Source organism: Oryza sativa, chromosome 1, assembly GCF_034140825.1.
Source record: "Oryza sativa Japonica Group chromosome 1, ASM3414082v1".
NCBI classification, from domain to species: Eukaryota; Viridiplantae; Streptophyta; class Magnoliopsida; order Poales; family Poaceae; genus Oryza; species Oryza sativa.
Genome location: NC_089035.1, coordinates 25268732 through 25383266, shown reverse-complemented (window position 1 = coordinate 25383266; position 114535 = coordinate 25268732). Strand labels below are relative to the sequence as shown.

General features: G+C 43.6%; 9 protein-coding genes, 2 long non-coding RNA genes and 2 other non-coding genes across 20 annotated transcripts; 6 read left to right on the top strand and 7 right to left on the bottom strand.

Annotated features, from left to right (window-relative positions):
• Nucleotides 1–10378: 10378 nt before the first annotated feature.
• LOC4326631 (uncharacterized) lies at nt 10379–12647 on the bottom strand. Its single transcript, XM_015769195.3, has 4 exons — nt 12370–12647; nt 11381–11699; nt 10945–11003; nt 10379–10656 (listed from the first exon to the last, which is right to left on the bottom strand). The coding sequence occupies exons 1-4, from the start codon at nt 12611–12613 to the stop codon at nt 10610–10612; spliced, it is 669 nt and encodes a 222-aa protein (XP_015624681.1). The 5' UTR covers nt 12614–12647; the 3' UTR covers nt 10379–10609.
• A 3883-nt stretch (nt 12648–16530) lies between these two features.
• LOC4326630 (uncharacterized) lies at nt 16531–20287 on the top strand. 4 transcript variants are annotated; one of them, XR_001544521.3, is made up of 4 exons: nt 16531–16851; nt 17323–19376; nt 19478–19582; nt 19791–20287. XR_001544521.3 is itself a non-coding variant. In XM_066311446.1 (4 exons), exons 2-3 carry the CDS (start codon nt 17438–17440, stop codon nt 19536–19538), a joined length of 1989 nt encoding a protein of 662 aa, XP_066167543.1. In that variant the 5' UTR covers nt 16531–16851; nt 17323–17437; the 3' UTR covers nt 19539–19582; nt 19791–19918. The 4 variants fall into 4 exon arrangements, 3 of the variants coding, with proteins under 3 accessions (XP_066167543.1, XP_015630579.1, XP_015630588.1); XM_066311446.1 differs by having other exon boundaries at nt 19489–19582; nt 19791–19918; XM_015775102.3 differs by lacking the exon at nt 19478–19582 and adding an exon at nt 17051–17168 and having other exon boundaries at nt 16714–16851.
• Nucleotides 20288–29107: 8820 nt separating this feature from the next.
• LOC112937695 (small nucleolar RNA Z247) lies at nt 29108–29246 on the bottom strand. Its single transcript, XR_003240357.1, has one exon. It is a non-coding gene; the product is annotated as a small nucleolar RNA Z247 (small nucleolar RNA).
• Nucleotides 29247–36522: 7276 nt separating this feature from the next.
• On the top strand, nt 36523–41675 carry LOC4326628 (uncharacterized). 2 transcript variants are annotated; one of them, XM_015765737.3, is made up of 5 exons: nt 36523–36691; nt 36826–38982; nt 39643–39703; nt 39783–40006; nt 41193–41675. In XM_015765737.3, the coding sequence occupies exons 2-5, from the start codon at nt 36899–36901 to the stop codon at nt 41245–41247; spliced, it is 2424 nt and encodes an 807-aa protein (XP_015621223.1). In that variant the 5' UTR covers nt 36523–36691; nt 36826–36898; the 3' UTR covers nt 41248–41675. The 2 variants fall into 2 exon arrangements, with proteins under 2 accessions (XP_015621223.1, XP_015621224.1); XM_015765738.3 differs by having other exon boundaries at nt 36806–38982.
• Nucleotides 41676–46177: 4502 nt separating this feature from the next.
• Nucleotides 46178–51082, top strand: LOC4326627 (probable GABA transporter 2). Its single transcript, XM_015773331.3, has 6 exons — nt 46178–46292; nt 46395–46625; nt 46993–47090; nt 48555–48741; nt 49350–49480; nt 50290–51082. The coding sequence occupies exons 1-6, from the start codon at nt 46202–46204 to the stop codon at nt 50914–50916; spliced, it is 1365 nt and encodes a 454-aa protein (XP_015628817.1). The 5' UTR covers nt 46178–46201; the 3' UTR covers nt 50917–51082.
• A 12799-nt stretch (nt 51083–63881) lies between these two features.
• LOC4326625 (hydroquinone glucosyltransferase) lies at nt 63882–65779 on the bottom strand. The gene has a single exon (XM_015777256.3). It carries the CDS (start codon nt 65693–65695, stop codon nt 64172–64174), a length of 1524 nt encoding a protein of 507 aa, XP_015632742.1. The 5' UTR covers nt 65696–65779; the 3' UTR covers nt 63882–64171.
• Nucleotides 65780–91174: 25395 nt separating this feature from the next.
• LOC4326623 (hydroquinone glucosyltransferase) lies at nt 91175–92942 on the top strand. Its single transcript, XM_015774413.3, has one exon. The coding sequence runs from the start codon at nt 91237–91239 to the stop codon at nt 92677–92679; it is 1443 nt and encodes a 480-aa protein (XP_015629899.1). The 5' UTR covers nt 91175–91236; the 3' UTR covers nt 92680–92942.
• A 418-nt stretch (nt 92943–93360) lies between these two features.
• On the bottom strand, nt 93361–95235 carry LOC107276505 (uncharacterized). Of its 3 annotated transcripts, none has more exons than XM_066311476.1 (4): nt 94970–95235; nt 94500–94886; nt 94356–94401; nt 93361–93499 (listed from the first exon to the last, which is right to left on the bottom strand). In XM_066311476.1, the coding sequence occupies exons 1-3, from the start codon at nt 95132–95134 to the stop codon at nt 94378–94380; spliced, it is 576 nt and encodes a 191-aa protein (XP_066167573.1). In that variant the 5' UTR covers nt 95135–95235; the 3' UTR covers nt 93361–93499; nt 94356–94377. The 3 variants fall into 3 exon arrangements, with proteins under 3 accessions (XP_066167573.1, XP_066167578.1, XP_015629911.1); XM_066311481.1 differs by lacking the exon at nt 93361–93499 and adding an exon at nt 94025–94258; XM_015774425.3 differs by lacking the exon at nt 93361–93499 and having other exon boundaries at nt 94025–94401.
• Nucleotides 95236–95612: 377 nt separating this feature from the next.
• Nucleotides 95613–96055, bottom strand: LOC136356912 (uncharacterized). The gene is made up of 2 exons (XR_010741934.1): nt 95919–96055; nt 95613–95780 (listed from the first exon to the last, which is right to left on the bottom strand). It is a non-coding gene; the product is annotated as an uncharacterized lncRNA (long non-coding RNA).
• On the top strand, nt 96023–101053 carry LOC4326622 (protein SEH1). The gene is made up of 8 exons (XM_015766348.3): nt 96023–96217; nt 96757–96868; nt 97891–97991; nt 98444–98521; nt 98689–98844; nt 99603–99715; nt 100480–100606; nt 100787–101053. Exons 1-8 carry the CDS (start codon nt 96068–96070, stop codon nt 100922–100924), a joined length of 975 nt encoding a protein of 324 aa, XP_015621834.1. The 5' UTR covers nt 96023–96067; the 3' UTR covers nt 100925–101053.
• On the bottom strand, nt 96252–105366 carry LOC136356913 (uncharacterized). Of its 2 annotated transcripts, none has more exons than XR_010741936.1 (3): nt 105235–105366; nt 103852–103947; nt 96252–96387 (listed from the first exon to the last, which is right to left on the bottom strand). It is a non-coding gene; the product is annotated as an uncharacterized lncRNA (long non-coding RNA). The 2 variants fall into 2 exon arrangements; XR_010741935.1 differs by lacking the exon at nt 96252–96387 and adding an exon at nt 103610–103743.
• Nucleotides 105367–107203: 1837 nt separating this feature from the next.
• LOC107278244 (uncharacterized) lies at nt 107204–109033 on the top strand. Its single transcript, XR_010741933.1, has 4 exons — nt 107204–107220; nt 107775–107862; nt 108055–108100; nt 108607–109033. It is a non-coding gene; the product is annotated as an uncharacterized protein (transcript).
• Nucleotides 108553–113457, bottom strand: LOC4326620 (uncharacterized). Its single transcript, XM_015766463.3, has 8 exons — nt 113135–113457; nt 112951–113024; nt 111775–111855; nt 111622–111703; nt 111266–111363; nt 111099–111186; nt 109347–109701; nt 108553–109037 (listed from the first exon to the last, which is right to left on the bottom strand). The coding sequence occupies exons 1-8, from the start codon at nt 113411–113413 to the stop codon at nt 108787–108789; spliced, it is 1308 nt and encodes a 435-aa protein (XP_015621949.1). The 5' UTR covers nt 113414–113457; the 3' UTR covers nt 108553–108786.
• Nucleotides 113458–114535: the final 1078 nt, after the last annotated feature.

Below are 114535 nucleotides of genomic sequence, written 5' to 3'. Positions count from 1 at the left end.
TTGGCTCGCTATGGCAATTGTGTTATGCCACACTTTCATAACCTTAAGGACCCACATGTCATACTCTTAAATTTGAAGTTAAGCTTGCCACATTTTGGCTAACTATTTCTAAGCCACACTTATGCCACTATACTTTAACTAGTTATGGCAATGTTAGACATCAAACAAACATCACCTTAATCTCTTTCTTTTGTTTTGTGACGTGTACTAGTTTTGATCTGTTTTGGTCGCAGCCACCATGATTATTTAACAGACAAGAATTGGACCATGGACTCGTCCGGACGGCAGGGCGCCGCGTCCGTTGGCTCGGATTGGATGACATGCGCTTACTTTTCGTTTATTTTTTCTTTATTTTTTATTCACTCGTCTGTCACGACTGCCGTGTCACGCGTAGAGGCCACTCATCGATCCGGTGTGATTTATTGCCAGCATAACACGTTAGTAACATGTTCTTTCTTCTTCCCAGTTTTCTAATCTCAAATCAAATATCTCAATATGAAATCCGAGAATGGAGCATATAACACTGTTCAATTTTGATATAACGTTTTACCGTTTATCTTTCTTCGAAAATAAATATGTTAAGTAATTTATTTGGTTGTGACTTGTTTTCTTTAAGCATATTTTCATGTGTTTTCATCAAATTTTTAAATAAGATAGATGGTCTAACTAATATCTTAAAGTCAATATCGTCGTATATTGAAAGAGGGATTTGTCGTATTAGGATGTCCGGACAACTTTCACTGTACACGGTGAACAATTCGCACGCGTATATATAAAGATCATAGTTATGCCAAACGTACATACGCGAGTTAGGCCTTGTTTAGTTGGGGAAAATTTTTTAGTTTGATTATCACATCAAATATATGGATACACATTTGAAGTATTAAAGTATTAAACATAGTCTAATAACAAAACAAATTACAGATTCCGCCAGAAAACTGCAAGACGAATTTATTAAGCCTGATTAATTCGTCATTAGCAAATGTTTACTATAGCACCACGTTGTCAAATCATAGCGCAATTAGGATTAAAAGATTTGTCTCGTAATTTACACGCAAACTGTGTAATTGATTTTTTTTCCATATTTAATAGTCTATGCATGTGTCCAAACATTCAATGTGATGGGTGAAAATTTTTGTTTTTAGAACTAAACAAGGCCATATTAGTACGTGCCTTTGTGTTGTTTACCCTTGTGACCAACACCGATGGCTCCCGTTGATCAGCAATCCAGGACCGCCCTTTTCGCCTTGTGTTTCCGCGGCGACCGAACAAATTCTGCTCCTATCTTTGCTCTCCAATTCTAGCGTGAGCTTACCACACGCCAATCCTTGGCTGATCCGATAAGCTAGCTATAGCTAACTACTACGAGAGCCTGCCCTAGCAATAGCTAGCCGCGAATCCAATCAGTCCATCATCAACCGCTCGATCGCGATAGGAGTAGCTACATCTCACGCATAAACAAATATAAAAAATACCTTTATTTTATTAAATCATAATGCAAATATCCCCTATTTTCTCTACTTCCAATACATTCATCCTATATTTTTCATAAACACCGATGCGATGATTACTCAAAGATAAACTTATTTTGTTATAAATATAAGAGGGAGTAAAAATAATCTTATTTTGGGATAGAGAGTATTAAGGTTTAACAATAGAAGTTATCTCTCTCTAGACTAGAGTTTTAAGTTTTTTTTTTAATTGAGATGCGATTTGTAATTTGCGGACGGGCTCTATAAGTAATTGTATGCAACGTTTTTTAAGATAAAGGCCAAAACATTATCTTCAAAAAGTACATACATGGTTGTTATAAAAGAGAGATACCTCATGGCAAGAGTATGTTAAAAACAAGGGCAAGATATAGAGAAAAATGACAATGCTTTCTCATGTTTTTTTTTCATTTTGATATGTAAATTGAGTTGCTAATGAAGGGTTTTCATTACTGATAGGAACGGGTTGATTTTCATGAAAACTGACCTTGCCAACCTAGGTCCCAAATCTATTTTCACTAGAAATTTTGGTGAAACCACTCAAATTTCAAGGTACTCTAAATTTGAATTCAAATTTTGGTTTTTAAAATTGGTTTGGAAACTATCAATTTTTGCTTGATTTTCGCGAAAACGGTGCTACGGCCGGTCCCTTGTCATCACTCGCACTCAGCAGGACGTTTGTCATTGATTATGCTTTTCTCATTATTCATAGCCAGCGTTTTCGTGTGCACTATTGTGCCACGAGGGCATGCATGAGCCACACAAACTGTATTTCAAGTGATTTTGTTAGAAAACTTTTAGGGCGCCACAAGATAAGCAAAAAAAGAATGGAACAAAATTAAGATTTGTTTCAGTGTTGTACTTGGCGATATCGCAATGAACTCTTTCCACATCGGTACAGTAAATATTTCAGTTTCATTGGTATATATACGCTGAAAGCGATTCATCCGCGACTTCCAAGATCTTTCTTTCTCGACGTGCATGTACTAGTATTAGTAATTCTTTAATTCTTTTGAACGTCCAAATCAGATGAGCCAACACGACAGGTTAAAAAAAATATATTAAGGATTGGCGTGGACAAATTCGGAGTAAAAAGTGAGCGGCGTCGGGTTCCTGCTGGAGCATATTCTTCTTCGATGCCTCATCTCTTGGAAGTTCGAAACAAAACAGATATATCATGTTTCAATTGGAATTCTTTTTAGTTTTTTAAGGGGATTGGAAATTATTCTTAAATTTCAACTTTAATATTCTTAAAATAAACCCTCTTCTAAGTTATTTAACTCAAAGATTATTTGTTAAGCAATTGACTTTTTTTCCTTGTTAAGATTCTTAGTCTAAGTTTAAGGACCAGACCTATATTTTACTCTCTTTTCTTAACATTAGACCAATATCAACAACTCACACGTATGATAATTGTTTTCTTGTGGTGAAGCAAGTACTTTTCTAACCTGAAAGTTTTTTTTAAAAAAAGGCTTCCCTGTAAATTTTTGCCATTACGAAACTAAAAATTAGTATGGTTTATATAAACATAAAAATTTAAGTAGATTAATCCAAAAATATAAAACAAGCAAAAAGTTGCACTTCATTTGTACGAGAGTTGCAGTTTTTTATATCGTTCAAGTTTGGTGCATAACCTGTGCAAGTATAGGTGACTAACCTGACGGATAAGAAAAAATCAGGCCACTGATAAATCGTAAAACAACATTTTATTTGACCAATGGAAACACTCTTGAAATAACTTATCCGAGAGTCCTGTGTGATTTACGCCCTAAGATATGTACATATAACTAATATATGAATTTATACTGTTTAAATTTCTAGGAACTAGATCAATAATACTGCTCGCTATAAAAAAAAGACACATAATTTTAAACCAGTCAAATAGGGGCAGGTATTTCCCGACCGACCGCCCGCACGACCCAAGGCTTGCGGGAGGAATATGAGAGAAAAAATAGGGTACCCGATTCGAATCCGAATTTGTTAGGAAAATATGGGTTAGGATACGGGAAGACATGTATATACCCGTATGTCTCGTATTATAAAATATGTATGAAAATTTATTATAAATCCACCTAAAACATAATAAAAATATTGGTTAATCATTATTTTACGTGCTCACATGTAATATTATATATTTTTTTTCTTGATGCATCTCTTTTAATACTTTAATTACCTTATTATATTTAATACCTATGAATTAGAGATACAAATTGATATCCGTTCCCGAATCCAATTGGAAGGAAATAGTGTGGGATAGGATATAGGATGAGTGATATGTTATTCGGTACTACCTGTACCCGGCTCTGAATTTAAAAGATAATATGGGTTATGATATGTGAATGTCATAATTCAATCGTACTTGCCCGTTTTCACCCCTAGCTACTAATACAATAGTTAGTTATAGATACGTACTGCATCCTCTCTCATTCACTTTTAGCACAAATTTAATATGGCAGCTTTTATAACCTGTTTGTATTATCTAATTGTACTCGCTCTTGACTAAATTGAGAGTTTAAAGCTAAATAAGTTGATATAGTGTTCAAGGTTACTATTTTCCTCCGCTCACATGGGTCTTTTTCCCCCTATCATTTAGTATTATTATGTTGCGCGATACCAAGAATCTTCCTCACGCTGGACATGTCGATGATGATGGGGATCACTTTATGTGAAAAACAGCCATGAAGGCCTTGTCGAGTTCTTTTTTTTCCCTTTTCTGTTTTTTTTTAATCTCTAGCTTGTCTCATATTCTTTTTTCAAGTAAAATAAAAAAACAGAAAACAGGATGAGACATGGCAGGAGTTGGAGTCTACCATAGTGAAAAGCATTGGACAAAGCATGGGCGTAGCGTGGACGAGTCCAAACATATTATTTTTACTAGAAAAAAATACACGTACGTTGCAACTGGTGAATTCTATTTTAATAATATTATTGTTATATTGTTTAGTTAAGATAAAATTCACTGTGCGAGTTCGCTTGGATATATATATTTTTAGAAAATAATGAACTGCAGTTAGGAGTCCGATCGTCTCAAGTTAGCATGCGAGTTTTTTAAACAGATTTCTTATATGATTCCTTCTGTATTACCAGAGGTGAATGATCTTAAAAACCGACTAAAATACGGATATGTATTTCCAAAAGCAAACGAACTTAAAAACTGACTCATACACGGATGATATAGCAAAATACCGACAAAAACATGTTCATTTTTTTATAATAGTAGAGATGCATGGTCCATGAAACTCGTTTGTTTCTTTTGTTTTCTGGAATCAATAACACGGGGAGAAAAAAGAGTGAGGACTTTTTGAAGCGCGTGATTTTTGAAAATACAGATAGTAGAAATAGTAATATGATGTCATGTCTCACTAAATTCCATAGTAGGCTGCAAAATTTGTTGTTTGGTAGCACTATAGGAGAATTCTGAGAGACAAGGAGAGAAAACATAAGATCTTGCCTCTCGGTAAATTTCTTCCAAAATTCCTAGGAATTCCAAACGATTTTATGGGCCTCATTCCTTTGTTCCAAACAATCATATAGGAATTGTTTTCAAAGGATTTCAATACTTCAAAGTCTTCCTTTTTCCTTTGTTCCAAAGGAGCCCTGAAGTTAGATTATTTTTATCACTCATGGTCCATAGATATATGACATCTACGATAAGTTTCTGGCAACCTTTTGAGACTTCAACCATCCATAACTTCTCGAATGCATCATTCGGTATATTTTAGTACTACCTCCATATTTTAATGTATGACGTCGTTGACTTTTAGTCCAACGTTTGACCATTCGTTTTATTCAAAAAATTTATGTAATTATCATTTATTTTATTGGGACTTGATTCATCATTAAATGTTCTTTAAGCATGATATAAATATTTTTATATTTTCACAAAAATTTTGAATAAAACGAATGGTCAAACATTGGTTAAAAAGTCAACAGCATCATACATTAAAATATGGAGGGAGTAATAAAAAAAGGTATGCATAAATTTGACGATTGATCTTGTATTAGAATAATCTTATAAAATATAATTACTTTATACTACTTTTAAAGGCAAATTTACTCATTCTTTCTAACCATTGAGAAATTATTGATGTATAAAGTTTTAAGAATTTAACTAAATCTTGTCCTAAACATAAAAAATTATCGTCAAATGGAGTAAAAAGCTGTGGATCCATAATGTACAGTGCACTATATTAGTACTCCAACCTTCCCAAAATAAGTGCAGTTTTGCGTTCATGTCCAACGTTTGACCTTTCGTCTTATTTGAAATTTTTTTTATGATTACTATTTTTATTTTTATTAGGGTGAATAGCTAATGCGGTCCCTGAAGTTTCGCTTCAGGCTCAGTTTAGTCCTTAAGATTTCAAATAGTCCAAACAAGTCCTTCAAATTAATCATTTGGTTTAATATAGTCCTTGGATCCACAAAAAGTGCCACGTGAGCACGCCAAGTCATCATCGCATGCAGAGGTATGAATGAAATGGACCATTCTACCTTTATATACCATATATAAAAGAAAGAAAAAAAGAAGATAAATGTTTTACATGTGTATGATCGTTTTAGAATTGTCACTTATGATTGTTGTAGCCAAGCATTGATCGTGTAATTCCTTTGTCTGCCATCCATCCATAACAATGCTAGGCTTGGGCTGGTCTATTATTTTTTTTGTTTGTGTCTTTTCTTTCTTTTCTATATGGTATATAAGGGTAGAATGGTCATTTTATTCATACCGCTGCATGCGAGGATGACTTGGCGTGCTCACGTGGCACTTTTTTGGGTCCAAGGACTATATTAACCCAAATAATTAATTTGGAAGACTCGTTTGGACGATTTGAAACATCGTGGACTAAATTGAGCCCGAAGCGAAACTTTAGGGACCGTATTGACTATTCACCCTTTTTATTAGATGATAAAACATGAATAGTATTTTATGTATGATTATTTTTTAAAAAAAATATAAATTTTTCAAATAAGACAAACGGTCAAACGTTGGACACGGATACCCACGGTTGCATTTATTTTGGGACAGAGGTAGTAGTACTTAGATTGAGTTCGGTACTAACATTTCCCAACCTTTACTACTTCGTTTTCCGCACACATGTTTCCGAATGTTAAAATGTGTTTTTTTAAAAAAAATTCTATAAAAAGTTGTTTTAAAAATCATATTAATCTATTTTCACTTTTTTTAAGCTAATACTTAATTGCTTATGTACTAATAAGTTGCTATGTTTTACTTGTATGGAGGATTAATTTCCAACTTGTAGGGCTTGTTCAGATTGATGATATTTTCATCCATATCATTATTTGGTAAAATTGACAATTATGTGGGTACGTTTAATTTGTTACCAAATATTGGCTATGTGTATAGAATTTTGGCAATATTATTAAGCCAATCCTATCAAAATTTTGGCAATGATGCCAATTTGCCAAAATTTTGGCATTGTGGGCCTGTTCAGATTGTAGCCAAAATAAACTTTTACCAAATTTTGGCATTGCTAAAATTTTGGGAAGATAACAATATTGCTAAAATTTTGACAGGATTTGTTATGTATTACCAAATTTGGCAATAAACTAAACGTAGATTTTTTTTGGCAACTTAAAAAAATGTATGGTTGAAAATAGCATCAATCTGAACAGCCCCTTTGCTAAGGTTTATTTTGACACCAATCTGTACATACCCGTAGTATCAAACATAGCCTAAGGAATATGCTAAAATTCCATTTGGCATGCATGTCTATTGGCATTACTGAAAGAACACTTTAACTATTTCAGTTTTGCTCACCCAATCTCCAAGGAATATGCTTAGGATATCTCTTAGTGTGGATTAGAGTCAGGCCAAAGCCGAAAGCTGTAGCGGCCAGAGGAGAGACCCACCCCAGAACAACCACAACCCACGCACAAACAATGCAGATGAGCCGTGTGGCATCTGCATTTGTGTAAAGTGGCATGCTACTTTATATATGCTGAGTTATCGTTTGAAGAAATATGCAAGAAAATTATAACCCCTTTCATTGGCAACTCTGTAGGCCAAAAAGCTCCTGATCTTGTCGTGTTGGAAAGTATTTTGGATATAATATTTTGATAGTATGTATGCCAAGGTCTTAGTTTTGTCAAAAGATAGCAAGATGGCAACAGAGAAGGGAAAAAAAAACTGGCTGATCTGATCTTTGGCTGTAAATGTGCAGATTTCCATGTTAGCTTTCTGTACATGTACTGTATATGTTGCTGTTGATACACATGGTGCCTGTCTATCTGCTGCTGCCCTGTCTACTCCTTTCTCTGATCCCGGACAAGAAATATACTGCTTACTGTTTCATATACTTTCAGTTACCTTTATCCATTGGTGAATTTTCTCATGAGCGAGAGAGCCAGAGAGTGATGGCTCTGCTACTCATCACCATGTCGGAAGCAAGGTTCACAATTCCGTTCTGGGGTTAAAATGCGAGCCCAGCGACTACCGAGATGTCAAATTTCGTGAATTCTGAATGAACTCCGCCAAATTTCATTCAAAATTCGATAGAAAAAAAAACAAGCAGTTTAAGAGAGCTTCGAAATTTGTACGACGAAATTCTAATGAAATTGGGAACCTGATTGGAACCGGTGAAAGAGCAACTGATATCATAAGGCTATGTGCTTATGTTGGTTGGATATTGTGCTGTCAGCATCACTACCACTATTTCTTGTGCCATCAACTCGTATTTCCATCACTCTGGCCTGAATATTGCATGGTTACATTCCATCGAACGCTGGTTAGGTACTGCTCCCTCCGTCAAAAAAACAAATCTAGAACTGCATATGATATATTTTAGTACAATAAATCTGAACAGAGATATGTCTAGTTATATCTAGATTCGTAGTACTAGTATTTGTCACATCCAGTACTAGGTTGGTTTTTTATGACACGGAGGAAGTACTACTTACTACTACTTAACGATTACTCCTACTGAAAATCTCGGTAGCTAGGCTCGGATTAGCAAGCAAACCAGAACGCAATTTGACCAATCAATCTCTACCTCTTTTTTTTTTCTTTTCATCTCCCTCTTTTTTTTTTCTTTTCATCGCAAAACTCCAAGGCGGAGATCACAATTTCACAAGTGGTTTGCATCAAAAGGGAGGCCAATGTGTTGCGATGCGAAGGTGGCCGTCCCTGTCAAGGCGATCTTGTGTTCGTGAGGTTGGCAGGGCTAGTGATGTGTGTTCGTCGCTTCTATTCCATCATTTTCTCCGAGGATAGAAAGAAAGGATGGATGGATATGTGGAGATCGTAGATAGATCAACAGTGATATTTTCTTTCCCCGCGGTTATGTGGTCGATCGTGGTCGCCCTCTGCAATATTCTCCCCGTTCTTTCAGGAAGTTCAGGTTCATGCATGATGCATGGGAGTATGATGGCCTTTGGGCTCGTGATAGGGTAGTAACTCATTGGTAGGATCCAGTTGGTGGAATTCTGTAGCACCAATAGACACATATCTGTCTGGAGGATGAAGAAAAAGGGCACATATCTACTGATCTCGACGTGTGATAAACTTTAGCAGATCCCTCCTCCAACCGATACTCTCTCCGTATTAAAATAAAATATATGGTAATCCAGCATTTTATTAGATACCACTTAACATTATTCATAATATTATGTAGTATTTAATCGAGTACTAAGTTACTATATTTTAAGACAAATGTATTATGTTATCGTAAAAAGAAATCAGAGAAAATAGTGTATACGCTTGCTGGAAAAGACGTACTTCTTGTATGGTCAATGACTTGTATACGTGTTTCTAAAATACAGTAGACTGTGGACTTTGCTATTTTAATTAGCTGGAAACGAGAAAAATGCATGCATGCGAATATGCGATGCAATTTTGTGGCGTCGCGTGCAGTGGAACTGGAACGAGCCAACGACGACGCGTTCGCGAGACTAGCTAGCCAAAGCACACTTCTCTTTGAGCTCCTTGAATGAATATTTTAAGAAACCATATAGTTCAGTGACTTTTCTCATGCAAACGTTGCCACTTGATAGCACATTCGTTGAATCATGCTGTTCTAATCCTAGGCAAGTACGGAGCAAGGACAAGTGACTCACTCAATAGGGGTCATTTACTTAATCAAAAGGTGATTAGTGATTCTCTGGGAAATCAGAGTGAAACGATCTCATCTAAGTGGCCGTTCCATACATGCTTTGTACGACTAATAAATAACAGATCAGCTGTACGCTCTTAAACATGGCTTAATTCGCGGAGTTGCGTGGCAGCTTTCACGGAGCATCTATACCCAATATCTAATTTGCCATGCTTGGTTGTGATTGTGTTGTTTATACAGAAAAAAAATGAATTACTATTAAATAAGAAGCAGTGCTCCAGATGAACTTCTCCCCTGATCTGGACAGACATTGGACGGACAGCCTTTGTTATACAGTGTGGTAGCGCACCATTTGCAGATATTTTATGGCATATAAGTTGGTGGAACAGCGTCCCAAATCAAAGGTGGTGTGCCAAAGTCTGGAACAGTTTAACAGCTGGCCACATATTCCATTTTTCTACTTTGGTCTCGATTGTATCAATGGTTATGTGGCCCAGTGTTGACTACAAACAGAGCTAGCCATGAATAAATTATTCCATTCTCCAAAAGAGTGAGCCGTCAAGACTCTAACAGACAGGTTGAGTTGGGATCCCATCCCTCCGGTACGAAAAACGAAGCAGTCTATTAGCACGTGATTAATTAATTATTTGCTAATTTTTTTTAAAAAAATGGATCAATATAATTTTTTTAAGCAACTTTCGTATATAAACTTTTTGCAAAAAACACACCGTTTAGCAGTTTGAAAAGCGTGCGCGCGGAAAATGAGATGGGGGAGTTGGGAACTCCAGGTAACGAACAGAGCCAAAATCGAAATTCCAATAGCACAAAAGCATGTGGCAATAGCCTATGATAAAAAGAAAAATCTAGCGATAGTGTATATAGTCAGCGACAGGTCACCTTTTTTTTCCCAGAGAAACATCAGAGAAAATAGAAGGCACAATACATCAAAGAATTGTCTGTTTGAACTTTGCATAAAGAGCGCTGATAAGAATCCCTTGAAACTCGAAGAACTATACATTTTACAGGGAACAATCATACATAATTTCTCAATCATGACTTCGCCTTCGCCTTGTGCGTGATCCTAGTTTTAACGCCTCCTGTATTGAAAAATCAGCAACGTGAGCATTCATCAAGCAAAAGTGTTTCGAATCTAATGTCAAGTATGAAGCAATAACATCTAAGAACGCATTGCATCCTTCTTTTAAATTTTAATGGAAACAGGATAGATCGCCAGCATTAGCTAAACAAAAATCAGCAATGGCACCGGAAGAAAATGCACACGATTGAGTGTAGAACTCATAGAATCACTACAATAGACCTATTCCAATTTCTCAATAACCAAGCAAATGATATCATCTAGCGCTCATGAAGGATGAGATACATACCTTCAGCTTCCTCAAACTCAACTTCTTTAATCACTTCAGCAGCAGCATGGTATTCAAACCTACAGAGAGAAGAACCTGACAAATTAGACTATCATAGACTGGCAACAAAATGCAGTAAATGTCTAAAGGCATCTGAGGTGCTAGATCAGAAGACTGAACCCAACGACACTAACCAATGCTGAGAGGTTCAGTAAAAAGTAGCAACTAATCACGAATAATGTTATCACGACAGTTGGCATTTGCTCTCATAAAGTAGATGCTAATAGGAAAATAGATATCAATAGCAGTTCTAACTTCCAAGTGTTTTTGGGATTTAAAATCTCATACGTTTGCATTCCCAGAAAAATTAGCTACATGTGAGATGTTGTTCAGAGTACATCCTATGGTTAATAGTATGGGATACCAAAGCTTCATCACAAAGACCGTAGCCATATACCTGTTAGAAGAAGCCACTTGAGGCTGATATTCAGAATTGCTCTTAATAGCCTTAATTATAATATCCACTATTTCCTTCTTTCTAGTGCTGGCCATTAAACAATCATACTCAGTTGGCACGATGATTGCAAAGAAGTTATCACTGAGCTTGCTTATACATAGCTTATCGACAGCCGCGAGCGCTATCCTCCTCTTCAATATATCAGCATCAGGATCAACAAGGTAGAGAGCAAAATCTGTGATCACAAGGATGCGCCTTTTCATCTTTCCTGATTGAGTGAACTTCAATACCTTATCTGCAAACAGAACTTTGTTGTCCCCTGCAATGTATCAAAGGTCATGACCTGCTTTAGAAATCTGGTGATGCTAAATACAAAAAGAACATGGTACAGTGAGAATATCATATGCTGTGCATAGTACAACATATTTAGCAGCAGGAACCAACAATTGCCGTGCCGCAAACAATTTCCTCTGCTTGGAGATGATTCTTCACGCTACAATAGGCTCTTAAACATCAATGATTAGAAACTAGTACAGCATTCACGCAAACGAATGATTTAAAACGCCTTTAGCAGCTAGGTTGCATCAAATCAGGTTGTCAACCAACTATTGAGCAGTATTAGCCAATTCTATATGTCACTCAAGAGAGTAAAAATCAGAGAGAAACTGCACAGCAGCTCTAATCTCTGCATGGTTCAGCACATCAAATCGCACAATCAAAATCACTTTGCTACGGGGGCTTAACTTGTATATGGAGCTATCGATCGAATCAACACCTAATAGCTGATTGACAATTCACGACAAATTTATTATCCAAACTAGCACTGCCACATCGGAGGGGTAAAAGAAAATCACACCTCCGCCACGGATCAGATCCAAGCAACTGAACCACCGCAACATGCACGATCCGAACCTACCAACCCAAGATCGCACCCCGCAGGCCACAGCACACGAATTTCCGACCAAAGAAACGGGAGGGGCGGGGGGCACCTTGCTTGGAGAGGATCTTGGTGAGGCACGGGTCGTTGGGGACGCCGATGTAGTCGCCCTTGCAGTCGCGGTACACCGCCGAGCGGCGCCGCACCCTTGACGCCATGAGGAGCCCCGCCGCGGGGGCCGCCGACACGTCCTCCCCCGCGCCGCCGTTCGCCGCGGCCGCCGCCGGCGGGGGCGGGGCGGCGGCGGCGGGCTCGGGGTCCACCTGGATCCGCCTGAGCGGTCGGAACCGGTCCATCTCTACGGATCGGAGTCGTCGGAGGGGGAGGAATGAGGTGGAAGTCGCAAGAAAGGAGGAAAACGGAGAGAGCGGTCGCCTGGTTGGGCCGTCAGGTTAACGCGGTTAGGCCTTTGGGCCCAATTTGCGGTCGTGGCTTTGGGCCTTTAATGGAGTAGCATTTATATAAGCTGGCCTGTTTGTTTCGTTAAGAGTTCTTTTTTTTTTTCCTTTTTTTTTTAGAGACAGAGCGGTTTTCTCTACGTTTTGCCGCCCGTGCATTGCAACTGGCTCATGTGATATGAGTGAGTATACTGGGATTGGATCTAACCGATTGCTCTAAGATCAACCGTTTTTTCTGATTTTCCTTTTAACCAATCGTTTGATTTGTTTTTCCTGATTTTCTTGAGGATGGGGTAGTTGTATGTGCAATGTGATGAAGGAAAGATACGACTGCCCTTTTATAGTAGTAGGGATAATGGAGTGTATTTCGGTCTCTACTTCAAAGAGGTTACAACCAATTAGTATATAGTTTGTAGTTCAACCGACTATGTATTACCGATCACGGTTTGTTTGATGGATAACAAAGAAAATTAATTGGAATTTGGAACACACAGAAACACACCTTCTATAGTTGGTGAAAAACCTACATGTTGTGTGTGACATCACACACTACTACGAAAACCATTTTTCGTTGCGGCCATTTTGGATTTTTGCTGGCGGAATTTGCAGCCGCCACAAAGCAAAGGCCAGTGAAGATCAAGATCTTCGCTAGCGGTTATTGACCGCCAGCAAAAATCCATTTTCGCTGGTGGTCATCTTAAGCCAGCCGCCAGCGAAAATGTAGCAAAGGCCAGTGAAGATCAAGATCTTCGCTAGCGGTTATTGACCGCCAACAAAAATCCATTTTCGCTGGTGGTCATCTTAAGCCAGCCGCCAGCAAAAATACATTTTCGCTGGCGTTGGCTTAAGACAGCCGCCAGCGAAAATACTCATGCAGCCGCCCAGTGATTCATTAATTTCAAATTTCAAATCAACATCTAGATTCGCTGCTCATTTCCAAATTCAAACATGAAATACAAAATTATCATCAGCACATATCAAACATCATTTACACAATCAAACATGATTTACACAGATCAAAACATGTGCATCATCTGGAACAACATGCAAAAAGAAAAAAAATCAAATCTAGCCGACGACGGAGCAAGGTCGACGGTGGCGGATCTGGCCTCCCCGCGGCACGGAGGCGGTGGATCCGGCCTCCCCGCGGCCCAGCGACAGCGGATCTGGCCTCCCTGCGAGCCGCCGCCCGCTCCCGAGCGCCGCCGCGCCCGAGCTCGCCTCCCGCCGCCGTTGCCCACCCGCCTACCGTCGCCGCCGCACGCCCACCTCGCGTCGTCGTCGTCACGCCTAAACCGTCGCCGCCGACTGTGGGGTGGGAGGAGCTGGTTGGTGAGGATGGATGGCGCCGGAGGCGGTGGAGAAGAGAGGGAGGAGAGACGCGAGGGAGAGAAGGGAGGGAGGGGAGCTGGAGAGAGGGGACGGGTGGGTGGTGGGCCACGTGGTCTATATTAATAGATGGTGGTCCATCTATGCAAGCTGTCCTTCTACCGCCAGCGAAAATCTATTTTCGCTGGTGATTGCTTAAGTGGGCCGCCAGAAAAAATAATTGCATTTTCTCTACCGGTCTGTATAACACAACCGCCAGCGAAAATTATCCATCTTTGCTGGCGGCGCACCTAAGTGACCGCCAGCGATAATAGACATATCTTCGCTGGCGGCTGGTATAACGCGACCGCCAGCAAAGATCTATTTTCGCTGGCGGTCGGTGCCCCTTACCCCCTCGTTACAATTTTGCTAGCGGTTTTGGTATTTTTCCGTCAGCGAAAATTATAGACCAACGCCATGAAAAATCGTTTTCCTAGTAGTGACATAGCAACCGCGTCAAAGATGAAGTTATCATCAGAGGACAACTGAACTGCAAATTGATTGCCCGCTTGCCCATATGCAGCTACGGAAGGTGTGAAATAGCAAATGACTACTATCGACAAGCTAAGAGTCGGTGTAGGAAATCCAACGACATCCATTGTACGAATAAGGTTCTCCAGAATGAATTCGAAAGTACCTTTTTACATAGAGTTTCATTGATTATATTACAATGTAGTTAACCACTCAATGTGGTTAGAGAAGCTTGAACAAGGACAAATTTAGTATAGCTTTAGTTCCAGCTTCACTCGATAAGATACTAGTAACAGAGAATGAACTAGATAGGTCAAACTGAATTCAAATTATTCTATAACTTCACTCTAAATTCAACTCCTAGAGTTAAATTTAAAAGTTAAACCTTACTAAACAGACTCTAATTAATGGCCTGCCACTTCATGTGTCCATGAGTATGGTGGAATCGGCGTAGTTCATGTGTCCTCAAAAACCACTATTGTGTGGCAGATCCTCAAAAATCCTTTTCCATTTGGTTGCCTGTGATCGCACCAGAGCGGTTAGAGCAAGTGTACAGTCCACTACTACTAGCTTCAATTTATCTATAGTCAATCTAATAGCCAATTCATATAATAGTTGTTTACTATATTATTAATATATGGTTCCACCAGTCATACACACTGTGTCTTGGAGTCCGTACTACAGCTGGCTATAGATCTATAGTCCGCTGCTTTTCTCCCTTATCTTTTATTACATTAAAATATGTTTATAGCCGGCTAATAGTTTGCTATTGTACCTACTCTGCTGACCGAGCTAAGTCAGAAAAAGGAAATATAAATTGATCCGGGGTGCGTCGTGCGCGACTTTTCTGTGACCTGAGCCGTTGTGTTTGGTGCTGCCTGCCAACCACACGGAAAGGGCAGTTCTTGCGCGGTTGGGCCGGCAACCGACCGGACCAGGACGCGTCAACTACCGCAACGGATACCAACGAACCTAGCCGGCCTCCCCCCCTCCCCCACGTCGTCCGGGCCGTGAGCCGCCACGTGGCGCTCCCTCGCTGCCTCTCATTGTGCTCTCGGCGCGGTGGCGGCGGCGGCGGCGGCCTAATCGTGCCGTGAGCAAGAAAAGTGGCGCCGTGACAAGCAACGCAAAATGTCACCAAAGAGAGAACTAAATATATTTGCTTCACTAGATAATCTACTCCAGTTCCATAGTCCGATAGTTTTTTTTTCTCTCCCATTATTTCTGGGAGGAGAAGTGGAGAACGTTGACATATTTGATTTTTTTTTTTGCGTGGTGGCATGGATTAAATTAAATACCTTAAATCATACCGGTCAATGGTACAGAGTTCAGAGTTGGTCGTCAGCGCGAGAAACGGTCAGTGCCGTGCCACAGAGTCAGTGTACAGCATCGTTTTCTACTTGTATCAGCGGCTGAAAGGCGGTAGGAGAGGAGGTTACACCAGCAGAAAGTACAAAGCCGTTAGTTAGAGCACACACTTACCCCGTTCGTGCGCGGCATTGGAGACGTGCCAAGCGACCGAGCACCTGACGATGACGGCTACGTTATCCACCATCACGTATACAGTTTGTGAAAGCAAACAGCGTAGAGCAACCTGTCGCAAGTCTCAAAACAGCCTGAACCTGACTGAATACTTAAGTGTTAGTGTATTGTGTATAGTGGTTAGAGCCCGTTGGATGCATGATCGGACGGCTCACACCCCATGCAATTTCTGCATGTGAAACCTACCTAGAACGCCTATTCGGGAAACTCTTCTCATCACGGTAAATTCAGCAAGTTCAGGCAACAATTGAGCATTTGGGCCAGTGACAGCACACCATTCGCCTGCGTGCTAGTATTAGCCAGTCAATGTACAGCGATGGCCAAAAAAAAGAAAGAAACGGGAGAGATTTTTTTTTCTTTTTAGCAACTGCTGTGTGCTGCTTAAAAATGGGGCTGCGAAAAACCTCTCGCGGTTAGCAGCAGCACGCACGATTCAGGAAGGAAACGGCCGCGTTTGCTTTGCTGCTCCCCATAACTCCCTGCAGTTTAAGCCCCTCCAAAACGGCGCTTTCCTGCTCCTTTTTCTTCTTGTTTCTTCTCCTTCTCCTCGTCGGCATCCTGGTCATCGTCCTCCTTTTGCTTTGGAGACTCCTCCCCCTTTCCTTGTTGTCTCTCTTGCGGGATCTCTACGTCAGAGCTCTCGCACCTCTCTCTTAAGCTTTTCTTCTCTGGCCGATCCTTGAAGCAAGACGCCGGTCCATGGTCGGATAAGGATTTCAGACTGCTGCCCTGGTGCCGCGATCCTACAAGCTTGTGTGAGTTATCTTTCAGTGGCATCTTTCATGTGCATGTTTTTTTTTTAATCTTCTTTGTTTCGATTTCATCTTTTGGTTTCTTGTTTCCTACAGTATGTTTTTTTGTGTTTGATGGATTGAATAGTTTTTTAGTTTATTTCGTTGAATTATTTGGTGTTTGAATATGTTCCGTTCAGATGAAAAGTACTGAATTGTGCAGTGTTGATGAAGTTTTGTTTTGCTGATTCGATGCTTCTCGGTTCACACCAAAATGTTCCTAAAATGGTTGGAGGCTGGAAGAAACAGATGGAAACAACAACTGTAAAATGTTCAGAAATGTATAAAATTTACTTTCTGCATTTATTACCTTATATTTTTGGTGTCATCATCAAACCACAATCAAGTTCGTGTTCATACGCCGATCAAAGCACTTTGGATGAAAATTTCGCACGTTTGACATCAGTTTCTTCCCTTTTTTTTTATCCTTGTCAGGAAAGGAATTCAATCCGTGCCATCCAAAGAAGCAGAGGAAGAAAGAAGCAATCAAGAAGAGCGCGCGCACTTGATCCATCGTCCTATCGGCAGGCAAGGCTGATCGCCGATAGGGATGGAGCAGCTCCGGCAACTCGGCGAGGCGGTGGGTAGCATCAACGCGCTCATGGCGTTCGAGGACGACCTCCACATCAACCCGCGGCAGTGCCGCCTCCTCGCCGACGCCTGCGCGCGCGCGCTCGCCGCCGTCACGGGGCAGGTTCGCGCCCAGCTCCGCTTCGACGAGCGCGGCGCCAAGTGGCGCGCCATCGAGGCGCCGCTCCGCGAGCTCCACCGCGCCTTCCGCGACGCCGAGGCGTACGTCAGGCAGTGCCTGGACCCCCGCGGCAGCTGGTGGGCGCGCGCCGCGGCCATGGCGCACGGCACCGAGTGCGTGGAGCAGCACCTCCACAATGTCCTGTGGTGCGTCGCCGTCGCGCTCGAGGCCATCGACGCCGCCGGCGAGATCGCCGGCTCCGACCCGGACGAGCTCGCCAGGGGGCGGCTGGTGCTCGCCAGGAAGTACGACAGGGACATGCTCGATCCCAAGCTGTTCGAGCACGCGTTCGGCAAGCTATATCTGGTCTCCCAAGAGCTCGTTGCAAGGATGGACATGGCGTGGAAGGAGGACAGATGGGTGATATCGCAAATGTTCGACGAAATGAAAGGCCCTGCGGCGTCGAAACCTCTGAGCAAAAACGAGCACCGCCTCGCCGAGCTCCTCGCCGCGGCGATGGGGAAGCTGCACCCGGCATCTGTCCTTCTTGGCAGCGACTACAGCGTCCGGAGGCGGCTCGGCGGCCGGCTCAAGGAGGTGCATTGGATGGGGGAGAGCTTTGCGATGAAGCATTTCATCGGGGACACCGATGCCGCCGGCGCCGAGGTCGCGCTCCTGTGTTCGGTGGCGCACCCGAACGTCGCGCACGCCGCGTACTGCTTCCACGACGAGGAGAAGAAAGAGTACTTCGTGGTCATGGACCAGCTCATGGCCAAGGACCTCGGGAGCTACGTCAAGGAGGTGAGCTGCCCGCGGCGGCGGATCCCGTTCCCGCTCGTCGTCGCCGTCGACATTATGCTGCAGATCGCGCGCGGGATGGAGTATCTGCACGCGAAGAGGATAAACCACGGCGAGCTGAACCCTTCCAACGTGCTCGTCAAGCCGCGCCAACCCGATGGCGGCTACGTGCATGTCAAGGTCGCCGGATATGGGCAGCCAGCTGGCATCACAGCCGGCGGCGCAAAAGCTTCCGCCAATGGCAACGCCAACGGCAACGACAACTCCTGCATCTGGTACGCGCCGGAGGTGCTCAGGTCCGACGGCGTCGCGGACGCCGCGGCGGCGGGGAGGTGCACCGAGAAGGCCGACGTGTACAGCTTCGCCATGATCTGCTTCGAGCTGCTGACCGGCAAGGTGCCGTTCGAGGACAACCACCTGCAGGGCGACAAGACGAGCAAGAACATCTGCGCCGGCGAGCGGCCGCTGTTCCCGTTCCAGGCGCCCAAGTACCTCACCGCGCTGACGAAGCGGTGCTGGCACGCCGACCCGGCGCAGCGGCTGGCGTTCGCCTCCATCTGCCGCGTCCTCCGGTACGTCAAGCGGTTCCTGATCCTGAACCCGGAGCAGCAGCAGCAGCAGCAGCAGGGCCAGACCGACGACGCGCCCAAGCCGGCCGTCGACTACCTCGACATCGAGGCGCAGCTGCTGAAGAAGCTCCCGGCGTGGCAGCGTGGCGGCGAGGCGCCGCGCGTCGCCGACGTGCCGTTCCAGATGTTCGCGTACAGGGTCATGGAGAGGGAGAAGGCCGCCGGCGCCGTGCACGTCGCCAAGGACAGGGCCTCGGATTCGGGCAGCGACGGGAACTCGCTGTACGGCGACGAGAACGGGTTCGGTGCAATGTCGCCGGAGCACACCTTCTCCGCCGTGTCGAACGGCACCCTGCGGTCGCGGCCGGCCAGCAGCGACGGCAGGTTGCCGACGGCCAAGAAGGCGGACGGCAAGGCGCCCAGGCAAGCAGGTATTTATCCTACCACATTTTTTAAATCTCATTCCATGAACTGCAAATAGAATTCATTGGAACGTATGATTTTCAGCTGAAAATCCATAAAATTTATACAGTTTTCCTGTAGAACATCAAATGGAATGCATGCATTGTTTGGTAAGATGGCGTATGATATGATGGATGGCCGTACCCAAAAAGTGATTCGGATAATCTGATTTATGGTACAGCCGTTCCGATGTTTCTTGCACACCAGCATCTACATATCTGATTTGCCATTTTGCCATCGTTGGAGTAGCTATCACCGTACCAGAAAGCACTTCACTTTGCAAGAACCTTTAGATCATTCACAATTTCACATCATTTCGCATCGATATCATAGCTAGCGCAATCAAGCGAGATGATAAATTGGGCTGATACTTTCGCTTGCAGGGCCACAGCCGAAGGTGAAACCCGTGAACACGGCGGCGAGGACTCCGCACTCGGCAAGGCGGGCGCTCGGCGTGAAGCCCGACGATCACCTCCAGACCAACGGCGCTCCCACCGCCCGCCGGAGGACGCCCGAGATGGCCTCAGAATAGCAGCGCAAGCTGCTCTCGTGTTCGTGTTCGTGATCGAGTTTAATGGGTAGAACGCGTTCGATGGAGACGGTTCTTTCCTCTTTCCTTCCGTAGCACAGCGTCTTTTTGCCAGGGGAACCCGAACCTGCAGGGGCATATCAATGGAGGTTTTGCACGCTACTCATTTGCGTGGAACGAAATCCCACGTGTTAGGAATCCTTGTGGATTGAAAATGAACGGGTTTTTTTCATGCTAGTAAGATCAGCTTCGATGCGTTGTACCGCAGTTTTTTTTTTCTGTCTTTCTTATGCATGGATTGCAATCAGTGTTTTGTTAGCAAAGGTATAAATTGTGGTCTTCCAACATCCATTCCTTTGTCTTTTGGGGAAAACTCAATTCATCCCTTAAGGGATATTCCTTCATTTTTGCATGTTACTTAAAAAGTTATCAAAAAATTAGAAAAAAAAAGTACGATATATCAATATGTGATATGTCACTTTACAAACATACAAATTCGAATTTAACTTATACAAGTAGAAACAAAAATAACAAATTTGACTGGTCAAATTTTTTATTTTTGTTTCGAATTGTATAAGTCGAATTTTAACTCGCATGTTTGTGAAAAAATATATCATATATTGATATATCTTGATATTTTTTAAAATATTTTTAATAACTTTGAACGACATGCTGTTGACAGAAAACACGTGGCCTGGGAGATCTGCTTAACTCCAGTGCAGATCCAAAGCTCGCCTTCGGATGTATGAGCATGCCGGTTGATTTGATCCTGTAATCAACAAGAAATAGAAGCAAAGGAACCGTGATTAAATCTATAAATGATAGCCGATCGGCTAGGTGCCGATGACATATCATTTATTTTTGAGCCGATGTCATATGTGAATCGATCGGCGGTTATAGATAGATAATAAAGAACTAAACCTACTCGATCGGCTGTAGATATTACCAATATATAGTTCTTATATCGATATATATTTAAATCAAGTGATTGGGATAGATCGGTCGCCATGCCGAGACAGTATAAATCACTTAGATCGAAATATATATTAATAACGGGACTATATATGTTTATAGCATAGCCGATCAGATAGACCTAGCATGTATCGGCTAATACTCCGATACTACTCTATATCAGGATATTAAAACAAGTATAATATATCAAGCAAAATCTTAATATACTTAAATATAGCAATATCTTGACGTAAAGGGAAGATTTAACATGTTAATGAGGCATATAAAACAAATATAGCTAAATCAGATAAGATCGGCTGAAACTCCGATGCTACCCTAATCGACAACCAGAAGGCAGGCTAGAGATCTATATTCTAAGCACGACTTAATAGATCAAACTCAACTGATGCAGCATTAAGTATGAAAAGAAGGACAATATCTAGACAATCAAACCGATGGAAGTTTCATAGAGTGGTAGATATCTTATATAATCTAGATCAACGTCAAAATCTAACCTAATCGGCTGCCCTCTACTAACGGATGTTAGCCGATTGTAGGTTAGATAGTGATATTGCCAGAGATTATGTAAGATATATGATAACTCGACGAATTACATAAACAAGATTAGAGTATCATAAAGATGGAAGCACTAATCCCGAGCATACAAGCCGTCATAACAAGTTTTACCTCTTGTTGAAGATCGAAACCGATGCAGCTCAACCCGAAAGCAAGAACTCGTCAAAATAAAACTAAAGCAAAAGGGTGGTGATGCGCCGAAATTGTATTGAACGTGTGTGTTATCAATTACATAGGACTCGGAGTCTATTTATACCCGAGAATTACAAGATATGTCCATACCGGATACGACTATTATCTCTAAGAAACTCTAAGATACCATAAGTCTTTGTGGCAGACTTTTGCCCATATTTATTTATAAGGAATTTACATAAAATATCCTAATTAATAGATACAATTGCCTTCCCAGGACTCTATCCGTGCGTGGTAATCATCTTGAAGCACATTAACCTGAACCCGATGTCGTACACAAGTCGTATTGTCGGAATCGGCTGAATTATTTAACCCAATCTGACCCAGACTTAGCCGATCCTAATCGTAGCCGATTCGGACTCCCGCCGATTCTTACTCTGTTTATACGACAATCCTTATCTTTGATTCCGCTTCGATCCCATTTTCCTCTCCGATGCCGATATTACCAAATTTGGTTGTTAACACATGCATAAAACGAAAGATGTCCCTCGATGGAAAAAAAAATCCATTTCCTGTCTTTGGAAATAGACTACTGAATTTTTCGCGTACTCTTAGATTCTGGCACATAGCTTTTCTTGCTAGTAAGAGAAGGTTCCATGTATCGTACTGTTATTTTGTCATGCAAAAGCATGTGTTGCAAATTTGCAATGAATGCTCTCCTCAGCGGGGGTTAAATTGTGGCCTTCCAACATTCGCTGTCCTGTCCTTTTAAAACAGGCTAGTGGATTTTTTATTGTATAAAGCTCGATTTATAAATAGAATGAGATTTAATAAATAGTGTACAATTATTCTATATACCACTTCATCGATTAATCTATATTGTTATACTTTGGACCATCAAGATCGTACTATATGTATCTTCTTTTTGCAATAATTGTGGTCCTTCGTAGAATTCAAAATGAACATAATAATTTTTTCCCTCTATATTAAATTAAGAGTATATGAAAGTTTGACCATCTTTTATTAACAAAGTTTTGTTTTAAACCATTTTTTTTCTACTTTTTAAATTTTGGACTAGGTAATTTTGCCTTTGTCCTAATTTTGACCCTCCTAAACCACTTTTTAACACATCAACGATCTTAAGTCGAATCTGGCACATCAGCAAACTTCCTCCCTATATGGGAGACTTATCTTTGCTAAGAACCACACATTGGCTGTCTAATAAGCTAAAGAAAAAAAAACAAATTTTAAATTTTCAATCTTAGTTTTGATGTTGATTTTAAGATATTTTCAACGTAATTTCTTTTTCAGCATTGATTTTTAAATCACTACGAACACATAAAAGTTTTATAATTAAATTAGTTTTGACCTAAAAGTAAGGCTAAACATTGCTAGAAAATAGAGAATTAAGGTGGTCCAAAGTACAATAAGCATAAAAGTTAACTAGTTGAAAGTAATAAAGTGAAACTTTGATAATAAGAAGCGGCTCAACGGCAATTCATACTTGTGCTAATACTATAAGAGACCAAACATTGAACTTTCTCAAATGCGAGTAAAAATGATATGTTGTAATGATATGCTGATTTATTTTCAAGATTAGTCCCATAGTAGTGTGGACTAAAATAGTGGACCCATCGGTTGAAGTGAAAATAAATGACTAGATATGCTATGCTTTTGTTTGTCAGAATTTTTAAGATTTTTCTAATTTACGAGAGTTGACATGTGGCGGCTATGCTTTTGTTTCTCAGAATTTTTAAGATTTTTCTAATTTACGAGAGTTGACATGTGGCGGCTTAGAAACACAATAGATTTGGTTAGATGCGTATATGTCCGCTTGTGTGGAGGTCCTTTACGCATCAAATGTGGTATATACTAGAGAAAGGAGTGGACAGTGTAAAGTCCTGGAAATTGAGGTCCTTTAGGCCTCAAATGCGGTATAAATTGGAGAGAGGAATGGTCAATATAGTCCTGAAAATAAATGTCTATTTAGTTGGATGCAAGTGCAACATATATATTATATTTGTTCTGAAAGAAATTGTATGTATTATATTATAAACCCGGCTTAAACAGGTAAAGAATAGAAATTGAGACGTGTCTCCACCAACTTTCCAGTCCTCTCTTGTACAAAACGCGTAGTAAGAACGAGCACACTAGTAGTATAAATTTTGTTAGACGAACAATAACAGTGAGCACAAGAACAGAAGGTAAATTATTAGGTCTCTTTGGCTGTGTATATCTATAGAGATCGGATTAATGAAAAAACTATTATCTAAAAAAGCATTATTAGATCTCCACTTCAAAGAGAGCTTTTGAATATCAATGCTAGCCCAACAACGCCTGTTACCAGGTGGATGTAGAGTGGAGGACGCGATTTTCCTCCACCGCGAGCACGCGATTTTCCTTCGCCGCTGGTGAGATCACAGTAGCGCAGCACCTGTGCCGTGACGATGCCGGAGACAGCGAAGGCGGCACAGTTGGTGTAAGCCTCGCGCCGACGCAGCCTCGTCGCAATCGTCTCGAGGGTCTCGCCCGTCCCGGCGGTGGCGCATCGGCACCGCACATCACCACCACCGCAGTAGCCGCGCTAGCCCGCCGCCGCCGCCGCCGTCGGTGGCCGGGAAAGCAGCGAGCGGCTGCACCAGCGAGACGCGGCCCGCGCGACGGCCTGCATCTTCTCGCTTGATTCGGTCGATCGCTTTCTTCTCCGGGTGTGATGAAGAGGGGACTACGGGAGACGTGAATACGTGATCGATCTGCTGCTATTGTGCGTGGTTGGTCTCGGCTTTATATGGAAACTACCGGCTGTGAGCCTGTGAGTCCGACGCGAGTCCGGGTCCGAATACTAGTCCCATACCGGTTTTGTTGAACACACCAGCCCGAAGGCTAAACTAGTTATCACTTATCAGCGATTCAGCATAACACCAACCAGAACATAAATACAGAGCCAATTATACAGCAACATCAGCACCGCACAAAGATGCTTAGGCCAGTCACAATGGGGGTTTCACTGGTGTGTCATGCACATTTAATAGGGGTAAGACTGAATAAAAAATGATTATTTGCATGAAATGGGGATGAGAGAGAAGGAAAGAGTTTCATCCTGGTGAAACTCGTCAGCGTCGTTTCCAAGTCCTCGGTAACAGAGTGAAACCCCCGTTGAGGCCGATTCGTTTCATTCACCGGATCTCTTGCGTCCGCCTCCGCCGTGCGACCTCCGCATTCTCCCGCGCCGCGCCGGATTTTGGGTACAAATGATCCCAGCAACTTGTATCAATTAAATGCTTTGCTTAGTCTTGGAAACGTCAAAGTGAAACCCCTCCACTGTGGGGATTGTTTCATAAAAGATTTCATTTGAGAGAAGATGGTATAATATTTTGGGTAGCCGTGCAATGACACTAGCCATTGTGACTGGCCTTATACAGGGTTGGTATACTTTTGCATGAAGAAGTCAAGACACGACACACTCCCCTAAATGTGCCGCGTGTCATTGATCCACTTTCATGTCACACCACACCCATCCATCATCTGTGCACGCGTTAGTTTCTGCAGCACATGATGAAGGATGAGAGTTTCAACTCGATCAACGAATTTCCAACACCAGGAGGAAGAAGGAGGATTGTAAAACGGAATGAGAAGCGTTGAACCCCTTTACGGGGCCGCACCTTTGTTGATATAGGCAGAAAGAGCCTCTACCGTGGCGTGTACAAAGGATAGGATTAATCTCAACAACCTGAGACAATCCTGGATATAGAGATAGATACAAGAAAGTACATGCGGTAACAGAACTAATCTATCTCTATAACAAACTAACTAACATTATCTAACATCCTCCCTCAATCACAACTTTCCCTAAGTTGAGATTGTACTTGAAATTTTCCAGCTGCTTCACAGGTAAAGCTTTAGTAAACCCATCAGCTACTTGATCATTGGTTGACACATAATCAACCTGCAAAAGTTTCCTAGCAACTCTCTCTCTGACAAAATGATAATCAACTTCTATGTGCTTAGTCCTTGCATGGAACACAGGATTAAAAGATAGATATTTTGCTCCCATATTATCACACCATAACTGTGCCATAGCTGGACTAACAATATTTAATTCCTGCAACAAAGTCTGCACCCACATAATTTCAGCTGTAGCATTAGCTAAAGCCTTGTATTCTGCCTCTGTACTTGACCTTGAAACAGTGGCTTGTTTCTTTGCATTCCAGGAAACAAGATTGTCACCCAAATAAACAGCAAAACCACCAGTTGACCTTCTATCATCTAAGCATCCAGCCCAATCAGCATCAGAGTATCCACTTACTATCATAGAAGAAGACTTGCATATCCTAAGACCAAGTCCAGTGCATTGTTTAATATACCTTAAAATTCTTTTAACTGCTGCCCAATGTTCTGTAGTGGGATTATGTAAGAACTGACACACTTTGTTTACTGAGAAAGCAATATCTGGTCTAGTCAGAGTTAAATATTGTAAAGCCCCAACTATGCTTCTATATTGAGTAGCATCATTGGGTCCTAAAATAGTACCCTTACCAGCAATTAACTTTTCACTAGCAGATAACGGTGTAGCAACAGATTTGCAATCACTCATGTTAACTCTTTTCAGTAAATCAGAAGCATATTTTTCTTGAGACATAAGTATTCCACCCGGGATTTTTGTTACCTCTATACCAAGGAAGTAATGTAGATCTCCCAAGTCTTTCAAAGCAAACTCCTTCTGAAGATCCTGGAGAAGAGCTGAAACTGCTTCCTTCCTTGAACTTACAACAATAATGTCATCAACATAAATAAGCAGAAAGATAGTCAAGCTACATTTATTATAAAAGAATAGTGATGTATCTGCCTTAGACCCCTTGAAGCCAAGTTCATGAAGCTTGCCACTTAGCCTAGAGTACCATGCCCTAGGCGCTTGCTTTAATCCATACAAAGCTTTATCTAGCTTACACACATAATCAGGAGTGGAAGGGTTCTCATACCCTGGTGGTTGTTTCATATAAACCTCTTCTTCTAGAACACCATGAAGAAAAGCATTCTGAACATCTAACTGTCTTAGGCACCATCCCCTAGACACAGCAATGGACAGAATAATTCTAATAGTTGCTGCCTTGACAACAGGACTGAAAGTATCTTCATAATCTATCCCATATCTTTGTTTAAATCCTTTTGCAACAAGGCGAGCCTTATATCTGTCTAGACTACCATCTTGTTTTCTCTTTATTTTATAGACCCACTTGCAATCAATAACATTTCTACCTTGTTGCGGTGGGACTAAATGCCATGTGTTAATTTTTAATCAAAGCCATATATTCAGCATCCATTGCACATTTCCAATTATTATTTTGTAAAGCATCTTGTAAATTTTCAGGCTCACCTGTAGAGGTTAACATACCCCATTTTACTGTACCGTCAGTGTAGACTTTTTCTTTTCGGATGCCACTTTGCAGCCGAGTGCGCGGGCGCTGTGCCTCCTGTCCTGTCACTGTCGTGGCTGGGTGTGGATCATCTGTGGCGACTGAAGGAGTTCCTCCCTGACTTGTACTCCCCCGTGGCGCAGAGGATCCCGAGGCTGCAGCGTCCGGATGCGGAGCCGAGTTGACAGGTGCAGATGCAGGGGACGCCGTGGCGCTGTCCGATTCGCCGAACGGAGAAGCTGGTTCATTAATCGGCGGCGATCCCGAGGACTCTGCTGGCGCGTTAGCTGAGACCGTGTCTGGTGCACCGTCGGTCTCCGTTTCTGGTTCATTATCATATGTAGAATCTTGCTGCATATTCTCATTAGACACATTAGCATTTTCAGGAGTATTAATCACAGAAGAAATTTGCTGCAAACCCCTAGGTAAAGAAGCAGCTAGTTCAGGGACTAGAGCTATTTCGGCCCTTAACTTTGCCCCAGCATTGGGATGAAGTTTGGTAAAAGGAAATTGTGTTTCATCAAAAACAACATCTCTGAAATGTAAACACGTCCAGTAGATGGATCAAGGCACTTAAAACCTTTATGAAGTGTGCTGTAGCCAAGGAAAGTGCAAGTAGTGGAGCGGAACTGGAGTTTATGCTTGTTATATGGTCTTAAGTTCGGCCAACATGCACATCCAAACACACGAAGAGCGTTGTAATCTGGTTTGTGACCTAACAATCGCTCTAAAGGTGACACATCATGGAGAACTCTGCTAGGTGTGCGATTTATCAGATAAACAGCGGAAAGGAACGCCTCACCCCAGAATTTCAAAGGCATAGAGGAATAAGCAAGAAGAGCTAAACCTACCTCAACAATGTGACGATGTTTTCTTTCTGCGGACCCATTCTGTTGATGAGTGTGAGGACACGATACATGATGAGTGATGCCAACTTTATTAAAGAAAGAGTGGAGTTTCTGATATTCACCACCCCAATCTGTTTGCATAGCAACTATTTTCCTATTGAACAGACGCTCCACAAGACTTTGAAACTCATGAAACTTATCAAAAACTTCGGATTTATATTTGAGCAAATATATCCAAGTAAATTTGCTATAGTCATCAATAAAACTAACATAATACTTATTATTGCCAACGGATTGAGGAGCAGGGCCCCAAACATCTGAGAAAACAAGTTCCAAAGGATACTTAGATTCACTAGTAGACTTAGGAAAAGGTAATTGATGACTCTTAGCCTTTTGACAGGCATCACAAACTGAAACTTGTTCAGACACATCTAAACATGGTAAATTTTGACTCTTAATAACCTTCTCTACAACAGTGTAGGAAGGATGACCAAGACGACTATGCCATCGCTCGAAGGATTGCTTGGTGACTCCATAAACTTGCTTGACTTGATGGTGGTGCGAGGATGGAGATGGAAGAGCATAAAGCCCTTTGTGGCATCGACCCCTAAGCAGAGTTCTCCTCGTGGCCAGATCCTTTATAAAGAAAAATTTACGATATAATTCTATGAAGGCAAGATTATCAGAAGTAAGTTTATGAGCAGAAACTAGATTTTTGTTTGCCTTAGGAACATATAAAACATCTTTTAGATGTAAATTTCTACTAGGGGTTTTAACAACAGAATTTCCAATGTGACTAATCTCCATACCTGCACCACTTGCCGTGTGAACTTGATCATTGCCATGGTACTTGTCACGAACAGTTAGCTTGTCAAGCTCGCCGGTGACATGATCTGTGGCGCCGGTATCAAGATACCAGTTGGTATCAACGCCATACGACACAGCCGTCCCTGCAAATCTCTCATCTGGGACAAAATTTTCATCATATCGATACCAGCAATCACGTACTGTGTGTCCCCTTTTGTAGCAAAGTTGACACTTGGGTCGATTGTCAGTTCCTCCTCCTGCATTTGCTCGGCCACCGCTAGGGTTGCCTCTTCCTCTTCCGCGGTTGGCGCCATTGCTTGGAGCTCCTCGGCCGCGGTTGCTGTCGCCACCACTCCTGCTGCCGCCGCGTTGTGGTTGTCCACGGCTGCGGTTTGCAGAGTTCACAGAAGATTGATCTCCACTCCGGCGATGTGCGAGCCTTTGCTCAAAGCTGATTAGCTGAGCATAGGTCTCTCCAATGGTGACTGGATCCGGCCTCCCGACGATGGTCGAGATCACCGGTTCGAACTCATCATCAAGACCGGCAAAGATGTAGCCGATCAACTCATCATCATCAACAGGTTTGCCAACAGCCATCAGATCATCAGCCAAGGCACGCATCTTGCCGACGTACGTGGTGATGTTCATGTCACCTTTCTGCAGTGTGGAGAGGGAGAGTCGCGTGTTGATTGTTCGTGCTCGGGTCATTGACCCGAACATGCCCTGGATCATACTCCATGCCGACGCTACTGTTCTACAGGTTGCAACTTGGACAAGCAGATCTTTAGTCATGGAGGAAAGTAAATATGCGAGTACCTGTTGATCAGTTGCAACCCATTCTTCATATTCTGGATTGCTGACCACAACTTCTTTTTCTCCTTCTTTCCGGCGAAGGATGGGAGCCAGCGGCTGATCATCTCCTGTGAGATGCCCTTCCAAACGGGCACCTCGGATTGTCGCCAGAATCTGCGCCTTCCATACGGCGTGATTTGATTTTCCTAGCTTCTCTGATATGGGCTGGCCAACTAGGGGGTTGCCGGTATTGTTCTTCGACGAACTCGCCATGGCGTCGCGCTCAAGAGATTGGATTGGATCGGTATGGCTCTGATACCATGTAAAACGGAATGAGAAGCGTTGAACCCCTGTACGGGGCCGCACCTTTGTTGATATAGGCAGAAAGAGCCTCTACCGTGGCGTGTACAAAGGATAGGATTAATCTCAACAACCTGAGACAATCCTGGATATAGAGATAGATACAAGAAAGTACATGCGGTAACAGAACTAATCTATCTCTATAACAAACTAACTAACATTATCTAACAAGGATAACACGTGGTGCACAATGCTAGCTCGGATGGTGATGTGCACCGTTGGACTAGATATTGTTGCTCCATGATCAACAACCATTTAGAAGAGAATAAGATACATTACAAGCTGCACAGATTGCAACAAACCGACTAAACATATAGAAACAAACTGACTAAACATATAGAAATGCCAGCAGAAAAAAAGAAAAAAAAAACTGACGCGAACGGCGAACATCAAAGTTTTACCGGCCGGCCCGGAGAGACAACCGGTTGGATTGCTCCAGTGGTAGCTGCGCCAACACAGGCACAGTCATGCGCCTTCCTCTGCCTGATCGCCCATGACGCCGCTGCCCTGAACAGCGTTCGCAGCGTCACCTTCCTGCCGGTCCCGGTCCTGCCTCGGCGGTCGTCCCTGAGCACCACGACCTGCTGCCCGTTCCTCTCCGTAGGCGGCGGCGGCGGCGCTCCGGCGGCGAGCCCCTCCTGCCGTGGCTCGCCGTGCAACGACGGCAGGTCGGTGCCGATGTGCCTGTCCAGGATTCGGCACAGCGAGGCCAGCTCGTAGGAGTCGTACAGCGAGCTCCCCATGTCCCATACCACCTTGCCATCTCCTCCTCTCTCTACGACGCCTTCTTGCTTCCGAGACATCTTGCTTGTGATTACGAGCCACGAAACAAGTTCGAGTCAGAATTAAGATGCAATGCAATGGAAGAAGCGGAGCAGGGAGGAGAGTTCAGAAAACGACTGGGCATCTGATTTATGATATCTCGTTTTGTTTATATTTTATCCCCCATGGTGATGCGCATGACTTTTGCTGATTTGGTCGGGTTAGGAGAGAAACGATAGGAGATAAGCTGTCTAGTGTCGACTAATTAAAAAGGAGATGCGTAAGATATATTCCTTTGCTTTTGTTAAACTGTTTCTGAGCTAGCGTTTGGGACGGTCAGCTATAAAGAGGCACCACCACAACCAGCTAGCTGCTCACCGAACACAAAGGACAAGTCGACTTTTATAAATCCCTTGGATCGTTTCCATTTGAAAGGATCGTGTAAATGACTAATGAGGAGTCACACTCGTGTAGAGACGAACATATGTGACGCAGCTCGGGCCGTTCACCGAGTACGAAGGCAGCAGAGACACAGGATGATGATATTACGCTGGTAATATAACGCGAATGCATGAACCGCATGGTTCGCAAGATGCCAGCCAGAATGCAACTATAAAGCGGTCGATCGGGCATCAGCGTTGCCGTATGTTCTGAACTCGTTTTTCTTTTTTGTCCCCACGTTGTGTACCGTACCGTGTCAGCTCTTCAATTTGTTTTTGGATGGGTGAACGCAGAGCACGTTCATTTCTTACCAACAGTGGCGGATCCATAGTGTTAAGCATTGATGTCAGCTTTGCTAATACACTATAGAAACAAGAATTACTCTCTTATATATGTATTGACACCATTATATTTGAGTAGTGACCTCAATGACTCCATTTTCTGGATCTGCACCTGCTTTATTTTTTAAGATTAGCAAATATTGTATTTTTAGTAAAAAAACATATTATATCTAAACTATGTAAACAGTAAAACACAATGTCCGTTCAAGATACATCGAAGCTCTTGTGAAAAAAAAATGCATTCAGAGCAACCAAGCATATGCACCTTTGTTTTTTCTGCTGAATAAGTTCATCTGAGGTCCCTTAACTTGTCAACGAATTCGATTCTCGTCCTTCAACCGGAAAACCAGATACAACGGGTCCCTCAACTATCAAAACCAGTGCAGATGAGATCCCTCGGCGGTTTTGAGGGTGGTTTTAGCTGACGTGGCGCCTACGTGGCAAATTTGACTTGGTCTTCATCTGATGTGGTATTGACGTGGCACATACGTGGCAATTTGATCCGGAAAAATAATAAACTTCGTGGGACCCACATGTCAGTCTCACACATAAATCAAGAAAAGAATGGTGGGGCCCATGTGGGCCCACATGTCAGCTAAAAAATAAAGATGGTGGGGACCACGTGGGCCCCACAAGTCCCTTTCGGCTCTCGTTTCTCTTCCTCTTCGCTCTCCCTCGTCCTCGTGGGGAGCGGCGGCAGGAGCATGCCGGCGGACGGAGCGGCGGAGGGGCGGGCGGAGCGGCGGCAGGCCGCGGGCGGCGGAGGTTGCCGGAGGAGGAAGATGCAGAGGAGGAGGTCGCCGGCGAGCGCGACAGCTACACTCCGTCGGCCGCTCCGCCCGCGATGCCCAGCCGGACGGCACCGCCCCTCCTCGCTCGGTAGCCGCACGCGCCGCCTCCCTCCTCGCCGGGCCGCTGAGCGCCGCCTCCCTCCTCGCCCGGCCGCCGCGCGTCGCCTCTCCTCGTCCGGCAGCCGCGCGCCGCCTCTCCTCGCTGGGCCGCCGAGCGCCGCCTCCCTCTTCGCCAGGCCGCCGCGCGTCACCTCTCCTCGTCGGGCCGCCGAGCGCCTCCTCCTTCCTTGCCAGGCCACCGCACGTCGCCTCTCCTCGCCCGGCCGCGCGCCGCCTCCCTCCTCTCCCGGCCGCCGCGAGCTGCCATCCCTCACCCGAACACCGCCCGCCGCCTCGGGGATGGGAGAAGGGAGAGAGAGAGGAGGAAGAAGAGGGGCTCTAGTTGAAGAGGGGGAGATGCTGAGAATGACATGTGGGGCCCATGTGGACCCCACCATTTTTTTAATAATTTATGTGTGAGACTAATGTGGGTCCCACGAAGTTTATTATTTTCCGGATCGAATTGCCACGTATGCGCCACGTCAATGCCACATCATATGAAGACCAAGTCAAATTTGCCAAGTATGCGCCACGTCAGCCAAAACCGCCCTCAAAACTGCCGAGGGACCTCATCTTCACTGGTTTTGATAGTTGAGGGACCCGTTGTATCTGGTTTTCTGGTTGAAGGACGAAAATCGGATTCGTTGGCAAGTTAAGGGACCTCAGATGAACTTATTTCTTTTTCTGCAAACAAATCACATATGCTCAAGCTGGGCCCTGGGATGCTTCGTAGAAAAATGTATTGGGCCTTGGGCCATTGCCTTTGTAGGAGGGTGGCTTTGGGAGTTTGGACTATACGTGCGCCGCGTCGTTACCGGGCTCGCCGTCGCCGACACTCCCACCAACAACACCAAAGTCCAAAGACACCCGCTTCCCTCCAACCACCCGCCGCAACCGGTCAGACGCAAGCAACGCAACGCCACGCACGCACCCGCCTCACCCTCATGCGCCGGCACGCGTACCGCCACGCCCACACCGAGATATAGCAGAAAGCCGCACCCCGCACCCTGCGCCCTCACCGCACGCACGCACGCAAAAGCCTTCGACCCTGCCGTGCGCCTGTGCCGTGCACTCATCAGCTGGCGAGGAAATAGAAAAGAGTATATGAAAAACCACCGTATGTTTTTTTAAGCGAAAAAGTTTTTAACGTTAAGTATAATTAAAATGTAATTATATTGTACAACTATCTTGTAGCTATAATGTAATTACGATATAACTTATGTAAAATTTGTATTCAACCTTTATTTAGTTGGTTAGCAACGAGATTTTATACGTGATATGTATGAAAATTTCTTTTTAACTATTTTTTATGCATAAATCTCGAGGTAATCCGATGACTGTAAATTTGAAAGTTCTGCGGGTAGCAATTCTGAAAAAAGGACAGACAGTGTGGCACACACCAACAAAACGGTGCTAGGTACGGGGGAAAAAAGTTTTTAAAAACCACCACCGCGGAGGCAAAAACAAGACGGTGGCGAGCATGGCACATGGCCGCGCGCAGGCAAGCGCACAGCCGCGCCGCGTGGCCGCGAGTGCGGTGAACAGGGCCGCGCAATCACGCAGTGCCACCGTCTGTGGCCGTCTGTCTATCTCTCTCTCTCCAGCTCCTCCACGGGCCCCCACCCGCGCGCGCGCGGCCACTGTGCCGCACTTCACCCCCCCGGGCCCGTCTCCCCTATTCGGCCCATGAGACGGCGCCATGCCTCCCCCTGCCCTGGCCGCCGGGCCAGTCCAACTCATGATCACGGGGAGTCAGGCGGTGGGCCCCCACGTTCGCTCGGACCACAGAAGCCGGTCCCCTGTACCACACTGTGGGTTCTCCGGTTCGCAACTATATCGTCTTTATTGGGGATTCCGTGGTACCGGCGGTCCAGACCGGTTCGTCATCATGGAACGAGTTTTGGCTGGGCTAGCTACCTGTATAGGCTTGGACAGCTGAGCTGGTGCTGATTGGAAGCTTCCTTTCAAAGGCAAAAGTACAAAATCGTTTCTTACTCGAAAGGGATTAAACCGTTTTCGTTGTAATTACCGTTTTCAAAAGCTGCAATGCAGTTGTGTGTAAAACAAGGTTAATCTCGAGCTCAGTAATAGGAAATGCCTCGACTAGTTTCCTACCAACGCCGTTCGAAAAAAAAAGAGAGACTAATTTCCTACCAACCAGACCCTATTAAGCAACTACTACGAGCATTTCAAGTTACGACATGTGACTTTGTGGAATTGAAAATTCAAATTCGTACACGAAGAACACATTGTTGACTGTTGACTTGGAATAGTTTTAGTTGGAAATAGCACATACTGGATTACATATATACATACTGACATGCCGGGTAAGCATGTTCCAATGCTTGACAAGCACAGATTCGAAGGCCAAAAACCACATGTGTGGCATCATTTTCATTGCCTACGATTAGGTCGCGTTGGGACCTCACATACAGTTTGTTTCTTCCGCCTTGATCTCGGATTTAGGCCGCTAAGCTTGTTGCTTAGTGAGAATGCAAAAGCACACGGCTCCAGTCGATGACAATTTAATTGACACGGGTTTTGCATCACTAAACATGTCCTTTGCAGAGCAGTTTAAGCAAGACAAAATCACACAGCTTCCATCCGTCGGTGCCAGTGCCAAGACAGGCATTGACTCTGCACTCTTTTGTGCAGGGACCATGGAGAAAAAAGAAGTAACCATTTCCTCAATTCTCAGTGCAGAGCTTTCCTTGGTGTCCCTGTTTCTCCTCCTCATCCGACCTTTCGGCTGGATGTATAAAGCATTGCTGAAAGCTACTAATGCTTCAGGAGCAGAGCAGCTCTCTCTATCGTCTTGTTCCTACGCGTCATAGTATTGAATCTATTTCTCTTGTATTGTCGCCATAATCCATTAATTGTAGTTAGTACGATATCTATTCTTCTCTATTACAAAAGACCACACGCAAAATTTATACTCCAAAAGAACCTTTCACCAATTTCACAGAAAAACTTGTGGTGCTTACACAAGTACTAATAAAGCTGTTTGGGTGTCGAGAAATTCAACAAAGTAGGCTGCTTTTTACACCCATCTTTCCTACTGTTGTTACGCTAGCTTGTTCTCCCTTTCACTCTCTCTTCAGTATCCTGTCGATTCTTTGTGATGGCTACAGTTCGATTCGTATCGGCGCTAGCAACAAAATTGCGGCACTGGCACACATCGATCGATACGGACGATGGAAACGGAGACGCGGCTGTTGTGTAATGGCATCTTAACAAAGGACGGCGAAGGAAACACGGAAACATTTAGGTCCATATAAATGCCTTGTTTATATCAGCTGATGAGAGGAGGAGGATGACAGCTTGAAAAGAAAACTGTGTGTTCTAGAAGCAAGCAAGGGTAGGAGTACATAATTGTGATTTATGAAAGGCCCTACGGGAAATTTAAAGCTGCAGACATGTGCTCAGGGAATTAAACCTGTTAGTTCTCTGATACTAAAGAGCTTAACAAGTACTAAAATTACTAATTGTCTAGTGGCCATTGGAACGACATTGCCCTGCATGTGCAGCATCCTTAGAGTTCAAGCCGTTTAATCCGCTAAGATTCTACTGAATCATACCAGTAATCATGTCCGCCATTGTTGCGGCTTTGCAAGTAGGCCTACTTAATTGGAAGGCCTGATGAGAGACACAAACAGTTGGCTATTTTGCTTACACGAAATCTGTTGTCAAAATGTTAGTAGTAGTAAGCTCCCAGCTAAAGGCAAATGCCATTCTTCAGGTCGCCTTCACAAATAACCAACTATCCCACGTACAAGCATCACCGGCCTTATTTTATTGTTTCTCCCAGTGAGATGTTTGGCACAAGAATGAAAGAATTGATGCTGGTACTACCAAACTAAGAAAGTAGTTGAGATTGTGACCATTATCTTAGCTTCAGCCTGTTCAAGTGTTCATACGATGGATAAGTGATTGATTAACTACTAATTTAATTATCACTGTGGGTTATGCAGGACTGATGCTAAAATGCTAAATAATGGCTCTCCCAAGACGAAATGGAAAAGAAAAGAAAAGAAAAGAAGAGAGATACGGCGAATTCCATTTCACCAGCTGTACCCCACCTTTGCCGCTCGCTTCCACGTGGGCCCTACCTTTTGACCCCCCCACGTCAGCGGCGCAGCCAGATCATTCCAAAAGCGGACCACATCCCCACGAAACCCCACCGCGACCGACCCCCCCGGAAAATATACTAATTACAAACAGGTCCCTCGTGGGCTCGTGGGTATATATAAGGCTCTTTCAGTTGGCTCCCTCGTCGTCTCCGTTACCACGCGCACACTGCCACTGCGAGTGCCGTTCCCCTCCTCCTCCTCCTCTCTCCCATGGCGGAATCCTCGAGCCGCCCCACGAAACCCTAAATGGCGAGCCGGCGGCGCCGCCACGCCCCTGTGCCGTAGCCTCGCCGCAGCGAGCTGGTCGGAAGGTAATCCCCGCTTCGCCTCCCATCCCCCCGCGGAACCGGCGGATCTTACCTCATTTGGCATCTTCTCTGGATCCACTGCTGATCTGTTCCTCCACCGTCCCAACCGCCTCACAGATTTCTCTCAATCCGTGTAGAACACAGCGTCACCTCTCGATCCGCCAAGTGGTGGGGGAGTAGGAAGCGTGTCTTCTCCGGGAGGCGCGCGCCATGGGGAGCGATCTGAAGGAGATGAAGTACAGGCGGAGGATTGGGCTCGACGAGCGGGCGCAATGCAGCGAGCAGAGGGCGCTCGACTGGCACGCGCTGAAGCAGGACCCAGTGGAGTTGCTCCGCAAGCTGGACGAGCTGAGGGAGCAGATCACGAGGACCTGCCAGATCGTCGAGCCGCCGCGGGAGCACCGTCGGGCGGGCCGACGAGCGCTCTCGCTGCTCCCTGAGAACCCTGAGCCGCCACCAATGCCAGGGTATCACCGCTCACGCTATGGTGGTGGGCGGTATGGGCACGGCTTGCCGCCGAGCCCCTACGAGCCGCTGCGCCCTGAGATTGGGGAGAGGTACTCCAGACAGTCAAGTGGGCGGTATCGGCAGTATCAAGGGAGGCAATGGGATGGCTGTGGAGTTGGACATGGGAATTACAATCCTTCTTATACATGTTCCTGTCCGCATTGTCTACATGGACAGAGAACTGCACCACAAGAAGAGCACATTCCAATGGCGAGATACTTTGCTGGGCAGCATGAGTGCTACCGGTTTGAAAGGTCGCCATCTGTCTCATCGGACTATGACCGGAGGTCCGTAGCATCATCATTGTACTCGCATCGGTCGGTTTCAAAGAAGAGAGCAGAGTATTTCCGGAAGAAGGCAGAGCATCTTTGCCGTCCTGTTTATGGCGCCGCCCCTTTTGTTGTGTGCAGTTCTTGTTATCAGCTGTTGCAGGTTCCAATGGAAAAGTGTATGGGGAGGAATCGGCTGCAGTGTGGGTCTTGCTCTCAGATTGTCAGTTTGAAGCGTGAGGAGAAAGTTATCCCCTTCTCACCATCAGCATCCTTTTGTGTGCCCAAAATTGAGCAAGGTTCAAATGATCAAACTAGGCGAGATTTTGAGCACCAGCTCAATGAGTTTGCCAATTCTGCCTTTTATAATTTGAATGAGCATAGCAGCATGCAAATCAACATAGACTTTGGTGATGATCATTCAGTTTCTTCTTCCATTAGTCATGACAGGACTGAGAAAGGATGTGGATCAAGCAGGAGCATTCAGTTAAAAACAGATGGGCTCTTGTTGTCTCCAAGCAGATCTGGAGATATTGAGAGCCCGAAGGATATATTATGCGAAAGAGATGCTGAATGTCAGGTAGAACCTTCAGATGCTCGAGTCAGCCCATGTTCCCCAGTTTTAGAGGACAAACTTGTTGATCCATTGTGCAGCCAGGAAAAGGATAATAATAGTGAGGACCTAGGCATGGCTAATATATCTGATGTAAATTGCAAAGGAGAACACAAAGTTAATGATGATGATGATGGGAGTCTTAGTATGGGAAGTGAACAGAAGAGAAAGGAATGCGATGAAGATTCCCTTGTAGATGAAAGCATGTGCAAAACCCATGAACAGAAGAGCAAGGACGATCACTCTAGCCCTGAAGATGTTAGCAAAACTCATGAATTTGATAGTACAAAAGATAATATTAGCAGTGCTGTAGATGGAAATGAAAAGCATGAGTTTGAAAGCAAAAAAGATGATACCAATAGTCTTGAAGGTGAAAGTTTGAACAAGGAACATGAGCAAAAGAGCAAAGAAGACGAAAATAGTGGCCTTGAAGGTGAGAATGTTAAGAAGGGGTTTGACAAAAACAACAAAGAAAGTGAAAATAGTGCCCTTGAAGATGCCAATGCCCCCCTTGAAGATACTAGAAATGCCTCTGATGCGGCAAGCTTAAGCGAGATATCTGAAGAAAAGAAAACAGAGGAAGAAAATGGAAGTTTGGACCAGCCTTTTGTTGAAGATGGCAATGCCTTTGCAGAGAGTGGGGGATCATCATTTAATGAGCGTACAAATTCTGGTTTTTCCCGTGGTTCTTCTGAGACTGCATTAGAAGAAGATCAGCCCTCAACTGGAAAGAGTGGGGATTCGTCATTTTTTGCTGGTTTCCTGAAGAAGGGTTTCAAGGACCTTTCTTTATTTAATCAGTCCATGGACAGCGTTAAGGTTTCAATTAATGGCCATCCTATCTCTGAAAGAGCTCTTAAGAAGGCAGAGAAAAAAGCTGGTCCTGTTGAGCCTGGCTCGTATTGGTGAGTGATTGCTATAGTAACAAATTGTTTGGCAGTTTGCTGTATTTGTTTTAGTTTCACTGAATGGATTGGCTTGTCTTGGTCATAAAACTATAAAAGTTAATTTTGATAGAGCCACTCATCTGCAGCATACCACAATCACTTATCTAAATTACTAGTTTACTACAAGAAAACCTACATTATTGATGAAAATACTGTTGAGCTTCTTAACTTTGAACTTACATTAGTAGAACTGTTTTTCCCGTAGCCGCGCAATAGACTTTTATAACTGCAACATTTTGAAAATTATTGTGAATTTTTCACCCAATTTGGGGCTTTGTTTTGGCAATTGATAAGTATTACTTCCTCCGTTTCATATTATAAGACTTTCTAGCATTGCCCACAATCCACATTCATATATATGTTGATGAGTCTAGACATATATGTGTGCCTAGATTCATTAACATCAATATGGAAGTGGACAATGCTAGAAAGTCTTATAATCTGAAACGGAGGTAGTAAATATTATTCTGAAGTACGCATTATCTATCTAAGTTGTTTCATTTTAACGTTTTTTTGTTGGATATTTATGATAAATGCTGATATGATTAAATTTCTATTGGTTCATAGAGGATTTTTTAGCCAACATTAACAATTCTGGTTCTTCTGTTCGTGATACAGGTACGACTACCGTGCTGGGTTTTGGGGTGTCATGGGGCGAGAATGTATCGGCATTATCCCTGTAAGTCGAGTTATTTGTAAACTAAGGTGCTCTTAGAAAATTTTGTTCTAAACTTCTGATGATTTTTTAAAATGCGCAGCCATTCATAAGAGAATTCAATTACCCGATGGCCAGTAACTGTGCTAGTGGGGATAGTGGTGTTTTCGTGAATGGCAGAGAACTTCATCAGAGAGATCTAGATTTGCTTGTAGGAAGAGGGCTTCCACGCATCTCTGGCAAATCATATTCTGTAGAGATTTCTGGAAATATTACTGATGAAGAAACTGGCAAGAAGCTACGCAGTCTTGGCAAACTTGCTCCCACGTGAGTTTTTTTACATTTTGTACATTTTTTTTGTCCAAACAGTCGACTGCTTTATCTTATATAAGGCGTACCTTCTTTTTCTCAACATATATTGCATTTTTTTGAATATTAATTACTTTGTCCATTGGATTTTGCTCAAACTGCTTTAGTATAAAAGCAGGAACTTAGTAATGTATTCTGCTTTTCTTTTCCAGAATTCATTTGGCTCATGATCACAATCATGCTTTTTCTGAGATTAAACATCTGATATATCTCAAAAGCATAATGTCTGTGAATACAATTGATATCAAAGATATTTCACCATTTTGATCTTACCATTGTCTATTCTTTATTTGTTAACAATCCGTAGTGCTGATGTATATATAATCTTCCATCCAAGCATTGCAAGCTTACTTTGTTTTCCAACTTCCATCATAAAATCACCAAGGCCATGAACTTCATGTTGCTTGGCCATGATCATCCATGTTGCTTGTAATTTGAAATGATTTGAATTTGGGCTGAGCACTTGCAATTTGGCATTATAGCTGTATGGCTGTGTACATGCATTATCATCAGTCGTGTTTGCGGTAATGGTGTGTCATGTTGCATGCTAGAGCAATGTTTCCTGGCTCATTCTTAGAAGTAGGTATACATGGCTACTGGCTAGATCACTTAGCTTTACTAAGTGAAACATGTGAATTTCTTAGGACCATCTACTGGAAAACTCAACACGATGGAAAATAATCCCATACAGGTTGCCACAATTTATTTTATTTCAATAGTCATTACTACTAACTATTTCAGATCAAAATATAAAAAGTAGCACCACGGTTACTATAGGAATTCCACTAAATCTACACACAGTCATCGCACCAAACCTAAAGACCTTATCTAGTTTGATGCTCTGTCTAAATTAATATTTTTTGTCAGTCAAGGAATTTAAGGAAAAATGCACCTTTTCATGGTTCCTTCTAAAAAATTGTCTTTGTTCCTGCAGTAGCTCGTGGCACCCATTAGTAATGACAATAGTTTCTGTCGATCATTTTGTTCATATTTGGATGTAGATATTTTTTTGTTACAAACAATACAAAACTGTACTGGCACTGATGCAAGTCAATTTCTTAGCTCTCACCCAGGCATCTTGACAAATTTGCTTCTATTATCACTATCCCGATCGACTTACAGTTATCAAATTTTCCTTGAATAGGATTGAGAAGCTGAAGCGTGGTTTTGGCATGCATGTCCCTGAAGAGTTTAGATAGCTGGATAGTGGGTCTATTATTACTCCTACCCCTCGTAGCTGCAAATTGGAGGCAAGTTTGTGATATCTACTAATAGTGAGATTGAAGCTTTTTAAGTGTACCTCAAGCCTGGACTACGCAGCAAGTTGTGGTGTCCAAGAAGCTGGTAGATCACATGTTCCCATGATTTTACTATTAATAATCTTCCTCCTACTAATTCCAAACCTCCATGCCTTTTACTGAAACGATTCGATCTACCAGGCAGCTCTAACTTCTCTGCTCTGCCTGTATATGTTTCTTATCTGTGCTATCACCATGTTGGTATGTTGCCTCACCATGGGAAGCATTAGGTATATGTGCAATTGTCGGCTTGTAATATATTGGTAGAGCTATACATTTTTCTAATATATATTTGTAAATATATACTGGTGAATCACCTCTTGCGGGTATCACGGTCGCCGCCTCCCAGATTTGTATATTTGCAGTCTCACGGTCGCCTCCCCCTGAATCACCTTTTGTGACACCATGGTGCTAAAAAACTAGTCCGGAAGCCCAGCATGGTTGTTGTTCCACACTTTGCGGCACTCATGCTCCAAAATTTTTGGTAAGTACTTATATCCTTTCAGACCAAAGTAATTTCCTTACTGAAGTTTCTTGCACATGAACTGTACTGTAACTAAACCGTATTTGCCGGCTTGTGGCGTTTGTGTTAACCAGTTCATTGATTACGTTTGTTCCCCTTATGCTACTAACATAGTATTTTCTTTCAGACAACAACTCAAGTACTGAAGCACACATAAGCATTCAAGCATGCTAAAATTGACTTCCGGTTGGATGATTGGAGCCGGCTGTTTCTTCATGCGCTGATCAATCCGAATCAATTCGTTATATACCTGATAAGCCTCTGCCCCTCTTGTGTCTCCTACGAATATTTCTGTCATTGTTATTGCCCCTGGGCTAGAACTCGAGCTACCTTAAGTGGTCTGTGTTGCCGCGCGGCAATTGGCTCGCCGCGCCTCACAAGTCATCCACTAACACTGATTTCTACTACACCAGACAAGACAGGTCAGTACATTGTTGCCAGATCAAGACAGTGGTAAAAAAAGATTAGATAGATCCAATGAGCTCCCCTTTTCCATGTTAAAACAAAACATTACACGTAGAAAGATGGGGGGCTAGCCGTTTTCCACAGCCGCACTGCGTGTAGTGCGGTTCGACTCGGAGGTCCGAATCCTCGATTTTGCCTCCGCTACAGATGTTACACTGCGATCGTACATTGCGAGTGAAATAAAGAACTGCAATAATCAAGTAAGTTGGTAGCAAAAAGGAGCACAAAGTGTGTATGATTCAGTGTCGCGGAAATGTATGATCCGTGGTTGCAGAGGCAATCTTCCTGGAACGTCCGTCCAAGACAACGTTTTCAATCTGAATTCTGAAACATCCCGAACCGCAGGAAAGTTACCCAAGGTTTTCCACAGGTGCATCAGCTGTAATCTGGCGGTATCTTACCAACTTGGTTTTTCACTTTTCGTTCCTCCTAATATCGAGAAAATAATGGTCGGGGTACACCATCTCAGAGAGAGAGACAAACCTTTAGGGTACACCCTCCATCTAAAAAACAACTTCTAGAAACAAACCTAGACAGATGTTTATCCATATTTTTATCCATATTCGTACCTAGTTGGTTGTCTTAGAAAAAAGGACTAACTTCCAGGATGAACTAGATAGATGTATATCATATTCATATCTACAAATTGACTTTTTAGGAACGGAGAAAGTACGCCGGTATGGCATATCCTATTTACTGGTATAAATTGATCTACGGAGGCCTAGGATAATTGGTTACTTTTACAGATTATTTGTCCCGTGCTTTAAAAAATACATGATTTATCTAAAACTCTTTTACGTCAGTACTGCTTAGATCATATTTATTTTTCATCCATATAAACAAATCCATCATCCATCGGCTCTTCATCCAAAAACAACAGGGTGGTGTCCTTAAATCTACATTCAAACGCTACCAAGAATTTTTAGAAATCAAAATTGAAAAATGGACTACCTATTTATCAAGTGAAGTTACTTAGTTTACCACTCTTATTAACTCGTATCCAACAGTTCCTATGTTTACTTTGTTCTTGGACTGAAAAAGGTGAAACAATTGTAATAAAACGAAAAAAAAGTGTAGCTTGGTTAATACAATTTTTAGGTAAATCGACATAAATAAAATAGCGAATAAACCAAACTAATTGCTACAACAAAACTCAACAAAGATTCTGCCTATGAGTTCGTCATTTTTTGTTTTTACAACGATATGATTATTGATGATTATGTAAATCCATTGATTTCTGTAGATAAATTAGGGCCCCTTTGAATCGTAGGAATGAAAAAACGTAGGATTAGAAAAAAAAAGAATACTGATAGGAATGAAAGTGCAAAATAGAAGATTGCAAAACATAGGAATGACCGTTTGATTGGATCACATGAAAAACATAGGAATCGAATGAGAGAGATAGACTCAAAGGAAATTTTTCAATAGGTTGAAGCTCATGCTAAATTTTCTCCAAAATCTCTATAGGATTGTCCATTCCATAGGATTTTTAAAAGATATGATAGGAATCAATCATTTACTTCAAAGGCATTCATAGAATTTTTTACTATAGAATTTTTATGTTTTTCTCTGAATCAAAGGTGCCCTTAGAGTGTGCACCTTGGTATCTAGTTTTTAGGGGGCTGTTTGTTAGGTGGTTCTGCGGCTACGACTGCAGTCGCCCACAGCTGCCTTGTGACCAAAACCTATATTTTTTTTGTTGTTGACAAAGCTAGAGGAGATATTTATAACCAATTAAATAAGGTGGCGATATTTAGCACGGACTACCTTTCTCACCTTTCTTGTCAAAGTGGTCATGCAAAAGCCATTACAAGTAAATAAATGTTGTAGTACTAGATGACATCCTGTGTGTTACCGTAGGATGGTGCTATAGTACAGTTGTAAAAATGCAAATATGAACCAAATGCTATAAATCTCACCAAAAAAATGATTCTATCCAACAACCAAAAAGAAATCATGGAAGCTAGAAAGATTATGTGATAATTGGAATGCTAAAGCATCATCCGAGAGTGTCAAAGATAAGTGATGATGTGATTTTTATGGCTCTTTTATAGCAATAGTTACGGTAAGCGAGTTCCAGTTAAATAGAATATAAAGATTTAACGAGTGAAAAGAACATTTATCAAAGATCTAGGGAAAACACAAGAAAAAGAATAAAATATCCTAGATAACTAATGGAAAAGAATAGGTTACTCAATGCCAGCAATAACTCTGAAAAAGGAGAAAGAGGGGCTTCCGAGTAGTGACAACCTTCAATAAGTTGTAGGCTAGAGCCTAGGGTGTTATCACCTCTCTCTCAACAAGTTTACCTTTGTTCTCCATCAATCAACTGTTCATAAACGAGTAAATGAGAGCGGACAACATAATTTGCACTAATTTTCATGAGTTCTATTATATTTAAAGTTGTATTAGGGGAATTTGATAAAGTTTAGTTGAGGCAGTTTTGTTCACCGAGCCAAACACTAAAACACACTCATCGTCATCGTGACTAAATTTTGGTAAGGTTTGGTTGTGGTAACTTTGGTCACCAACTTAAACACGCTCATCTCGCTTTGCTACCATTTGGTCGTGTAATTAGTATCCAGTAGTTTAGCCAAACATTCCCAACGAAATGAAACAGGGGGCCAAATAGAAGGGCTTAAAATGGGATAAAACAAAACTTTCTGTCCAAAAATGGGAAATGTAAAGCCACGTGAACATCACAAAAATTTGGCAAAATGAGACAATAATGATTGCCATCGATCCAAACAATCAACAATTCTAGAAAGCATCCAAGGGTGTTTAGGGTAAAACTTATAGTATAGTTCTATTTATCCAAAAGATATAAAATCAACTAAAAAAATAAAAAAATAGAAAGAAAAAACACACACTAAAATCAACAAAAAATAACTTCTAAAATTCAAATTCCGACGATAGCCTATAAGCCAACAAGCACAATTTTTCATTAGCACGCTTGGTTTGGGCGTTTTGATGTTACAAATTCCTCGTTTTTTAATTAGCACACGCTTCCTAAACTATTAAATACTCCTCTCTGTTTCAGGTTATAAGATGTTTTGACTTTGGTCAAAGTCAAACTAATTCAAGTTAGACTAAGTTTACATTACCAAATTAGTTTTATTAAATTAATAATTAAATATATTTTTATAATCAATTTATCTTGAGTCGAAAATATTACTATTTTTTTCTATAACCTTGGTCAAACTTGAAGCAGTTTGACTTTGATCGAAGTCCAAACATCGTATAACCTGAAACGGAGGGAGTAATGTTTTTATACTAAATATATAGAAGTTTTCTTAAAAATCAAATAAACTTATTTTTAAGTTTATAATAATTGATACTTAATTATTATGTGCTCATCTTTTGCATGCAAGTGAAAAGTTAACCGCTACCACTCAATAGAAGTGAGTCTAATGAATCTAGTCAGATTGGCCAATTTGATTTGTTTTACTCTAATCCGAAGACGACGACGTCCACTTGGAACAGAGCCCTTTTAATTAACCTCCTCACGTCCTCACCTCACCGCCGATCCGGCCACGCAGCATAAATACGGGGGCCGGGCGCCCAACGAGAACCAAACAGCTACTCCTACTAGTAGACGATCAACTGATCAAAGCGGATCCCCGCAAAGCCTCTGGCACTCGCAGTTGGAGCAGTAATCGCGAGATTACAACATTTAATCTCCTCGTTACCGCTCAATTAACGCACCGATTAAGTTGGTTCATCAGATTAGGGGCTTGGGATTTACACGCATCCACAGAGAGAGAGAGAGAGTGGCCGAGCGAATCCTCTCCTCTTCGCGTCGCCTTTGCCGCGTATAAATACCGTGGCGTGGCGTGGCGCGGCACGGGACGACTGGAGACGAAGGCGATGGCGCACGCGGCGTTCGACGCCGAGGCCGGCGCGGCCGCCAAGCCGCCCGCCGCCGACGCCGGCGCCGCCTTCGTGCTCGAGTCCAAAGGTAGGTCACACCCCTCCACCCCCCGCCCGCCTTCCGCGCGCAATGCGAGGGCTGATTCTGCTGTGATCTGTGGTTGGGTCCCGTCGCGGGGCGACCTTGCAGGGACGTGGTGGCACGCCGGGTTCCACCTGACGACGGCGATCGTGGGGCCGACGGTGCTGACGCTGCCGTACGCGCTGCGCGGGATGGGGTGGGCGCTGGGACTCACCGTGCTCACCGCCGTCGGCGCCGTCACCTTCTACGAGTACTCCCTCATGTCCCGCGTCCTCGAGCACTGCGAGGCCCGCGGCCGCCGCCACATCCGCTTCCGCGAGCTCGCCGCCGACGTCCTCGGTATTACTATTAACTCCCCTGATCCATTCCTTTCCACTGCACCCCATCACCACACGCACATGACATTCCCGTGTATTGCCCCATGTGCGTTCGGTGCAATGCCCACAAGCGAAGCAGACAGCTTTAGCTACCCGCATCAATGCTCGTTTGGACGCAGCGCGGCGCCGCGCGCGCGCCTTTGTGCACGGGCGGCGGTGGAGCAGCCAGCGACACAGTCACACTAGCTGCCGTGCTGTTGCCGACTCGCCGCCATGCTCCCATTAATTAGGATGGCGCGCGTTGGTGAGCTCGCCAACGCAAAGACACAAAATTAATTATCGACATGATAGTATCGCTTTTTCTTTTGTTCGTCTGCTCCTGCACGCAGGGTCCGGGTGGATGTTTTACTTCGTGGTCATCGTGCAGACGGCCATCAACACCGGCGTTAGCATCGGCACCATCCTGCTCGCCGCCGATTGCCTCGAGGTGCAAATCGTTGCTTCCCATAACCCCCTTGAACTCTCTGTCTGATATGCATATAAGTTTAAGCTCATACTATTGCCAATTGCTGTTGTCTATGATTGGTTTATTGTTCGGAACAAAGTTTTCATGTCGTTTGTGTTTGGACAAGCTGTAGTATATCCAACAAATTGGGAATGCCTGGACATAGTTGCCGTACAAAATCAAGAAGCTATCATGCTCTTAATGTGAATGTAGAATATGAATAAGATATCGTATTGCATAGATCAATAAATATTTGGCCATCCATGTTTGTTGTGATCTAAATGGTTGGCTCTGATGAATTTGACTCGAGCTGCTTCAGGATAGGAGGGTTGCTTTCTGTTATCCAGTATCCACTGACGCAACGACAGAAATTCAAACTAGTAAGAAAGCTGGTCCCAGACGATATGCTGGCATGCTAATTTTGCTAATGCGTGTGGGAGGATTCATACTATGGTTATTAATATTTTATTGGCTTTGCTTGTGGGTTTGTAATATGCAAGCAAGTCATAATCATGCAACCAATAAGTAATACTACCTCCGTCCAAAAATAAGTTTAGTTTTGCACGGTTCATATTTAACGTTTGACCGTTTGTCTTATTTGAAAAAAAAATTATGATTAGTATTTTTATTGTTATTAGATGATAGAACCTGAATAGTACTTTACGTGTGACTTTTTTTAATAAAAAATTCATAAATTTTTCAAATAAGACGGACGGTCAAACGTTGGATACGGATACCTATGGCTGCACTTACTTTGGGATGGAGGTAGTAAGTAATAACGAAGTCCTGCAATGGATATTGATGGCTATGCATCGCTCTAGTAGTTCTAATTTGAAACAGGTATAGGTTGTTTCCTGTTCATTTGATTGCAAATATCCACAATAAAAGCTAAACTTATTTTTGGAACAAAACCTGATCACTGATTGTAAAAGCAAAGGAAATAAACCCTATGCTGCTGTGCAATTTTCATGTGCTTGTACTTCTGACCTTGGAAGGATTGAACATATGGCTATTGAAGGCTAACTCTAAAATTACATGATTTTATTCGTAGCATGTCTGCATAGCTGTCAACATACATCATTTTTTTTAGAGCTTAAAATTGTATGGAGGAAGAAGATATTCCAATCCTTGCATAGTCTCTTGCCTGCAACCTAAGTACTTCTATACTAAGTTCAGACAAGAAAACAATAAGGGGGCAGAATGATAGAACAGAACTGGCAATCCCATATTTTTTCTGTCAGAAAGGAGTCAGTACTGTAGTCGGCCTGCTAGTAATTACAATCTTCTAAAACTGTAAAGTCATTTACAGTTAGTGAAATTGCATAACAGATTTCGTCTATTGGCATGAAAAAACAACTAATTAATAACTTCTTTCTGTTCAGTGTTCACAGCTCAAATTATCAGTTGCAAAATTGGATAAACTGGTCTTTTGTTGTGCCCAAACAGATCATGTATACGAGCCTTTCTCCCAATGGTCCCCTGAAACTGTACCACTTCATCATCATAGTAGCTGTGGCGCTGGCCTTCCTCTCCCAGCTACCATCATTCCATTCCCTGCGGCACATTAACTTTGCCTCTCTGCTCTTGAGCTTGGGCTACACCATCCTTGTATCTGCTGCTTGCATTGGTGCAGGTATATCGCCTGAACTCTCGCGTCACATGTTCATTCCTCTCTGTGTTCCCAGAACTTTTCTGTTAAGATTTCAGAGAAACTTATGCTGCAGCAGATGGAGGAATTAGATTCCACAAAAGGTTGGGAATTAGATCGGGAATCAGATGCCCTATATCTATCAGTAGTATTCTTCATAAATATACAGTAAATTCTGCTCCATTGTTTATATAAACACAAGACAAAATACAAATGGAATGAACGTGATTACTGCGCTTTGCAGCCAATTCTTTTCAGTTGTTTTTTGATGCATGATAACGGAACAAACTCAACTAGGTATGATATGTCCACAAAACGCATTACTGTCGTTACTTATTAGACGTTTCAGATTCCAGTAAAAACCATTAGGAATTTTAACTTTTATGCCATTTTGTACCTGTAATTCTAATTTAGGCACAACACAAGCTATTTGATTGGTTTGGCCAGAACCAGACTTAACAAATTCATGATTACTAGTTCTTCAGCTACGCTATATCAGAAAACAAAATTGTACAACTGAGGGCTGCAGTTTGCACTGGTAGTTTAAGTGTCTAACTCTCATTGTCCTAGATGTTAACCATCATTCTTAACAGGTCTGTCAAAAGATGCTCCGGGGAAGGATTACACGCTTAGCTCGTCCAAATCAGAACAGACCTTCAATGCCTTCCTCTCTATTTCTATCCTGGCTTCTGTTTACGGCAACGGCATACTGCCTGAAATCCAGGTATTCATCATTGCGTCTTCTGACTTTTGATCAAGAAAAAAAAATCTGACTTAACGTACCTAGATCTAGATATGTTAAACACTTATCAGAAAAATCCCTTAGTGGAATCCAACAAGAGTTCTATGGCCATATTGGTAGATTCGCTAGTACTCTGAAATTACATGCTAGCCCTTTTTAGACTATCTGTTCCTCTGGAAATTATAAAGGAAAACACCGAAAACTGTAAGCCACCGCAATAGGGACTACCTATACATTTGTCGACAAATTTTTCTCCAAAAATTTGATAGATGTAATTATAGTACAATCGTAGTGTAATTACACTGTAACTTATATGTAATTACACTGTAACTTGCATGTAACTACAGTGTAACTTATATGTAAGTTTCACATAATTTTGAATCGTTGGATCTATTACAAGATTTGTTTTGGTGAGAAAGAAAACAAATCATAGCACACACATATGTGAAAGAATTTGTTCCCACGACCTCCATTTTACCGAAATAACATGTAACGGAGAGATTTTTGAAAGTTACATACAAGTTACACTATAGTTACAGTGTAATTACATGCAAGTTACAGTGTAATTACACTACGATTGTACTGTAATTACATCTGTCAAATTTTGGGGGAAAAATTTGTCGACAAATATATAGCAAAATCGCCGCAATATGGTCCAACTGACGCGACAGGCTGGGCTTATTGGGCTCCTAAAATTAAGCCCATATCAATTGTTAAAAAGCCCATATGAAGTGTTATGCGGGCCTATTTAGAAGATTTATGGTGGGCCGTTTTCAAATCGGCGTTTGCAGGCCACGTTGGCGCCACCGGCGGCCGGGAAGATGATGAAGGCGCTTGTGCTGTGCTACTCCGTCATAGCCTTCGCCTTCTACATCCCTTCGATCACCGGCTACTGGGCGTTCGGCAGCCACGTCCAGTCCAACGTCCTCAAGAGCCTCATGCCGGACACCGGCCCGGCCCTCGCCCCGACGTGGCTGCTCGGCCTCGCCGTCCTCTTCGTCCTCCTCCAGCTCCTCGCCATCGGCCTCGTCTACTCCCAGGTGGCGTACGAGATCATGGAGAAGAGCTCCGCGGACGCGACGCGGGGGAAGTTCTCGCGGCGGAACGTGGTGCCCCGGCTGCTCCTGCGGACGCTCTACCTCGCCTTCTGCGCGTTCATGGCGGCCATGCTGCCCTTCTTCGGCGACATCGTCGGCGTGGTCGGCGCCGTGGGGTTCATCCCGCTCGACTTCGTCCTCCCCGTCGTCATGTACAACATCGCGCTCGCGCCGCCCAGGCGGTCGCCGATGTTCCTCGCCAACACGGCCATCATGGTCGTCTTCTCCGGCGTCGGGGCCATCGGCGCATTCGCCTCCATACGGAAGCTCGTGCTCGACGCTGGACAGTTTAAGCTCTTCAGCAACAACGTCGTGGACTAAATTGAATTATATATGTCCGTATATAGGAGGTATATATATATAGGCAGCATATATATATATATATCTTCTAGCTAGGTCCTTAATTACATTGTATCTTGAGAGGTATATAGCTTAATTTGTTACTTCTTTCTTCGGGCGTACAGATATAGTTACATATAACGCCATATATCGGGCTGTATTAGCTACGTACCTATGTGTGTGTGTGTCTATATATATATATATATATATATATATATATATATATATATATATATATATATATATATATATATATATATATATATATATATATATATATATATATATATATATATATATATATATATATATATACACACACACACACACACATATATATATATGTGTATATACGTGTATACGTGTATACATATATACATATATATATATATACATATATGTGACTACATTCATTAACATCTATATGAATATGGACAATGATAGAAAATCTTATAATCTGAAATGGAGGTAGTAGTATATATAATATTTCACTGGTGAAGTTAAATGCATGTAGTTTGTACGAGCAAATGTGCATTTGCAATATAGAAATCGTCGGGGCTGCTTTTTTGAGCTACACAACGATGACACATGCTTTGAGCTCCAGTCATATCGCCGTAAGTGTTTATTTTTTTTATTCGTGTGGCTTCTTAGCCGGGTTTTCCTAATTAATACATCCGTCTCTTAATATAATATTATTTACTATTTTGTTGTAGCGTTTGATCACTCGTCTTATTTTAAAAAATTGTACAAATATAAAGACAAAAAATTGTTCTTAAAGTAGTTAAATAGTGCAATTAAAATGTTAAAATATTATATTAGAGTACGGAGGGAGTAGTGTGTTTGTGAGATTTTTGGTTCGGATTTTCTTAAACACTATGCCAAGTCTCTTACTGTTAAACGAAAACAGACGATCCCGGCCCTATCCTCTTTTGATCATTTTTTTTTAAAAAAAACATGTATAGCAAGAGTTAATGAGAGAACAATGGATAGAATCAAACAATAAACTTGAATGAATTAAAGAAGAAATGTCGATTCCTTCATGCTGTCGTGGTGATCCTCAATTCCTCACTCATCAAGGAAGCTTAAGTCGATTAGACTGGACATTTCACACTGCTACAGAACCAGCTATCTATCTGTCAGGCTGTAACGAGTCAAGTAGGACCGTCGTATATAGTGGTTGGAACTTGGAACTAAGGGCCGTTATAAATAGGGTTAATTGGATCCATGCCACTATAAATAGACCAAATTAAAAAAATACCACTACTATTCCGATATCGTTGGATCCATGCATCGTCCCGGAGGGAAGTTGCCGTCGCAGGCCGTCGAGACGAAGCCCTGTGCGTCGTCTCCCCCTTTCTGTTTCGTGTGGTAGCCGCCCCTAGTGCCTCCCTTCGCCTCCAGCTCAGCTCCAGCTCCGCCGTTGACTCTACCGAGGCCGGCACCGGGTTCTTGCATTCCACGGCGTCGACGACGGTGAACAGCGAGGTGAGGAACCATGAGGACGGCATGTAGGTCTTGACGACACGGGAGACGATGACCGCGCTCCTGTGGTAAATGTCCACAGCAGAGATGAGCTCCCCCCGGGTAGCAGCACCCTTCCCTGCCCCTGATCATCTCCGTCGAGTGGAGTGGCGGCGGCGTCCACACACGGGGAAGGGAAGGCATTGGCGAAGTTGGCGCCGTGGACGGGGAGTGGATGGAAAACGCGATGGAGTGAGATGATCTAATTTCCCAAAATTTTAGTGGCACCCGGCCGATATTGTGAATAGTAGTGTTATTTTTCTAATTTGGCATATTTGTAGTGGCATATCCAATTAACCCTTATAAATATGGTGCTTAACATCTATAATTCTTTATAATAACATATGACTTGACTAGACATGTATAACAAGGAAACATATCCTATGCACACAAGCTTCCCGTGCACACTCTGTGCATACCAACTAGCAAATGTCACGAAAAATTCTACAAAAAATATACACTTACTTTGAATAGTATTGCATGTACATGTGAAATTTTTTCTTCAAATTCATTATATTTTAGTCGTAACAAAAAAAAGGACAAAATTCTGACAAATTTTTACCTTTAAAACTGTCAGATTTTGCACTTTTTTATTACGACTAAAATATAATGAATTTGAATATGAAACTTTATAGATATGTGTAATATTAATAGGAGTAAATGTCCAATTTTTTGTAGGATTTTTCGTGACATTTGCTAGTTGGTGTATATGGAGTGTGTATGAGAAGCTTGTGTGCATAGGATATGTTCCCCTCTAACGAATCATCTTTTATGAATAGATGCATTGTTGTCATCTTAAACGGTTACAAACCACCAACCGCTATAGATCTCGAGAAACAGCCACCTAGATCCATATATAGCTAGTAATACTATAATTCTCTCTTCCTCGAGTCTCGATCTAGAAACACCACCACTGCTCCTAGCTCCCTCCTAAGTCCCGAGTGTCGAGCGTAGCTATCACCGTTGACTCCCAGCTCTCTCTTAAGAGCCGAGCACTGCTGCTGCCATCCACTCGATCACTCCCCTTCCCTCCTGAGCGTAGTCGTCGTTTTCACCTTTCGCCTAGCTACTTCACATTTCCCTTCGCTTCCAACCATGGCCGTTGCTCTCCTCTTTCTTCTCTCAAGCACTGCTTCGGTCATCGTCTTCTCCTCCATCCTAGTGCCAAGTGCCACCGCCACCTCCACATCTCTCCCGAACGTCAATGTCGCCAGATCCAATTGTTGTGGGAGCTCAAACCAACCTCCCTAAGATAAAGGGTCATCGGATCAAAACATCTCCGACTTCTAGGTGGCTAGATCCAACTGGCCCAATCACCCATCTTCCCAAGCTCTGCCCCATCCAACGTTGCCATGTCTATGGGTCTTGGTGACAGGTATGATGACGACATGCTGGCAGTGGCACCATATCAATAGTCATAACAAGAAGGAGGGCCAACTTGTGATGGGGGCTGATGCCTAGATATAACGCGGCCACCTCTTTTGCTCTCTTTTCAGATGAGCTCCTCTGAAATACTGCCCTTCGCGTGGGGTCACTAACATGTGGGTCGACAAGCTGTGGGACCCTCATGCCAGCCACTTGAATGGAAGGAATTAGAAGACGAGGGGTATAGTGAAGATGAATGAGAAGATAGAAAAAAGAATAAGAAAAGTTTTTTTTATTAGACGCATGAAATTGGTGAAATATTTTATTCAAACAAATGTAGAACCAGAATGGATTTTGTACTTATTGCTGGTTCTTTCTCCTGAATTAAGACCCATTGTTTATGGGTCCAGGGACAAAGCAGTGACTTCGGATATTAATAGACTTTATGAAAGATATCCTTCTCTCATCTTCGTGCGCAGCGATGGCGATGGTGTAATAGTGGCTACATTGACAATGACGACAACCACGATTACAGGCAAGGCATCCTCAGCACAATGATGGCGATTAGTATATGGTGTGGATGATTATTTTTTTTGGGGGTACCACTAGGGGTGGAAACGAGCCGAGCCAGCTCGGCTCGGCTCGTGGAAGCTCGCGAAATGCCAGGCTCGGCTTGGCTCGGCTCGGTTCTCCAACCGAGCTGTACATTAGGCTCGGCTCGGCTCGTGGTCTGGCTCGAGCCGGCTCGAGCTGGCTCGTGAGCTTTGCAATAGCAGCAGTTGTATTGCCAGCAGCAGTTGTGTTGCTTTGCAATGACTTAGTTATTCAGATAATAACTCTCAAGTCCCTACAAAGATAATTAGGTATATTGTATGCAGCCAACATATAACAAATTGATGGGCTTTTTTGGTTTTCGGCCAGAAGTCTTTCTATTCAAACCGAGCCTACTAAGCTCGTGAGCTGCTCGCGAGCTGGCTCGGGCTCGGCTCGGTTCACAAACGAGCTAAAACCCAGGCTCGGGCTCGGCTCGTTCAGGATTCGAGCCGAGCCGAGCCAGGCGAGCCCGAGCCGAGCTTGAGCCGAGTTCACGAGCCCGAGCTATTTGTCCAGCCCTAGGTACCACTAACGGTTCAACATTCCTGAACCGACGTAAGAAATAACCGGTAGTGAGCCGTTACATATGAAAGTAATTAAGGGAGGTAATTAATTTCTTCTAGAGTGAATTATGTAATGGAATTTTAGGCCTCTTATAAGAGCACACAACCATTTTCGTAAGTAGATGAAAAAAAACATATACATTTGCTTGTAACAAGTCAACTAATTAAGTAGTGACTTGGCGTACATATTTTTACGATTACGAACACGCAAAAAGATTGCGCGTCAATATATTAGAGGGAAAGAGTGTTTGTTTACACAGCACAATCAGCCAGACCAGCTTATGCCATGGGAAGGGAGAAAAGACAAAAACAAGAAAAACTAAGGAACGAAGACTAAACGCAACTCCAATTTGCAGGAAGGGAGCAGAGCCACACTACCCTCACAAGAAAACCCTGAAAGAAGCAACGGCAGCTAACGACTATAGGTGACCCTCAATGAGAATGGACTCTAGAACCACTGAGACCGAAGAGAGAGCAAAGTCGAAAACTCTGAAGTTTTGTTCCTTCCATAATTGCCAAGATATTAGGAGGACTAGGGAGTCGACATCGGTTATTAAATTGCAAACTTATCGAGTTGAGCATCGTGACGATTTGAATCAATTCCAACTTCCAAGTGCCACTATACATATAACATATTTATCAGATAATTTATTACTAGGTCCACACAATCCCTTAAATGGGAAAAATCATTGCCACCCACCAATCAGTAGTGCATGACGAAGCTTGTGCAACACGCGCGAGCTGCCTAGTTTCCTAACCAATACTACTAGCTAAAATATCAAATCACATATATATTAAAAACCTAGAAATTACGGTTGGATCGAAAAATAGACATATGAGATACATCTAAATCACTGTGAGTAAATCAATAAAATATTTACTCATGAAGTAAAATTTTTACTCGTGATGATGTGGACGAACTTTAAACGTCTATTTTTCGATCCAACGATTTTTTTTTAGGTTTCCATTACTGCATTACATATGTAAGGCTCAGTTGATTTACAAGATTTCCAAATCATAAGAATAGGAAAACATAGGAACACATGTGCAAAACAAATGATAGAAAAAAGTATAGGATTGATCTTTTGGATGGTTGGTAGGGAAAATATATGAATGCTTAGTATTAAGTTAATATGATCAAGGTTGGAATGCTTTAACCATGTAACTTGAGGTCAAATACATCAAACAATGAGTAATTTACCTCGATCCTATTCGTAGGAATAGAAAAAAGAGCTCTAAGTGGATGCAAATTTTCCTATGAAATTTCTTAAGAATCATAGCCCAAGGAAAATTTCATGCTCAAATCCTACAAAACTAATGGATGAATAGTACATGAATCTTGTTTCTACATTTTCCTTCCATTTTCCCTCCAAAACAAATGAGTCCGTAGTTTCCGCCCTTTTTTCCCATGATATTATACCTATCTTAAAATATACACCCTGACGGAGCGTGGGGCTCCTCACCGGGAGACCGCGCGGGCCCCCCTTTGCCGGTTCGGCCAGGGGCGCTAGGTGAGGTTCTAAGCCCTCGATCTGTGGAATGTTTCGCGAGAGAGCAAATGCGCAAGACACGGGCGATGTAGACAGGTTCGGGCCGCTGAGAAGCGTAATACCCTACTCCTGTGTTCTGGTGGATCTGTGTATGAAGGAGTTACAAAGAGCTGGAGAGCAAGAGAGTTCAAACTCTAGAGACCCTCTTCCTCTTTCTCTTCTCTCTGAGCTCCCGTCTTCCCTTCTCTTCTCTCTCTTTTCGCCCCCTTTTCTTAAGTGGGCAAGGTCCTCCTTTTATATCTCAAGGGGATACCACATGCACCACTTCTACCTACTCTTCTTTTGAGTGGGGACTCACCCTATCTTCAAAAAAAAAACTGGCTTGCGTCCTCGCCTAGAAGCTAAATCATAGCTTGTCTTTGAGTGAGGCCCAGCGTCATCACTCGCCTGACACCGGAGATCTCCCTGTTACTCCCTCATTAATGGGCGGAGATTTGCCATGGCTGCTGTCCGAATGACCCTCCGATGGGATGGGCCATACCTACCTCCACTCCGCCGGAAGCAGGCGCAACGTGGGAGCACGGTTGTCTGCCGATGACGTGACCGGCGTCAGACCAGTCACAAACCGGTCATTCTTGTCTACCACGCGTCAGTTTAGCATGCCACACGTCAGCCCTTCTTCATAAAATGACTTCCTTGTAATGGTTGCGATGAAGCCTGGTATGAATCTAGCTGGGACTGACGTGCTAACTCCAGGAGTTAACACGCCGGCTCCGGCTAGGGACGAGTGCCTAGAGGCTCTCATCATTCCGACGGGACGGGGCGAGGCGTGCGAAAGGCCGCCTGTTGCCACCTAACCCGCGATCTGACCGGTCTGTGACCGGTCACACACTGTGACCTGTCACGGACCGAACGAGTGTGCTGCGCTGCATTAAATGCGGCGTGGGGCGCTCGTCCAACCCGCAATAAACGCGGTTAGGTGAGCGCCGCTGTGCTCACCTAACCCACACACGTGGCGCCAAACCCGCAGGGGGTCAGGGCGCCCCAGCCCTCGGGGCCGAAACGGGAGCGGCCCAACCCCTCGGGGAGACAGAGGGAGGGGCGGCCACATCACCCTCGGGCCCGACTCCCCCCGAGGGGGTCAGGCCACGTGGGTGACCGCGGCTGCCCCAAACCTCTAGTCAAGATACCCCCGGTCCCATGTCACCGACAGTAGCCCCTGGCGTTATGCCAGGGCGATCGCCCTCCTCGAGGAAAGTGCTCGGGCATGACGCCACTCCTTAGGCCTGGTGACAGGCGGGGCCGGTCTCTACAGGCGGGCAGGAATCCAGTGGTGCACGCATCGGCAAGGGAAAACCGACCGACAATAATGAGCGGCTTTCTTCAAGACCGCTACATTACTTGAGTAGCGCGCGAATCGGGACGAGCCGGTTCGTTTCGCCTGGAGATGTGATGATGGTGCATCGGTCGGCGAGCGTAGTTAACGCGCGCACGATCTGTCCCATCTCGACTGCCACGGCCGCACATCCACCTCGTGCGCCGCAAACGGGCGAGCGGGATTAGTGGAGGAGTGGGCGCGAGAAACGAGGGGGCGAGATAGTGGGCGCGGGAAGCGAGGAGCCGGGCATAGCGTTGGCAAGGGTATAAAGACGCCGAGGAAGAGACTCGTTTCCTTCCTCTCGCCATTATTCCCCTTGCCTTCGCCGCTTGCGCTCTAACTTCTCGTTTCCTGCGCCCTACCCTTGCCATACTCGCTCGCTCTCAAGCTCCTCCTCCGCCGGCGTCATGGCACGGGGCTCCGCACCGCTCGAGGGTAGCGTGTTGCCGCCTTCCCGGATCGTGAGCACGAGGCCGCCTGCGCCGAAGAGGAGTCCGCACTCCGCTTCCGCGAGGACGCGCTCATCGAGCGGGGGCGAGCTCTCGAGGAGGCCGAGGCCACGGCGCAGCGGCTGGCGGACAGCCTGTTCCTCCGTGAGGCAGCGTGGGAGGAGCAGGCGCGCCGCAATCTGGAAGGCGCCCGCGCCGAGAGGGCCGCACTGGATCAGCGGGCCGCTGAGCTCGAGGCGCGGGCGAAGGAGCTGGACGCGAGGGCGCACAGCGGCGGGGCGGCCGCGGGCCACGGCGACCTAGCCGCCCGCCTCGCAGCCGCCGAACACGCCATCGCCGAGTTGCAGGGCGCGCTGGCCTCGCCCAGCGCCTCTCAGAGATGGCCGGGGCCCTCCAGCGGCTCCCCGAGGAGCTCGAGGAGACGATCAAGTCATCCTCGAGGGACCTCACCCGGGGGGCGGTGGAGCTCGTACTGGCAAGCTACCAGGCCAGGGACCCTGACTTCTCCCCGTGGGCAGCGCTGGACGAGTTCCCTCCTGGAACCCAGGATGGCGCGCGCGCGCAGGTCCGGGACGCCGCCGACCAAATCGTCCACAGCTTCGAGGGTACGGCCCCTCGGCTCGCGTTCGCGCTCGACTCCGACGAGGAGGGCGGTGACGACGGTGCGGACGACAGCGACGACGAGGCCGACAACCCGGGCGCGTCGGAGTGAGCCCCCAGGCCCCCGCCAATCTTAATAGCTTTTCCTTCTTCTTCCGAGGCCTTCGGGCCCCCTTCTTGTATAGACTGATTTAATCTGTAATCAAGTAAAGATGAAATTTTTGCGTCAGCTCTGTTTATTGTGTGTATGAGACGAGGATGGTCTGTGCCGCGGTCCTTCTGTGTCTTGGCTTGAACAAGGGCTCGTGCCCAGGCCCCAGCCTCAAACGGCGCGGGTCAGGGCTAGTGCCTGGGGAGATCCACGTGTCGAGACTGGCCAGGCCGGGAGCGCGGTGACCGAGGGTTATGGATGACCCAATTGTGGGCCTTTGCCGATTCCCCCCCGGAGTTCACCACGCCCCGGGGCACGGCTCGGTTCTGGGCCCCGTTTGGCGATTTTAGCCGGCCCGGGCCACCGAGGGCAGGGTCGAGCACGAGCGTGTTAATTCAAACCAAGATTCTTCAAAAGGAAACGATGGCACAGACACAATCCTCAGGAAATCGAAAATGCTTTTATTGAAATAAGGAAGAGAAAAAAGATAAGGATATGCATGTGGTAGCCCCCGGCCAACTCTACACGCCCGGGGGGGGGGGGGGTGCGGGGTTGGCCCGAGCCCGAGACATGACACCCGACCCCCACTAGGGGTAGAAGCGACGAAGGTGTTCGATGTTCCACGGGTTAGGCAGCTCTGTGCCGTCGGCCGTGGCCAGCCGAACGGAGCCCGGCCGGGGGACGCCGATCACTCGATACGGACCCTCCCATATTGGTGAGAGCTTGCTCAGTCCAGCACGCGTTTGGACGCGGCGTAGGACGAGGTCGTCGACGCAGAGTGATCGGGCCCGGACGTGGCGCTGATGGTAGCGCCGCAGGCTCTGCTGGTAGCGCGCGGCTCGGAGGGCCGCGCGCCGCCTTCGTTCTTCCAAGTAGTTGGTGGGCCGGAACCTTGGGGGCCAACGGACGTTCCGAAGGCTCGCCACAAAGGCTCGACAGCCGGCACCGCCAACCGGGGACACGGGGGGCCGGCCCCCGTGCCCGGACCGAAGTGGCGCTCCGGACGAGGAAGCGCCCTCCGTTGCATGGGCGGCGCGACGAGCGTCGCGCCGGCACTCGATATCGAGGCGGGCATCTGGCCCCCCACGCACATCTTCTTGGGTCGGAGGCGTTGATGAGGGAATGGCGGATGAACGGCGGGCAACGGCCGCCGCTCGCCGCGCCTTCCGCCTCGACGACATGGAGCCGGCGGCGGCAGCGCCAGAGGCCTCGGTAGCGGAGGACCGCCCGCCGGCGCCTAGGCGCTGCTGTGCCGTCATGACCAAGTCGGCCACGTCATCCAGCCAACGTCGGGCTGGAGTCTCTGGATCGGGGACGACGGGCGGGTGACGCAAGAGCGCGCCCGCAGCTTGGAGCGCGCCCTGGGGCGTGCTGCCATCGCCGTAGACGAGGAGGCGACGCTCCCCGTCTCGCCGTCCTTCTTCATCGCTCGTGGGCGGCGAAGTCGCTGATCTTTCGACCCCCTCGAGCGCCTCCTCCCGCCTAAGACTTTGGCAAGAGGGGGGCGGTGGAGTACGAGCTCGACGACGCGGGTTCTGCTCCCCGTCGTCACCGCTAGCGCTCGGAGAGAGGTTGTGCGCCACTGCCCGTTCAGCCATTGGGCTGAGCGGGAGAAGCTTGGCGCACACGAAAGAGGACGAGGGCTTAGAAAAACACACGCGCCCCCTACCTGGCGCGCTAGATGACGGAGCGTGGGGCTCCTCACCGGGAGACCGCGCGGGCCCCCCTTTGCCGGTTCGGCCAGGGGCGCTAGGTGAGGTTCTAAGCCCTCGATCTGTGGAATGTTTCGCGAGAGAGCAAATGCGCAAGACACGGGCGATGTAGACAGGTTCGGGCCGCTGAGAAGCGTAATACCCTACTCCTGTGTTCTGGTGGATCTGTGTATGAAGGAGTTACAAAGAGCTGGAGAGCAAGAGAGTTCAAACTCTAGAGACCCTCTTCCTCTTTCTCTTCTCTCCGAGCTCCCGTCTTCCCTTCTCTTCTCTCTCTTTTCGCCCCCCTTTCTTAAGTGGGCAAGATCCTCCTTTTATATCTAAGGGGATACCACATGCACCACTTCTACCTACTCTTCTTTTGGGTGGGGACTCACCCTATCTTCCAAAAAAAAAACTGGCTTGCGCCCTCGCCTAGAAGCTAAATCACAGCTTGTCTTTGAGTGAGGCCCAGCGTCATCACTCGCCTGACACCGGGGATCTCCCTGTTACTCCCTCATTAATGGGCGGAGATTTGCCATGGCTGCTGTCCGAATGACCCTCCGATGGGATGGGCCATACCTACCTCCACTCCGCCGGAAGCAGGCGCAACGTGGGAGCACGGTTGTCTGCCGATGACGTGACCGGCGTCAGACCAGTCACAAACCGGTCATTCTTGTCTACCACGCGTCAGTTTAGCATGCCACACGTCAGCCCTTTTTCATAAAATGACTTCCTTGTAATGGTTGCGATGAAGCCTGGTATGAATCTAGCCGGGACTGACGTGCTAACTCCAGGAGTTAACATGCCGGCTCCGGCTAGGGACGAGTGCCTAGAGGCTCTCATCATTCCGACGGGACGGGGCGAGGCGTGCGAAAGGCCGCCTGTTGCCACCTAACCCGCGATCTGACCGGTCTGTGACCGGTCACACACTGTGACCTGTCACGGACCGAACGAGTGTGCTGCGCTGCATTAAATGCGGCGTGGGGCGCTCGTCCAACCCGCAATAAACGCGGTTAGGTGAGCGCCGCTGTGCTCACCTAACCCACACACGTGGCGCCAAACCCGCAGGGGGTCGGGGCGCCCCAGCCCTCGGGGCCGAAACGGGAGCGGCCCAACCCCTCGGGGAGACAGAGGGAGGGGCGGCCACATCACCCTCGGGCCCGACCCCCCCCCCCCCGAGGGGGTCAGGCCACGTGGGTGACCGCGGCTGCCCCAAACCTCTAGTCAAGATACCCCCGGTCCCATGTCACCGACACACCCCATCTTAAAATATAGTAAACTAAGATTGGATGGAATACATCTTAATACAACGAATTTAAACAGAGATATGTATCCCATATAATCCGTTGTTATATTTTGGAACGGGGGAGTAAGAGAAATTAAGGATATAGGAGTAAGGAGATAAATGACTAAAATGCCTCTAATAAGTGTTTCTTGGCTGTATGTGGATTAGGTAGTTGGAATAAGATAGAAAAAAATGAACTAGAGTTGATTGATGTGACCGTACACTACTCCAAGATAAATTTTTCTGGACGCCATCTTCTTTTGTTTCTATACGGCCCGTAAGTGGAACTGTATGAGAAAATAGAGGGACCGGTGCCAGACTGTCGCCCACACGGAAAAATGCATTTTCCCGTACGGGCGTCTTAATCCAACCGCACGGGATAATCCTCATTATCCCGTGCGGTCGACTTAAAAGAACCGCACGGGAAAATCGTTTTTCACGTGCGGACTTTTATTAGTGGACCGCACATAAAAATACCTCCCTCCTTTTCCTCCCACCCACTTCAAATTTTTTACATTCTCTTTCCCCTTTTTTTCCTTCTCACCCACTTCAAATTTTTCACACCCTCTCTCTTTCTTTTTCCTTTTTATTCTCACTGCTACACGCCTCTTTCCTCTCTCTCTCTCTGTAAACATCTGCCTCTTTCCTCTTTCCTCCCCTCCCCTTCCCTTCCCGGCGACGCCTTCGAGAGGATGGACGGCGAGACGCTCTCCTGGGCGGAGCCGGAGTGCGGCGACGAGTTCGCGCTTTTCTTCCTCGACAAGGCCGCCTGCACCACCGTCTCCGGCGCCATCTCCACGGTGACGGCCTCGCGGACAGGCTCGCCGGGCTGCGCGTGGCGAGGCAGGAGGGTGCCCCCGCCGGAGGTGACATCGCCGGCCGGCTTGCTGCGCTCAGCATAGGCCGGAGGCGACGATGAGCAGCGGCTGCGCGACGACGGGAGCGGCGGCGACGGCGAATGCTGGCGGAGGCGGAGCGGCGGCTGCGGCGACGCGGCTGTTGGCGACGGCGACGACGACGACGACGGGAGCGGCGGCGCGACGACGGCGACGACGACCATGGAGAGTGTCAGTGAGAGCTTCGATGGCATGAACAAGGCCAGTGCCATCGCCCACTGTTTAATGATCAGTGAACCACGTGATTTCTATCTATAATTTCAGTTTTTTTAGAATTTTCCGTTGTAATTTGCGAAAATGAAGGGACCATTAATTATGCCGATTTGCTGCTGCATCCACTGACCCATCCATCATCGTTCTTGTGTTAAGCCTGTTGCTGTTCCACACATGGCACTGCCAGGGTTGGTGTCGATTACCACAGCGACGACGACGGGATTGTTTCGATTTTATTTTTTTTTGTTCGTTTTTTTTTCTTGCGGGTGGTGAAACTGACCGCACGCGGTCGACTTAATACGACCGCACGGGATAATCGATTTTCCCGTGCGGTCGTGTTAAGTCGACCACAAGGGATAATCGATTATCCCGTGCGGTCAGCCGGCCCGCACGCGAAAGTACCGATTTTCTTAGACGAGGAGCTGCGGCGGGCCGAGTGACCGCACGGGATAATAAATCTAACTGCCCGGAAAAATGGTATTATAGTAGTGGTACTACTTAAAAAAATCCCTTACATTATCACATGTACACATCTCGATCACTATAGCACATCACGTACTCTTTTCGTTTTTAAATAAAACAACCAATAATTTATGATTCATTATACTACTATATTATATCAAATCAAATTCTATATTATTATATCTTTTTGATAGAGAGAGTATGCCCTTGTATAGTTATCAACTTTATCTTCAAACTTTCAACTTTTTCATCACATCAAATTTTCTTATACACATAAACTTCTAACTTTTTCGTCACATCAATCATTTCAATTTCAACCAAACTTTCAATTTTAACGTGAACTAAACACCCTTAATGTACAATTACCGAGCACAACACGTATGGTACGTACAAACACCAAAGCTCCGGTTGGACAAGCTAGGCCTAGCTAGGCGTGACACTGACACACATCAGACCACCACCAACCAAGCAGACAAACGTGTTTGCAACCGGGGGGAAGAAGGGAACCGCACGAGCCCACAACGCCGCGCGCGCGCGAGGGAACGAACCAGATCGATCTGCCGACACCGACACAAATCATTGGGCCGTCACTGCTGTTCCGTTGTCGTCGGGCTCGCCGGCACGACCGCCACGTGCAGCGGCGGCGGCCTTCTTCCACGCGCCACCGACGACGGCCTCGAACGCCTGGCGCGACGGGCCGCCCGGCGCCCGCGTGGCCTTGGCCGCCGCCTCCCGCAGCTCCCGCGCCTTCCTCCGCGCCGCGGCGCCCTTCTCCCCCGTGATGAGCTCCCTCGCCACCGCCGCCACCTCGTCCCGCGTCACCACCCCGTCCTCCCGGGCGTTGCTCGGCCGCAGCGCCAGCCCCGCGCGCGACGACGACAGCATCACGGCGTTCATCCTCTGCTCGGCGTAGAGCGGCCACGCCACCATCGGCACGCCCGCCGCCACGGTCTCCAGCGTCGAGTTCCACCCGCAGTGCGACACGAACCCGCCGACGGCGCGGTGGTTCAGGATCTCCACCTGCGGCGCCCACATCGGCACGGCGAGCCCGGTGCCTTTGGTCCTCTCGAGGAACCCCTCCGGCAGGTAGTTCGTCGGGCTGTCCTCGCCGTCGCCGTCGCCGCTAACGCTGAAGTAGCTGGCCGTCTTGTCCTTGTCGCTGGGGTAGCGCACCACCCATAGGAACCTCTGCCCGCTCGCCTCCAGCCCCGCCGCCACCTCGGCCGTCTGCTCGGTGGACAGCGTGCCGCCGCTGCCCAGACACACGTACAGCACAGACCCGTCCGGCTGGTCGTCGAGCCACCGTATGCAGGCGTCGTTCGCCGCCTTGCCGGAGGGCGACCGGACGAACGGGCCAACCGCGTAGGCCGGAGGGTACACGCCTTTGTCGGAGAGCTCCTTGAACGCCACAGCGGTGTCGTGCTCCATGGCGTCGAAGGTGTTGACGAGGAAGCCGTCGGCGCGGAGGTAGTCGAGCCCCATCTCGATCACGAGCCGGTACACGGGGTTGGCCCGGTCCTGCACGGGGTCGACGAGGTCGGAGCCGTGCAGCGGCACGCACCCCGGGAGGAGGACGGGGCCCGGGAGGTCGCGGAACTCGCAGGTGGTCGTCCGGTCGAGCACCGGGTTGTGGAGGAAGGAGGTGAGGCACATGAGGTTGGAGGTGCAGAAGACGTATCGCGGGATGCCGAGCTCGGCGGCCACGGCGAGCGCCCGCGGGCTGAGGAGGTCGGAGAGGAAGACGGCGACGCCCGCGGGGGAGTCGAGGAGGGAGCGGAGGAGGTCGCGGAGGTGCGGGAGCGCGCGGCGGACGACGGTGAGGATGCGGGTCTCGACGCGCGCGTCGGCGGGGAGGTCGTCGACGGACACCTCGGGGAGCGCGGCGATGGAGATGGACGGCGGGAGGGAGGAGAAGGTGGAGGAGTGCTCCGCCGAGGAGAAGTTGGTGTGGGTGACGATCGTGGCCGTGAAGCCGTCGTACTCGACGATGCGCCGGGCGAGCTCGGCCACCGGCAGAAGGTGGCCGGCGCCGGGGCTCGCCAGCAGCACGACGTGCTGACCGCGCCGCTCATTTCGCGCCGGAGCTGACTCTATTGCCATGACAGTATTCAGGAGGCTAGCTTGCTTAGCTACCCGTGTGTTTGTGTATTGCCGCTTGCTTAATACCGACCTATACTAATGCTACGTGCTTATATAGAGGTGGAAAGATAGTGACCTTACGTCCTCACGTGGGTATATATATATATATATATATATATATATATATATATATATATATATCGGGCAAACCACATATCGTGGAAACTCGAAAATTATCGTTCGATAAAAAATGAATGTATGAGATTTGTCCATGTCATTATGAGTAAAAAATTTACTCCCGTGAGTAAATCTATCAATAAAATTTTTACTCGTGATGACGTAGACAAATCTCATATGTCAAATTTTCAATTCAATGGTAGTTCAATATATATATTCCCCTTTTCGTTTAGCACCACAAATATGGTCTCAGCCATCTCTTAATAAATTTTGATATAAGAGCTATTTCTTATATCTAGCGTTTTTTTAAGGGAGGAATGGAGAAATGGATTTTAAGCTGTAATAATATTATTGGCGGACGTGGAATTTGAAAGGTGGGGTACAAACTAGAAAAGAAGCATCAATACATTAAAAAAAAGTTCTTTATCAAGGAAAAATTATTACAAACTACAAAGTAAAATATTTTATGATCAAATATAGACGTTGATCTGGAGGGTTTTTTTTGCTACTTTCCAATTCTGGAATCAAATATAGCTGTTCTTAATCCACAAATCATATGCACATGTATTATACATAGCAAATTTAAATGTTTTTTTAAAAAACAAATTAGGTATAAGTTTATCCCGGATATGTCCCATGTCCTAGGCTATGAGATATCATTTCTTCTATGCGATTTAAATATCATTCATAGAACCTTTTCAAAAATAGAAAATATAAATTATTATGTTACATATATCTATTTAAAACAGCCTTGAAAGGAGACTACATGTTCGCTGTAGTGGCTAGAAATTACCACATTAATCGAAGAAAAAGAGAAAATCTACACCATTGAATTATGATAGATCTATAATTTAACCATTGAGATTGATTGTACAAATATAAAAAAGTAAGAGTCCTCAAACTTTTTAAAAGAAACTACGCAGCAAAAATTAAAAAGTCCAAGTTCTATTCGGACTATCAAATTCCAATCGGGCAAGGCTGACAAGGACAGCTAACAAGTTCTTTTTTCAAAAAAAAAAAAATCAGAGAAGCTCAGTAAAAATGGAAAATCAATCCTCTTGCTTGGTAGTCTGCCCGTTACAGCAATGGCTCATACAATTAATAATATATCCAAATATTATATAAGGATATCTAGAAATTACCAAATTAATAATAAGTAAAGAAAAAAATCTGCACCAATTCATGGTGGACATACTCCCTCTATCCCCCCTAAAAAGGGGGGCAAACTCTAGCTATGAATCTGGACATGAGATGTTATAATGGTTGAGATTGATTGCCCAGAAATAAGTACCGGACAAATCCTATGCACAAGATGTAAAAATACTAGAAAAATATAAAAATACTCGAAAACAAAACAAGAATCCATCTATTTGAATTCCCCATCGGACAAGGACTGCCAAAAGGCAAGCTCATTTTTAAATAGTATTTAGTTATTTTTAAAAAATCCACATTAATTGCATTCAAGTATGAATATAATATATAAATAACTGAAATTTATAATAAAAAACATAAATAACTAAATTAGAAAAATAAAAAAAAATTTCAAATAGGAATAAATTTATAAATAACTGGAATCTGAAATAAAAGTTATCACATTAATCAGCGAGAGAAAATAGAGTTTAAGTGGGAATAAAATTTAAAAATAACTAAAATTAAAATTAAAAGAAGAAAATATTTAAATAATTAACTGTCAATCTAGAGAATAACATGAGATAAATTAAATTCGAAATAAAAATAAAAGAAAATTCAAAATAGAAAAAAATAAAAGTTCAAGTACAAATACAATTAAAAATAACTAAAATCAGAAATAAAAAATATTGATAGAAAACTACCATATAGAATAAAAGATAAAATGAATTGTATTGTATTATTAAGACGACAAGACTAGAGTGGCAAAGGAGATGGACAATGACGGCTAGAGAAACTTCTACAAACTATTTAAAAAACAAAACCAAATAATGATCAGGTTCGATTTTTAAAATCGCAATAATAATAAAGATTTCTAATAGGAATAATTTAGAAATAATTAAAATTCAAAATTAAAATGAAGTATATTGAAAGAATAGTTCATATATGGTACAACACGAGATTAATTAAATAAACACTAATGATAACCATGTTTGATTTTGAAATCTCAATGACATTAAAGAGTGAGACATCGGGCGAGTCGTAGAGGAGTACAATGACAGCCACTAATGATTTGGCAGGACTTCTAGAAAGTAAAAAATGAACCCAATAACAATAAAAAGAGGAGGCAGCGGTCGTACAATAGACGAGTATAGTGATAGCGTTTGACGGGACAACAAACTATAATAACTATAAGGTCCAATTTTTAAAGTATCGGGACTTCTACAAAGTAAATAATAATAATAATAATAATAATAATAATAATAATAATAATAATAATAATAATAATAATAATAATAATAATAATGCCCGATTTAAAAATCTCAATGACAATACAGAGAGGAGGCAATGGGTGAGCCGTAGGGAAATACAGTGACAAAGCCGCTGACTGTTTGGCGGGACTTCTAGAAAGTAAAAAAATAAACCCAAATGATAATTATATTCAATTTTTAAAATCCCAATGACAATAAATAGATGAGGCATCGGATAGACCGTAGATGAGTATAATGACAACGTTTGACGGGACTTCTAAGAATTATAAAAACAAAACCTAACAAGAAAATAAACTCTACAAACCATAAGGTCTAATTTTTAAATGTTACAAAGAGATGAATGGTAGACCAAACAAGCAAAAAAAAAAGAAAAGAAAGAAGAGGTGACAGAAGTAAAGAGTAGCAACTGGTGTGTCTTTTAAAGACTACGAAAGTAGAAACACAAGGATGATAAGGTTTGGTCAATCAAATCCTTAAGTCAACGAGATAGCTATTTAATAAATTTTAAGTAAAATCATATTAAAAAAATGATTTTGTATGAGTGCTACCGCGCAATTGTGCGGGCCACCCAGTTAGTTATATATATAATCAAATTTAATCCACGCACGAAGAGACCGAAATAGCAAAAACCAATTACGAGAGTGCCAGCTCTTTCTGTTCTCTTGGATTGGATTTAAACTTATACTACAAACCACTAAAGTTGTATTGTAGCAAATTTAAGATGTGATTGGAGGTGGCTCAACTGCCCTAAAAGTAGGGGGTTGTTTTCATTCTTCCATTTTTTTTTCCTTGGGCGATCGTGGCTTCATAGGTTGGTGCAAATTAACGACATGGGAAGGGATTGTGGAAGGCCGAGCTACACAATCACAAAGGAAGGGGATCAAACCGATAGAAAATATTTTTGAAAATATCCATTTTTGAAAAAGATTTACGTTTATATACACTAGTATAAAGAATTTGTGAAAATATAACTAATCCGCATATCGGTTCCGCCGGAGCGCAACAAAAGTATGGCGTGACGGCGCGGAGTGGACGGCCAAGGCGTTCGCGCGGAATGGGGCAGCGGGACCGAGCCAGTCCCGCATGCCGGTAACGCGGAGCCAGTACGCTCCCGCAGCGCCAGTGTGCGGAACCGCGGCGCAACATTTTTTTACTGCGTGGCGCCGTGTTTAATACTGTTTGACACTGTTTCCAGTACTGTTTTACACTGTTCCCGTGTCAGTTCCGCACAATGGAGGGACACCGAGCATGAACAGTGTGTGAACAGTGCTGCACAGAGTCAAAACAGTGTATAAACTATGCTGCACAGTGCTGAAGTCGCTGGCCACTGCGGTTCCGCGTTTTGGAACCGCGGGACCGTCGTGGTTCCGCATTTTGGAGCTGCGGGACCATGACGGTTCCGCGCGCAGGGCCATCGATCCTGTGTTTTGAATCTACGGAACCGTCGCTGTCCCGCATGTATATAAACATATATTATTAAAAAAATAAGTATATTTGTAATTTTTTCCTCGGGTTATTAGTTTAATTTAACTTTAGTTTTTTTTTTACGATCGAGTGCCAATAGCTGTTGGAGGAGTCAATAATTAATAATACCAACATTTTCAAATTTAACAAAAACAATAGTAAATATAGCGCAAATTATCAACTTGATCGAGGTGGACCGATCTAGTGCTCGCCCCTCCCTGGCCATCCCCATGCCGAGCGTGTAGTAGCACTACTACACTAAATATTTTTTTGGACACCAGACTAGTTTGTTTCCAGGCGGCCCATAAGTGCAACCGCACAGAAAAATAAAAAAGGGCATCCGGACGTCGCGTGCGGGCTTGTTAAGTGTCCCGCACACGAAAATAGCCCACCCCACGCGCCCACCCTTATCCTCTCCCGTCACGGGCGCACCCTCCCCACCACCTCTCCATTCATCCTCCCTCTCCCTCTCCCTCTCCTCCTCCCCATCCTCCCATCTCCCTCTCCCTCCTCGGCGATGCCGGCGCCGTCGGTAAGGGAGGCGGAAGCGGCGGCATCAATGGCGGCGGCGGTGGCGGCGCGGCGGTGGAGGCACGAGATCCGGTGGGCGTCGGCCGTCCCCGCACGGATCTGGCGGCGACGGCCGTCCCCGCAAGGATCCGGCGGCCGGCCGCCCTCCCCCTGCCACGGATCCGGCCGCGGCTCCTCCCCTCCTCCCTCTCCTCTCCCCTCCCTGGTGACTAGAGCGCGCGGGCGGCGGATCCGGCAGGCGGCGACAACAGGCGGCCCGCGGCCGTCTGCGCACGGATCCGGCGGCAGTGGCCGTCCTCGCCCGGATCCGGCGACCGGCCGCCCTCCCCCCGCCACGGATCCGGCGTGGGAGGCCACCGGGAGGTGGCGCCGCCGCCGCCGCCAACGATGACGAGGCGGGAGTAGTGGCGACGACAACGACGACGAGGCGGGAGCGGCGGCGACGACCCGATCTAGGGTTTTCTTCTTTTTTTGAAATTTGTTTTTTTTGGTTTTTTGTTTTTCCGTGCGGGCAGCATAAGCAACCGCACGTGAAAATCTGATTTTCGCGTGCGGGTGCGCCACCCGCACGTGAAAATCGCTATTTTCCTAGGCGATTTGTTTCAGACGGGCAGAAACTCCGCACGCAAAATCCTATTGACCGTCTGGGTAAACACTTTGTGTAGTAGTGTAGAATTGTGGAAAAGAGGTGCACTTTTAAAGTAGTAGGTGGCTCCTCCCCTCCTCCCTCTCCTCTCCCCTCCCTGGTGACGGGAGCGCGCGGGCAGCGGATCCGGCAGGCGGCGACGACGGGCGGCCCGCGGCCGTCTACGCACGGATCCGGCGGCAGTGGCCGTCCCCGCCCGGATCCGGCGGCCGGCCGCCCTCCCCCCGCCACGGATCCGGCGCGGGAGGCCAGCGGGAGGTGACGCCGCCGCCGCCGACGCGGCGGGAGCAGCGGCGACGACAACGATGACGAGGCGGGAGCGGCGGCGACGACCCGATCTAGGGTTTTCTTAATTGTTTGAAATTTGTTTTTTTTGGTTTTTTGTTTTTCCGTGCGGGCAGCATAAGCAACCGCACATGAAAATCTGATTTTTGCGTGCGGGTGAGCCACCCGCATGCGAAAATCGTGATTTTCCCAGGCGATTTGTTTTAGACGGGCGGAAACTCCGCACGCAAAATCCTATTGACCGCCTGGGTAAATGCTTTGTGTAGTAGTGTAGAATTGTGGAAAAGAGGTGCACTTTTAAAGTAGTAGGTCACGAGATGGCCTGGAAGGACTCATTTAGCATCTATTTTTCTCTAACGGTTTAGTCAATACTCCATCCGTCTTAAATTATAAGGCCTATATTTTTTTACATGGTCTTTAATAATATAATTTAGTAATTTATTTCATGCTATGTTCTCAATAAATATAGAATTAGCATCGCATTAAAGCACTTTAAAATATAAATTAATAAATCTAGTGGTATAACATGCTAGCATATATAGTTAGTATGATCATTAGTTAAAAGTTACCGAGTTTAATTTTCCTTAAAAAGAAAGCGTCCTATAATCTATAATTTAGGGTGGAGGGAGTTTACAAGAGAATAAGTTTAACATTATTCTCTCGTAGATAGTGGAATTGGGAGGCCTTAAAACATCTGGGAGGGAAACGGTGTGTGGTCGATTGAGACAGACGAGTTTCAGCAGCACGATGTGTGTTGCTTTTGCTGCTGATCATTTGGCGTCGTAGTTGGCTCTATTTGCCATGGCAGTCGTATACTTTCAGGAGTAACTGGACTAGCAAGCCGTATTCGTCTATTGCTATAGTTGTACCAACTAGCACATAAAACCTGTCAAACACCTCGGAGACAATGTTGCCAACGCTCTCTGTATCTCGGGATGGATTCTCCAAGTGGAAACTTAATTAGTCACTAATGTCTGGAATAGCGACAGTGACAATATTTTAACCTTCTTGGAGACATCACATTAGAGGTATCATGTTGGTGTGGCGTCCTTAGTAGCTGTGTCTTCGTTGGATCGACTTTGATGGCTATGGTAATGGCCATATATGGGTGAATGATTGCGTTGCAACTCATTTACTCTCCGACCGAATGACACAAAATAATCAATCAGCCGTTGATTTAAGAAGATTCTGTTTTCGGTTTAAGAAAGACAATAACTATATATAACTTGTAAGGCCATTTGCAAGAAACAATGGTTATGCAGACCCTCACCAACCATAGATGGAAAATATCTGAGTTGGTATTCTAGATAGGTTTTTCTTGTTTTTGTTCAATCTGTGATTTTATAATTTGCAATCGGTCGTCATTCAACCCTTATAATACTCCCTTTGTCCTAAAATATAAGGGGATTTAACCGGATGATATTCGTAGAATTAGAATCTATCCCATTTGATCAAAATTCTTTATATTTTAGGATGAGGGGAATAATGGTCCTTTGAAGCAATGGTTGGAATGGATTCAACTTTTAAAGAAACAAAATATGCAAAATTCAATTTGATGGACAACAAAATAATAACAAAGGCAACTGCAAAACACATATGCACTTTTAGGTCTTCCTCTCTCCGATACAAAATGTTGCTATAAGAATTAGTACATTAATTTTGAATCGTGGGGAGTATTTATTATTTAGTATATATTTTCATTTATAGATAGATTGACTTTGCATGTTTGTGAAAATATGTGTGGCATGTAAACTATAATGTATAGTTTTTTAAAAAATAATGTGAAAATGTTTGCCAATAGGAGAAGGCGTAAAGATAATGCTGGGAGCTCACATGCGAATTTTTTTTTGGGTGTGAGCTAGTTGGGGAGGGCGGTGGCGGTGAGCTCAATTTTTTTTTTTGAGAAACACAGCAGGCGCTCACCCCTGTAAAGGCACACATGCACACCCTAACCTAACGAAGTCACCACAGGCGCCTCGCTGTCGATGGGTGTCAAATTTAGGATGTCAAATCTAGGATTTGAACCCGGGTGGGCTGGTTCCACCACAAGGAACCTAACTAGTTAAGCTATACTCACTTCGCGGCGGTGAGCTCACATGTTCACATGAGTATTATGAAATACTAGAATGTAACACGAGGTCTCCTGGTTTGTTTGGTACTTTAATTTGGTTATCGTTCTTCCTAGCATCCAGCGAGTTTTATAGTGCGAGGTATCAAGATTAGTTACGGGTTGTTTATATGCTATCTGTTCATCATATCGTGTTTCAATAAAAAAAACAAAATTAGAAGGCAGGAGCACGGTCCAATTTGCTGGCCGAAACCTTCACTGGTATAGTTGCTGAATTCTTATTATATACTCCATATGATATGACCATATCAGCGCAGCTAGAGACATCAACTAAAAAATATCAACACAAAGATTATTTAGATGTTGATGTAATCTTTATTTTAGATCAACCACTACCCAGCTATTCAATTTGTGCGATCTCTCTCTTCTTCTTCTTTTTATCGATCGTTCCTTGCTCCATAATTAAGGATACTTAATTCAGCTTGCTCAACTTCGCACTGCTTGACGTGTACTCCATCCGTACCTCGATCGGGCTCATCTGGTGCCAACTTAGTTTCCTAAAACGGCTGTAATTAATAGAGGTGCTGGAGGTGATGATCTCACGACGGCGCTGAGCAGTGGTTATCCTTGCTGTTGGCGATTTTTTTTTATTTCACGTGAAACGCGCGCATACATCACAGCCACATATATATATAGTTGAGGAGTATAGCTATATCTAGAATAAATTAAGTACTTACAGAGATAGAGACCGACGATAAATACCCGCAGTGGCGAAATCCAGAAGAAAATTATCGGAAATCTTCAGTCTAATTATTACTAGCTAATATGGAGTAATATATGATTAATATGGTTAAAAAAAATTAGATGCTACCCGGGTGTCCAGTGCACCGGGTAAGCTACACCTCTATGAACACCCTTGAATACCTGACCACCCCAAATTTCTATTCAAAGCGCATTCTCAATTGGTATATTTATGGCATTAGAATTATAATCATTATACACACACGTAGAGGTGTTTAACATGGATCAAGGTACATGAGTTTTCTCACAACCTTATTTAGCCCTCATAGTTAGGGGTGGACAGGAAGCTCGTGGCTCCTTAGCTCGCTCGGCTTATGACAAGCTCGGCTCGTTTGATTTTCCTAACAAGCCGATCTAGAAGTTTAGCTCGTTAGAGATAACGAGCCAGCTCGAGCTGGCTCGCGAGCTGCTCGTGAGCCTTAACGAGCCAGGACTCCAACAGACAACATAAAAGGCCCAGCCCAAGACAACACCAAAGGCCCAAGCCCACAACATCAAAACCCTAGTCCTCTCCTCACTTCTCACCGCATCGGCGGCTTATCCGCATCGCATCTCTCTTTGGCTCCGCCTCCGCTCGAACCTCGAATCCTCGATCCCCTTCCACAGCGCGTCGCCGCCGCACTTCCCCAGCCGGCGCCGGCGTCACCTTTCACCGTGTCGCCGCCACCGCCACCGCCAGCCGCTAGGGCCGCTGCCGCCGTCGGCACCGCACTTCCCCAGTCGGTGCCGGCGTCACCTCTCGCCGTGCCGCCGCTGCCGCCAGCCGCTAGGGCCGCTGCCACCAGCCGCTAGGGTCGCTGCCGCCGTCGGCGCCGCACTTCCCCAGCCGGCACCAGGTGTCATTGAGGCAGGCCGGTGATGACCCGTCGTCGCAGCTGGCAGCTAGTCTTAGCGAGGCTTCATTGCTTGGACCTGCACAGCACACGCGCGTACGAGTGGAGCCGACGAGGTCCAGCACGGCCTTTACCCCGCTCCCGCCGGCGCCGCCTACCCTGCCCTAGACGGCCGCCGCCTACCCCGCCCCCGCCAGCCGCCGCCCCGTGCCACACGCCGCCCACTGCCCAGGCGCCCATCAACGGCTTGTGAGCCTAACGAGCTAGCTCGACCTTTCAGATGAGCTGAGCCAAGCTGGGTTTCTAGCTCGTTAGGATAACGAGCCGAGCCGAGCCGAGCCAGCTCATTATCCTAACGAGCTGGACCGAGCCGAGCTGAGCTGGCTCGCTATCCACCCCTACTCATAGTGTCCATTTGGCTAGTCAGTGCAGCCGCTGCACCTAGCCATAGCTACTGCAGTCGCAAATACAAAACAATTGTTTGTGTTAGTTACACAACAATGAAATTAAGTAAGCCGAATAAATAAAAATGTATAAAAACTTAGCCTACTTCATTTTAGACTCACCTCTTAACTTTTTGTAGGCTAAAACGTTAGACCCAATAATACCCCTATATACACGTGACTACACCATCGTACTATTCGTGCTTTTATTTTCTCTGTTACTGTCTTGTGCTAATTTCGTAGTATATATATTTTTAGTTTGATAGATAAATAATACCAACTTAATGTGATGTGCAATTTACCATATTTAAATTTAGAACTTAATTTCAAACTAATTTTTGCTTTTCATTCCTTTTCTATTTCACTATTATCTCTTGTTATGTCAAGAATAGAAGCATAAAATATCTTGCTATCACTGTTCAACATTTTGGTCATGTGTTCCAACTTCCAACCATAAAAATACCTTTCAACCTAGTCGAGTGCTTGGTTTCGTTGTGTTAGTATTTCCTAAAGTTTACTCATCAACTAATCTCAAGCCGGCAGTTTTGCCGGCTGCCTATTGGACCACGTGTCTCCCTGATCTCACAAATTATGTAAAGAAAATCAGCAGTGCCTCCTGCTAGCTGATTGGTGGTGGCAGCCAAATAGTCTAGCGACACGTGGAGGAAAACGGAGAAATAGTGAAACGGTTGCGCTTCTCAATTTTTCATCACGCTGTCATGGTGCCCGTCCGTCTAGAAGTTTGTATTCATCACGTCCGTGCATGGAGTCTTGCTGGGCCAAAGCCCAGCAAGAGGAGGCCAACTTTGGCCCATGTGTTGTGCGTGCATATGTACTAACGCATACGAGAACTTTGGTAATTTGCATTACTGCAATGTAGTTGATCATTGAGACAACAATGGCATGCATCGTGAACCGAGATGTGTACAAAGGAGTGGAACCACTGTGGCGACGATCTTCTCCACAATACTAATCAATTCGTGGCATTCTGTTCCAATTTATTTGATCCTTTTCATTTTTAGATGGAATAAGTTCACTTTAGGTTCCTTAATTTGTTGCCGAGTCTGAAGTTTGTCCCTGAACCTAAATACCACGTATAGCACATCCCTCACCTCACAATACCATTTAACTTTGGTCCCTCGACAGCATAGTGGCCATTTTCGGCTGACGTGGCGGCTGAGTAAAGTGTGAGACCCGCATGTCATAGCCGTTCAATCTAAATAAAAAAATAAAAAATTGTGGACTTAATGACACATCCCTTTCTTCCTCTCTCTCTCTTTCTCTCAACCTTTTTCTTGGCGGCATCGGCGGGAGCAGGACGTCAGCGTGGCAGGCAGGAGCAGGGCGTCAGCGCACGAGTGGCCGCAAGCGGCGGTGTGGAGGAGGGCGTCAGCGTTGCTATAAGAGGAAGGTGGCGGCGGCGCGGTAGCATCCCCTCAGGGGCTCGGGCTCGTGTGCTCGCTGTCGGTGCCGCGAGAGCGACCTCCACCTCTTCATCCTCTGTAGGATCGAACAACAAGAACTAAGCCAACCAGAGGGGTGGGTGAATGGTTGTAGTACCCAAAAACCGGAACTTTTTACGGAACTAAAAGTTACCCTCGAATCCGATATAGATCGGTCTGACCGGAGTAGATCCACCGGTTTGACCGATGTTGATCGCCCGGTCTAACCGCCGAAGAATCGCTCCTGGCTCCTGTCGCCGCCGTCGGTCTGACCATCGTTGCTCCGCTGGTCTGACCGATCCAATGTCGTCGGTCTGATCGCCGGTGTCTCGCCGATTGGACTGCCGAACCCGAGTAAACACAAATCGAAGATCTCTCAAAGTAGATTACAACTTTGTTATTTCTGTGTGTTTACAAAGTGCAACAATAGCACTCCTCACCAAAATCTCGACTAAACTCGAAACCCTAACTATTCTCTCAACTCAACTCTCTCTGAAACAATACCGGGAGGACACACCCTCCCTCTCTGTATATAGAGAAAATTCCTTCTATACCTCTGAAAGTTTAGCTAATCCCTTCTATGCTCCCGAGTTTTGTCCACTCCCTTATATGCCCTTGAATTTTGGTTTTGATCCCTTTCATACACATTCCGTTTGTTGACCGTTAGTTGAATGTTTAATTCCTATGATAATGACCATTTTGCCCTTACACATGAAAGAAATCAGGAAATTGCAGACTAGCTATATTGTTGGAAGTGTATAATTTTGTTATATATAAAATTATTGTATTCATGATTTTATTGTACAAGGTATTATTCATGGCAAAGTTTATTTTTACATCATGACATAAAACTAATATTTATTTACTTATTAAAAGAGTATATGTAGCATTTTTTTACGGTAATTCAACACTTTTTCCTATCCTATATATTATATAGGAATGCTTTCCAAAAATATGTTTATCATTTAAAGAAAATGCTACACATACTTTTTTTAATATTTATTAAAATTTCTATGTACAACAAACTTACGAATATTATAATCACACAACAAATTTCTATACTTGCAACAATATAGTTTACAAATTTTTACATATTCCTCATGTATTGAAGGGTAAAACTGACTTTTCTATACCTATTAAACGGTCAACTAACGGTCAATTGACGGCAAGGGTATGGAAGGGATCCAAATCAAAATTCAGAGGTATACAAGGGAGTCATATGGAATCTCCATCGTATTCCATATGCACGATATGCACACAATATCTCCATCGTATGCCATATGGAATCTTCACCAACCACGTGCATTGGTATTTAGCCTAAGTATCCCGTATGATATCCTGATCGTCCGGACGTTATCTTCTCCCAAGTTGACTCGATCCATGCTGGTAGTTATTAAATGCCAATTCTATACCGCCAATGTAACACCCCATGTAACCACGTACCTAAAGTGCCACACCAAAAAAACACTCAAACCACTAACTCCCAAAATTATTAGAAATTTCGGCAGTCTCCCCTGTAAATACGGACATCCACGACAGGCAATTATAAGTTCTACTAATAATAATATCATTCCCACGGTGCGATCCTTCCTTATAATTCCATGGAAAGAAACTAATAGATATCTAAAAGATTATTACAAGACCGAACCATGATATAATTTAAGTGTCATTATGGACATAAGCAATATAGTTTGATAGTGTGCAAGTAATGTGTATATAAGGGTGCTACTTCCCGCCCGTGCATGTCGGTCTCAATGCGTACCTAAAACCAAATAAAACACAAGAGTGAGTATAAAAATACTCAGCAAGTACAATATGGAACTAGAAAACACATATACACTACATTGGCAATAAAGCATGAATAGAAGGCTTTCTTTCTTTGATAGGAAACACATTTTCAAACACCAAGTTAAAGAAGATAGTAGTTCCCATCCTGGGCAGGCACGAATTGAAATAGTAGTTTCTATCCCGGACAATAGTGAATACATCCTAACATTTGCCGGCAAAGCTGAGTAAGCGTGATCAGTGCTTACCCACAGGAACATGAATAAAGATCCAAATTGCACTCCCATGACTACGCATGGTCCTTGAATAATTGAAAACCAGAATCAAAGAACCAAATTGAAACCATATTGCACATCCATGGCAAGCATGGAACTTGAATTATTTACCCAGAACCAGAATCCGGAATATTGAAACAAGAATAACGTCGTAAACATAAGATAAACATGAAAACCTAAATGGCGTGAACAACAATATGAATATAAGCAGTCAGATTTCACATAGAAATATATCGGAAATAAATAGATAGAGCAAACAATCCATGAATCACATAATTAGTTCGTCATGCTCTTGCCTCCAATGAAGGGTTGGTATCATGCACGATCTGAAGGACCACCACCTAATCACAAACAAAACCTTAGCAAACACATTCAAACATGCATATAAAACAATGAAAAAGGTGAACCTACTGCTCCATCCCATCAAAACTCAATAACAAGGAACGCCGCTTGGACTATACACAAGACTCCTGCTTCAAACCTTTATATCTTGAAAAATGGAAAGGCTATGACTGAAAATATATACACTTTGAAAATATACAGAACAATACCTACAACTTTGATGTAGAAAACATATTTTTATTCTGCCATAAAAATGGTCTAATTTGCGCTTGAAAGCAGGCTTCAGAATCTGTCTAGAATTTCAGACTGTCCACACTAAAACAACCATAACTAGAGTTCTACTCGTCCAATCAGGGTGTACTTTACCAATATGGAAATCTAAGAAAAACCTCTACTATCCAGATTATGACACAAAAACAACAGTTATATTAAAAAAATTATATCTCCTAAACCACTTGAGATAAAATCGCGCCCTTTGGTCAGAAGATAGATCCAAACATTATCTACAACTTCCTAGTTATACACTTTTGCAGAAAATAATATTTAGAGCTCCAAAACATCGAAACACTGAAGCACTGCAAATCTGCCCACATGCAGAACTACAACAAACCAAACCGCAACTACCCAAACTCCTTCTCTAGCTTTCCCTAACCACGAATTAAAGCACTAAAGCCATGCTAGAATAACTGATACAACAAGGGGATAAGTCTCACCTAGGGTTTCTTTAGAGAACTTGTGAGGAGACAATAGGGGAAACTCCGATCAAACCCCTCCTTTTACTCCTCACCTCCTCCTCGTTCCGTTTTTCTACTTCGCTTCTTGATCCAAGCTATGAAGGTGGAGATCTAGGGAGAGCAATTTGCTGTAGAGGTGAGAGATGCGAACACAGGAGGAGGGGAGGAAGGAGGCGCCGGCCAGGGAGAGGGGTGGCGGCACCATGAGGGGAGGTGGGATTCGGTTCCTCTCTCTCTAGATTTTAGGGGAGAACTAGTGGGCTGGGTTTATGGGCCTTCTCGTGTTGGCCCACTTCAAAAGGTATTTTCTTTTATTTATTTCTGTTAACATCTTTATTTTAAACAAGTCAACCCAAACTAAAAAACATAAGTATCTTTTAATATACAGGGTATTACGGCCAACATCTGCATAAAGTCTAGATAATAAAACATCCAACATAGTGATAGGTATTAAATCTCACATATTCCACAAGTGTTGGTGTTTATTTGATGCAGGTAATAAACCTAGGAGTTGGGAGGAAAATTAGACCAAAGTGAGGGAGAAACATGTATCCATACAAGAATGGGTTGTGAACTTCATCAAAATACCAGAGAATCAGCCCAAAATTCACAGAAATGGATAAGGCAGAACAGAGGGAGTCCACAGGCCGAAGGCCAAGCCAGGAGGGCCCAGCCCAGGTTCGGCCGAATCAGCATCTCAGCCATTCAGGCTGGGGTTTGGCATGGACGTCCCAGATTACTCCCTGATGACGGTTATGGGGCAATTCAGACAATTCGCATAGAGGATAACCGTCATACCTACCTATATAAGGACATCACTTCATTCACTCTCACACACACTTTCAAGCTTGAGCTAAATTATAAGAGGCTCTATTGTACTATATTGTATACTAGAATTAGGAAGAGAGTAGAGTAGAAGAAGTCAGAAGAATCAAGGCTGAAATTTCCACTTTATATTTGAGTTTGTTGTTTGACCATACAGGCTACACTGGTCACAGTCAATTACCTGATCCCTCTCCCTCTCTTTATTTCCCCTTGATCTTTTGTTTTTCTTCAAGAGCCAGGTGCCAAGGTCCTTGACACTTATATTTACTATATTGCATAATGATTTGTGAAGTGCTAAGCAAAGCATGCATCAAATGTTTGCATTTTCAATTACACGCATATCCTAAATAAAGACCTTCATTTATACTAGCTATGCATCAAGCTTCAATGTCTGAATGTAGGCAGTTAATGGAATTTTATAACAGATGGCATAAGATGGTTGACTTTGGTTTTGCCAAATTTACTTTGTGAAATTTCGAGTGACTCCATGATAGTAATATATTCCAACATTGCTGCTTCCTCCGTTTCACAATGTAAGTCATTCTAGCATTTCCCACATTCATATTGATGTTAATGAATCTAGACATATATATCTATCTAGATTCATTAATATCAATATGAATGTAGGAAATGCTAGAATGACTTACATTATGAAACGGAGGGAGTATTATGTATAAAATCATGTCCCTCCATAATACCAGAATATGAATAGGTTTATATTAGTACTTCCATTCCGTTTATATTATGCTAGAATGAATAGGTTTATATCTATCTAGATTCATTAACATCACTATGAATGTGGGAAATGCTAGAATGACTTACATTGTGAAACGGAGGGAGTACCAATTTTCCCTGTCCTTTTCTCTTGAATGTATTTTTCCTCCTTGTAAGTAGCTTACAATAATTACTATTTTGTCAACATGGAGGTCACAATAATTATCTTCTGATTCTTCTCATTGGTCACAATAACTAGATCTGCTACTCTGCTATTGCCTACTGCTTGTGCTACGCTGCTAGCGTAAGTCTATAAGTCATGTTATTCACTGTCTATTGAATGAGAATATCTAAACATCATAATTTTGAGATGATCTGATGATGCGATTTATAAGAAATTGAGCCTTATGTTTCATAGTATTTGATTTATTGGTATATTTGTAATGGAGAAAGAAATAACATTGCTTAATTATTTTATATGTGTTGGTGCATGCTAACTTGACTACTTCCTAATGCCTAAGAGAATTCACTTTGCATCAGCAAGGTATCCTTTGTTTTCGTTTCTTCTCTTTTCTTCTCAATCATATGTATTGAATTTGCATAATAGCATGCTCTTCAATTTAGTTCTACTGACTTTACTTTGAGCCCATCCTCCATTTGTTATCCTGGATTCGCCACTAGGTTAAAGGTTAAACGACCATGTATGATAATGCTTATTGGTCCAATGACTACATCTATTCACTGCTCTTTTTTGGCTTTTCATGTTTGCTCATTATAATACTTCGTTTGGTTTGCATAGGAAAAGATATAATGGGAGTCAGAACAAAGTATTTCATAGCCACCTCCAAAGAACATTGGTATGTACTTATATTGAACTGTACCAGGGAATCGCACTATTGCTATATAAAAATGTACCAAATGAATCAAGCGAATTTGATATATAGAACCAAATTTAGCCTATAAATGCAATGTATTTCATGTATGATTTTTTAAAAGCGAAATACATAGTGTTATTTGACTTGAGATTTATTTTTTCAGACCCTGGAGGTGGGCACGATCCTCCTGTTAACAATGGAAGGAGAGGCCGTTGATGAGAGAATCAGATCCAATCCAACCCCCATATTGTGGAAAATCAGAATACTTTTATCCATTTTTAAGAAAAAAATACTTTTATCTTTTGACACAACTGTAATAATACTTGAATATAGTGAAACTCTTAACTTAGGAGCATACTCCTATCATTTTCTTTCGCATGCACGATTTAATCTGACTTGGAGTTGTGTTTCAGGAGGCCCAAATGGGGGACACTACCCTCCTTGTTGCTAGGAATTTGAGCAGAGCTAGGAACAAAGTTTGCTCTCTCTATGGGCGAAGGAAGTAGGTGTGGGTTGGTGGAGTCTTAGGACATAAACTCTATCCATTAGGGTTTATTTTTTAAAAAAGAATAATGGGATATAAATCCTAGCCTTTGCATTAGATTTAAATCTCAGTAACCACAATTGTGTACATATGGATACTTATAGGACTTCATTACAGTTTATAAATTTATAGTTATACAAAGTTTATAGATTTATAGTTGGACACTTGGATGTCTACTTCAAAAGTATGTGTACTCACATGTGTGTAAACGTGGTGTATATGTGCATGTATCTTTCACATGATGAAAATAAAGGAGACCAACCCCCGTACTCCCCAAGAAAAAAAAGTCCAATTCTTCTGTACAAAGAACATGGTATTGTCTATATCATGATATATTTAGTTGCGCTACTTAATTATCTTGGTATTTATTCTACGAAAAATGATGGTTGCTAGTTAACCACTAGATAAAAAGTACAAAAATGGACGCCACTACAGGCTTGGCCTGTTCTTTCCAGAGTATGGTTACTAGATTGTTGGAGGCACGCTTTGTGAGTCATTAAATGGTGTGATTTTTGGTTAACTTTTTATATACAAGTTTTTGAAAAATTCAAAAAAAAATCTATGTAAAAATTAATAATAGTTAACACTTAATTAATCATGTGCTAAAGGACTCTCTTCTCTACTGAGTACTAACTAACTGTCTTTATAATAAGAATGTACGCTGGATGTCTTTAAAGGAGAGCTTCAAATATTTTTTTTCCTTAAAACTATCTATCAAATCTACAATTTGATTACGCTAAGCTTGTCTATATGGAAACATCATTTGGTTGTTACAAATATATGCACTTACTATCCATGGGATTGAAAACGACCCTCATCGATACAAAACACTCGTGGGATTTCATTTCCGTCGCATCTTAGCAGTAATTGTCGACCTTCCTAGCATTTACCACGACGTTGCAAAAATCTTCTATGGGCATAATATGGTACAGAAACTGAGATTTTTACTTCACCATCCAAAATATTTGGCTTACCTCCTAGAATTTATTTTGTCACAAGTAGCAGCAAATCCAACAACACCAGAATGGTATTTAGTTGGCAGATAGGCTTATGCACTGTTCCCTTTGTTTCAAAATAGAAGACAAAATACGTACTTTTGTTAGGATAATGTTTTAACTAACAATTATTCTACTAAGATATCATTTATGCGATAAAAATATTATCCGCAGATGGCTGCGTGCGCCGCCATCACCGGATACAATTTTCTGACTTCCGAACAGTTCAGAAGAAAAGTTGATGCACGGTCTGATAAATAGTTCCAGGAGCAGCAGATTCAATTCAGGCATCAGTTTGATTCAGATTTCGATTTCAGAAGCGCGAACCAGACCGAGTCACAGAGCTGATCAGGCACCAAATTCAGTTCAAGATTTCGTGGCAATAGAAGAACAGTAAGCGAGCTAACTGTGGCTAACAATGGCTGTGTTTAGTTCAGCACAAAGTTTGAATTTTGGTTGAAATTGGAGATGATGTGACTGAAAAGAAGACTGAGGTTTGGATCCAAACTTTGGATCTAAACACAATCAATGGCAATCAGTAGCAATCATAGAAGTGCTGTCCCTGCTGCTGCTGCTGCTGCCGCCGTCGTTCCTCCTCGCCCCCGGCGACGACGAGCATTCATCATGTGAGTGTGAACAGTTTACAAGGCGTTAGTTTCATGTCTATTCGCATATTTTACGTCGCCCGAGACGAATCATGCAGTTTCCCCATGCTGGTGAGATGAACTGGAAACAGTTTCGATGGCATTGAACAGATGCCCTAGAACACGAGATATATCCCGGGCACTGTTAGCAAACAGCAATATAGCTTCCCATCGTATTCAGCAATCGCTACTAGTTGCAGTGCCATCAACTCAGTAATAGCCGTTGTCAGATCACCATTGAAACACCAACAATGCATATGACATTGGGAGGACCCGCCCAGTCCCACCTACCTCCAGGCGCGGAATTCTCTAGAGGACCCATGATAGGGGACTAGATAGCTACAGTGTTTAATTTATTTATTCCCCTCCCAACCATTCTTCCACCACACATTCTAGCCCTTATTTAGTTCCTAACTTTTTTTCTCGAACTTCCAACTTTTCCATCGCATCAAAACCTTCCTACACACATAAACTTCCAATTTTTTTCTTCAAACTTCTAATTTTTGTGTGGAACTAAACACACCCTTAGTTTGTTAAGTCAGGGTGTCATGTTTCTCGAGTTAGTCTTGTTTTGGGTCTTTCGACAACGACTTCTTGTCGACGTCAGCTGGGGTTGATGTTGGCAGCAGCGGTTGTCGCTGGAGGAGGTGGATCTAAGCTCTGAAGATGACGGTGTCCTGTCAACTGTTGTGGTGGTGCTAGCTTGTTTATCTATCGCCAGACCTGTTGCCATGGCTGCTAGGTGCTGTTGATTGGAGGCTTCGTCTCCAAATCGGCAGTTGTCGACAGGCTATACCCGCCTATAGTATTTGTAGAGTATAAAGATCGTTGGTACTAGGGTATGCGTGAGATGGAGATAAAAGAGACGGGAGACAGGGATTTTATACTGATTCGGGCCCCTTAACCAACAGGTAATAGCCACACTCCTATTAGCCAAAGCCGGTGTTACCTTTATATATTAATACCACACAAATACAATATTGGAAATGTGCTAATCTAGTCCCTGTCAGCTTAGCAGTGTAGAACTCTTACATGTGGTCGACGGCTAGTGTAGTATGCCTTCTTGAATATGAACTCGACAAGATTGAATTGTCTTTTATTGGCTTGTCTAAATCTGCATTGACTTGTCTTCGCTCCCTCTCTTCTCCGGAGGGGTCTTGTATTTATACCCTCAAGCGTTCTCTTGTCAAGTAGAACTAAGGACAAAGTATAGATATAATCCAAGTAGTCCTTGTCATGACCTAAGTAGGACTTTGCTCCTCCTTCCTTATCCATAACAACTGCTAAATATGAGGTAGGATTCTGTATCAGAATTGATATACGGTGAGCCATGTCGAGCCTAACAAAAGTATTAGGCATCTCTTATTTATAACACTGACAACAAACTTGGTTGTGGTGGTGGCATCAGGCCACAACATCACTAGCTTTTCTTTCGGCAAGTTCTGTTGCTATGGCTACATGGTGTTGCCGGCTGGGAGTTCTTCCTGATCCCAATCGGAGGCTTTGGGGGCGATGGCACGTCTCTGGCGAAAGTGTGCTTAGGAAAAGAAAAAGGGATGGCGACCAAGTCCTTGATGGACGAATGCTTCCTCGGGTTAGAATCTAGCAGCCACAAATTGTAGGTCATCTCTCCCTTAACTTCCCTCGTCGATCTAGCAAGACAAGAGTTCCTTTGCTGCCATCTGATTTGTCCTGTTGCAATGGTTGGTTGGACACTAGAATCATCATCCTTCTCATTTCCAAGCTGCCCTAACTATGTAGGGTTCGCCGTTTAGTTGAGCACACAGGTCATCCATATAACCCTGTTTGGCACGATTATGTCAGAGCTTCTCAAATTTAATAGTGAGCTCCGTGAAAATCATTTGTTGAGTTAAGGAAAGCCCACACCAAAATCTACGGCTCAACAACATACCTCTGAACTATATTATTCACGTGGAATCAGTGAAAGGGGATTATCGGTTTTTCAAGCAGTGTGCACCTCAAGAGAGGTCCAAGAATGTAGTTGTTGCGGCAATGTCGCAGCTCAATATCGATTTGCTCCTCTACTGTAGTTTGGTTTCATTAGGCCAATATGTTTCCTTTGTTCAGTTAGCTTATCTTTTGATTAGGATGGTTCAACGCTTTAATAAATTGTGTGGTTCATTTCCCTAAGTTTATAAAAACAACTAGCACGTTTAAGATATCTAATATGCATGGCATTTTTCTTAACAAACCGGCACAAGCCAATGCTAATTTTATCAAATAAAGTAAGAGTAAAAAGATATTTACAAGTCTACAAGTTAAATAGAAGTATAGGGTTTGTGATACTAGACAGGTTATGCACCATCTGGTTTACTACTAAATGTTTCGTATAAAACATTACTACGGTACATTGTGCTAAAAGTCTGGTCTTGTCAAGTTGTCATTGGCACTAAATGTTTCGTATAAAGCATTACGGTTCTACTTGTCAAGTTGTCATTTGCCCTGGATGTCATGTATAAAAGTTTTCCCGGCCGTGCAAACAATGGAGGTAGTAATTTAAAAGTAGATTTTGCTTTAATAAACAACTTAAACTTGTATAAGTAGAAGTTTTAACTTAAGTTTGTAGTGCGCTATGTATTTCATGTTGGTTTATCTTATTATCGTAGCGACCCTCGTATTCTATTTTCGAGGTAGAATACCGATCTACGGCTCATTTCTGAGTAAGAACCAACTTACCGAGAAATGTGCACACCAGAGTAGCATAGCAGAAACAATTGTAACGAAACCCATTAAATAAAAGCCAAAGAAATTAGCTTTGACAAAATAATCACTAACAGTATCTTGCTATTCTAGATCTTCGTGACCTTCAACTCTCAGTTGATGTAGAGATATGGAACGATTCTTTGCTTTGATCTTGATCAATCATGTAGAACCTTTCTTCACCTAATTGTTAGCTCAACACTACAAGGAATAATATATATATGGATGAGTACAAATGGTACTCAACAAGTCCAACTATAGCAATCCAACAAATATATTTTATTGAATGATGCAGCAATTTACATCTTCTACAATTTGATAATTTGGCAAGACCTGTACTATGGCCCTGTTTAGTTCCCACGCAAAAACTTTTCATCCTGTCATATCGAATGTTTGGACACATGCATAGAGTATTAAATATAGACAAAAAGAAAAACTAATTACATAGATTGCGTGTAAATTGCGAGACGAATCTTTTAAACCTAATTGCTCCATGGTTCGACAATGTGGTGCTACAGTAAATATTTACTAATGACAGATTAATTAGGCTTAATAAATTCGTGTCGCAGTTTACAGGCGGAATCTGTAATTTGTTTTGTTATTAGTCTACGTTTAATAATTCAAATGTGTGTTTATATATCCAATGTGACACGCCAAAACTTTTCATCACTAGATCTAAACACAGCATATATATAGTTGAATTATAACCTATGAAATCTGGCATTGAATACAAAGAGATGGTGACTGATTTCTTTCGATGATTTACTACTACTGTCTATATGTCCTGACATCAATGTATGTTTTACAGAGCAAATAACACAATTTACGTCATACTTGATTAGAATGGTTCATGAGGCCAATAATTGAACTAATCAGCTATAATTATATATATGCAACTTATCCAGATGCTATGCTCTAAATCTAAACAGTTGCTATAGACTATCTACTATAGAAGTCTATGGTTTTCTACTCATTAAACTTATCACCCTAATTTGATTCTTTTTTCTGGAACACAGTACTCATCTTCTATATCTGTATATGCACATTAATCTGAACTACTGGTGCCATCTGGACTTCTATATCTGTATATGCACATCAATCTGCCATCTGGACTTTTACTAAATTCTGGAGGTTAAATCCAGTAAGTTATTACTATCTCTAATCAACTATTTATCAAATCAAGATTCTTATGGTCTTTACTGAACCTTACCCCACATAACTAGTTATATATCTAGTTTTTAAGCCCAACAGCACAATTACCATACTTCTAAGCAATATAAAATATTTCTTGCTGCTAGCAACATGATGATACAAAACTATAACTAATCTTTCTACTTGTCAGCTAAATTAAAATATTTATACCCTAATGGTTACACATGTTCTACAGCTGAAATTATTATATGGTCCTTTTACTGATTCAGATATGCTCTTGTTCATATTCTAATGGATGAGAATGCAATACACAACTCCTACACATACTAGTATATGATCACACAAGAATCATGCCATGATATGATTTCAATTTCATTTTAATCTCCTGATTACCTGCCATGATTTTAGAGTGGCTGATATATGGTTATCTACTCTGGTTCTGCAACTGCTCCTATAGACTTAGTTTCAAGGATTCTCCTGATGGAATTTTAGTTTCTCCACTTTAAACTCAGACACCTCCTGATGGGTTTGTACTATGACATGCTAATCCTGGAACTAAAGCCCCTTGCTTTACTTGAAACTCAGGTACTTCTTCTTGGCTCTTGCTCTACTCATATTGCATGACTGCTTCCTGCCATTTTTCTTGAGCTCTCTTGAAGCTGATCCCCTTGCTTGATTTTTGCTCCATCTTGCTTCTTGATCTGAGTTTCTTGCTCCTTCTAAATCTCAAACAATCACTGCTTCTCCTCCTATTCTCTGGCCTTTTTGATTGCTTCTCCATGGCTGCTATCATTGAAATGGGGTGTAGTTGTGGTGCTGAACTTACTGCTACGATTATTTCTCTCTGACTTGAGCTGGATCCCCAGCCAACTGCTGGTGGTGACTGCTATTGCTAATGTTTTGGTAATTCCTCCAAGCAGAGATAGCCAGTGTTGGAGGCCTTGCTCTCTTCTTGCTTTGGGATCACTCGGCATTTTCCTAAACTAGCTCGTTCGATGGCTGTAGCTAGTAATGACTCCTATGGCAGTAGCTTTATTTCAAAGGAACATATACCACTTAATTAATCTTGGCTAGTGACTCACCTACTAGAACTCTGTTGGCTGCAGCTGGGGTTGACACCTCACCAGGCATGTTCGGTGGAATAATTTTGAGGCTCCTCACTCATTTCTAACAGATGGAGATTTTGTGAGATATAGGATATTTAGTATATATGCATTCGGGTCCCTTTTAAGTCTTAGAAATTTGGAGATTACCCTTAGTTTAGGGACTGGTTTATAGTTTGTTCTATAACGCAGGGTCCCTTTTTGAAATATTACTAATTACATGATATGTTCTGAGCTAATGTATTCGTACAATATATGAAATGCATACTGTATAAGATTCTAAATATATAACTATATGCATGTATGTATGGATGGTTGCAAAACTGTACCGGTAAATTGTGAATAAAGTGCTATAACTTCCATGGTGATTTCTATTGCGCATATGTGTCCCTCTCTTAGTGATGACTAATCCATGCTATAATTCATGGCCAGCAAGGTGGTATGATCACCACAACTAAATTATCCCATTTCTCACCAGGTTTACTTTAACTAACAATAATTCAATGATGCATATGGATATGACTAAATAAATAAATCACAAGGAAACGATTGAAAAACCATTTAATATCCAGAATAGAATAACAATCAAATATATTTATAGATCCTAGCCAACATCGTGGCTCAATCAACACCGCTCTCAGCTAGTGTGATCAAATTATTAGCATGATTAAGACTATAGCTAAATATCCGGAATGTTACAATTATTTTAAATGCTATGTATACCAAGAGTGTACGTCCCCCTCGAGTGGAAGAAAAACACTTCCAATATTTAATCCATGAGACTGTGACGTGAAAAGAACATTTCCAGTGCTCTGCCATAAACGTGAAAAGAACACTTGCTGCTGAGTCTGAACTATCACTGCTAAAAAAACGATTTTTCATAACGTTGGTCTATGATTTTCGCTGGCGGAAAAATACAAAAACCGCCAGCAAGATCGTAACAAGGGGGTGGGGGGCACTGACCGCCAGCAAAAATGGATCTTCACTAGCAGCCACGTTATACCGGCCGCCAGCAAAGATATGTTCATTTTCGCTGGCAGTCACTTAGATGCGCCGCCAGCAAAGATGAATAATTTTCGCTGACCATTGGGTTATATAGTTCGGTAGGGAAAGATACGATTATTTTTGTTGGCGGCCCACTTAAGCAACCACCAGCGAAAATCGATTTTCACCAGCGGTAGAATAACCACCATCTGTTAAAAAAATTCACGCACCGCCCATGCGTCCTTATCCACCCACCTCTCCACGGAATAAAAATATCTCAACTCTCCTCCTCCCCCTCAAGATCAAGATCCTCTCCAGCACCCTCCTCTCCTCTCCTCCTCCCCTCCACATATGGATTCTGGCCACTTAGGTGGAGTCTACCCATTTCTTCTATGTTAACTAAATAGTTAGGAAAAGAATTAAAAAACATTACAAGATAGATTAATATGTATGTAATATATCACTTCACAAACATGTAAGTTTAAATTTGGTTTCTACAAGTTATAAAAAAATAACAAATTAAACTCTAACTAGTATATATGTATAATCGCAGTTAAATTTGTTGTTTTTATTACAACTTGTATAAGTCGAATTTAAACTTAAATGTTTATGAACTGATATATTACATATTAATCTATCTTGTCAATTTTTTAAAAAGATTTTCATAACCATTTAGTTGAAATATAAGAAATGGGTACACGTCCACCCCCGGGGTGTTTAAAACGGTTTCTACCCAGAGGAACGCGCTACCTAAGCCAGCGGCAGTAACATTTTGGTGTCATGGCGCCGGCGCATGCCGTTACCCCGCACGTCGTCCTGCTCCCGAGCCCCGGCGCGGGGCACGTCGCCCCGGCTGCCCAGCTCGCGGCGCGCCTCGCCACGCACCACGGCTGCACGGCCACGATCGTCACGTACACCAACCTCTCCACGGCAAGGAACTCCTCCGCGCTCGCCTCCCTCCCGACGGGCGTCACCGCCACGGCGCTCCCGGAGGTGTCCCTCGACGACCTCCCCGCCGACGCGCGCATCGAGACGCGCATCTTCGCCGTCGTGCGCCGCACGCTCCCGCACCTCCGTGAGCTCCTGCTCTCCTTCCTCGGCTCATCCTCCCCCGCCGGCGTCACGACGTTACTCACCGACATGCTCTGCCCCGCGGCGCTCGCCGTGGCGGCCGAGCTCGGCATCCCGCGATACGTCTTCTTCACCTCGAACCTCCTGTGCCTGACCACGCTGCTCTACACCCCGGAGCTCGCCACGACCACCGCCTGCGAGTGCCGCGACCTCCCGGAGCCGGTCGTCCTCCCGGGATGCGTGCCGCTGCACGGCGCCGACCTCATCGACCCCGTGCAAAACCGCGCCAACCCCGTGTACCAGCTCATGGTAGAGCTGGGGCTCGACTACCTCCTCGCTGACGGCTTCCTCATCAACACCTTCGACGCCATGGAGCACGACACACTTGTGGCGTTCAAGGAGCTTTCGGACAAAGGCGTGTACCCTCCGGCCTACGCGGTCGGCCCGCTCGTCCGGTCGCCCACCAGCGAGGCGGCGAACGACGTCTGCATACGGTGGCTCGACGAACAGCCGGACGGATCTGTGCTGTACGTGTGTTTGGGCAGCGGCGGCACGCTGTCCGTCGCGCAGACGGCGGAGCTGGCGGCGGGGCTGGAGGCGAGCGGGCAGAGGTTCCTATGGGTGGTGCGCTTCCCCAGCGACAAGGACGTCAGTGCGAGCTACTTCGGGACGAACGACCGTGGCGACAACGACGACCCGATGAGCTACCTACCTGAGGGGTTCGTCGAGAGGACGAAGGGCGCCGGGCTCGCCGTGCCGCTGTGGGCGCCGCAGGTGGAGGTCCTGAACCACCGCGCCGTGGGAGGGTTCTTGTCGCACTGCGGGTGGAACTCGACGCTGGAGGCCGCGTCGGCGGGCGTGCCGACGCTGGCGTGGCCGCTGTTCGCGGAGCAGAAGATGAACGCCGTGATGCTGTCGTCGGAGAGGGTTGGGCTGGCGGCGCTGCGGGTGCGACCGGACGACGACCGCGGGGTGGTGACGCGGGAGGAGGTGGCGTCGGCGGTGAGGGAGCTGATGGCCGGGAAGAAGGGCGCGGCGGCGTGGAAGAAGGCCCGCGAGCTGCGTGCTGCGGCGGCGGTGGCATCGGCGCCGGGTGGACCGCAGCACCAGGCGCTCGCCGGGATGGTCGGGGAGTGGAAGGGGCGCGGTTGATCACCACCCCGCGCGCGGATGGAACGTCGAAGTTGAATTTGGTTATAAAAAAATGATTAATATACGCTATAAAAAATAAAGTCATCTAAATGGTTATAAAAAATATTTTTTTAATAAGATAGATTAATATATGATAAACCACTCCACAAACATGCAATGTCAAATTTAACTTCAACAAGTTAAAAAACGAATTTAATTTGTTTTTTATTGTAATTTGTAGAAGTCAAAATTTAACTTGCATATATATGAAGTGATTTATCATATGTTAATCTATCTTGTTGAACTTTTTTTTTAAAAAATATAATCATTTGAATGACATACAAAACATCCTCTTAAAAGTTTATAATCGCTCACAATAAGTACTATTAGAAGTTGTACCATCGGTTGCAACGCACAGTCCACACCAATCGGAAGGTTCCATCGAATCATCCTTTCTGTAAGTATTCTCGCCCATTTCTCAGGAAGGAAAAAGTACACCGAAGGTCCCTCAACTTCTCATCGAGTTACAAAATCATCCCCCAACGGTAAAACCTGATATATGACAACCCTCAACTTACAAAGCTGTCCGCTTTAGGTTCTTCGGTGGTTTTTACCCCGGTTTTATCCGACATGACGGCTGAGTGGAGCCACATGCGCCCCCACATATCAGTGTGGCCACATCAGCCTCCTCTCTCTCTCTTTTCCCTTCTTCTCTCCCTTCCTCATCTCTCTCTCTCTCCCTCCCTTCTCTGCAAGGCCAGCAGTGCGAGGCGGGAGAGGAGGAGGGTGTCGGTAGCCGGCGACGAGCGACGCGGCGGCGGGGGAGGGGCGGCGACACGGACTCCATAAAAAGGCAGAACATGAACTTAAGCAATTTTCCACGGGTAAATACAAGAATAACAGTCCGGTTCGTCATCTCATCTTTGTGCCAACTAAAAAAACCTCCTATTATTAAAAGCAACAGTAACGTATAATGCTCCATCAATGATGGGAATTAAAAAGAATGTGCATATGCCTATTAGATTTGTTAAATCTGCTTGTATCGACCATACTAAGGTGATCAGTATGATCTAACGACTCTTCCTCCGGTGCGAGATTATGAATTTAATCACTTCTATAAACTGAGAAAGAAGCATTTCACTCTCCAGACAAATAAAGTTCTAATATAATGTGTATTCGGTTCAGCCACATGATGCAAGAGATGCTCAGATGTTTAAGATACTTATTATTATGGTCTGAAACAAAACTGTTAGCTCTAATTGCACAAAATTGCAAGCTTTCTTCTTACCATTGCATTACCGAACAGTGGAACTAGCATTGCATTACAGAACAGTGGAACAAGTAGTAATAGAAACGGTAGAACGCATGCTTAAGTAATCTTGCATTGGTAGAATGGAAGAAGAACAAGTGAACAACAAAGCAGTTCCTCATCTCATTATCTATGCCAAGCTGCTCTGATTAAAAGCAATCCGTAGACAGTAATTAAGGTGCCATATATTCTCCATTAATGACGAGAATAAAAAACTGAGTATCCATAGGACCGATGTATCTATCCTAATACTGCTCTCCATCTCTAATCACAGCATAGCTAGAAAGCATCCTTGTGACATTGAATTCAAAACCAGTGTTTCATTACCCAACGATCATCGTCGAATCAAACCAATTGCGGTTGCCGAGAAAGCAAATAATTGACATACCATGATCCACTGCTCTCCATCTCTAATCGCGGCGCAGAAAGCATCCCTGCGAGATTGAATTCAGAACACATTTTTCATTAACCTACGATCATTGTCGAATCAAAAACCAATTGCAACCACCGAGAAAAAGCAATTGGCATTTACCATGATCCACGAAACGGAGTGCCCAACGATCACCCCGACGCCCATCACGCCGTAGTAAGCCGCCAGCAGGAACCTGTCGACTTCTCCGCCGCAGCTCACGGCGGCGAGGTAGATGGCGTAGAGGCCCAGCAGCGCAACGGCCAGGATGACGGATCGTCCCACGTTCTCCTCGCACCTGGTGTAGCGCGAGGCGACGCGCGCGGCCGCCTCGTGGTCGTCAGCGTCGGCGGCGCACGTCGTCAGCAGAAACCCCAGGATCGGCCCGGTGAACACGGCACCGGCTAGGGCGACGACGCACAGGAGCACGTCCTGCTTGCCCTTGCACCGGGGGAAAACCCACGCGGCGAAGACGGCCACCATCGCGGTGGCGGCGATGATGCAGAACAACTGGGAAGAACGAAAGAAACTAGATCAGACGGATTTGGACGGGGAGAAATCTGAAGAAAACAGGGGTTGACGAATGCAGTTACCCTAAGCGCGTGCAGCCATGGAGGCGTCGAGTTGCGGCGCCGCTGCGCTCCGCCCACGAGCGCCGCCGCCGCGGCCGCGACGACCGGGGGATGCGGCCGGCCTTCCTCGAGCAAGCCGAAACGGAGGTCGGAGCCGGACTCCGCTGCCACCGGAGTTCTCGCCATGCGCGCGACGCGAGGCGAGGCGAGGCGAGGGATCGAAGGCGGCGGTGACGGTCTGGTACGAAGTCGATGGGGGGCGAGTGGGGTGACGGTTTGCAGGGCAGCGTGGTGACGTCATGTTCGAAGGGGCCCATATATATTCTGGCCCATATAGCTCAGGAATGGGGCTCAATTAGTAGGGGCCTAAACCGTATTTGTCACATTGTGGCCCATTTTAGTTGAGCCGGAACGGTAATGTAGCTGACGTGCAGGTTGTTTTAGGGAAAATAAAGCTGTTTATCCCGGTTGGTACAACACACTTGATGCGCCTCCCTATGGTAGCTGCCTCTGTTTTCTTTTACTTGAGGAAAATTGAAGCATGGGGATTTAGGAATCGATTCTCTTGAGTTAGAACTGAAACCAGAGACTGTAAGATAAGGTCATAAAGCTGTTAATAACACTTGGATTAACAATGTAAGAGTGACTTATAGCATTAAAATACTAAAAAATAAACTGTTTGTTTATTTATATTAGACTTTTCGGCTCAGACTCATAAGCATAAACAGAGACTTTGATCGTTTGTGTTGGCAGCTGCAGCTAGCAAGCTGGGCGTCCTGTTACAGCCGTATAAAATGAACGTGCAGCATTACCGATCAGCGCCAAAGAGTACCTTAGAAAAGACAACGAGTAACAGTTTTGTTAATAATAATAATAATGCAAATTACCAAAATATAAGCCCACATTACAGCCCAACTAAACTAAACTACCACCCCAAAGTTGATGAACACGTAAAGACAGACCAACCCACCTAGCAAACGGAACGGACCAGTGTCCGTACACCCAACCCACCTGGGCCGCCGCGTCTCGTTCTCTCCTCCAACAAACCCACCTCCGAGCAGGCTGCGTGCTCTCGCCGCCGCCGCCACCGTAGGCGAGGGCATCTCATCTCAGGGAGGAATGGCGGAGCGGCAGGTGGCGGAGCTGGGGGCCGGCGCGGCGTGCGTAGGCTGGAACCACTGCGGCCGCCGCCTCGCCGCCGGCGCCGTCGACGGCTTCGTCTCCGTCTACGACTCCCAGTCCCAGCCGTCGCCTTCCTCCAAGTGGCAGGTCAGGTTTACCACCGAAACCAGAATCCTCCCCCCGCCTTAAACCCTGAGTATCTTCAACCCCACCAGGAACCTGCCCCTTTCTCGCTCTTGAGCTTCGAAGCGTAGTTGGTATTGGTGCAAAGCTTAGGGCTTTTTGTTAGTGTATCAGGATTCTGCTTGTACGCATACCTGCATAGGAAAATTCGTCATGGATGTGTATTTAGTACTAGTAAATAATGCAGGGCTCTTGTTCTTTAGTGCAGAAAATTAGTCTACTTTCAACCAAACACAAGATATACCAGGACATTTTAGTGTGTTTGTATTATTAGTGTGCCAAACTAGAACAGTAAATACATGTGTATTGCTAGAGTCGTGAGGTTGAATTGGTGATTGTTCTGGAAATTATCAGGAGATGTTGTACTGAAGGAAATGGAACGGTAAATGATTGTTGCTGTGTTATCCATTGCATGTTTCTGTTTGATATCTCTTGTGTTTGCTCTGTGGTTTCTGTTACCACATCCATTTGTTTGACCTGGGTTCGTTATGGTGTTGAGTCAGGCCCACAAGCATGCGATCCTGAATATCGTGTGGCTTCCTCCGGACTATGGGGATGCTATAGCTTGTGTTTGTGCTGATGGGACGCTATCTTTGTGGGAGGAGGTCAGTGAAGGTTAGTTGTTCTTATGCCTTTTAAGTTGTGTTTTGGTCTACTTTGCGGTGGAGAGAGAGTTTCCTTTTCTTAGTTCTTTATATTGAAAAATCTGAACAATAACTTATCCAAGTGATGTTAAAGGCCACATGGGAAGTTGGGAACCATTGATTTTTATGTACTTACTGTTACAGTCTATATAGCTAACTCAACTTGCCTTTGGCCATCAAAATGTATGTGGCTGATACAGAGTAGAATATTGTTATTGTTCCTGCTACTTCCATGGTTTTAATTTTGTTTGTACTTGGGTATTGGATTTCAAGCACTTTTCTTATGATATTTTGATTTATCATGTACATCGTGACCTCTTTTTTCTAGAATATTGCAGATTCTCTTTTGTTTTGTTTTGAAATATTAGGTTCTCCCAACCTATGGAAATGGCCATTAAAAGTTTTGAAATATTTTGTAACATAGCATTCATTATCATCTACCTTTCCACAAAATTTTAACTTGAAGACACTTCTTGTATGAGGAGAAACAAAGAAAATGTCACTAGTGAGTGAAATGATGTGGTTTTAGTAGTTCAGAGGGATGAAGCAAGACTTAGAACAAAAAAAAGGTTTAGGTGTTTAAGTACTCCAACGGGGAAACTTTCAGGGGAGTCAGAATGGACAGTTTCTTTTAATGATATGTTATTTGTAGTGCAACCAACAATATATCTAAACCAGTATAGCGACATCAAGTTCTCCTAAAGCTCTAGTGAGTTTACCTGAAATTCACTTAATGCACATGTTCTTATGAAAATTCAAATGAGAAATATTAAATGGTTTGTGTAAAATACTTATTTGATTAACAAAGTAATAAAATAAATGTTGCTAAATTCTCTTAATGGTACATATTTCAGTTAAACATATACTATATTTATCACAACTCTTTTGTTATTTTCTTTCAGAAAAGAAAACGTTTTATTTCATGCTGTACTGCATTCCTTGTTATTTTCTTTATATGGAAATGGCAGTCAAACTCAAATTTTCCTTTGACAGATGATCAACTTCCAACCTGGAGGAAATGTAAAGTATTTGAGAGTGGCAATTCTCACATACTACACGTACAGTTTGGATTACAACTGTCTAGTCTAAAAATGGTAAGCTCTAACATCTGAATTTGTGTTTGCAACTCCAATTCACACCTTTTTCATGCCAATAGAACCATTTTTTATTTTTCTTTATTTGGGAGAAATGGCATTCATTATAAATCACGAAATTTCTGTAGATGGTTCAGACTTGCTGAAAGTACTCTCTGCACCTTGTACATCAGATTAAATTACAGTAGATGAAGGCAATGCCACAATGGAGCTATGTTAATGAGCATATGAAAGTTTGTTAAGCAGCACAAAAGTCTAGAAATGTTAACTAGAAACAACCAATAGTGACTAGCCAGCAACAACTCATATTTATGCAATTAAATGTTATTTTGCTTTGACTGTTCTGCAGGTTGTCTGTGTATCGAAACTTTTGTATTGGTGTCCACATATGATATGTTGTGTGTGTACCTCATTCGTTGGTAGTAAGTAGTAACTTCTGTTGGTCTCCACAGGTTACTGCATACTCAGATGGCCAAGTGAAGGTTTATGAGCTCTTGGACTCGTTGGAATTAGACAAGTGGCAGCTTCAGGTTTATCTAACTTCTGTTCACATTTACCAATGTTCTCAATCATTTAGTTTGGTTCCTATATATTCCTTGCTAATCTAAACTAGCAAACCCATTTCTTCCATTGAATAGTGCTATAGTCATCTGATCTGTTTAACAATAGCAATTACTAAGTAATAACAACATTTCAGGCGGAGTTCCAGAACATTACAGATCCTGTTTCCCGATCTGGGAAGCCAGCATGTACTTCTGCATCAATTGCATGGAGTCCAAGAAGAGGTGAAAGTCAGCAGGCTAGTTTTGCTATTGGTTTCAATTCAGACTCTCCAAATTTCAACTCTTGTAAGGTACGTGGAATTTAGTGTAGTACTATTTTTATTTCATTATTGTCTGCATAAATTACAGTGACTCCATTCCAGCAGGTAGCAGCAGGACAGAACTTATTATTTCCTATCAACATCGTTCTTCTGTAGTACATCTGTTTATGCATACTAAATAAAGCATAAAGTAATTGTTCTTTTGCATAGAGATCTTCCATGCATTAAATTTTCTTTCATATGCTCAAATTTACCTTCTATATTTACTACTTACTAGCCTAGAGCCCGTGCATTGCAGCGGAAAACAAATTGAGTTTCTAGCTTATTAAATCAATTAATAAGCACTTATTTAGTCTAAGTAATACTATGATTTTTCTTATTGAACAAGTAATAGGTGATTTTGAAATTTGGGGGGAGCTAATAGTGAAATGGAGGACTTGTTAAAAGGTGGTGTAATAGTATAGATTGTGGGACCCAGATGTTAGTGGTAGGTGTGGTGTGGGAATGGACACCACCACTACTAACATTTTAAGTAAAATAGAGAATAGATAACCAAGAAGTAGAAAAGCAAACCACTATTTTATCTCTTCTGCATTTGGAGGAAATAAATAGTAGTAGTAATTCGGGAGATCATTGTAGGTTTAAATCTGTAAAAAGTATTACTGAAACCTTGCATGAAGTAGATTTGGTTTTGTATTTAGTGAGTAATCAGTTTTTCTTTTGCCTAGTTCATGAGCTGTCGTCTGTTTCTGACACTATTCTAATAAAATAATGAAAATGGTGAACAGATTTGGGAGTTCGAAGAAGCTCACCAGCGTTGGCTCCCCCTTGTTGAGCTTGGCTCACCTCAGGATAAGGGGGATATAGTGCATGCTGTAGCATGGGCTCCTAACATCGGCAGGTTGTTCCTTTCTTCAGCAAGCATAACAGTTGACATGCCTTAATTTTTCAATATGTATTGTGTTTTGAATGTTTTGTGTTCACTGCTGATATTAGCATCATTTAGTTGCTTAACTTCTATAACAAATAACTGGTTTCTTAAGATGAAATTGTCATTGGATGAGGGTGATTGACTTATGCTTGAGCCACTTATGGTGTTCATTGTTGTTTCTGTCGTGTAAAAATGTTGCAGCTCGTAGCAACTATGGAATCAGGCAAGTAAATTTTGACATGTTCAAATACACACTATGTAGAAGATTATTAGTCGAATACATTTCCTGTTCTTTTGCCATAATTTAGATATATTATGTTGTCTGACACTTGCTGCGTTTGGTTTAGTATTCAACATTGTGTCCTCTGCCTCTATAATAATGTAGCAATCTGGGAGACAAGTAAAATGATATATTTTGGAATTTTGAGCTGTTGAGAATGAAAATGAAAATGGTGAACAGATTTGGGGGTTCGAATAAGCTATAGTTAGTATGTACATGATGGCACGTGGAACATATAAACATAGTCAGCATGCAAAACTAAAGGCTAATTGATGGTTGGGTGACCTTGGGCTGGGCTTCGAAAAAGTATGGCAATTGGTCCATCATGACCATGCTTATAAGAGCCCTGGTAGAGCATCATATTCAGATAGTGTTTCAATCTCCCATGGGCATAGGGGTTTGTTTTTACCATCCTAATATGCTCTGCTAATTATTTTCACATAATGTGTTTCAGACCATATGAGATCATAGCAGTTGCGACATGTAAAGGAATCGCAATCTGGCATATAGGCTTAAGCGCTGAATCTGACGGCAGCCTGTCAACTGAGAATGTGGCTGTACTTTCTGGCCATGATGGGGAGGTACAATAAACTTGTCTTGTCTTTGTGCAGTAGTTATTGGCTGTATTACATGGGCTTTCTGGAGAATGTCTTTTGTTCATGAGGCTCCTTGAGAAATTACAGTATAGTTGAAGAGGACTGGTCCTAGTGTAATTTTTACTGATTATTCGGTACACATGCTTGTTTTTCACACCTTACTAGGTCCTGCAACTGGAATGGGACATGGGCGGTATGACACTCGCATCGACCGGAGGTGATGGCATGGTTAAGCTATGGCAGGCTAACCTGAATGGAGTTTGGCATGAACAAGCTGTGCTTGACTGCAATGTGTCTCACTAGGGTTGCATATCTTTTTTTTCTGGTTGGAACTGGGGCCTTGGGGGATTCCCAGCTCCCAAGTTGTGCAAACAAGCATTTAAGTGGATTGCTTATCAATGTTAAAGAATTCTGCAAGATCTCTTTCAATTATACTGTCGTGCACGTGGTTGGTTTTAATGGTTTTGGTCCATCATTAAATTGGCCCTCAAGGGTGATGTAACTGATGCTTTTAGGCTTATCCATTACTCCTATATGGATGTTGCGAACCGGTCCTCGTATCGCATCAAGATGCACGATGTGATCGTGTGTGACCAGGCGATTGCTACTGGTTCCAGAAAGAAAGATAGGAACTGAATGCCATGCAACGTTTTGCAGAAGCCACTAGATTGTCGGGTGCAGCCACGGGTTGGTGCTTTGGTGGGCCTAATGGACCAAATTCACCCTCATCAATTATCAAAGAGCTGATTATATACTGCTCCCCCTATCATAAAATATAAGGAACAACCACTTTTTTTCCATGTCTTATAATATAAAGCATGCATGCATGAATACATTTACTATCACCTCTTGATTCTTTAAATTTGATTTATTTTAATTCATGTACCATTAAGTCTTCCAATCACATTGCTTGCATGTATGGATGCAATTCAATCAAGGAGGTGATTAAATTCTTTCTTGGTCTTTGTGTTAGTAGTGGTTGAGCCTTATAATTTAGGATGGAGGGAGTATGGGACAATTTCGTTCTTGCCCCTACTTCGATGTCTCCCATATATATACTATAGTTTACTAGAAAAAAATATAGTTAATTTTTACATATGCGTTCATGCGATTTAAAAATAAATGCTGAAAAAAGAAACTACATTGAAAATACCCTAAAATTTTACTTCAAAATTATGTCTTAGAATTTAAATTTTAGCACCAACTGATTCTTTGTAGGAGAAACGATTAAGCTTATTAAGGCAATTTGACAGTTTGAGGCTGATGGGAACGTACCATTCAGAGCAGATGATGGGTAATGAATGCATGATGATATAACTCGACAGCTACTACTGCACAATAAAACATTGATGTGGGATGTGGCCGCGAGGTTACAATGCTCTCCCCCCTGAAAGATTGCAAGCGTCCCCCTCGGATCACATGGCCATGCCGGGGACACCCGGACCCAGAACAGGACGTATCAGGCCTAATAGCGTCAGGTTAACAGCTGACATAGGGACCAGGTCAACCAGAACTGGACGTATCAGGCCTCAAGACAACACCTTGCTAATTTCAGTGGCTTGGGTGATCTGGAAGGAGAGGGACAATGCAGTGTTTCAGCTACCAGCAGCCAACCTGGCAGAAGGAGGCGAGGATTTGGTGCACAGTGGAGCAAACAGTGAACATCTGATATCTCTCGAGTGGAGTCCTTTGCTTTTCTGTTTAGTCAGTTCAATTCTGGCTGTCAGATAGTGCTCACTCTTCAAAAAAAAAAAAAAAAACCTAGAAGGGATGTAATCCTTCTAACACAACGAATCTGACCAGAAGATTATCTAGATTCATTATACTATGAAGGATCATATCCCGTTTAGATTGAGTTTTTTTTTTAAAGGAGGGAATAGCTTTCATATAATTTCTCTTCTTGTTCATCTGCTGCTGGGTTGCTGTTGTAATTGCCTGACGGCACGGTATCACGCTGTTTAGATCCTACCTTAAAATTTTACACCCTGTCACATCGAATGTTTGAACACCTGTATGAAGTATTAAATATAGACTAAAAAAACTAATTGCATAGATTGCGACTACTTTGCGAGACAAACCTTTTAAGTGTAATTACTCCATGATTTGACAATGTGGTGCTACAGTAAACATATGCTAATGATAGATTAATTAGGTTTAATAAATTCGTCTTGCGGTTTACTGACGGATACTGTAATTAGTTTTTTTATTACTGTCCCAAGTACCATAGTCACAGGAAACGGGGTCGGTGGCAGCGATCCTCGACCCGGGAACGCCGTCCCCGTCCCGAAAACGCGGGGTCATTTTCGTCCCCACCTTGTAAAAACCTCTCGCAAGTAGCGGATCACGTTCCTCGACCCCGTTCCTCGATCCCATCTATCCAGGAACTTTGTGACTATGGTCCAACACCCTATGCGACACCCTATATATAATACCCGATGTGACACGCTAAAACTTTACGCCCTGAATCTAACACCCTCTTAGTACTGCTACTGTACAGAAGAGATGCGCAACCCCCTTGCGTATACAGGGGAAAAACAACAGCTGAACTGGAGGTATCAGGCGTGACAGCATCAGGTTAACAGCAGACACGACTACGACCAAACAGCGTTACTCCATCTTTGGTGGTGTGTGGACCTAAATTTTAGTCCCTGTTATATCGGATATTTGGACACTAATTAGAAGTATTAAACGTAGACTAATGAGAAAACACATACTATAACCCTAGACTAATTCGCGAGACGAATATATTGAGTCTAATTAATCCATGATTAACCTATCTGATGCTACAGTAAACATGTGCTAATTATGAATTAATTAGGCTTAAAAAAATTGTCTCACGAATTAGCTTTCATTTATACAATTAGTTTTATTATTAGTCTACGTTTAATACATCTAAGTAGTGTTCAAACATCCGATGTAACATGGACTAAAATTTAGTCCCTGGACTGGATCCAAAGACTACCTTAGTACCAACAAAAAAAAAACCTAGTTCCAATAGGCCGGTAGCACCGTAGCAGAATGAATGATTGAGGATGAACGCTATCCACCAGACGTCCACAAACGGTATAATTGCAAGGAGGCTCGGACACACATCAGACGGACAACAATGATCGGCAAAAGAACTTTCCAGGTGTGTAGGGGGGAGAAAATCGTCAGTAAATTATATCTTTTAGATTGTCAGTAAATCAATTTTCATAGTATCAAATTTAACTTCAACCAAGCATACTTACCTTGAGACCCTTCATTGGGCTGATGATGTTGAGGTACCAATACAGGTGCTCCCAGGCCAACACTGGTGCCCGTATTGCCAACATTTGATCAACGTACTGGTACACCGACCATCCACTGTAAGTAGAATTGTATAGTTGCACAAGGCAACTTGCAAGCAAATAAAATGTATGCAATAGATGAATGCAGAACGGAAATGTTACGTACTTCCTCCGTTTCATAATGTAAGTTATTCTAGCATTGTATATATTCATATAGATGTTAATGAATTTAGACATGTAAGTCATTCTAGTATTGCCCACATTCATATAGATGTTAATGTGGACGATGCTAGAATGATTTATATTATGAAATGGATGGAGTAACTAGTAACTACCGAGTCTTAAAAATATATCTATAAAAAATGGACTGGACTACTGTGAACAAAGCTGGCACCTGGCTGCTGGTGACTCTTGAGTAATGGTAGTAACAAATGAGCTAAGTTTTTCTCTTAAGATGAAATTGGCAAAGTTTGTGTACCATTATAAACTAAAAGCAACAGTTAAACTTATGGACCGTATTAAATTCCATATCCGTAGATAGTTTCTAGTCGATGAGAGTGATACATAAATGTAACTACAACCATAAATATAACAACCTAGTACTAGATGAGACATAATATCGTAATACAAATTTGGACAAGGGTGTACAGCGAAGGGCGTAGTACTATGTTGTGTACTATCTAATACCACGTTGATATATTATGGGACTGAGGAAGTAGTACAAACTACCGAGCAGCACAACAGTATATGCACTGTGAAAGTATATTTAACAATGTGGCCGTGTGACGCTACTGCGGATCAGATTGCCATTATGAGTTTACTTCCGTTAGCCCAGTGAATTAAAGTCTTAGACAATAATGTTTTTTTTTTCAAATAAGAATCTTTGACCATGAACTGAAAAAAGAAAAAGAAAAGGTGGAATTATCCAAAAAAAAAAGGAGCAAATGTCAGAATTCATGGTCTTAACTCTTGAGCCTTGAGGCCAGAAGACAAGCTTACTCACAAATAGCATAAATATTAACTAACACAAAGAAATATCATGTAAAGAACAATCTAAGAGGTTGGTGACAATATTGGACTTGGAGACAATATAACAAGGGGCAAGATTTGGAAGCAGGACAACAAAGTTAAGCACATCTAACAAATATGATCAGGGTGGGGCTCAAAGAAGGAAGGATGCCTTCTTTTATAGTGACCCCCACTGAATACGTGGGTGAGGTTTTGAATTTAAATATCTGGTAGGTGCACTACACCTGATACACAACCAGATGCGTGGGTAAGCTGATAAAAAAACTCAGATGGGATAAACAAGAAGAAACATCTGTTGTAACATTTATAACACACCTTAACATCTTTTCCTTTATCTGGTAGGGATGGTAGCTGCGCAGGCTGGGGACCCATGCACAGGGTGATCCTTTCCTTTCTTCCATCTCCCATTCCTGTTGGTTTATCTGCTGGGAGCCAGTTTTTCCAGCTTGAACTGTGAGGGCGAAAATCAGCTAATTCATTTATATTTCTATTCTGCTACTGCCTTCATGGCTGCTATGATCTTATTGGATCTGTTCTGATCTTCAATATTAAAGAGAAATTGATATTTAGGAGTTGAAAGTTCACCACCAAGGTTCAGGTTGTCTACAGGCTTGGGAGTTGTGGTGGATGAGAACATGCTAGCTACCTTATAAGTAGTAGGTGTGCCCTAAATATATGAATTAGGATATACATGGAAAAGCAAAAACAGCTTACTTGATGATTTATACATGGGCTCATGAAGAGTTCATTGCCAACTTCCATATCTATCATGACACTTATTATCAGAAACAACAGACACCAACTTTAGCTTCTACTCTGTTGAAGAATGAACATTAAAAGAAAAGGTTTAAGGCTCCCCTTGAAATACAGCTATGCTGTTTCCAAAGAAGAGGTTAGCACTTACCAGCTAGAAACCAACCACCATTTTCGAACTCAAGATTGGAAGTTTGAATTTGGAGTCCAAGTCTCAAAAGAATAGTTCAAAACTAGTGTCTGCTGGCTGGGTGGTGAGGCGCAGGGTTTTCCTAGTCACAATCTAATAAATTTCATCCCATCCCCATCAGGTATTCCGTAGTAAATGTATCTCCATTAGGCATGTCAATTCTGGCCGTGTTTAGTTTCCCCCTTATTCCCAACTTTCCATCACATCATATCACATCAAAAACTTTCCTACACACATAAACTTCCAATTTTTTTTCCAAACTCCCAACTTTCTTCAAACTTTCAACTTTTTTCAGGAACTAAACACACCCTCTGTATCCTAAATGGAAGGCTAAAATTAAGAAAAGTCAAATTTGTAAGGACTTTGAGCTTCTTTACAGGTATTAGTATAAGCATGCTGTGGAGGTTCATGTGGATTTGCATATGCAGGTTTATGGAGATAGGAAGGTTTGCTCATGTTGCCATTACCATTTTAACAAAGTGAGAGCAAACACTCCACATCTCCACCTGAAGGAAAACCTTCGGGGTAAACTGTATACAAAAATGCAGCCCTAGGTGCCCACCTAAGTCGACTATGATTTTCAGAAGGATATTTTATACTTTGCAGAAACAATTTATTTATATGTAAGTTACAACTTGCATGTATATCATTTTGCCTTGTCCATTTTTAGTATTAAATAGATCAGAAAATCTTAGGAACATGGCACTACAGCAGTCTAGATAATAAGGCACAGTGAAAATTAAATGGAAAAAACTTGAGTCTACTCCCTCCGTCCCAAAATAATTTCATTTTTCACCCATATCACACATACCAATACAAAACCAAAAAGATTATAATACCCTCACTTTATCAAATCCCAATGCAATTATGCCTCTCTTTATATACTCCCAATGCATTTATCCACTACTTTCACAAACTCCGACGCAATGATTACTCAAAAATTAACTTATTTTGGGACAAAATGAACTTATTGTGGGACAGAGGGAGTACACTCTAGAGAGAATGGCAAAATAAATGAGAGAGAGAAGGAGAGCGAACGAGCAAGAAAGCCAATCCACACAGATAAGGGAGCCAATGGAAGACTAGGGGAAATCCAACAGCCAGCAGCATTAGTCAGTACTCAGGACAGCTAGATCAGAAGGTGACTACCAACTCCCATCTCTTTAAAAACCAGAGTTTTGCTCATCTTTACCCAGAGAAGGGCCCTAGAAAACATAAGGTCATAACAAGGGTCTGAGGATCTTAGCTAGCACAAGATCTCAACTCGGCATTTCATTGGAGTTTTTCACGCCTAATGGATAGCAGCAGTGGTAGCCAGGGAAAGAATTCCAAAACCAGTGATGGTTGTGAAACAAAAGGTTTGCATATCTTGAATTTCTGTTTGTTTCCTGTTAGCCTTTTCACCTTTGCTTCTCTTAACAATAGGTATATAGCTTTTTCATTTCCTAATTCCTATCATCATGTTCAATAAGGAAACAAATGAAGAAGTGTCATTTAGTTAATACCTAGCGACATTTAACCTGTATATTGTCATATTCTGCATCTTGATGCTTTACTTGATTATGTCAATGGAGAAAACAAAGAGAAACGAGAAGTCAGGAAGTAATAGTCAGAGCATACTCACAAAGTAGCAAGGAACTTTGTAACTACATAAACTGCAAGAAAGTATACATGCAAACTTGATAATCAGTTGCCTATCATCAGTCCTGATAGCTAATAGGAACAGATTAACATAATGAATAAGGCATATTCCAGCTTTGTTTACTTCCAGGCTTCCAGCATAAGAATAAATCCCCACCAGGGCAGATTGCAAATTCTAATGGAGGCTAGTAGTTTGCAAAATATTTGAGATGGTTGGCTACTGAGTTATTTTGCTTATTTTGGTGACCAGTTTTTTTAATAAATTTTGCAGAAGTTAATAACACTGCACAGAATTTTGTTCATTTCACGGAAGAAGAGGAAGATCTCGTTTTCAGAATGCACAGGCTTGTTGGGAACAGGTATCCTAATACACATATTACATATCTGTAATGTGCATCAAGTGAAAATGAAGACAAATTGTATTTTTACATTATTAGCTTGTACTATGATTGTTTCAGAAGTTTGGCAAATTCATGAAACCCATATGTCTGTTTCAAAAAAATACATTATTTGCAGTTCCCTAACTTTGCTCCTTGTATGGAGTTATGCAGGTGGGAACTTATAGCTGGAAGAATCCCTGGAAGAACAGCAAAAGAGGTAGAAATGTTCTGGGCAGTAAAGCACCAGAATACATAAGGGGGGAAAAAGGGTGTATGCCCTAAAAGTAGCGTACAATTTAGAAGCAAACTTTTTTAGAAAAGGATTTAGGCCCTAAAAGTAGGCTATAATTTAGATAAATTGTGTTGCCTCAGTCTTATGCCTGATGCAAAAGGGGAGGAAAAACTGAATGCAAAATTAATGTGTTTATTCCATAACTATTTATTGTTCTTTGATCTATTAGAATTGCATCACAAGCTGGCTCACAATAATGGGAATTGCACAGTTGCATAACTATAAGATTGCTGTACCAAATGTAAAGTGTATTACATTAATATACACAGAGCATGATGTGCTAATAACAAAACCAGACCAACATCATCATACTTGCTTAAGGAATGAGGCAGTATAGTACTACCAAGTGAAGTAACTAAAGTAAACAAGCAACCATGTTTATTCTGTAAAGAAGATGAAAAATCTCATATCACTTAATCTAAATTTTGCAGCAGTACACTGAAGGGGAAATTTGGTGTTTGGAAACATTTCCCAGAAGGATGTAATCAGTTATGAAGTGACAGTTTTGATGCTAAACAAATAATGTCCACGGGTGACCTTGTAATACTTTGCAATAGTTGTGGTCTAACTGACATTGCTCCCAAAATAAAAAGAACACACGTGAGATATTCCTAAAGAACATCGAAAAAATAGTCCAAACCTTGCCCAATTTCCCAAATTGAAAGCCCTGTTCCCCAATCTTGAGCTTCATCCAAACGTAAAGAAAGGGACATCAGCGTTGGGTAGAATACAGCATGTCTCAAACCTTTATCTGAATAGACGAAAAAATGCTCTGAACTTTTCTCATCCCACTGCAAAGATGGCTTGTACTTATCAAGTAAATAAATGAAATCCCTTCCAGTGATAGCATTACCACCATCACCTGTAAACAAACATTCCTGAGAAATATATAGTCTGAAATGCAGGTTCGAGATAAATTCCAAGTGTGCATCAATCACATGATAAATCGAGTAATTAAACAATGTACCACATGCTACCAATGGTGTAGTAAATCATGACCTGATTGGACTTTACCCAGTATGATGTCATGATATGTGTCAGTAGTCAAGTGAAATTCAAGCAACACGGTGTAAACGAAACATGGGTGAATTTTCTGATTCACACAGCTACACAAAAAGGTTATTCTACGTTTCAGCACCGAGGATGTGAAAGATGAGGAATACGCATATACCTTTAGAAAGGAGAAAGTCATTCCCATAAAAATTGATGCCAAGGAATATCATGTGAGAATGCCCATGAGAAGCAGACCCCTTCGCTGCGAGAAGTGTTTTTAAAGAATACTGTATCCAACTCAAAGGTGCACTGGGGCCAGGGTTTTGTGGCCCTGAGAAGTCATATGTCATAAGAGAAAAACCATCTACTGAGTCAGCCAACTGCAGAAGATCTTCTGGTCTGAACTCTTGATTGTTGAGCTCTTTCATTCGTGGAGCAGGGACAACATAAATTAACTTCAAATGGTGATGCGTACTTAAATTTGAACTGGTCAAAGGCAAAGTTTTCCCCAGATGCTTTACAAATTGAAGTGCCTGCAGCATACAACAAAAACATTATGAGGTGTTACCACAAAAAAAAGGATAATATGAGGTGCAACTAAACAACCATTGTAGAGATGCTGCAAAAAAAGAATGCAGTTACTAGTCACCCCCACGGCCCCACCACAGCACACCCCTTTTGGCCCTTTTCTTTCTTCTGCTAAGATTTTTTGTCATAAAGTAATCAAGAAATAACTGCAGTGCTCCCTTGATACCATATTTAAGAAGGGTTTATTCTTAAACTCAGGCAGTGGCAGAGAGAGTGGGAAATGAGCAGAAGCTTGCCACCCCCCCCTCCCCAACACACACACACACACAAAAAAAAAAGATTTTATTTTCACTCGAAGATCGGCTGATTAATAATGTAACTATCTAACGGATTTAGTGTATCAGGCCTTTCCCACATAGCAAACCAATCAAACCCAGAATGTTAGGAAATTGGGCCTTTGCCCATGTTGTTCTGCCCTTGTTGCCATGGACTGAGCGTACAGGCTGAATAGGTTTCACACACACAGAGGTGTACATGATGAAATTATTTTTTAAAAAAACTACAAAACCCATGCACAGCCGCTAGTTTTATCTTGCAAATGCAAATTTCAGTTACTTTGGATGGGTATGTAGGGAAAATGGGGTACGAGTGCAACTTGAAATGGTAGAGTGACTTTGTACAGATGTACATAGTACTCCAATTGTTGTTTCGAAAATGCATTCTAAAAGCATATTTAGTTTCATAGTACATAGTACCATCAAAGTTTCTAACATATTTAGTTGTCATATGCCAATTATGAAAACCGTTCAAGTCAATAATGCTATTTTTCAAAAAAGAGGTGTGTGTGTGTGTGGGTTGGGGGGGGGGGGCTATAAGGAAGTAAGAATGTTACAGTTATTATACTCTATACTTAATCACTAAACCAATATATTTTGTCCACCAAAATCACCTGTCACATGCTACTTTTATGATGTATTATGTCCGTTCTTTATTATTCGGTATTATTGACTTTTAACTGTCGATGAGATATTTGTTACAAAAATCATCTTCCCTGAGTTGGTTCTGTCATCAATTTTCAAGTGGTTAGGGTTTGCTGCAGAAGCTGATGTTGCCTGTTGGGTTTGGCATGTCACTCCGTGCCATGATAAAGAATTCAAACCACATACTAACTCTGTCCCAAAATGTTGCTGCCTAGGAGTGGATGTGACATTACCCGGTACTGTGAATCTGGACAGGGGCATGTCCAGATTCGTAGTACTAGGTAGCAACATTTTGGGACGGAGGTAGTAAATAACAAAACTTTGCAAGTGCACATGCTAACATCTATTGCCAAGCATGATCGTGGAAAACTCTTTATTAGAATAATAAGGAAATTGATGATTGATAATGGCAAATGACTTACCCTGTTGCGTAACTCTGAATCATCTAACACTCCATAAACAGCCCATCTTGACCAGGATTCCAGCACAACACCATCATACCCCTTATCCCTATTCACTGACAGCCAGATGACAAACTGGCAATTATAACTATAACAATATCTGGACATACAACAATATAGGTACTTACCTGCATTCATTGACAATTAGATCAATAGCTTTGTCCCTTAGCTTCTTTTTCATTAGTACAACCCCAGGGAATGCTTCTAAGACAACTCTAGGCAATACCTAAAGAACAGGCATATAATTTTTTTAAAAGAATATATTTTAATGTATTTTTCACTCATAAACCAAGTACACAATAGAAAATTGTTATTTATACTATTTGGTTATACTATACACATCTACGCATAATCTTGAGGTGATAAAAATTTCCAATATCATACTTCGTAACTATAACTGTAGTAGTGTAATATGTCCTACACCAACATAATAATAGCGAACTCCACATAAAGGAAGAGGAAGGAAGAAAAATAAATGGCTTACCAAAGATCCATTACTTTGAAGTTCGGAGACCCATTTGGCATCAAAATTATGTTGTCCTTCCAAAACTAGCTTATTCCCATCGCTGCACATTAGACAAAAAGCTTGAGGAAACATGATAATTGGAAATTGTACCATGAAAAGTTAGCCACAAACCTCTTCAAGTCATACCACACAGGTGATATGTGAGTAAACTTTGTGCTGTACAACTTTGCCATGTCATAACCTTTAGAGTTCCTGCATCACAGAGCATTTGATTGTACAATATGCATATAGATGGGAAAAAAAAGGTGAAGTAGAAAAATATTAGGAAATTGAGCTTTATGGCAACAACGAATCCAAAAGACTCATGATTTGAAGCCAACTATCCGTCCTAGCCATTTCATCTATAGCTAGAATTAGATCTGTTATCATTACAAGAGTATAATTTTCAAAATCATAACATTCACATTTTATATATTTAGATAATACATCTTGCCACAGCTACCAACACTCACCCTTTCCTCAGTAGGAATTATGTGATATTAATTATGTTGATGCAATCAACTATTTTACTTCTTCAAAGTATCCATAGCAACTCTCTATTTTTTGGTTAAAACGGTATGAATATCAAAAAGTAACATGCAAACATGTTGCAGACCTAGTCACCACTTACATTTTTTAGGGAATGTGCAAAAGGATTGCACACCTTTGTATAAGAGTAAAAGTTTCGAAAGAACAGACAAGCGCAGAGACAAGACAAAGAGGTGGAGAAACAAGGCTGAAGGATGCGATATTAATAAGGAACTTAGCATCAATTATTAAGAGAGAAGAAATGGTGAGAAAACCGGCATTGAGGGGACTCGAACGCAAGCAAAAGAGAGCACCTAGTAGCTCCCTACCACTGGGCTACAGCATCGTTCTCCACTACTTACTCTATAACAGCTTACAGCGTACATATCCTCATAAGATAATGCCTTATCAGGTCTAATTTCCTATTATCTGCACAAACTATTTCGAGCTCTCAATAGTAAATAGAGGTTTCAAGATGTCACGTTCAACTCTTCTATCCGATGAGATTGAGTGTTCCTGGTCACGCGCTGCGTTCGGGGGGATTTTTCTCTACTTAGTTGAATGCTGCGAGCCACCATCTTAACCTGATGGTCGATTTTTCTTTTAGGTGTATATATATAGCCTGAGAGAAATCACTATTAACACGGGCTAAATAAGCATTTGAGCACCATTCACTCGTTCATTCATGATTCAAGTTCGAAAGCACTACTGTTAAAACCTATATCGTGGAAAGCAAATTTAAAAATGAGTACACCTAAACTAAATGTACAAATGACGCACCAGGGGGTCACATAGGCGAGGACAGGGTTGCGGAAGTGGCGGCGCGACCGGTTCTCCGAGACCGTAGCGTGCTCCTGCAGCAGCGAGGGGCGACAGCACCAGGCGGTCCAGATAAACGCAGCTCGTCAGTGATGCAGCTGGAACGAATCGGCTCGAGAGGGGGGTTACCGGATTAGGCCCTTACGGCGAGGATCTCGCTGGCGGAGACGTCGCGCCTGACGAGCCCGCGCTCGTGGACGGAGAGGCGTGTCCTCTGCGGCGGCGCCTGAGGCCGGGGAAGGGAGAGACGGCCGGAGAAGTGAAGCGCGGCGAGGATGAGGAGCAGAAGCAGCAGGAGGAGAGGCGCGAGGAGGGCGGGACGGAAGCGGGACCCCGACGAGGAGGAGGCGGCTGAAGTGCTCGCACGGGAGGTCTCCGGTGAGGGGTCGCGGGGCCTCCGGCGATCTCGCCTCCGTGGCGGCATTTCTCCGGCGGGTGGCGAATCTCTCTGGTCCGGTGGAGCCGGTCGGAGGTTCGGGAGAGAGTGCGTGTGGTTTAAGGGGGGGCCCACCTGGGTTTCTCTCCCGAAGCGGTCCGGCCCAAGACAAACGATCCCACAGCATAATCTAAGTTCACTTTAGGTCCCTCAATTTTGTCACCGAATCTGAAATTAATCCCTAAACCAAAATACCAGATCTAACATATCTCTCAATTTACAAAACCAGATCATTTGAGATCCTAGGCAGTATTATAACCAGGTTCTAGCTGACGTGACAAGCTAAGTCAGCGTGAGACCCATATAGCCCCACATGTTAGTGGCTAGCACTTTCTTCCTCCTCTCTCCCCTTCTCCGCTCTCTTCTCGCCTCTTCAAAATCCCCTCCAGCGAAAGTGCGAAGCCTAGTGAAAAGGCCGGTGAAGGAGCAGCGCTCAGCGTGGATTAGCGTCATCGTGCCGATCATGTCCAGCTCGAGGATGATGTTGGAGACGGGGTTGAGGTGGGCTATAGCAGTAGCCGAACATCACCATGCTGCGGTGGTTGCGGTGACAGAGCGCAGCATGTGGGAGGAGCATGAGCGCATCTAGGTAGAAGGCATTATGCGTTTGAGGAGCACGCTTTTTGGGGACTTGGTGCATCATTCGATTTGCCATCTCGCCATTGATGGCGATGTCGAGAGGGAAGGACGCCGAGGCAGTCAGCGTGGGTAGCAGCATGAGGCAGCGAGCGCCATGAGTTGCGTAGGAGAATTTTGGTCCTTGGTTTCTCAAAGAGGTGACGGTGGTACCAGTGAGACGGTCCATCATGAAAAGAAGGCCAGCGATCTCCCGCGACCACAATGAGAGCGGGAGCATGGCCGTGGCGAGGCCATCCATGTCGGCATGGTCCATGGCCCCCCGTGGCACAGCGGAGTGCGGTTCGGGTGGTACCCTAGCCAACATCGAACTCACGCGTGCAGCGATCAGCCTCGATGAGGTGGACGGCGGTTAGGAGCTCCCCCTTGGTAGCGCGTAGGTAGAAGAGGCTCTCTCGGGTGGACATGTAGCGGAAGTAGCAGATCAAGAACCCTACGAGGACTTTCATCAACAGCCACGCTGGCCGAATAAGC

Excerpts from the sequence above, each read along its gene's own strand:
- LOC4326631 (XM_015769195.3), bottom strand. The coding sequence starts at position 12,613 with ATGGACCGGTTCCGACCGCTCAGGCGGATCCAGGTGGACCCCGAGCCC. Across the intron at positions 11,700-12,369 it reads CAAGATCCTCTCCAAGCAAG|GGGACAACAAAGTTCTGTTT; the intron begins GTGCCCCCCGCC and ends GATACATTGCAG. Across the intron at positions 11,004-11,380 it reads CAAGTGGCTTCTTCTAACAG|GTTTGAATACCATGCTGCTG; the intron begins GTATATGGCTAC and ends TTCTCTCTGTAG.
- LOC4326630 (XM_015775093.3), top strand. The coding sequence starts at position 17,438 with ATGGAGCAGCTCCGGCAACTCGGCGAGGCGGTGGGTAGCATCAACGCG. Across the intron at positions 19,377-19,790 it reads CAAGGCGCCCAGGCAAGCAG|GGCCACAGCCGAAGGTGAAA; the intron begins GTATTTATCCTA and ends TTTCGCTTGCAG.
- LOC4326628 (XM_015765737.3), top strand. The coding sequence starts at position 36,899 with ATGGGGAGCGATCTGAAGGAGATGAAGTACAGGCGGAGGATTGGGCTC. Across the intron at positions 38,983-39,642 it reads GTTGAGCCTGGCTCGTATTG|GTACGACTACCGTGCTGGGT; the intron begins GTGAGTGATTGC and ends TTCGTGATACAG. Across the intron at positions 40,007-41,192 it reads CTTGGCAAACTTGCTCCCAC|GATTGAGAAGCTGAAGCGTG; the intron begins GTGAGTTTTTTT and ends TTCCTTGAATAG.
- LOC4326627 (XM_015773331.3), top strand. The coding sequence starts at position 46,202 with ATGGCGCACGCGGCGTTCGACGCCGAGGCCGGCGCGGCCGCCAAGCCG. Across the intron at positions 47,091-48,554 it reads TCGCCGCCGATTGCCTCGAG|ATCATGTATACGAGCCTTTC; the intron begins GTGCAAATCGTT and ends GTGCCCAAACAG. Across the intron at positions 49,481-50,289 it reads GCATACTGCCTGAAATCCAG|GCCACGTTGGCGCCACCGGC; the intron begins GTATTCATCATT and ends CGGCGTTTGCAG.
- LOC4326625 (XM_015777256.3), bottom strand. The coding sequence starts at position 65,695 with ATGGCAATAGAGTCAGCTCCGGCGCGAAATGAGCGGCGCGGTCAGCAC.
- LOC4326623 (XM_015774413.3), top strand. The coding sequence starts at position 91,237 with ATGGCGCCGGCGCATGCCGTTACCCCGCACGTCGTCCTGCTCCCGAGC.
- LOC107276505 (XM_066311476.1), bottom strand. The coding sequence starts at position 95,134 with ATGGCGAGAACTCCGGTGGCAGCGGAGTCCGGCTCCGACCTCCGTTTC. Across the intron at positions 94,887-94,969 it reads CATGGCTGCACGCGCTTAGG|TTGTTCTGCATCATCGCCGC; the intron begins GTAACTGCATTC and ends CGTTCTTCCCAG. Across the intron at positions 94,402-94,499 it reads ACTCCGTTTCGTGGATCATG|GGATGCTTTCTGCGCCGCGA; the intron begins GTAAATGCCAAT and ends TCAATCTCGCAG.
- LOC4326622 (XM_015766348.3), top strand. The coding sequence starts at position 96,068 with ATGGCGGAGCGGCAGGTGGCGGAGCTGGGGGCCGGCGCGGCGTGCGTA. Across the intron at positions 96,869-97,890 it reads GTGGGAGGAGGTCAGTGAAG|ATGATCAACTTCCAACCTGG; the intron begins GTTAGTTGTTCT and ends TTCCTTTGACAG. Across the intron at positions 100,607-100,786 it reads TTTCTGGCCATGATGGGGAG|GTCCTGCAACTGGAATGGGA; the intron begins GTACAATAAACT and ends ACACCTTACTAG.
- LOC4326620 (XM_015766463.3), bottom strand. The coding sequence starts at position 113,413 with ATGCCGCCACGGAGGCGAGATCGCCGGAGGCCCCGCGACCCCTCACCG. Across the intron at positions 111,364-111,621 it reads TTCAAAGTAATGGATCTTTG|GTATTGCCTAGAGTTGTCTT; the intron begins GTAAGCCATTTA and ends CCTGTTCTTTAG. Across the intron at positions 109,702-111,098 it reads ATTCAGAGTTACGCAACAGG|GCACTTCAATTTGTAAAGCA; the intron begins GTAAGTCATTTG and ends TGTATGCTGCAG.